The sequence below is a fragment of the Helianthus annuus genome, chromosome 1 (assembly GCF_002127325.2).
Source record: "Helianthus annuus cultivar XRQ/B chromosome 1, HanXRQr2.0-SUNRISE, whole genome shotgun sequence".
Taxonomy (NCBI): Eukaryota; Viridiplantae; Streptophyta; class Magnoliopsida; order Asterales; family Asteraceae; genus Helianthus; species Helianthus annuus.
Window position 1 is genome coordinate 138353428 of NC_035433.2, and position 122808 is coordinate 138476235.

The 122808-nt window shown below is 37.1% G+C and overlaps 13 protein-coding genes, 3 long non-coding RNA genes and 1 other non-coding gene across 26 annotated transcripts; 6 read left to right on the forward strand and 11 right to left on the reverse strand.

The window, feature by feature from the left end:
• Window positions 1-9583: 9583 nt before the first annotated feature.
• LOC110880378 lies at window positions 9584-15469 on the forward strand. The gene is made up of 2 exons (XR_002559354.2): window positions 9584-10269; window positions 15031-15469. It is a non-coding gene; the product is annotated as an uncharacterized LOC110880378 (long non-coding RNA).
• Window positions 15470-33260: 17791 nt separating this feature from the next.
• On the forward strand, window positions 33261-36068 carry LOC110880389. Of its 4 annotated transcripts, XR_002559355.2 has the most exons (4): window positions 33262-33437; window positions 34538-34626; window positions 34947-35036; window positions 35860-36068. It is a non-coding gene; the product is annotated as an uncharacterized LOC110880389 (long non-coding RNA). The 4 variants fall into 4 exon arrangements; XR_004862744.1 differs by having other exon boundaries at window positions 33261-33437; window positions 34538-35036; XR_004862742.1 differs by having other exon boundaries at window positions 33263-33437; window positions 34947-36068.
• A 4411-nt stretch (window positions 36069-40479) lies between these two features.
• Window positions 40480-42126, forward strand: LOC110880426 (universal stress protein PHOS34). The gene is made up of 4 exons (XM_022128951.2): window positions 40480-40849; window positions 41385-41488; window positions 41593-41711; window positions 41811-42126. Exons 1-4 carry the CDS (start codon window positions 40600-40602, stop codon window positions 41899-41901), a joined length of 564 nt encoding a protein of 187 aa, XP_021984643.1. The 5' UTR covers window positions 40480-40599; the 3' UTR covers window positions 41902-42126.
• Window positions 42127-42281: 155 nt separating this feature from the next.
• Window positions 42282-51480, reverse strand: LOC110880401 (rhomboid-like protein 15). 2 transcript variants are annotated; one of them, XM_022128944.2, is made up of 12 exons: window positions 51324-51479; window positions 48030-48195; window positions 47624-47927; window positions 47050-47082; window positions 46866-46957; window positions 46711-46784; window positions 46187-46281; window positions 46027-46096; window positions 45315-45499; window positions 43453-43525; window positions 43259-43333; window positions 42282-42581 (listed from the first exon to the last, which is right to left on the reverse strand). In XM_022128944.2, the coding sequence occupies exons 1-12, from the start codon at window positions 51345-51347 to the stop codon at window positions 42576-42578; spliced, it is 1197 nt and encodes a 398-aa protein (XP_021984636.1). In that variant the 5' UTR covers window positions 51348-51479; the 3' UTR covers window positions 42282-42575. The 2 variants fall into 2 exon arrangements, with proteins under 2 accessions (XP_021984636.1, XP_021984637.1); XM_022128945.2 differs by lacking the exons at window positions 42282-42581; window positions 43259-43333; window positions 43453-43525 and adding an exon at window positions 43587-43910 and having other exon boundaries at window positions 51324-51480.
• LOC118480441 lies at window positions 48521-49954 on the reverse strand. Its single transcript, XM_035975294.1, has 2 exons — window positions 49816-49954; window positions 48521-49321 (listed from the first exon to the last, which is right to left on the reverse strand). Exons 1-2 carry the CDS (start codon window positions 49936-49938, stop codon window positions 48710-48712), a joined length of 735 nt encoding a protein of 244 aa, XP_035831187.1. The 5' UTR covers window positions 49939-49954; the 3' UTR covers window positions 48521-48709.
• A 1007-nt stretch (window positions 51481-52487) lies between the features above and the next one.
• Window positions 52488-53447, reverse strand: LOC118480443. The gene is made up of 2 exons (XM_035975296.1): window positions 53286-53447; window positions 52488-53210 (listed from the first exon to the last, which is right to left on the reverse strand). The coding sequence occupies exons 1-2, from the start codon at window positions 53328-53330 to the stop codon at window positions 52647-52649; spliced, it is 609 nt and encodes a 202-aa protein (XP_035831189.1). The 5' UTR covers window positions 53331-53447; the 3' UTR covers window positions 52488-52646.
• A 660-nt stretch (window positions 53448-54107) lies between these two features.
• On the forward strand, window positions 54108-57042 carry LOC110880436 (EEF1A lysine methyltransferase 1). The gene is made up of 4 exons (XM_022128959.2): window positions 54108-54539; window positions 56183-56341; window positions 56593-56674; window positions 56751-57042. Exons 1-4 carry the CDS (start codon window positions 54207-54209, stop codon window positions 56903-56905), a joined length of 729 nt encoding a protein of 242 aa, XP_021984651.1. The 5' UTR covers window positions 54108-54206; the 3' UTR covers window positions 56906-57042.
• A 1128-nt stretch (window positions 57043-58170) lies between these two features.
• Window positions 58171-61178, reverse strand: LOC110880441 (molybdopterin synthase sulfur carrier subunit). The gene is made up of 2 exons (XM_022128967.2): window positions 61038-61178; window positions 58171-58644 (listed from the first exon to the last, which is right to left on the reverse strand). The coding sequence occupies exon 2, from the start codon at window positions 58632-58634 to the stop codon at window positions 58323-58325; it is 312 nt and encodes a 103-aa protein (XP_021984659.1). The 5' UTR covers window positions 58635-58644; window positions 61038-61178; the 3' UTR covers window positions 58171-58322.
• A 17-nt stretch (window positions 61179-61195) lies between these two features.
• Window positions 61196-61267, reverse strand: TRNAE-UUC. The gene has a single exon. It is a non-coding gene; the product is annotated as a tRNA-Glu (tRNA).
• Window positions 61268-61908: 641 nt separating this feature from the next.
• Window positions 61909-66892, reverse strand: LOC110880452 (syntaxin-132). The gene is made up of 13 exons (XM_022128976.2): window positions 66716-66892; window positions 65532-65642; window positions 65376-65432; window positions 65238-65286; window positions 64954-65042; window positions 64582-64655; window positions 64425-64467; window positions 64289-64349; window positions 64157-64182; window positions 63994-64071; window positions 63822-63902; window positions 62966-63031; window positions 61909-62316 (listed from the first exon to the last, which is right to left on the reverse strand). Exons 1-13 carry the CDS (start codon window positions 66731-66733, stop codon window positions 62143-62145), a joined length of 927 nt encoding a protein of 308 aa, XP_021984668.1. The 5' UTR covers window positions 66734-66892; the 3' UTR covers window positions 61909-62142.
• A 6323-nt stretch (window positions 66893-73215) lies between these two features.
• On the forward strand, window positions 73216-81181 carry LOC110880480 (nucleolar protein 58). Of its 5 annotated transcripts, XR_004862806.1 has the most exons (5): window positions 73216-73470; window positions 74814-75867; window positions 76713-76922; window positions 80851-80895; window positions 80969-81181. XR_004862806.1 is itself a non-coding variant. In XM_022129008.2 (3 exons), exon 2 carries the CDS (start codon window positions 74842-74844, stop codon window positions 75841-75843), a length of 1002 nt encoding a protein of 333 aa, XP_021984700.1. In that variant the 5' UTR covers window positions 73216-73470; window positions 74814-74841; the 3' UTR covers window positions 75844-75867; window positions 80969-81181. The 5 variants fall into 5 exon arrangements, 3 of the variants coding, with proteins under 3 accessions (XP_021984700.1, XP_021984709.1, XP_021984715.1); XR_002559356.2 differs by lacking the exon at window positions 76713-76922 and having other exon boundaries at window positions 73217-73470; XM_022129008.2 differs by lacking the exons at window positions 76713-76922; window positions 80851-80895.
• On the reverse strand, window positions 75922-79944 carry LOC110880506 (beta-glucosidase BoGH3B-like). The gene is made up of 8 exons (XM_022129028.2): window positions 79690-79944; window positions 79298-79520; window positions 79111-79201; window positions 78898-79043; window positions 78265-78508; window positions 78066-78170; window positions 76788-76970; window positions 75922-76724 (listed from the first exon to the last, which is right to left on the reverse strand). Exons 1-8 carry the CDS (start codon window positions 79919-79921, stop codon window positions 76035-76037), a joined length of 1914 nt encoding a protein of 637 aa, XP_021984720.1. The 5' UTR covers window positions 79922-79944; the 3' UTR covers window positions 75922-76034.
• A 4480-nt stretch (window positions 81182-85661) lies between the features above and the next one.
• On the reverse strand, window positions 85662-87007 carry LOC110880516. Its single transcript, XR_002559365.2, has 2 exons — window positions 86883-87007; window positions 85662-85876 (listed from the first exon to the last, which is right to left on the reverse strand). It is a non-coding gene; the product is annotated as an uncharacterized LOC110880516 (long non-coding RNA).
• Window positions 87008-89583: 2576 nt separating this feature from the next.
• On the forward strand, window positions 89584-92310 carry LOC110932565 (benzyl alcohol O-benzoyltransferase-like). The gene is made up of 2 exons (XM_022175892.2): window positions 89584-89613; window positions 91318-92310. Exons 1-2 carry the CDS (start codon window positions 89584-89586, stop codon window positions 92194-92196), a joined length of 909 nt encoding a protein of 302 aa, XP_022031584.1. The 3' UTR covers window positions 92197-92310.
• A 1002-nt stretch (window positions 92311-93312) lies between these two features.
• LOC110880471 (beta-glucosidase BoGH3B) lies at window positions 93313-97077 on the reverse strand. Its single transcript, XM_035975301.1, has 9 exons — window positions 96917-97077; window positions 96196-96427; window positions 95508-95712; window positions 95330-95420; window positions 95109-95254; window positions 94769-95012; window positions 94217-94504; window positions 93952-94153; window positions 93313-93861 (listed from the first exon to the last, which is right to left on the reverse strand). The coding sequence occupies exons 2-9, from the start codon at window positions 96410-96412 to the stop codon at window positions 93374-93376; spliced, it is 1881 nt and encodes a 626-aa protein (XP_035831194.1). The 5' UTR covers window positions 96413-96427; window positions 96917-97077; the 3' UTR covers window positions 93313-93373.
• A 4714-nt stretch (window positions 97078-101791) lies between these two features.
• Window positions 101792-106175, reverse strand: LOC110880460 (beta-glucosidase BoGH3B). Its single transcript, XM_022128983.2, has 10 exons — window positions 106074-106175; window positions 105537-105792; window positions 105030-105234; window positions 104847-104937; window positions 104616-104761; window positions 103560-103803; window positions 103335-103439; window positions 102838-103020; window positions 102557-102758; window positions 101792-102385 (listed from the first exon to the last, which is right to left on the reverse strand). The coding sequence occupies exons 2-10, from the start codon at window positions 105766-105768 to the stop codon at window positions 101898-101900; spliced, it is 1896 nt and encodes a 631-aa protein (XP_021984675.1). The 5' UTR covers window positions 105769-105792; window positions 106074-106175; the 3' UTR covers window positions 101792-101897.
• An 11129-nt stretch (window positions 106176-117304) lies between these two features.
• On the reverse strand, window positions 117305-119231 carry LOC118480452. 2 transcript variants are annotated; one of them, XM_035975318.1, is made up of 2 exons: window positions 118379-119231; window positions 117305-118301 (listed from the first exon to the last, which is right to left on the reverse strand). In XM_035975318.1, the coding sequence occupies exons 1-2, from the start codon at window positions 118515-118517 to the stop codon at window positions 117925-117927; spliced, it is 516 nt and encodes a 171-aa protein (XP_035831211.1). In that variant the 5' UTR covers window positions 118518-119231; the 3' UTR covers window positions 117305-117924. The 2 variants fall into 2 exon arrangements, with proteins under 2 accessions (XP_035831211.1, XP_035831207.1); XM_035975314.1 differs by having other exon boundaries at window positions 117499-118537; window positions 118607-119231.
• Window positions 119232-122808: the final 3577 nt, after the last annotated feature.

A 122808-nucleotide genomic window follows, 5' to 3' on the forward strand; every position in this document is an offset into this window, starting at 1 on the left:
CATTGGTTTCATATAATTGTAAATCTAGATCTTTAAGTGAAAAAAAATATGTAAAATAATTCTATTTAAAAATATTTATTGTATTTACAACTTTTATGGTATGGATAAGATTTTCTACTATTACTATTAGTGGGTTGGTCTGTGCGATACGACGAGTGTCACCGATGGTCTTTTACAGAGAACAATTTAACCTGACATGCCTTAAATTAGGACTGGCAATAGGTAACCTGTTAAGACACAATAACAGAAAAGTACACCATGTAATTTTTTACGTTTTTAAAAATAATCAAAATTTGAAAGTTAGGATCCATTATTTCTCTTTCTAGGTGCATAAAATATACATCTGTCTTATAGACATTGGATATAAAGTAGTTAAACGAGTCGTATTCATGTTTAAAATTTTTGTTGTTCGCGTTATCATATGCCTGTTAAACCTGCTAAGACACGATTTGCCAGCCCTACCTTAAATAATGATTATATTTCTTTTAACGGATTAGATTACACCAAATCCGTCTTTGACGGGGCTCGAACTCTTGACCACAAGAAAAGCAACACCTTAACTCCAATGTCTTTACCAATTGGATCCAACCCCCACCCTAAAAAATAATTATATTTTAGTAGTATTATTTTATAACTATGTAAAAATTCAATAATTGTATACTTAAGTATTTAAATAAGATAATATTGCGCGATACGACAGATGTTACCAAGACTCGTTTGGAAAAGGAAATCTAACTCAACATGCCTTGAACACAAATTAAAATTGAGTATTATTAGTATTAGAAATAGAAATATATTGTAATCACATTTGGCTATTACTACAACCATTATTAATATCTAGTAATTATATATAACTATTTAAATAAGATAATACTTAATTTAAACCTAGTGTGTTGGACCACACGATACGGTAGTGTCACCGAGACACTTTGGAGAGAGCAATGTATCCCGGCTTGCCTTAAATGCTAATTATATTTAGGTATTATTATTATTATTTTATTATTATTGTTATTGTTATAACTACACAAATATTATTAATTATGTACTTAAGTACTTGCATAAGATAATATTTGATTTAAATAGTATTTAGTTATAAAAAAATATACGTACTAAATGTAATTTTAATTATTTATTATAAATAAAATAAGATTACATAAGATAATATTTGATTTAAATAGTATTTAGTTATAAAAGAATATATGTACTAAATGTAATTTTAATAATTTATTATAAATAAAATAAGATAACGGTTAATGTGGTGACATTATCTAATTTGCATTAAATAATATATATATATATATATATATATATATATATATATATATATATATATATATATATATATATATTAGGATAAATATATTAAATAGGGCAAATTAGAAAGTATTGCATAAAGTCTTTGTACAATATGCTTCAACACTTATAACATGCATCTTAATTTTTTTGAAATTACATCTCTATCCTAATAAGATGTTTTATATAGTAATATGGATTTTTTTTGAACCCAATGGTTACATAATTTCTACTTCTAAATTACACCAAATTTAGAGCATGTCATGAATTGAACCCTGATCTCTCTCAAGAGGCAAAGGTTAAATAATATAAATTAAGTTTTATTTTCTTTTTCGTTCAAAAACAAAAATATAGATTAAGTTTTACCCAATTGAGAAATAAATGTATTCATTTATTTATTACCAATGCAGTATGCCCAAAATTGAAATCAATAATATATCGTTACGTTTCTTATAATAAATATCTACTTACAAAAGGTATCTTTTTTATTCTTAACATATCTCATGACACTATATATAAACACAAAGTTTGTTAGTTCTTTGTAAAATCGTTGTAATCAACGTAGTTGGAAGTTAAGAATGAAGCTTATTTATGTATACAGATTCCTTTTACTACTCGTCTTAGCATCAACGTTAACGAAATCAATAACCGGTTAGTTTTTCATATACATTTCATTATGATCACATTTCATTATAATCATCGTAATTTATTAATTTTTATTATTTGTTGAGTCTTCTACTGTGATGCGAGTACAACTAATCGTTTTGTATGTTTTAGGCGATACAGATATGGAAATGACGAAGAAATCAGAATTTTGTTCGGCGGATGTTCCATGGAGTAATGTTCCTTGTGACGATTTGAAATGCAATAAATTTTGTTTCTTCGCAAGGGGGATCGGGGCTTTTGGAAAATGCACTAGTCCAACGATTTGTCATTGTCGAGGGCCTTGTCAATGATTTTTGAAAGGTTTTATTAATCTGTATAATAATAACTACTTTAAATACAATGGAAGTGATTTATATTGAGATCAAGATGTATTGAAATCTCTTTTATTGTCTATTAGAGTTTCGATATTCATTTCAAGTGTTTGTTTGTTTCAAAGTGTTACTTGTGTGTGTCACAATTAATGTTGTTATTATATAAAAAGAATAATGGATACGGTTAAGAAAGTATAGACATCGATTGATAACTATGTCCATGACTAAAATATGTGAAAGTTAGGCTAAGTCGGATGGGATTGGTGGGTTAGTGATTTTGGATTAAGATTGATGAACCCAAACATGCTTAGGTAAAATGACTAATTTGCCCTTACATGGGGTCCATTTGGTCAGATTTAACCATCAAAACTAACTGAGTTAGGGCAAAAGTACATAACGTGCAAGGGTTTGCAAACATCAAGTACGTTTTTTTGTATTTTTTAGGGATAAAAGGACATAGTTTACAATCTGGTGTCAACATAAAGGACGATTTTTGTAATTTACTCATAAATAAATAACCTTACCAGTCAATTCAATCTTACTTGAGTAAAACCGTTTAAACGTTTTCCCTTAGCGAAACTCTAACCGAGTGACTCCCTTGTCCCAGTTCAAACCCGTGTAATCGATTTTGTCGACAACTGTTAACGACCAACCAATGCTCGGCTCCTCCCTTCAATCTATAAATACACCCATTCAATTTATTCTCACCTTACACTCTTACACATTTCTCCCACTCTGGTTCTCTACGTCTTGAGTGGTTTTCCAACAACTACGTAACACCACTAAAACCCTCGATGCCTTGAATGGGTCACAAACTCACAATAGCATGTATTCATTTCAAATGACCGCATATCCAAGTTTTGAGCCACTAAGAGGTCTTATGTACTGCCAAACGTTAACTTTGGACGACTATACATCATGTATATCCACGAGTTTCATGTTTTTCAATAAGGTCCTTTGCTAAACAACTGTCACGGTACAAACATTTGATCATTTTAATGTTTTAGTGTGAATTCTTGTCTAATTAATGCATAATCTTATGTTTGGGTTATGAATATCCATAATTGAAATCTGAAATGTTTATCCTTCAACATTCTTAAGGTTAAACACCACCACATACGTCACCATTGCAGACCACCACTAACTGTTACTTGTTCCAGCGGTGACCTATGTCGCCTCCTCCATCATCAAGGTCAGTGACGGCATAGGACTCTTTTGTGTTCAGCTTCAAAACCACCACCACCGCTGCGTAAGTAAGCGACTGTTAGACACGACACACTAAGAAAGACAACTTTAATAACAATCGTCTCCGCTGCTGTAAGTCGTTCAATAAATAGCATAAATCAGAATTTACCACGACTTTATAAATCATTATTATTCACATTATATATACTAATCTTAAAACAAAACAATGAAATTTTTTATTAGAAATAATGACTAACTACATTCACTTTACAAACATGTCGAGGACACCTATCATTAGTGGCGGATCCAAGAATTTTTTCCATTGGGTTCCTTTTGGTAGATTTTCACTAATTCTCACTATTTTTTTAAATCATACAAAATTTTCACTTTTTTTTCATTTTTCCAAACCGGGGGAGTTTCCAGAAACCCTCAAAACACCCCTGGATCCGCCACTGCCTATCATCAGACATTAAGAGGATGGATCTCACTAATATAACTGATATATTTTGGTGAAGAAAATATTCTCTTATAACATGTAACATAAACATATAGATAATAAAATACTTATTACTAATGTTGTTCTCTTACCTCTGACTTTTGCAATTCTAAAGTCTAAAGTTTGTGTATTATTATTAAAACTTGTTTAGAGATGACAATGTTCTTGTTTGATTCATTTTCATTTGGTTTTTGGCTTGTACACGGTTAAAATGAAGACGAGTTCTTGCAGCCCAAATCCAATAGAAGGATGTAAGTTTTTTTTTTTAAATCAATTGGGGGCCTCTATTTTTGAGGGCTCTAAGCCCTTGCTTGACCTTCTAAGCCCATTGGGCCGGCCCTAATCATACCCATAAAATTACACTTGATGTGAACTTGACAAGTGACATCTTGTAATTATATTTGTTGTCTCATGATTCATTTAAACATATTTGTTTTATTATTGTAACTAAACTAACGCATTTAACATGAGTATAATGTTTATATTAATATATCTGTATTATGTTACCTAAAACAGTCAGTACCGAAAAACAATTGTGACACCTTAGACCAATAACATGTCGTTACTTTCCATTGATATAATAGGTATTGAGCCTTAAACAACGCCAGGCATCAGATATCAGCATGTGGGTAAAAGAAAACTCTGCAATTAGTTGTACTTTATGAGAACAATTCATTATTCATAAACCCTTGAAAAGATCTCACTCTCATGAGCAAAACAAATTGATGTAGACATGTAGTAATTTATTTAAATACAACATGACAAAAATTAAACTCAATATACAACATACCATAACGATACTTAAAATAAATATATGATTTCAAATCATATCCTTTTGATACTTAACAAATCTCAAGACACTACTATATAAACACAAGTTGGTTATTATTCTTCTATGTGAATTTGTTGATTACAGCTTGGTTTGAAGTTAGAAATGAAGTTTATTTACATATACAGATTCCTTATACTACTCGTCTTAGCATCAACAATAACGAAATCAATAACTGGTCAGTTTTTCACATATGTTTTTATTATATTCACGGAAATTTATATTTTAATGATTTGTTTCGTCTATTATTATGATGCGAGTACAATTATTTGTTTTGTATGTTTGAGGCGAAACGAATATGGGAATGACGAAGAGATCAAATTGTTCGGCGTATGTTCCATGGAGGGATGCTCCTTGTGATGATTTGAAATGCAGTTGATATTGTATGTTTTTTAGGGGAAGCACCGCTATAGGTAAATGCGTTAGGCCAAAGATTTGTTATTGTCGATGGACGCCTTCCTGAATTTCGGAAGCTTTTATTTATCTGTATAATTGTTTGAAATAAAATGGAAGGAATTTTTATTGAGATCATAAGGTGTTAAATTTCCAAGGGAAAATTACCAAATTAGCCAAGAATAAACTTTGACCACCAAATTAGCCATTTGATGCCTCCTTAGAGCAGGGCATCACGGATTCAAATGTGCGGGATGCCTCTTTCAATGTGGAAGTGACACGTGTCTCAATGATTAGGTAGACTCCTCCAATGCCCCTCAACAGACTCATCCAATGCCTCAGCAGACTCTTCCAATGCCCCTCAACTGACTCTTCCAATGCCTCAGGCATGAGTTAAAATTTTATGTGGGACCTACCACCCACTTCATCTTCACCACCGCCACCACCACCACCACCACCACCGCCACCGCCACCGCCACCACCACCGCCGCCGCCGCCGCCACCACCACCGCCGCCGCCGCCACCGCGGAAATCAACCATGTTAGAATAAGTCCTTATAAAATTATCTATAACAAAAAAAGTCGAAAGTCAGCATGATTGATTCATATCTATTCAATTATATAAGGTTATTTAATTACATAAATAGAAAAAAGAAGAAGTCATGGATATGGTGGTAGCTATATATGTTATTAGATGGTACTTACTCATCCATTTTTAACCGTTCTACTTGATAATGCCATCAGCTACAACGTTCACCAAGTTTGCTCACTTACAATTCCCACTTGCAGATGTATTAAAGGCCACCAACAACTTTCATCCTGATAACATCATCGGACGAGGTGGACTGGGACCAGCATACAAAGGACAACTCCGACGGGCCGGGAAGTTGGTGAAGATTTCCGCTCTGAGGTTAGATCGTAAGCACGGAGGAAGGGACGTCGAATTCTGGACAGAAATTTCAGGATGAAAGTGATGGTGGCGGCGGCGGCGGCGGTGGTGGTGGCGGTGGCGGTGGTGAAGATGAAGTGGGTGGTAGGTCCCACATAAAATTTTAACTCATGCCTGAGGCATTGGAAGAGTCTGTTGAGGGGCATTGGAAGAGTCTGCTGAGGCATTGGATGAGTCTGTTGAGGGGCATTGGAGGAGTCTACCTAATCATTGAGACACGTGTCACTTCCACATTGAAAGAGGCATCCCGCACATTTGAATCCGTGATGCCCTGCTCCAAGGAGGCATCAAATGGCTAATTTGGTGGTCAAAGTTTATTCTTGGCTAATTTGGTAATTTTCCCAATTTCTAATATGAATTTTTTTTCAAAGTGATTTTTTTTTTTTTTTTTTTGTATCACTAATGTTGTTAATATTAAAAAAAGGTTACTGAGCATAAACATTGATCGATCAAGTATGTTGATGACTACAATATGTGAAACTTAGATCAAGTGGGATCAGATTGGCAGGCAAGTGAGTTTGGGTTGAAACTGATGAGTTCAAATATATGACGAGTAACATGTGTCAATATCTTATTTATCTTATCCTTCGGTTTAAATATATGTCTACCGGTTGTAAATCTCTTCATCAAACAAAATCGAAGCTCATAAATTATTAATTATATATCTTATACTAGGTTAGAATAACAAGTTTCTTACACAGTTTGAATAAATATTAAATAAATAAGGGATTATTTGATTAATAAACAAATGCAAGAAAAAACAAAGTTGATGTCATCGAATTGGGGGTGGGGGGGGGGGATGACATTGCACGGTTTCTCCCCACCGCTGGAGTGATCCCACTTCACAAGCTAGCTTAGCCCCATAGCTATCTGGCGGTTACTACCCAACCGGAAGCGAAAGCCTGAAGGGTGTGCCTGCCAGGATTCGAACCGGGGTCCTCTGGTAAAAGATGGGTAAGGCTGGTCACTCGGACACCCCAAGTGGTTATCAAATTGTATTAAGTGGGTGTTTGGGATTCCTTATTTCCCATCAACTTCTACTTATTGACTTATTAAAAGTCCTTTTTTTCAAAAATAGTGTTTGGCAATGACAAAAGGACTTCTAAAATGACTTTTAGATTGCACTTGTTAAAAGGGACTTTGAGAAGTAACAATTGTTACTTCTGAAAACCTAAAAGTCCTTTTGGGGGAGAATTTCCCATTCAACCCCTGCTGCCATCTCTTGCCCAACAATATCCCAACTTCTTTCTCGCCTGCCATCTACTTATTCATTAAGGACAGATTTTAATAGAAATATTTGCACTAGAAACCAAAAAAAAAAACAAAAAGATATAATGATAAAATTATTATGATTAATAATCCTCCTAAATTAACATTTAGGGGGTGTTTGGGGCTGAGTTTTGAAAATAGATTATGCGTTTTGAATAATCAGAATCAGATAATTAGCTGTAACAAAACGTGCTGCAGAAAGATAGTGTTTGGATTTGATTATGTTGTTTGATATCACAATAATCAGATAATCAACCATTTGAGTGTTTGGCAAGTATATATATTTTAAAAAAAATAAATAAGTGAAAACGTAAAAAATCAGTTTTTGGATTATCACGTTTTCCTGCAGCAAGGGGTGACCTACTTATGGATTATCACGTTTTGAACCCTACAAAACGTAAAAAATCACTTTTTATTATTTTTTTTACCAAACACTCAAAATAGATTTTTTGCGATTTCAAAACACAATAATCAAATAATTAGGTTGAAAACGCAATCACAAACAGGGCCCACTAATAGATTTTACTATTTTAGTCATGCACCAATGATTGTTGCGATGATACCCTACAATAATATTATATTATTATTGGATGACACAAACTAATGAACTACCATTATCTAAGCAAGACCGATTAGAATGAAACAAATCAACAATCCCATTGATGTATTCTTCATATACATAGTATTCTTCAGCACAAATCTACAATCTCATTGATGCATTCTTCGTATACATAGTATTCTTTAGCTTTAACTAGAATTAAGCACCCCCGCGTTGCGGTGGGGGCCTAAAACTATGCCAAATAACATCAATGTCACACCGCTGGTAGCGACCACCAACACTGAAGTTGCAGCGTGTTAATGCGGAAATATAAAAACGAAACATATAACATGAAAAAAATAACTATGTCGATTTAGGACACACGCGTTGCGACGAACTTGTTACATGGAAAAAATAGACGCAAAAACGTTGAACCACACTCGCGCGTTGCGCCGTGTTAACTCGCAAAATAACGTAGAAAAGAATAACTAAATCAATGTAGGATCCGCCCGTTGTAGCGAACTCGCCAAAGGGGGAAAGTAGACACATTGCGACATACCTGTCAAATGTGAAAAAATAGACGAAAAACGTTGAACCACACACGTACGTTGGGACGTATTAGCTCGCAAAATTTAGAACGAAACGTAAAACGAAAAACTTGCGAAAGATAAAAAGTATGGGCACCAAAGTTGAAAATACAAATTTTTTGGGTTAAATTACAAAAGATAAAAAGTTTTGGGTTAAAACTAAACAAATTAAAAGTGTTAAAATACAAAGATTAACACTTTTGGGTTGAAAATGAAAATTCACAAATTTTTTTTAGAAAACTCCCCAAGCATGGGGTACAACACATAATGCAACAATTTGTTGCAAATTTATATTATGGAAATTGCACATGTTGCACACTTATACACCAACATATGGTGGCTCAACATTCATTTCATGAGAACCTTATATTCCTTGGTCTTTTCTGTCATTGGTTCTTCTTGATCATGATTTGAAATAGATGTATAGTGTTGTTACACGCTGTTGTTTTAGATGAGTTCTCTAAGTTTGTATTACGGTTCTAGTTGATACATACATTCACTACGGATTCACTTGATAAGTAGTGTGGGTACAGGCCCACCGTTCACAGGCTAGCCCACACTAGATGTTTATACATATATGTCTTTTTAATAACCCAAGTGCCCAAGTAATTTAATATTAGGTATTAATCATAACTAGTTAAATTGAGTGGATAAGGGATATGTTTTATTGTAAGATTAGTCAATAGTCAATTGATTTAAAAGTGTTATTTTTTTTTTTGTTTTCCAAATCTTCTTAAATTTATCTTGTTATTAGGTATATAAGTATGAATAGTTTTACAACATTATTAAGTGGATAAGTAGGAATTGTTTTACCATCTCGTATTTTTCGTTGTCCCTGTTGAAAGAATGATAGCTTATATTGTTTTTATATAAAGTGTTCATTCAAATATTCCATTTTATAATCTCTAACTGATTGACAAAGTTGTTGTAACAGATTGATATAGTTGGAGGGCCTTATTGCAACTTTCATTGAGTCGGTGTATATTGGGAGATAGTTCAAGGGTGCTGGATGTAACATTAGATATTTGTGGTATATAATGAGAGTTTCTCTCTCATTGTTCTAGATCCATCATCTCTGTTCATCTTCCACATTCACTCCGATCTAGTTTCACCCTTTGTATTTCTTGTTGTTGTATTGTACTGATCTGCTGGTGTTGTTGGTGAGATCTCAACTGTGAGATCAAGCTTTGTAGATCAGGTTGTTTCTTTCTGTATTGTTCTTGTTTGTATTGTATTCATATAGATCAACTGATTAAATCAGTTGATCTGAACATCTGTTCATATAGATCTTACATTTAGTAAGATCATTGGGTATTGGGGGGTGTTTTCTGGTTTGGGTGAATAATAAGATTTTGGTCACTGTTTTGTCGCTATTGCTTTGTTCTTGTTCTGTGTGATTGATACCATAAGTTTTCTACATGGTATCAGAGCTAAACAAGCTCTTGGTTGATTGATTGTTCTTCCGCTGTTTCATATCTCTTTTGTGTTTTTTCTTGTAGGTTGTCTTAGGGTTTCTGATCTTGAGAAACCCTAGTTGGTTGATCTTGGGGGTGATATTGAGTTAGGGTTTGTGAAACCCTAATCGGAGGATTTGCTTGGGTCCTTCATTGGAATCTGTGAGAAGACTGCGTTGGTCTCTGAAACCCTAGAAGGATTCAGAGCAAACCAACCAGTGTTAGTTCATTGCTGTTGGTGATTGACTTGTAACCCTAGAAGGTTACAGTTGTCATCTTGTGTGAAGACTTGCACCCACTGTGAGATCTTTCCTTCTCTGTAGTTAGTTTTTCTTGTCTTGTTGGTTGATTAGTTGAAGTCGGGGTAGTGAGGACCGGCACCTTGTTTGTTGTTTGTTTGATATTTCTTGTTTGTTTGTGCTCCTGTGATACGCTTGTCCAGGCACCTTTAGAGTGACGAACCTGGAATCTGGCCTCTGTCACAGTTAGCCTTTTTTGAGTGTTTGTTTTGTGTCTTCTTGTTGTTTGATTATCTGTTGTTTGTTTGGTGTGTATCTGTTTGTGATCATGGGGGATACTAGTACCTCTGCTACTATGATTAGCAAACTTGATATTGGAGACCCTCTGTACCTTCACCCTAGTGACTCTAGTACCCTAACCATTGTTAGTATAAAGTTAAAAGGAACTGAAAATTACCCTGTCTGGTCTAATGCTATGAGACTTGCTTTAGAAGCAAAAAATAAATATGGGTTTATTGATGGTAAATGTATAAAACCAAAAGATGATCAGGTCTTAGCAAATCAGTGGGAAAGGTGTAATTCAGTTGTGATTACATGGTTATTAAACTCTATTTCTGAGGAGTTATTTCTGGGGCAAGTTTTTTCTAAACTTGCCTCAGAAGTCTGGACTGATTTGAAAGAGTCATTTGATAAGGTGGATGGTTCTGTTGTGTATGATTTGTATAAAAGAATAAATGGTATTTCTCAAAATGGAAGCACTGTTGCTGAATACTATAACAGGCTGACAACCATGTGGAAGCAGTTTGATGCAATGGTGCAGCTTCCTACATGTTCTTGTCAGGCTGCTAAAGATTACAATGATTTTTCCACACTTATTAAACTAATGCAGTTTCTTATGGGGCTTGATGATATTTATCAGCCTGTAAGAACAAATTTGTTAACAAGAGAACCATTCCCTTCAGTTAAGGTTGCATTTTCTATTGTGTCCAGAGAGGAGTCTCATAGGCTGGCCTCAAATGGATCTAAGGGTCAAAATGTGTCTTTTGTAACTAAGTCAAATCAGTCATTTGATTCTAGGAAGAAGAATACTAGGGGTCCTAATCCTAACCTAAAATGTTCTCATTGTAATATGCTTGGTCATACGGTTGACCGGTGTTATGAGGTTATTGGATATCCACCTGGTTTTAGGAAAAGATCAGGTGGGCAGTCTTATAGATCTAATGTGTCTAATAATAATAATAAAAGTAATTCTACTGTTGGGTCTTCAAATTCTGTTGGTACTGCTATGCCTTTCACTTCTGAGCAGATTTCTAAGTTGTTGAGTCTTGTTGGAGAAAGTTCTGGTGGTGAACAGGCTAAATCTAATATGGGAGGTGAGTCTTCTGTAACTTGTAGCTTTGCTACAGGTTTTGTTAGTTGTTCAAGTTCTGCTATGTTTGAGTTTGAGTATAATTGGATTGTTGATTCTGGTGCTAATCAACACATGGTCAAGTCTGATAAAGGCATGTTTGATTGGGTTGATGTTTCTGATTATAATCTGAAAGTAAGTCATCCAAATGGAACTAATGTTAAAGTGTGTAAAATTGGTAAAATAAAACTTGTTAATAATGTCATTCTTGAAGATGTGTTTTATGTTCCTGGTTATAGTGTGAATTTGCTGTCTGTCTTTAAATTAGCTAAAGATAATAAGATAGGAGTCTTGTTTGATGAAAATCATTGTTTGCTTCAGGATTTGAGATCCAAGAAGGTCCTGGTGACTGGTAGTCAGGACAATGGTTTATACTTTGTTGGAAAACATGGTAATTCTGTTAATGTCTGTTTGAATAGTGTGTTTAAGTCAAGTTTGTGGCATAGTAGGCTAGGCCACCCGTCTGATCAGGTTCTAGCTGTTTTAAAAGGGTGTCTAGATATTAAAACTGTAGACCATGGTCCATGTGAAGTTTGCCATAAGGCAAAACAAGTGAGGGTTCCATTTCCTTTAAGTGATCATAAAACAAAAGAAATAGGTGATTTAGTTCACTTAGATGTATGGGGTCCATACAGAGTGTCTAGTAATGAAGGGTTTAAATATTTTCTAACTGTGGTTGATGATTACTCACGAACTGTGTGGTGTTACTTATTGAAAAATAAAATGGAAGTTTTTGAAAATATAACTGATTTTTATGAATTACTCTTAACTCAGTTTAAAAAAAGAGTAAAGATTTTCAGAAGTGATAATGGAACCGAGTTTGTAAATAATCGAATGAGTAGTTTTATAAGAAGTAAAGGTGTTTTACATCAAACAACATGTGCTTACACACCACAGCAAAATGGTGTGGTTGAGCGTAAACATAGGCATCTATTAAATATAGCTAGAGCCTTGATGTTTCAGGGTGGTCTACCTCTGAGTTTTTGGTCTGATTGTGTTCTGACTGCTGTTTACCTGATTAACAGGTTACCCTCTTCTGTGCTGTTAGGTAAAAGTCCGTATGAGATAGTCTTTGGTTTTAAACCCTCTTTAATGCATCTTAGAAACTTCGGGTGTTTGTGTTTTAGCACTGTGTTAAATGAATCAGACAAGTTCACTTATCATGCTGATAAGTGTGTATTGATTGGGTATTCTAATGTCAAGAAGGGGTATAAATTGTGGAGTCTAGATAATAAGAAGGTCTTATTTTCTAGAGATGTCAAGTTTTATGAGGATGTTTACCCTTTTAAGAATAAACATGTTGGTAATTCAGATTTTATTGATAAAACCTTAAATCATATAACCTTTTTTGATTGCTATGATACTGAAACACCTGAAGTTTCACAAATGCCCGATGATGAAGAGGGTAATAATGGCTCTCATGGTAGTTCCAGTGATGATCAGCAGCCATTAGGACCCTCCACATCTACCATAACCAGTATTGCTGATCAACCTCAGCAAGTTCCAACTGGTTATGAAGGAAGTAGTGAAACTGGGTTTTATGGCGAGGCAGAGGACAGTGGAACACCAAGTGATGAGACCAACCTATCTGAGGGTGCTGGTCTAGGTCTTAGAAAGTCCACTAGGACTTCAGTTGTTCCAAAAAGGTTTGAGGATTATGTGTTAAGTGGAAATGCTAAGTATAGTATTGATAAAACTGTGAATTATGCTTGTTTGTCTAAAGAAAACTTTAGCTTTGTTAGTTTGTTGAATAAAACTCTTGAACCCACTTGTTATGATGAGGCTGCTAAAGACCCTAGGTGGGTCGAGGCAATGAATAAGGAAATGGAGGCCTTATTCAGAAATAACACCTGGACACTTGTTGATTTACCCCCTGGTAGAAAACCCATTGGCTGTAAATGGGTTTATAAGGTCAAGTACAAGTCTAGTGGAGAAATAGAAAGGTTCAAAGCTAGACTTGTGGCCAAGGGGTTTAATCAAAGGGAAGGCTTGGATTTTGGGGAAACCTTTTCACCGGTAGTGAAAATGGTAACTGTGAGATGTATAATTGCCCTTGCTGTTCAAAATGATTGGCCTATGTTTCAGCTTGACATTAATAATGCCTTCTTGTATGGCACTATTAATGAAGATGTGTATATGTGTTTGCCTAAGGGTTATTATTCTCCTGATGAGACTAGAGTTTGTAAATTGGTTAAATCGTTGTATGGGCTGAAACAGGCCCCTAGGAAGTGGAATGAAAAGTTGAGCAGTGTTCTTGTTGATTATGGTTTTGTGCAAAGTAAATGTGACCATTCTATGTATGTGTTGTCTAGAAATGGTGTGTTTATTGTGCTTCTTGTGTATGTGGATGATATTGTTGTTACTGGGAATAATATTGATGAAGTGAATAAAATTAAGGGTGTTTTGAATTTGAATTTTCAAATCAAAGACTTAGGTAAGTTGAAATATTTCTTGGGTATTGAGGTTTTGTATAACAAGTCTGGTGTGTGTTTGAATCAAAGAAAATATTGCTTAGAACTTCTAAGTGAGTTTGGGTATTTAGCTTGTAAACCTATTAAAACACCCATTGAACAAAGTTATCTAATAACTGCCAAGATTTCTAAAAACCAAAGTGTTTTGAAAAATATTACTGGTTTTCAAAAGCTGGTTGGTAAGTTGATTTATCTTTCTTTGACACGACCGGATATCAGTTATGCTGTGCAGTTTCTGAGTCAGTTTATGCACAGCCCAACTGATATGCACTTGCAGATTGCTTTAAGATTATTAAGGTATCTCAAGTCAGGTCCAGGTTGTGGTTTGCTGTTTAAAAAGGATGATAAGTTGGGTTTAGTTGGTTTTGTAGACTCAGACTGGGCTAAATGTCTATCTACAAGAAAGTCTGTGACTGGTTATTGTGTATATCTTGGTGGTTCATTAGTTTCTTGGAAAAGCAAGAAACAGAGTACTGTTTCTAGGTCTACAGGTGAGGCAGAATATCGTGCCATGTGTTCGGCAACATGTGAGATTATGTGGTTGCTGAACTTATTGAGAGAAGTTGGTGTTAACTGTGAATTACCAGTTAAATTATACTGTGACAGTAAAGCTGCTATATCTATAGCAGCCAATCCTGTCTTCCATGAAAAAACCAAGCATTTTGAGGTTGACCTTCATTTTCTGAGAGAAAAAGTTGGTTCAGGAATTATTGAAACAGTTAAGGTTGACTCTGAGAGTCAACCTGCAGATGGTTTTACAAAAGGGTTGAGTGTTGAGCAGCATAAGGTATTCTGTGAAAAGTTAGGGATGGTTAATTGGTTTTCATATTTGAATGAAGAGGGGATGTTGAAAGAATGATAGCTTATATTGTTTTTATATAAAGTGTTCATTCAAATATTCCATTTTATAATCTCTAACTGATTGACAAAGTTGTTGTAACAGATTGATATAGTTGGAGGGCCTTATTGCAACTTTCATTGAGTCGGTGTATATTGGGAGATAGTTCAAGGGTGCTGGATGTAACATTAGATATTTGTGGTATATAATGAGAGTTTCTCTCTCATTGTTCTAGATCCATCATCTCTGTTCATCTTCCACATTCACTCCGATCTAGTTTCACCCTTTGTATTTCTTGTTGTTGTATTGTACTGATCTGCTGGTGTTGTTGGTGAGATCTCAACTGTGAGATCAAGCTTTGTAGATCAGGTTGTTTCTTTCTGTATTGTTCTTGTTTGTATTGTATTCATATAGATCAACTGATTAAATCAGTTGATCTGAACATCTGTTCATATAGATCTTACATTTAGTAAGATCATTGGGTATTGGGGGGTGTTTTCTGGTTTGGGTGAATAATAAGATTTTGGTCACTGTTTTGTCGCTATTGCTTTGTTCTTGTTCTGTGTGATTGATACCATAAGTTTTCTACAGTCCCGATCCAAACCCTCGTAATTGATTTCATTGACAAACTGTTAGTGGCCATCAATGCTCGACTTCTCCATACAATATTTTTTTTGAACGGCGTACGGTTAGGATGTCACTAACCGGGTTAGTATTTAGTATGTTAGTATCACCAAGTTAGTATTAAAATTTCTCTTGCCTGGATTTGAACCCAGGACCTTCAAAAGAAGCATAACTTCTCACCTCCCCCTACGTATACACCCGTTTGACTTGTTCTCACCTTGCACATTCCACCCACTTTCATTCTCTACGTCTCAAGTGGTTTGCCACCAGCTACCTAACACCACCAAAACCCTAAATGATGCCTAAAATGGGTCACAATCTCATGTATCCATTTCAAATGACCGTGTGTCCGAGTTTCCAACCACTAAGGTTCTTTGTGTTGCCAAACGTTAACTTTGAAGGACTATCTTTTATATATATATGGGTTTCACGTTTTTTCATTCTTTGCTTAAAACAAGATCCTTTTTTTAGTACGAATTCTTGTCTCATAGTCTTATGTTTGGGTTTTTTATATTCAATTGAAATTTGAAAATCTTTATCCTTCAACATTCTTGAAGTATTCACTTCCTTACCCATAAACTCTTAACATGATTATTATTACTTCAACAACTTGTAATTCTAGTTATTGTCTCATGTTCCATTTAAACTTAGGTTTTATATTATCGTAATTAACCTAACTTATTATTTAGCAAGAGTACTATGTATATTGATATTTGTATTATGTTACCTAAGTAGCCTGTATTGAAATCCAATGTGACACCTTATACCAATACCACGTTATTTTCCATCCGCATAAGAGGTATTGAGCTATAAACACTGCCCCGCCTCGGATATCAACACGTTTTAGACGCATTAAATGTGGATTAGAAAAAAAAAACCCATAATTAATCGTGCTTTAGGAGAACAATTCATGTTTAATAAACTCTTAAAAAGATCTCACTCTCACCAACCAGGAAAAATGTGTGAATTTTCGTGACCAAAACAAATAAATGTATTAATTTGTTTAAATACAGCATGACAAAAATTAAACTGAATAGTATACCGTAACGATTCTTATAATAAAAATGTGCTTCCAAATCATATCCTTTTGATTCTTAACAAATCCCAATACACTACTATATAAACACAAGTTTGTTATTATTTATCTTTGTGAATTCGTTTGATTACAACGCTAGTTAGAAGTTAGAAGTTAGAAGTTAGAAGTTAGAAATGAAGTTTATTTACACATACAAATTCATTCTACTACTCCTCTTAGCATCAACAATAACGAAATCAATAACCGGTTAGTTTTTCATATATGTTTCATTATATTCATCGTAATTTATATTTTTTTTATTTGTTACGTCTATTATTATGATGCGAGTACAACTAATTGTTTGGTATGTTTTAGGCGAAACAAATATGGGAATGATGAAGAGATCAAAATGTTCGGCGTATGTTCCATGGAGGGATATTGTTTCTTCGTAAGGGGAAGCACCGGTATAGGTAAATGCGTTAGGCCAAGGGTTTGTTAGTGTCGATGGTGTTGAATTTTGGAAGCTTTTATTTATCTGTATAATTATTTTAAATAAATTTGAGGTAATTTTTATTGAGATCTTGATGTGTTAAAAATTTTAAATTAAATAAATCTGAGTGCATACAGATATTAAAATTTTTAATAGTCTATTAAAGCTCCGGTATGCACTCAGATATCGGTTTTTTCAAGGTGATTAATTGTTTGTATCACTAATGTTATATTAAAAGGGGTAGGCTAAATGTACCCCCCTCTTATTACTTTTTATACCCTCTTTCCATAAAATCATATTAAAACTTGTAATATTTACCCCCTATACAAATCATCATTTTAAAAAATATTCTTTTTGTTACAAAACAAATTCAAACGTGTAAAAAAAGATTAGAGACGTTTTTTTAAATATTTAATATTTAATTTTTATTTAAATCATATTTTTAAAAAGTTTTCATATATTGTTTCTAAAGACACTTTCTCAAATAGTATTTTGATTATGTTTTTTTTATTGAACATATTTACAAATAAATCGTAACATTTTTTCTTATAAAAATAATAAAAAAGGTTTTGAACTTTCTTTTGAAAAAATATATATTATGTTTTTTCCTTGTTTAGTTTGTATTTTAAAGGTCTTACTTTTATCTTTTCAATACTTTAGACTTTAGACGTGTTTATAATATAATTAACAATTTTTATTTATCAAAAAAGTAAAAAAAAATTCTTTTAAAATAGCGTTTACAGCCCTAGCACATATTAATCATTCAAACCATCTATGTAAATGAACAAATAAACAATAGGTACTAAAATTATTTTATCAAACTATAAATTAACAATCTATGTAAATTCAAATTTAATTAGTGTAAAGAGTATGTTATAAACTGGTTGATCTCGAAAATATATGTGGATTTTTCTCTTCTTCATTTAAAAAATTTATTAAATTGGTTGATCTCGAAAAAATATGTGGATTTTTTTATAATCAAACGTAGGTCATTCAAAAGCAAAAGTCACGTAAAAGCATAAACTTAATTACGAATAATCATTGGTTTTCAACCACGCATCAGATACCCACTTCAAGTCGTTCCAAAATAAAAAAAAATTAAAATATTAAAAATAATAAATATAAGACATTTAAAATACAAACTAGACGAGAAAAAAAAATATAATGTAGACTTTTATCAAAAATAAAATTCAAAACTTTTTTATTATTGTTTTTATATGAAAAACGTTATTAGTAATTTGTAAAGATGTGCAATAAAAGAAAACATAATCAAAATACTATTTGAGAAAGTGTAAAAAATATCTGAAAACTTTTAAAAAAATAACGTTTTTTAAATAAACAAAAAAATAAACAATTAAAAAAAACGTCTATAATATATTTTTACACCTTTGAATTTGTTTTGTAACAAAAAAGAATGCTTTTAAAAAAATAGGACTTGTTTAGGGAGTAAATATGACAAGTTTAAATATGATTTTATGGAAAGGGGGTATAAAAAGTAACAGCTATTAAAAAAAAGTTTAATGAGTATAAACGTTGCTCAATCAAGTATGTTGATGACTGAGAAACTTTGGTCGGGCGGATCAGATTGGCGGGTAAGTGAGTTTCGTTGAAATTGATGATTCCACATATATCACGAATAACTCGTGTCTCGATATCTTATTTATCTTATCTTCATTTTACATATACATATACGTAAATCGTTACAAAAGGATTCCAGGAACCCTAAAACCCTAATGTAAAATTTTTTTGAATTTGCCACAGTTATAGATAGAGCGACACGCGTAGTGAAGGGGATGCCTAAAAGACATTATCTACAAGAAGATTAAAAGAAAATCGTATGGATTAATTGTATCTTTTTGTCACATGATGATGAGTAGCTATCACCTAGATAAAATAGGTACACCTGTCTATGTTGTTTTAGTTGCAAAGTGAGACTAAGACTTTTAAAGATATGCTTTTTATCGATAACTTTGTAAATGTATTTGGTGTCCAAACGTTTAAAGCAAAAGTCTATTTCACCATGCATTATTGTAACCTAAATATGAAAAACTGGTCTGAGTTGTTGTATTTAGTTATTTCTTGCAGGTTGGTAACAAACATACCACATACTAATTAAGTATATTGGAAACATATAAAATGCATCTGAATGGTCATTAAGAGGCTATCTCTTAATGGAACCATTAAAAATTTTACCAATGAGAAGTTAGAAGAATGTCACATGTGATGATTTACCATTCAGAGGTTACCTCTTAACCATTTAGACTTGAGGTTACCTCTTATTCATTCAGAGGTTTTAAACCATTAAGAGGTAACATCTGAATGGTCATTAAGAGGCTACCAAACAGCTCCTTAATCAATAAGATACGATGTTAATCTTGGTCCGAACCAGTAACTACAATTTTGGAAAAATGCAAATTGAACCGACCAGGTTGGTTGGGTCCGCTAAACCAGCCGGTTTTATGGTTTGACGGTTCGGCATTGCGGTTTTAGATGATAGAGAAATATACACTTTTTTTTAAATATATATTTTGGTGCTACATTTTAAGAAAAATATTGACTGTTCATAAATTATAATATATATGTATAGCATTATATTGCTAAAACGGCCATTTCAAATGCTAAACCTTAAACTGTCATATTGTTAAATCGAACGGTGAACTGATGTCCTGTACGTATTTTAAACCAGCCGACTTTCTTTGATTTGTTCGGTTCTATAGTTTATGAACATCCCTAAATGATAGTCACTTTTTTTTAATTCTTTTAATGAAAATTCATTATTGAACAAGTTAATATTTGTTTTTCATTTTTGTTACAACCATATTAGAATAGCATGTCAATATATGTGAGACTTATCATTATGTGGATGAATGATAGCCTATAATTTTAAAAGCTTGGATATAAAGAGGGAGCCTTTTGATCAAGTTAAAGCATGGGAAAAGCTCGCTTTTATAGTCTTTTGATTGCATTATTGTTTATGATATCGTGGATTTTATTATCATTTTCTTAAGTATTTTTACACTCGAAGAGTCTAAAAGCTTTTTGCTAATAATTTCTAAAAAAATATTATAAACATAATCGTCGCTGGAAATTAAGGCGAAACATAACGGTTTTACGTGCATTACAAGATGAAGATAGGTGTTACATTCCGTACTTAGAACATGTTCGGTGTAGGTTTTAAAAAAACGTCTACAAACGTATTTAGAAATCTGACACCACCGTTAGACCCATAAACATGTCTTATGGGTGTCAGGCTGTTCCCATTTCTGTATATCTATCAAGAGGATTCATTGTGAGGTCCGATCACTAAAAAAAAGTTATATCGGATTTACTCAATTCATCAAACTTTTATTTTATGGATTGAGTCAGTCATCGGAATATTTTGGGTTTTGAGTGTAAATATAAGATTTTTTATTCGCTTCGTGACATCTAGATTTTTTTAGTTCATATTTCGATTAATTCATTTTTTTCCATATTGCTTATGTTGAAAATTTGTGAAAATAACATTTTTCACAAATATAGGAAAATGATTTTTTCCTATTTTGGACTAAAAATAAAAATAAGAAAATGAGCAGGTTTTATATATTTATTTGTGGGTTTATGTTCTATGTTGGAAGAGCTTTGCAACGAATTAAACCACGTCCAAAACGGAGCTAAGATGAATGAGATATCGATGCTCAAAGTTTGGTGTTTCAAACATTGAATGCTGGAAAAGTGGGAAAGTGGCACCTTGTCCACATAGGAGGAGAGATGAAACTTAAAGGGGTATTTAAGTGGGAACTCTCCATCCTTATTGTTTCATGGAAGCACACACTAAGTGTAGTCGCGAAGGGTGTGGAGCACCCTAACTCGCACTTGCCCACGCGCGTGGCATGGGCGATGAGGCGCAATGTGGCGCTTTGATGGCGCACTTTGCAAGGACCAGGTGGTTGGTGACGTGGCATGCAGTCGCACGGGTACGAGGCGCATGACGTGGCAGTCAAGCGCATCCGCGCGCGAGTACACGTGGCATGTCCGCGCATGGTTCATGACTAGGTAACTTGCGCATGGACTGATGTGACATGTGCGGCGCACCAAAGTGAGTCAATACGGCACGACTGTGTGGCGTGCTCGTATAGGCTCACATGTGACGTGGCGCACACGCGCATGGAATTGAGCCAAAATGGCGCACGCGCTCATGAGTGTGCAAGACTTGCGCGCGCATGAGCCAGAAAGGCGTGCGCGCACCTGTCACACCCCGATATTTCCACGTATTACCGTTGGGCCCGGTGGGGAGTATCGTGACGTAGTTGAGTGCAAACGGCACAAAACTTTTTATAACTTGGGATAATTATTTGTATATAATACTTGTAAAAGAATTACATGTTTCTTATACGTTCAGTAGCCCGGTCTGTATACCAAGTTAAGGATTAATAGACACACCGCATATATAATGCCCACAAGGTTGATTCCTTTAAGTGGATTACCAGTTTTTACATATGCAGCTGGGTGTACGCCTACACCCCGTGCTTAGGTCGTGGCCATTTCATGAATGATGCCAAGGATATCCGGGACATGGTCATCAACCCCCCAAAGGTTTTAAGCAAACAAAACAATTTAAACGGGTCATATCAAATAAATTAACCTTCATACGATTAACAATTCAATGCTCGACCAAGCGGTATTTGTATATACCGTACCCCAAGCCCGTATAGGGAAAATAAGTTAAAAGTATTTACCTGAGCTAAATATAAATTCAATCCCAGCCGTATATCAAATCAGCAAGTACAGATAGCTTTTACTGGGCTCCTAAATCTGGAACGAAGGTTTTTAATAACCTATTAGATTCCTAACGGGTCTTTAATTAAGCCTATGCTTAGACCGGTTAGTTTTAAAGGAGTATACGGTTCAAAACGCATGATTAAGCGAGAACCGGATTAGAATATGGTTTAGACCCGACAAGCTTTTATACTTGTGTAATAAGGGTAAACTAAACACATTCTGGATTTTGAGATAAAAATGATAAGGTTTGACCCGTTTCGGCTAATTTATGCAAACTAGTTACATAAGCCGATCCGAACGTGAAAAGTGCGTAACGGGTAACCAAAAGAGTCATGAACAGGTTTCCTAAGTTAATATGCCTTAAATATGTTGTGATATCAGTAGGATACATTCCATTATACCCAAAATGAATTTAAAACCAATTTATGCCCCGTAGGGGTATTTTGGTCATTTTAAGGGTTATGAGAGAGATTAAATATTATTCTGAGTTCCACGTCTGAGATAATCAATAAAAATACTTAATTTAATAAGTTATAACAGTAGGATATTACCTATATGTGAATTTTTATTATTTCTAACCAAACTATGCACTGGAGGGGCATTTTGGTAATTTCACACAGGGCTTAAAGGTCAAAACTGGAAATCTGAGTTTAAAACTTTTGATCACTGTTAAAGTATATAAATTTACTAAAAATATTAGTAGGTATCAAGTCTTATATATTAAAAATAGTTTTTATACATACTATGCGCTTAAAACGCGTAAAAAGCCGGTTTTAAGCGATTTCCGGGTTTTTAAAGAAAATCTGATATTTTTATCATTCCAGAAATCTTAAAATATTTTACTTATCATACAAAATCAGTAGCAAAAGTTTTGGGGTCAAAATGTTTTGTAAAACTCAATTTATAAGCCAAAAGGGCAAAACCGGCAATTACCGAATCAAGCCTAGAACCCTATGTTATGCTCAGCCTAAAAATAAATAAAAATCTTTAAAAATCCCAAAATATTATTTTATATCAGTAGGTAAAAATTTTGATATAAAAATTGGGTTTAGATTGGATATACGCTAATTATGCCGTTTAATTCATAAAAAGCTTTTCATTTACGCTATTGAGCATAACTCCTAATCTAGACCTCAAACTGATGTCAAATTTTAGGGACAATTTTATAAATCAGTAATAAAGATTATTGTTCTCTCACATTTTCAAAAATCATTGTTTTAGGGTCAAAAGGGCATAACAGTCAACATTTAGGCATTTTAACGGAAACATGCATGAACTAGGATTTCTATGGAACCAAGTTGTATAACCTCGGAGGGTTATACTAACCTATAATATGGTCCTAATGGAATCCTAAGGCATATATAAACTAAACTAAATCGGGTCAGAACTGAAAGTCAAAGCAAAAGTCAACTTTTGCGACTTTCGGTTCCAAACCGAGCCTATACTTAGAATTGTCGGGTTGAACATGCTTAGACATGTTCAACTAATATTCACCAAGTTATTAAAGTAAGAAAACTGATTTTATGGCTTTTATATTAATTGTTATGTATTTATTTAAAACTAACCCGTTTGACTTTTATTTGACCCGACAACTAAGTAAACGTGGTAATTAGGAGGTGCCCTTTTGAGGGTTAAACACTTACCTAATTACGGTCACGTAGCCATGTTTATTGCGAACAATGGCTTAACCGTTTAAAAGGCAAAGCGTTTATCGATAACGCTTGACTTTTCGGTTTAAAACGCTAAATAATTAAACTAAGCATGAAGGGATTACTTACAAGAGTCCAAAGGACAGAAGGAGGTTCTCAAGAAGCTCAAGATCCTCCAAGAATTAGAGAACAAGCAGATATGAAAGGAAGGTGCAAGTTGGAATGAAGTGGGGGAAGGGTATTTATAGGTTTTTGAGGACCGTTAGGATCGTTTCTCGATAACCGTGATCAAATCTGAACCATACACCTCTTACCCATGGTTTATTAAATAATGGGCAGCCCCTAGATTGAAGAAATGTGAGAAAGGAAACCAATTTTTAACAAAACCAGCAACAGAACCTATTTCTGCAACCTGTGCAGGTCTCGCGGCCCGCGTAAGGGTCTGTGTGACCTTACGCGCCCCGCCTCACAGCCCAGATCAGCAATACAGTTTCAAATAATGACAGAAATGGTCCCTGTGAGCTCATAAGGTCATTTTAGGCATGTTTAAGGCCCGTTAACCTCATTTTAAGGCGTCACTATGATGTTTAAACATAGGGGACATGAAACATGCTCAAAAACATGTCGGATGTCGGTTTGTTTGGCCGTACGGTCACGTTGTTCGTCTAATTACGACGAAACACGATCGGACGTGAAAAACGATCCAAACGACGCGACGAATGAAATTTTATCAAGCCAAACACTAAAATAAAATATTTTAGTGCTTACATAAATTTTTGGGTGTCCGGATATATCCAGAATGTAAGATATGCGCGAAAATGCAAACTTGTGCACTTTTTGACACTTTTAGTCCCTGCATGACGTAAAAGTTTATTTTTGCGCACCAAACACCTCTAAGCCTATATCTAAGCTATATAAAAAATAAATAGGGTATGTTTAACTCATGGTCATATTCCGGAAGGTCCGTTAACATACGAATCGACATACTTTTACAGTTTGACGCAATTAGTCCTTTAATTGCGCAAAGTAGCGCGAAATGTTGTTTAATGATATCCAAGCCTTCCATGGTCCATAACGGGCATTCCCAAGCATATACTTAAATATTACTATACTCTATTTCGTTTAAATGGTCACCGAAAGGCGTAGATTCAAAAGTTGACGCTTTAGGCCCCTCTATTGCGCAAACTTGCGCATCTCATCATATATTAGCATTGAAGTCTCATCTAATCCGTATTAGGTATTCTTGTAAGTATTATTGAACATCACGATGCTTCGGGTTCGCTAAAGGTCATTCAGAGGTATAATTAAACATATTGACACTTTTAGTCCCTCTAACTTGCAAAGTTGCGCGTAACTTTACTTAAAGGCATAAAAACCTTTGATGGCCATTATTTGGCATTCCCGAGAGTATAATCAAATATCATGAAGCTCCCGGTTTGTTAAAAGGTCACTCAGAGGTAAGAATTAACATGTTGACGCTTTTAACCCTTCATCGCGCAAACTTTTAATTAATTACGCAAACGGCTACACTCGATCGACAAGTGGCTCATTTGTGAACATAATCATCGTGAGAGGTTATTTAGAAACTTATTTTAGGTATGGTAACACTTCCAGTCCTTTCATAATCAAAGTTTTCGATTTTTCGAAAAATTAGTCCCTAAATTTCAATGTTTGACTTCATTAGGGTTCATTACACGTGTCGATACATCATTGGACGTGATTTTACGAGGTGTTACAGCACCGGTCTGTCTTGCGCGTGCAGGAGCTTCCAGCAATTAATGTCAGTGCAGTTACATTTCAGCATTTGAAACTGACGAGTCAATGGTTTTGACTAAGAATTAAATGACGAATTAAAGTGCATTGAAGACGTTTAATGCAGTTTAATTCTCCCATTTAATTCTTTTTAATTTTCAACTTCAGACCTGCAATATAAATAGGAGATCCCTGCTGCAGAACTAAGACACCAAAAATACACAGCTCCAACAATCTTCTCTCTACTGAATATCTCTTCTTCAAGCAGCAAGGTACACCTTCGGGTTGGAGTCAAGACTGGCAATGCAACTGCTTAGGCTGTTGTATCCTGTAAGCAAACGAGTTCTCCTGCGAGACTCGAAATTTGTTTTTAAGGGACCCGTGTCTAACACGATTCTCAGCCAAGAACGTTTTATTTTCTGAAATTCTGTTCTTGTTTTTTTTTTATTTTAGTTGTAAAAATTATGTAATTCAGCTATCCTGTTTCAGTTATAATCCAAGTTAATAATAAAATTATGAGTTAATTGCCATTTTCGTCCCTGAGGTTTGGGCACACTTGCCATTTTCGTCCAAAATGAAGGTTTTGTACCATTTTGCCCCCAACGTTTGTAAGTTTTTGCCATTTTCATCCAAATATCTAACTAAGTTACTTTATATCTTATTATGGGTTATTTTTAACCTAACCAAGTTAGTTTATACCTTATTATGGGTATTTTTGAAATTTATCAATTATAAGAGGGTAATTTATAAATTATCTTCTAGTTATTATTTATCAGCCTTTATAAATTATCTTCTAGTTATTATTTTTGAAAAAGATGATCCAACATTAAATTTTAAATTTTACTTTAATTAATGCATATATATTGGAGATGGTCTATTATTAAAGATTCGAATTATAAAAATACAATTCATATGATAACATATGCTTTGTTCATTATTACACTTTTATCTATTTCTATGTTTGTATACCTAAATAAGATCACATTGGTGTTAACATTTTTATAATATAACACGATTTTTAGCTGTGTATATATTTTTTTTACATTAATAATATAAGCATTTATATTTTAATATGTTTGCATTTACACTTTTACAAAAAATAAATAAACTTTAAAAGTCTTGTAGTTAAAATGTAATTTTACATATCACAATTAACAATTCAACCTAGAACTTTCACTAAAATTATTGAACCAAAACCACCTATTGATTTTATTAAGGTTACTAAACGGGTCGTGATGTCACGTACATAAACCCAAACACGACACGTATATTCCCGAATTAATGCAAAAACAACCATTTTAACCTGAAATTTTTTATTTTAATATTGTTTGCGTATTAATGCTTTAATCATAAATGTACATATCATATTAGTTTTTAAGCAATCATTCTTAAATTGTGTATTCTTATTTTTAAACTTATTTATTATGACACAAAAGTAGTCAATATTTAATTTATTACTAGACGATAATTTATAAAGGCTGTTAAATAATAACTAGAAGATAATTTATAAATTACCCTCTTATAATTGATAAATTTCAAAAATACCCAATAATAAGGGATAAACTAACTTGGTTAGGTTAAAAATAACCCATAATAAGATATAAAGTAACTTGGTTAGGTATTTGAATGAAAATGGCAAAAAGTTACAAACGTTGGGGGCAAAATGACACAAAACCTTCATTTTGGACGAAAATAGCAAGTGTGCCCAAACCTCAGGGGCGAAAATGGCAATTAACTCATAATTTATTTTGCACGAACAAATTCTTACAGTTAACAAATTAACACTTAGCAACTAAGTAATAAGCTAAAAATGGTTTTCCTTCAACTTTTGTGATAAAACATATTTACAAACTCTATCGACAATTGTACGAGGCCTATCTTGGAGTTTAAAAGTAGTGTGCAACAAAATAGATGCATGCATGATAGACTTGATAGTATAAAAAAATAATTGTGGAGGATGAAGGTTCATTATTCGGGTTGTAAACGAACCGAACTGTAACACCCCGAAAATGGGTTTGGTAATCAAACCACGTTAATACTAAAAGACGGGTAAAGTACTGTTAGTGATGAAAATTTTACCCGGTAAATATTAGGATTTAAGTAAATAAACCTAATATTAATTAAAAGGAGAATAAATGCTTTGAGAAAAGTAAGTTTATAAGAAACCCGAGTTAACGGGACTTAAAATAAAACGGGTTATAACCCCCGAAACCTACTAAGTTAACTAGAAATAATTAACTTAGTTATAAATGGGTAATTAAGTGAATGAATAAAAAGATGAAAATCAAGACTAATAACTCTCTTTATAAAACCTCTAACATGAGGGACTAAATGTGGGAAACTAGAAAGTGTTTTAATAAAAACACTTATATTTATAAAAAAAAAAAAAGAGAAAAACACACTCCTCTGAGTGAGTTCGATCGACCAGAGCGCAGGAGAAGAAAGAAAGGGTTAAAAACCCTAGTTCAACAAATTCATCAAATTGAAGCCTGATTGGAGCCCTAAATCGATGCATGAATGCATAGAAACGATCACCTAATCAAGGGATCACAAGGTATGTCAAAATTCGTTGTTTGATTCTATTCAAAATTCTGGATGAACAATTATAATCCAAAATTAGTATTGCATGAATGTTGTTTGGATGATATTGAAGTGAAATAGTGTTTAGGAGTAAACCCTAGACAAGTATATATTGAAATCATCCCTAGCACATGTAAATTCAGATTTTTTGATGCTAAATTCATGTATGAGATGTTTTTAGGGTTTTGATTGCTAAAAATTGGTGTTATGATGTCAAGAATATGCTTAAATTGAAAGCTGAATTCAAACAACTCCTGATCAGAATTTACAGCCGATTTGTATTGGCTGTAACCTGAATAAAACATGACAAAAACATGTGTTTCTTGAGTCTAAAATGTAATTCCAGGAAATATCTTTAAAACCCCAGTGGAATCGCATTTTTTCGACGAAAATTGAGCGTTTTATAAATTTTTCCGTATCAAAGGTTCAAGCTGCGTTTTCTGGCAGAATTTGCAGCCCATTACGAATGTCATAACTCAATTTAGGAATTGAGTTATGATCTCAAATTCTTACTGTAGATAGTGTTAAGTGATTAGAAGAATCGCCAATTGGAATTTCGTTGATCGGATAAAAGAGAAATTCTAAATGAATTTTTCCGTAAGCTGCAGTCAGAAGTGACGAATCAGATTGCAGCTTAGTAAATGAATTTTTACGAGTTTTTGGAAAAGAGTTAGATCTTGAAATTTTAACACAAGGTCTAACCCTCCGAGTGGTACGCCACACATAAAAATCATAATTTTTAAAGGCTTGTAAACAGGTTAAACAAGTCACCAAAAACAGCCCATTTCCAGTGATATGAAATGCCTAAATGAAATCGCGGCCTACTGGTTAGTATGTAAAATTTGATTTCGTTAAGAGTTCGGATGAAATATGCCTAAGTGAGTTCATTGAACCAAATGTGCATTTGAATATGTTGATAAGTCAATTGAATTTTAAAAAGTCAAACCGACCAATGATTAGATCGAATGATAATTTTGATATGGACGAATGATAAATTCGACATAAAACCCGTAGGATGGAATAGTTATAAATGATTATGACTAATCTAACCACCTTACGAAATATGATGATAGTTTGACGCCTAGCAAGCTAGATGGAAGCTTGTGGATGAAGCAGGTCAAACGGAGCAAGTACGGAAAGAAAAGCGTGGCATGGATGCAAGGTAAGTGAAACTTACACCTTTTGTAGAATATGTGTCTACTCTATAAGTTATAAATACAATAGAGAAAATATTCGAAATAAGGTTTTTGACGCAAAATGATACGGGTCGGAACCAAAAACAAATGTTAAAAACTATAGTTAATGGTGAAACGGGGTGGAACGGTAAATTAGTCACGAAAGGACTAAGATAAAATGAGTTTTTGACGGCTACTTTATAAGTAAGCCTAAACTAATAAAAAGGGTAAAACGGGTCAAATGGTAATATTGATACTATTTGGCAATTAACGACTAATAAGTGTATGCCGAGTCTCAAGCTCGCAGGATGAACGGCTCGGAAATTAGCGAAGCTATGAAATAGCAAATAAATGAAGACAAGGTATTAAAATGGGTTAATATGTTGATCCGAGCCAGGTACGCATAATTATGTTGTGGTTAAAAGTGTTATTTTTGGTCAAATAATTAGTGAGAGACTTCGTCTTAAAATAAGAGACTAGAATTGACCAAAAAGCCCTTGATGGGTGAATCGGGTAAACGACCGTTAGAGTTTGTTTAGAAACTTGTTTATTGATTTTGAAACCCTTAGATACATATAAAAAGTATAGGTAAAAACGTTTGCGGGTCAAAGTAGACTAAGAAGTAAATTGTGGTTAAATGCTTAGATAGATACAAATGAATAGGTGAATGTAAACACCTACGTAAACTCTAGGATGGGAGCGAAAACGTTAAGGTTTGACAAGCCCGGGATGGGCAAAATGATAGGAATTAACTATTTTCTTTTTAGAACATGTAGTGAAATAATAATGCCAAACGGGTCGAATAATCACCTAAAGGACTTATGAGCCAACATTGGATAAATCAGATTTTTATGCAAACCAAGGTGATAAACGGGTCCGTAATTTAATTACAGACGCGTAGGAAAAAGAATCGTGTAAAACAGACATATGGATTAAAAGTTATGGCCATTTGAAGTTTAATTTTTGTTAAAAAAAAAAAAAAAAAACTTGAGCTGGGCAGAAAATGCAGGTCCAGAAACGGACCTGCTGGAAATTAGTTTCCCCCGCGCCACGCGACGAGATCCGGTAATTGGGGCGCGACACGCGACAGAACAAGGGACTCCTCCGGCGTGTCGCGGGAGGCATGAATTGGAAAAATTTATTGTATTTTCATTTGTTGGTAAAGGGACTTGATAAAACTAGTTATCTTAGTATCAAAACTAACATTGATGTTGGTTTTGATTACAGGTAAACTTTAGTAAGCTTACGGATGAAGATCAAGCTCGTTGAAGGACCGAACACAATGCAGTTACAAGCTTCCGCACATAGTTTAGTCGTTATTTCTAAACGGCAAATTTTTACCAATCATGATGTAACGTTATAAAATTTAGAAAAGTTTTAATTAACTTGTATTCTTAGTTGATATGTAATCATAATTACATGTTTATTTTCGTAAATTATACTAAAACATTAAAATAATAGCAAGGGTGTTACAAGTTGGTAATCAGAGCTGAAGGTTAAAAGAATAAAGTGTTCGATTCGAGGCTTGATCGCAAATCCGGTAAGTTATATGTATATAAACGATCTAGTATATTGAAGTGTTATAAACAACACATAGGGTTATCGTGTAATACACGGTCACTCAAGTAAATGATTAATATAGTTAACGAAATTAGGTGCGTTGGCACGTATAGTAGAAAACTCGTATTGTAATACGGGCGTTCATTAATGTCGAAATTACTAACTTTTATAAATGTTGTAGTTGAATGACACTCGCATCTGAAGATAGCGGAAGTGTAATAAATTACGGATTTGACAAAGGAATGGTCCAAAGTATGACAAGCGGAGTATGCTTACCAAGGCCTAAATCGCGTAACGACCGCGAACAAGGTTAATGGCAAGGAAAGCCCGTTAGGGCAAGCATTATCAGGTGCGTGTTTTAAATTTATTGCACGAATAGCAATATGCAACAAATACGTAGAGATTGACAGTTGCATATGTAAATTAAAAACTTGGAAAACCTGAATAGAATACCTATCCGGGATATTATTTCCAAGAAAACTAAATAGAGGCGTTACTTACATGGGGTGTAATGTGAAAATTATAAAAGCGCATGTATATCAGGTGTTGATCGCTTACTCTGGCCAAGTAAGTAGTAAACACGTGGTACCATGAACTTTTATGATGGACATACTTACATCCAATGTAGTAAGGACGAGGTAGATGGGACGAACCAAAAAAAAAGTACCCAAACAAATAAAATAAGCAGAGTGCTTAATAATAAACGTAAACGCAAGTCGAATGGCGGAAGCGTGTTACGTTAGAATAACGAGCCCGAGATAAGGACGAGGATCAAAGTAAATAAAAATACAAACCGACTAATAGGAATGCTAAGGCATAGGGATAAAGTTTGACTATCGCAAGTGATGAAATTCACACGGACAAGTCAAACGAATTAAATAAAGAATAAAGGACTTGGTTGAATAAAAGCGATGAGTTTCGCTAAGACGACCAAATAAAATTAAAATAAAGTTTTAATACATACCAGGACGGTTACTTTGATAGTGACTTCGGTAAGAAGCCCGATAGATGGGTAGGATTTTGAAAGCATGCGTAAACCAAGAGATGTGAACGCGAAATAGAAAGTCAAAAGACTCGGATTAGGAGTCATGATTAAAAGACGATGAGAATCTGTAAACAGAAATTCTGATAACTACGTTCAACTATTTTAAAGTTGAACAGGTCGAATAAAGGATAAAGTTTGACGTTCACAAGTGATGAAATTTCACGCGAACAAGCTAAACGGGTTAAATTAAGAATAACGCTTGGTAATATAGATAGGAAAAATGCAAACTAGCGAAACAAGAATGTTAAAAACATTAAGATAAAGAACCCGGGTAACGGATTGTAAAGAAGTATAGGTAAGGACCGGGTAACGGTAAGTGTAGGACAAACCGACGTGTAAATGACGATAGAAGTCATAAGGTCGGAAAGATAATTCGAAAGAAAACAAATGTAGCCTTAGACTACGGTCAAGGTTAAATGAAATCCAAAAATCAAAAGTAAATAATTCTAAACATAAAAGGAGGTGCCTTAACGCTATATGTATATATACAGTTGAATAAAGACTCGAATAAAAGATGATCTATGGGATCATCATGACCTACGGGATTAAAAGTAGTGCTAAGTCTACGGGACCAAAAAAAAGACACTTGGGTCACAAATAGAAAGAAACAAACTGTTGGGGTCTCACCTTAAAAAAAAAAGTAAAAAGGTGAAAATCTAAATAAATAGCCTACGAGGCTAAGTGAAAGAGCCCACGGGTCATTTGGGTTAAGCATGGGAGTTAGTTATAATTCCCTGCATTAAATAATAATAGAAGGGAATAAACCCTCGGAAGTAACATTCCTAGATATGAGAGAAAGACGTAAGATAATGAGAAGACGTAAACTAAAAATTTAGTTTTTAGTCAAAAGCAACGTTTTAACAAACTAAGTGGTATGAGGTGATTTAGGAAACCGCAAACACACGTAAGGCCGGATATGGCAGCGTAGTACACCCGGGTGACGAGGTATGAAGTGACGGCGACTAATTAGTCTAGTCGGTAAAACTATTCGAAGTCAAGATAGTGTCATGACAAATACCAAGCGCTTGTTAATATAGGATAAGCGCAGGATAAAACATGTTAACAAGCCTAACGCGAATGAGCGGTCAAGTGACAACTCGGTCACTAAAGATAAAGGATATAAGCTAAAAATAACGGCCCGCGAGGCCTTATACACGAAAGATGTACGCGTCAATATAAATTAAAACGTTAGATCGAAAGGAACGAATGAATATCTTGAAAACGAAACTAAGTTCGATTAGTCTAAATTAAAAGAAATACGTAAATAAGGTTTCGGGGACGAAACCTCTTTAAGGGGTAGACTTGTAACACCCTGAAAACGGGTTTGGTAATCAAACCACGTTAATACTAAAAGACGGGTAAAGTACCGTTAGTGATGAAAATTTTACCCGGTAAATATTAGGATTTAAGTAAATAACCCTAATATTAATTAAAAGGAGAATAAATGCTTTGAGAAAAGTAAGTTTATAAGAAGCCCGAGTTAACGGGACTTAAAATAAAACAGGTTATAACCCCCGGAACCTACTAAGTTAACTAGAAATAATTAACTTAGTTATAAATGGGTAATTAAGTGAATGAATAAAAAGATGAAAATCAAGACCAATAACTCTCTTTATAAAACCTCTAACATGAGGGACTAAATGTGGGAAACTAGAAAGTGTTTTAATTAAAACACTTATATTTATAAAAAAAAAAAAAGAGAAAAACACACTCCTCTGAGTGAGTTCGATCGACCAGAGCGCAGGAGAAGAAAGAAAGGGTAAAAAACCCTAGTTCAACAAATTCATCAAATTGAAGCCTAATTGCAGCCCTAAATTGATGCATGAATGCATAGAAACGATCACCTAATCAAGGGGATCACAAGGTATGTCAAAATTCGTTGTTTGATTCTATTCAAAATTCTGGATGAACAATTATAATCCAAAATTAGTATTGCATGAATGTTGTTTGGATGATATTGAAGTGAAATAGTGTTTAGGAGTAAACCCTAGACAAGTATATATTGAAATCATCCCTAGCACAAGTAAATTCAGATTTTGTTGATGTTAAATTCGTGTATGAGATGTTTTTAGGGTTTTGATTGCTAAAAATTGGTGTTATGATGTCAAGAACATGCTTAAATTGAAAGCTGAATTCAAACAACTCCTGATCAGAATTTACAGCCGACTTATATTGGCTGTAACCTGAATAAAACATGACAAAAACATGTGTTTCTTGAGTCTAAAATGTAATTCCAGGAAATATCTTTAAAACCCCACTGGAATCGCATTTTTTCGACAAAAATTGAGCGTTTTATTAATTTTTCCGTATCAAAGGTTCAAGTTGCGTTTTCTGGCAGAATTTGCAGCCCATTACGAATGTCATAACTCAATTTAGGAATTGAGTTATGATCTCAAATTCTTACTGTAGATAGTGTTAAGTGATTAGAAGAATCGCCAATTGGAATTTCGTTGATCGGATAAAAGAGGAATTCTAAATGAATTTTTTCGTAAGCTGCAGTCAGAAGTGACGAATCTTATTGCAGCTTAGTAAATGAATTTTTACGAGTTTTTGGTAAAGAGTTAGATCTTGAAATTTTAACACAAGGTCTAACCCTCCGAGTGGTACGCCACACAAAAAAATCATAATTTTTGAAGGCTTGTAAACAGGTTAAACAAGTCACCAAAAACAGCCCATTTTCAGTGATATGAAACGCCTAAATGAAATCGCGGCCTACTAGTTAGTATGTAAAATTTGATTTCGTTAAGAGTTCGGATGAAATATGCCTAAGTGAGTTCATTGAACCAAATGTGCATTTGAATATGTTGATAAGTCAATTGACTTTTAAAAAGTCAAACAGACCAATGATTAGATCGAATGATAATTTTGATATGGACGAATGATAAATTCGACATAAAACCCGTAGGATGGAATAGTTATAAATGATTATGACTAATCTAACCACCTTACGAAATATGATGATAGTTTGACGCCTAGCAAGCTAGATGGAAGCTTGTGGATGAAGCAGGTCAAACGGAGCAAGTACGGAAAGAAAAGCGTGGCATGGATGCAAGGTAAGTGAAACTTACACCTTTTATAGAATATGTGTCTACTCTATAAGTTATAAATACAATAGAGAAAATATTCGAAATAAGGTTTTCGACGCAAAATGATACGGGTCGGAACCAAAAACAAATGTTAAAAACCATAGTTAATGGTGAAACGGGGTGGAACGGTAAATTAGTCACGAAAGGACTAAGATAAAATGAGTTTTTGACGGCTACTTTATAAGTAAGCCTAAACTAATAAAAAGGGTAAAACGGGTCAAATGGTAATATTGATACTATTTGGCAATTAACGACTAATAAGTGTATGCCGAGTCTCATGCTCGCAGGATGAACGGCTCGGAAATTAGCGAAGCTATGAAATAGCAAATAAATGAAGACAAGGTATTAAAATGGGTCAATATGTTGATCCGAGCCAGGTACGCATAATTATGTTGTGGTTAAAAGTGTTATTTTTGGTCAAATAATTAGTGAGAGACTTCGTCTTAAAATAAGAGACTAGAATTGACCAAAAAGCCCTTGATGGGTGATTCGGGTAAACGACCGTTAGAGTTTGTTTAGAAACTTGTTTATTGATTTTGAAACCCTTAGATACATATAAAAAGTATAGGTAAAAACATTTGCGGGTCAAAGTAGACTAAGAAGTAAATTGTGGTTAAATGCTTAGATAGATACAAATGAATAGGTGAATGTAAACATCTACATAAACTCTAGGATGGGAGCGAAAACGTTAAGGTTTGACAAGCCCGGGATGGGCAAAATGATAGGAATTAACTATTTTCTTTTTAGAGCATGTAGTGAAATAATAATGCCAAACGGGTCGAATAATCACCTAAAGGACTTATGAGCCAACATTGGATAAATCAGATTTTTATGCAAACCAAGGTGATAAACGGGTCCGTAATTTAATTACAGACGCGTAGGAAAAAGAATCGTGTAAAACGGACATATGGATTAAAAGTTATGGCCATTTGAAGTTTAATTTTTGTTAAAAAAAAAAACTTGAGCTGGGCAGAAAATGCAGGTCCAGAAACGGACCTGCTGGAAATTAGTTTCCCCCGCGCCACGCGACGAGATCCGGTAATTGGGGCGCGACACGCGACAGAACAAGGGACTCCTCCGGCGTGTCGCGGGAGGCATGAATTGGAAAAATTTATTGTATTTTCATTTGTTGGTAAAGGGACTTGATAAAACTAGTTATCTTAGTATCAAAACTAACATTGATGTTGGTTTTGATTACAGGTAAACTTTAGTAAGCTTACGGATGAAGATCAAGCTCGTTGAAGGACCGAACACAATGCAGTTACAAGCTTCCGCACATAGTTTAGTCGTTATTTCTAAACGGGAAATTTTTACCAATCATGATGTAACGTTATAAAATTTAGAAAAATTTTAATTAACTTGTATTCTTAATTGATATGTAATCATAATTACATGTTTATTTTCGTAAATTATACTAAAACATTAAAATAATAGCAAGGGTGTTACACGAACGAACACGAACAAGGCCTTGTTCGTGTTCGTTCGTTAAGGAAGTAAATGTGTTCACGAACGGTTCATGAACACTTACCGAACGAGATTTTATGTTCGTGTTCGTTCATTAAGGAAATGAGCGTGTTCACGAACGGTTCACGAACCCAAACGAACACAAATAAATTTGGCGAATCGACGAAGGATAAAGATAGATGACCCAGAGAGTAACACTACTTGAATCCCTTATTGTGGAATGGATGTCGATTGTATTCGTGGATGTAAATAATGAGAAATGAAAGAGAAATGATGCATAAACAAGGTGAAACCGTGAAAGTGGGTTTACTAGTTTAATTGTTAGGGAAATAAAACAAATAAAAGTTTAATAATATAAAAAGTACAAATAAAATATAAGAAAGTACAAAGATTTTCAATTCAAACACAAACATATAACATAAACAAACGCAAATCAACAAATATTCACTAACACGCTCACGAACACCTTACCGAACGTTCACGAACACAATCGAACGAACGAGACCTCTGTTCATGTTCGTTCATTTAACTAATCGAACAAAATTTCTTTTTCATGTTCGTTCGTTTATTAAACGAACGAACATAAACGAACTTCCCGCCGAACGGTTCACGAACTGTTCGCTGAACGTTCGGTTCGTTTACAGCCCTATTCATTATCATTATACTCAGTAAATTCCACCAATAGCAAAGCTAAGGTAGGGTCTAAGAAAGGTAGATATAGCCAGCCTTACCTTTACCCGTGGAGGATAAAGGATATGAATATCTAAATATCTAAATATCTAATTGCTTAGGTGATGATGAATGAGATCCACCAACATATGAAGTAAGAACCATAATATATTTTGAACTCTACCTACAAAGGTTAAAAGATCTACGTGATAATTTAGTTCATCATCAAATTTGAGATGATTTTCTGGTGAAGACATGAGTTCTTGCATGGTCATGTATTCCTTTAAATTAAATCCTCTAATTTGGATATGAAAAGCTTTTTACTAGTGTAAGCATTCGTTTAAATTAAATCCTCTAATTTGGATATGAAAAGCTTTTTACTAGTGTAAGCCGTTGACTATATCAAGGAAGTGATAAGCATGTGAATATGTAATTCTTCAAAATACGGGGTTTAATTTAATTTATTGGATTTAAATAACCTTAACTTTTACCAACTGACCGATAATACTCTCAATTTTCATTTTGTAGTTAGTTGTATCACACTACTTCTAGCTTTCAACTTATTTTCCGACATCACTCCCAAACTAACCCAACACTAACCCAGTTTGCTGACGTCAGATGCCACATCACCAAACCAGTGCCACATTAGTTGCCACGTCATCAAAAAAGCTAAGTCAGATGTCACATCATAAAAAAACTAAATTAGATGCCACGTCAGATGACACGTCACCACACAAGTGTCACGTCAAGGAAAATAAGTTGAAAGTTGGGAGTGCTATCGGTCAATTAGTGAAAGTTGAGATAATTTAAATCTAATATCCCTAGTTTCTTTGGCGTATGATATTTATGTTTGTTCTTTAACCTCAATGATCAATGAATAATATATCAAGTGTGGGCATATCATATGAGAGGATCAACCCGATCATTAAATCAATAAAGCTACACTTTAATATCTAGAGAAAGACCATGATTGGTTAATTGTAGATGAAAAAGAAGATCTAAATTTGTGATCAGAAAGCATCATTTTAGGACACGTACAAAAGTAATGATCCATGTTCCCATGAATATCAGATTATTATCGGTATTCCACTATAGCGAATACCGTTATCGGAGGTTGCAAGGTGGGGCTAGAACAAAAAGATGAAAACCATTGAATTCATAAGAAAGAAAAAAAAGGTATTATTTCGCAATTTTTCACTGCCGTAAAAAGCCCAAAGTTACTGTCACGTAGTATTGAGCTCTCACTTACTTTTTTTACACACCATTAAAATAGTATTAACTAGTTGTTGGCCTTGGCCCCAATGGCGGACCCAGGATTTTATTTCAATGGGGTCCATTTTCGGGTCGGTCTTCGTTCGGGTCGAGTTAAAGTGAGGTTTGAACTAGATTTTTTAAAAAAATAAGAAAAATGGGCTTATTAAGGATTGAACCCATGACCTCTTAGTGGAAAAGAGGGAGATTTACCACTACACCAGCTTTCTTTTTATTTCTATGGTGTCCACCTAATTGTATTTATGGGGTCCATATACAATTTAATATACCGAATCTACTATTTTTTTAAAAAAGATTGGGGTCCGGGGACCCCGGTGGCACCAATGTGGGTCCGCCCCTGCTTGGCCCCCTACGTTGCGGTTAGAGGACGTAAAACCATGCTAATTAGCAACCGAACAACGATCAAAACCAGGAAAAAACGTAAAAAACACGAATTTCTAAAACCAAGAGGCTCACAAGACGTAAAACGTGGATGAAGTTGAAGTTATACTGATACGCATTAGAAAGTAGTGGGTATAAAAACTTGAAGGACCAAATGTGACCACCAAACATTATGCTAAGTAGCAACCGAATGACGACCAAATTAATGAAAAAACGTAAAACAAAACTAACAAAAAAATAAATTATTTAACTTTTGTGGCAAAATAATTAAAAAAAGCACAAAAAGACCAAAGAAAAGTCACTATTTATCCAAGTTAGAATCAGTATATATAGATAATTTTTTTAAAAGAAAGTATCTGTTTGATTGATGGTCATAAGAGTAACACTGGCAAATCGTGTCTTAACAGGTTTAACAGGTTTCTGACGGTGCGCACAACATAAGTTTCAAACATGATTACGACTCGTTTAACTACTTTCTACCTCATGTTTATAAAACAGTTTTATGTTTTATGTACAAAGATGAATAAATGATAGATCCTAACATTGTAATTTTAATTATTTTAAAAATTAAAAAAGTCAAAGGGTGTATTTTTCAGTCAAACATGTCTAATCGTGTCTTAACAGGTACCCAATTGCCAGCCCTGCATAAGACCCACCAACATGTTCCCTTTTCACGCTATGAAGGGGGTCACGGCCCCATAGGAGCGTTTAGAATTTGTTTCGAATTAGAAAAATTTGAAATTCGATTCGATTAAGTTTGATTCAATTATCGAGAATTCGTTTCGATTATAAGAATTCAAATTTGAGTCAAGTAAATCGAATACGAATTTATAATTTCCAATATTCAATTCGAAATTCGAATAAAATTATACTTTTTTATTTATTATTTTTATATATAATAAATATACAACTTTTATTGGGCTATACTATAAATTATTTTCAAAATTTATTCCAAGTATTAAAATTACCAATTACCAAACCAACTACATGGCCCATAACTAAAACCTAAGTAACAAACCCATCAATAGCTTTCTAACCCTAAAAAATATTAACTTGTAATGTGGAATGGTTATTCCTGACTTCTTGTTTGAATGTTAGACTTATGGTACTTTATTTGGAACTTTTTAATATGATATCGTGTGGCTACTTTAAAATTTATGTTTCATTTTGATATTTTTTTACATGTTTTAAAGAAGCTAAATCAAATTGAATTTGTTCGAATTCGATTCGAATTTGAATTTTTAATCGAATACAAATTGGGTTTTTTATTCAAATACGAATCCAAACCGAATTGGGTAGGTTTTAAACGATTTCAAATTCAAGGGAAAATAAAAATTATTGGAATAATTCGATTCAAATAATTTGAAAATTCGATATTCGGTACGATGAACACCCCTACAGCCCCCTCCTTTTCATGCCCCATGGGGCGGTGTGTAACACCCCTTCACCAGCCACGTGGAGGGGGCGAGTCAATAACAAATGGTTAAGGAGCAAAGAGCTTGTAGTTTAGAGGTATCTAGGTGTATTAGAAATGTGTCTTCCTATAAGACCATTAGGTGTGGAGCTTGTGGTCGGCCCGTGAAGCTGCCACTTGGGAGCGTGACCCCCTAAAACACCGCCGCCCACGAGCCTAGGGCCATGACAATCGTGGAGATCTCCACGCCTGGAACGATCCACGTGTCTCTTCTCTCAAAATAAGAAAAAAAGGAAGGGGAAGGAATAAAAAGGGACATTATCACACCCCATAGGATGGTGAAGGATGGGGTAATAAGACGGTGACGTGAAGGATGATGATGGTGGGAAGTATCACCTAATAGCCTAAAGTTGAGGTATCTAATCTCATAGTAGACAAGGGAAAGATTTATTAGGGGAAAAAAAGAAAGTAAAACCGAATAACCATTAGTTTTACATGTAACAAACTAAAAAAAAATCACTTTTCCACTCACATTTGGCCAATTCAATCGGCATATAAATTTTATACAAATCATTTTTATATAAATAAATTCAATAATAGCACAAAGTGTTAAAATGATGTGCAACTAACTAAATATTATAACGTCAATAAGGACACCCACGTACAATTCTCTCTATAAATACACATAGAATGATAGAAGTCTAGGATCACTATCATTTCTCCAACATTGAAACAAAGGTATGGAGACAGTAATCAGAGGTGAAGAGAACGCGGTGCAACCGATGAATAATGTTGAGGAGACAGCGGAGCAGAAGACCGCAATGAAGATATGGATAGCTGTGGATGAGAGTGAAGGGAGTTTCTACGCCCTCGAATGGGCCCTTCAACATCTTTTCCTCCACCATGATGCAACGGATAACAAGTCTGTCACGGTGGTTCATGTCCAACCTCCCTTTCAACCGACTTACACTGCCCTTTCTGTCGGTCCTGGTAAGTGGTGGAGCCGGCCATGCTACTGATTCATTTGGTCAGACAAGTTGAACCAGATTCCAAAAACTGGGTGACGTAATATTGAGTTTTAGAAATTATATATATAATATTATGGACCGCATAGTAGCTTTTGCTACAGGTGAGATTTTACTAGACTACCACGAGGTTATATCTAAAAGAATAGAAAAAACATATAGAAAAGAAAAACAATATAATGAATAAATATTTTAAACGGGGGAGCATTTAATTTATTAGCTATCAAGTAATATAAGATCCAATATCTTTTAGGTTTTATTGGATACATTTGTTTGTTATTTCTCTAGCTTAGTTGATAAACACTTTCATTTATGCATGAGAGGTCCAGATTCAAATCTTATAATTTATATATAAATATATATAATATATAAAAAGGCTAACCTTTTTAAAAAAAAAAAATTACTCAAAACATGTCCAACCACTGACCATCTAAACCAGGTCACTGGTTCAACTACAAGTCATCCAAAACCCGATTAATAACACATTTTATTCGTCGCAGTTTTATTTTCGACATCTGGGGCGAGGGAATCAGTGGAGAAAGCAGAGGAAGAAAGCGCAGCAAAAGTCCTTGCTCGTGCTTCGGAATTATGTGACCAGCATAAGGTTAATCATGTTTTTAAATAGCATTTTTTCTTTTTTTTTCCTAATATTTTGAAAGCATTTTCTGACAGAAAATATACATAAAAAATGTTTTATAATTCTGACAGATAAAAGCAGAGTGTTTGGTGTTGAAAGGAAAGCCAAAGGAGATACTGGTTGAAGCTGTAGAGCAAATGAATATTGATCTTCTTGTTGTTGGTAGCAGAGGTCTAGGCCAGATCAAGAGGTATTATAGAATATATTTAAAGGCTTAATTATCACTTAAATATTTGAAAAATGCCATTTTTATTAAAAATGGAATAACCGTCAATCATCGCGTTCGCAGGGCTGTACTTGGAAGCATTAGCGATTACTGTGCACATCATGCAAACTGTCCAGTTCTTATTGTGCGTCCCCCAAAGGCATCAGAAAACTGAACTGAATTTACATTGGTCATTTCCCGTGAGTCGTATAAGTGTGGTGTTGGTTGTGTAATAATTACGCGTAAACCCTTATAGTGTTGTTTAAGTAAATGGAGACCATGTTGTCGAATTTATGTATGAATCTTAATACTTAATGTAAGTTATTCACGACTCGCTGTATTGTTTACACTGTCAAGTTTGTATTGGTAATTGAGTATCATATAACTTTTGTATTGGTAATTGATATTTCACACTATGTCGCGATCTATTTATAAAACGGTACTGTTTCACGTCAAAACGACTGACCCATATGACATGTACCAAAAGTTACCGTTGTGACTCGTTACAGACGACTAACCTATTTGACAGTTTTGACCCATAAATCAATCAGCCAATTTGCCACCTCTAGAAAAACTAATTGTCCATAAAAGGTGAGGGTTTTAACAATCATCAATCCTATACATGGTTTAACTACATTAAACCCAACCAAGAACAGATATTTTCCATTTTTTTAATTGTTAGTGTTACTACCGTATAAAAGCGTATAAACAGAAACTAAAAAGATTAAAAAAAGAAAGTAAAATTAGAAAGATCATTAGACATAGATGCAGATACCCGCAAACATGGACCTCCTTGAGCTGCATACGCCTGTCGTATTAATGTGCTCATCAACAACCAGCCTGTACAAGTCAACCCTACACAGTAGAGATAAACAAATCAACCAATTTAGAGATAAACAAACCCTCCGACCTCGTATACTATTTATTAAAAAAAGAGTAAAATGCCATTTTCGTTCCTGAGGTTTGGTCAGTTTTGCGACTTTCGTCCAAAGGTTTATTTTTCTGCATCTGGATCCAAAAGGTTTGAAATTGTCATCCAGCCCGTTAACTCCATCTATTTTTCTCTGTTAAGTCAAGGGTATTTCCGTCTTTTTGCTAGCTTAAAGGGGAATTCGGTCTTTTTCACTTTATGTAAAAAGACCAAATACCCCAGAAAAGGACCGAATACCCCTTTAAGTTAACAAAACAAACGGAAATACCCCCGGCTTAATGAATAAAAATGGATGGAGTTAACGAGCTGGACGAAAACGGCAAGATTTAAAACCTTTTGGATCCAGATGCGAAAAAACAAACCTTTGGACGAAAGTTGCAAAACTGGCCAAACCTCAGGAACAAAAAATAGCTTTTTACTTAAAAATAAATTAATTGATTATTGTAATGACAAACGTTAATCATTGAAGTCCTACAAAGAAAGACAAAAGGTGTGCGTGGGTCACTCAGCCCAGCCCGAACCGTTTGGCTTCAACCCGGGACCTGGACCAAGCTGTTACCAAGCCCACCTATTTTGCCACATCACTCGCGCATATACTTACCTGTAGGGTCATGAGTATTTCAACTGCTACATTGAGATCCCCATCAGCAGCAGCTATGGCAACTTCAACCTGCGTCTGAAACAACCCCAAACTTCTTTTAGAAAACACGAGGGGGAGGGGGGGGGGGGGGGGTTACAACACAGGACAGAACAATGAAGGGGAATATCTTCATTTAGGGGATCAATATAGCATACCTTATCAAAACCCATTGCTAAAAGCTTTTGAATCTCTTCATCTGATGGAACAGTTGCCTCTATCCCTGGCTGCCTAAATTATAAACAAACAATAAAGATGATTCAAATAACCTTTAAATTGATTAAACAAGTAGTTTTTTGGGGCAGTTTTAGCCATGATAACAAAGCTCTTCTTGCTAAACCCAATAATAAATATCAAAACATATCACACCCTTATTTCCCGGTAAGCGACTTTGGTTGGATTTACATATTTTGAAAGTCAAAGTAAAACGCGCTTAATGCAACACGGAAGTCTAACTTATGTCTTACAAATGAAAAATCACTGATAGATCCTAACTCTACTGAATTGTTCAACAAAACATAATCATCGAATGTAGTGCCAAGTCTTCTCTCTAATAGCCATCGATGCGCTCAGTTCGTCTTTCCCTAACCATTGCTACTGGAAGGGTCAAACACTCCTGAAATACATGCTAAAAAGGTCAGCTTATGCTGGTAAGTTCTAACGTTTAGTACTTCAAATCAGTTTCTTGATAAATATCACGTTATTTCAGAAAAAAACTCAGTTTAAAGTACCAACACAAAGATTAGTACACGTGTGAGGCAGCCCGAAGGTTCCCGTATCATTTGTGAGGCGCCTGAAGGTCCTTCTGTCACTCGCGAGGCTGCCCGAAGGTCCTCCTGTCACTTGCGAGGCTGCCCAAAGGTCCTCCTGTGACTCCTGTCACTTGTGAGGCTGCCCGGAGGTCCTCCTGTGACCTGTCACTCGCGAAGCTGCCCAAAGGTCCTCTACAGCTAAATAACTAGTTAACTACTACAAGGCTAGTTGAAGTTCCTATATCACTTATGAGGCTGCCCAAAGGTCCTCTACAACGATTCAACTACCACAAGGCTACCCAAAGATCCCCTATTGCATATGAGGTTGCCCAAAGGTCCCCTACAGTATTTAAGATACTTTTAATTTGCAGCAGACTTTATAAACACATATATACAAGTAATGATTTCTCCTAGCCTGTAATCTTTGAAACCAATAACTTTTGCAAACATTGATCGCAAAATAAATGTTAATCACCTTAGCCTCTTCTTCTATTAACAACCGTCAACCATTCACAACAAATATCGAAACATCTCGCTTTCTAGACGTCCCATAATCGTGATTTTCACAATTATTTTATATTCATTAGTGGATAAAAACTCTACTAATCGACTAACTCGATCACAATTGTTAGTAAAATGCGTAAACAAATCCGTTTGATCACCCCTCATCACTGCTGTCGCTCAGAGCCACCGCCACTCGGTGCCCGCCACCCTCGGTTCAGTCATAATTCATTGTTGAGATTCAACACCTACTAGCACCACCTAGTTTCCGTTCCCCAACGTTGCCCAGAAGCTTCCCACTTTCTCTCTATCTCTCTGTCTCGGCTGAACACAAACGAGAGGGGAGGATGGCTGCCAATCGGTTATAGCCTTATACTCAATCTCGTTTCTTTTGAACTTCAAGATAATCTCCAAACCTCAAGTTTATCCCGTAAGCTCATTCCAGTGATAAAGTAAATAATATATTTAGTTTATTTTTCTGAAAATAAATAACTCTTTTAACTTTTGAAAAACGCTTGTATTAGTCACTATGAACCTAGAGTTGTATTTGATTGCTACAGCTTTCTTGATTCTGGAAGGCGATAATTTAAGCAACATGTTTCCACTTGCATGTGGATATTTATGGGGTTCACGTAAGTAGCAAGAAGAGCTTTGTTATCATGGTTGCTGCCATCATACTCCCGACAACTTGGTTATCCTACCCATATTGACACCTCTACCCACGAATAAACTGCAAATGCAAACTCGCTAACTTAGAATTGCAATACCTTCTATTGATTCTCTGTTGTCCTGCATCTATTGCTTCCTGACTCGACGGGTGAACCGGGCTGTTGCCACTTTCTAAAAGTCTAGCTTGTAGACTCGAGTCATTACCATTGGTGGGGCCCGTTTCGCTTTGAGGTGCACTAAGTGTCCTTCCACGCCCAGGGAATCTGCTATTTTCTTCTGTTGACTGCATAAAATTTAAAAATAAAAAAAATACACAAGTTCATGATATAAGATATTACATTTTAACACCAACACTTTGTACGCTTCGATATAGTTATTACATTTCCTAACAATCAATGAAGGCTCCCACTATTTTTACACCCCTACATCTATACGACCCGTATAGAGTTATACGGGTCGTATAGGAAAATGTTGCACAAAAGAAATGTCAGAGAATGTTTTTTGTCTCCATCTATACGAGCCGTATAACATTATACGACCTGTATAGAATGTTATACGACCCATATAATGAATGCTAATGCTATACGACCCAAACCTCATATAACGTTATACTACCTGTATAAAGTCATACCACTCGTATAATGTTATACGACCCAATATTTTCTCCATCTATACGAGCCGTATAGCATTATACGACCCAATATTTGTGATGTCAGATTATTCTATACGAGCCGCATAACCCTATATGACCCGTATAAAGGGTATTAACACCCTTAATGAATTTACATCAATTTCGTACGTAATTGATACCTGCGGAAGCACCTCTCTACGTGGCATCCATGAAGACAAGTTTGTCCACATATTCCCAGCCATAGATTCACTGATAATTATATAAATATACATTTTTAAAGGATACATTGCTAAAAAGGGTTGAAATAGTCAAATTTTGAGATTAAAAGAGACAAACTACCTGGATGTTGTGTTACGAGTGGTATATGTAGGGATGTATCCAGAAGGATCACCACCTGTGCACATTATATATTTCGGTCTACGCACACAAGTTGACTGCAAAACAACACAAAGAGAAGAAATATTAACAACAGAAACAGTTAATATATTATCAATGACTCTGAATCATGGTTTTAAAAAATGTTTGAGGCGTGCGCCTCAAGGCGCATCTCAAGGCGAAACGCCCAAAAAACGATTCTGAGGCGTGCCTCAGGGGTTTTTTGTTGTATGTGCGCCTCAGAAGGGCTGAGGCGCTACAAAAGCTGCGTCTCAGGTACGCCTCATGGGTTTTTGATATTAGTTTTTGATATTTTTGACTTTTTGAGTCAATTTCAAGCAATTTATGTCTGTATTAGATATATAATTTTTATATCTATTTTTTAATTCCGCCTCGGTTCGCCTCGAGGCTTACGCCTCGTGAGGCGAAGGGAAAACGCCTCGAAACTCGTTTCCGTTTTTTTAAACCTTGCTCTGAATGATACTTACAAGCCAAGAAGCAGATTCTATGCCCGAAAAGAAAGAGCTGCCCGGAATTATAAAGTTGAATAAACCATACGTATCTGAAACGGGAAAAAAATGTGTTACAAGAACAATAAAATACGGAAGAACACTTAGGTCGAAGAGTGGAAAAAAAAACGTACACGCAAATCCAGATAAAATCCCGCATAAGTGTCCAAGTAATGAGATGTTTGTCATAAGAAGCTGGAACACCACCAATAACATCCATGGATACCTGAAGCACGTTTCAATCATGAATTCAATTGACGTAACGTAAAAAAAAGTGAAAACAAATGAGATTGCGTGATAACAGATACAGATACTTACAATTTGGCAGGTACGTTGAAAAGTCCAAACACACTACAAAAGAGAATATATAGATCAGTAGTTCAGTACCAAACTACCAAAACAGTAATTTAGTATCTATAATAAGAAGGGTAAATTGCATTTTACGTCCTTTAACTTTGAGCAAAATTGCAGGCGTTGTCCTTTAACTAACAAAATTACACTGGAAATCCTTTATGTTACAATTTCTCATCATGCGGTGTCCTTTTGCCCTAACTCAGTTAGTTTTTTCTGTTAACTGTTAACACGTGCCACTCACATGAGGGCATAATGGTCATTTTCACTTAATAACTAAAACAAAATAAATATAAAAATTACCCGTGAAACTTCAAGTGGAAGATATATTTCGAGTGATAATGACCATTATACCCTCACGTGGGTGGCACATGTTAAGCATTAACATAAAAAATAATTGGGTTAGGGCAAAAAGACCGCATGATGAGAAATTGTAACATAAAGGACATCCAGTGTAATTTTGTTAGTTAAATGATAGCGCCTGCAATTTTGCTCAAACTTAAAGGACGTAAAATGCAATTTACCGTAATAAGAAACTAACCTTCTAGATTGGACTCCACTTAAGCTTGTTTCTATAACAATCATGGAGAATAGAACACCCGAAAAGCCAATCGCACACTCGTCCATGAAATGATTATATGAGTAAACCGGATTGAAGGCAGCTATTAATGTAATTAAAAGGTGAAAGATAGCGCTAGTTGTAGCCAACAAAACAATCACGTATAACAGACGGATTGAACCCATAACTCTTTCCAACTCTGAGCCTAAAGGAACTAGGGCCATCATATTGAAAACAAGATGGAGTATTGAACCGTGAAATAAAATAGATGTGAAAACCCTGTAAACTGCAAAGGAAAAGAGACCGTCGCGTTCAAAAAAGTAAATACATAACATAAAATACAATATTTATTCATTTACTCAGAATAAAATCAGTACAGAGTACAGACCTTGAAACTTTGAAATAACAGCAGAGGGCAAGAAGCATACTTCTAGAAAAGAGTCGTATCCTATCAAAAGACAAACCAGGTATATCGCAGTGCAAACCGCAACCACCACAGACGTAAGAAACGGCATGCCTTCCCACCATTGCTTGAATCTTGTAGGCAAACCTGCCTGTTCAGAACACAAATCAATTCAGTACCAACATAAACACCATTACACCGACCCAAATTTCAATATCTATAAAAAAAATCAATCATTCTGTTGACAATTATCCATTTCCCCCTATCTAGGTACTGGATCCGTAATTCAACATAATATCATAACAACAATCCAGAAATCACACAATCAGATAATTAGGAATTCTCACTCTGATTCAACAACAAAAACCATACCCAGTAAATCCCACTTATAGCAAAGCTATCGGTAGGGTCTGGGGAGGGTGAGATGTAGGCAAGTGATAGAAACTGGAGAATTTGATTGATAAAAATAGGGAAAATAAGGGATAGTTAGCCTGATTCGAGATAGGCAAATCTCCAAACACAAGACACGATAATGAATAAAAACTGGACAAAGAAAATAGATGACTAAAGGCCTATTTATTCTTGAGGATTGCTGGAAGTTTCCCCTTATTTTAGCCTTTGAAATAGTTGCTGAATCATGGCTGCTGAAATCATGGGATAATATCTTAATTATGCAGGGAGATGATTGTGCATTTGATTGAGAGGATCAGTTTGGATCTTATCATTACTTCCCGCCTGGTAAAACGACTTGTCCTCAAGTCGATTATCCAATAGTTGTGCCAAGCGATGAGCCATTCAATTATAGGTTGACACGCTTCATAAACCAATAGATTAGCCCAACCGGATTGTGGTTGTAGATCGAGCCTGGCCACAACATTCGGTGGACCATGGTGGTTGTCTTTCACGTCTCTGCTACCATCTCTCCGATTTGCAGCTTCTTTGGGAAACTTGGGAACCGTCTTCTTCCCTACCACTTGTGGGTCCTTCCTTACATGATCTAGATCCAAAACTTCAGCACCTTTGGTTGAGTGATGAAGAGTACTTTGGATAGGACCATTTTCTTTAGGCGAATTAACATTTGGAATGAAATCATCATCTTCATCGCCTTCGATTTCTTGATCTTTTGGCGATTGACTTCGGTAATCAACCCGCTCAAACTTCTGGTGATTCTCAATGACTTTGGGATCTAGATCATCTGGGTTGAAACTTGTGTGCATGATCATCTGATTCTTGATTTCTTCACAGTAACTGCCATCCCTAATCATTTGAGTCTTGATCTTGGTTTTAAAATGCGCGCATAATGCGCGCATAATGCGTGATGCGCCCGTTGCGCTAGTAAGAGCGCATCGCAACACCTGATGCGTTGCATTTACATGATGCGGTGATATTGCGACAATTGCGCGTAATGCGCCCTTCGCAAAATGCGCCATGATGCACGCATCATTGTTTGTTACGTTTTTTTTCCCAGATTTTATGAAATGGGTTGGGTTTTTTCAATAATTAATATTTTAGCATGCTTGATTTGAACCATTATGGTTCCTAAACACTTTTTATGGTTCTAGAAACATTTTAGGAAGCTTGATTTGAACCAAAAAGCACAATTCTTATCTTATTATGTCGATTGTTTTAGTATAAATAATTTTTTAGTATATTTTTATAAAGAGCGCATCGCATACGTGATGCGTTCGCATCACGCATTACGCATCACGCATCAGATTTTTGGACCAAACGCATCGGAGCGCATCACGCAATTTAAAACCAAGGTCTTGATTGCTGCAACATCATCCTTCATGGCTGCAATATCATCCTCCATGGTTGCTAAGATGGCGTCTAATCGTGCCGCAATCGCTGATAACTGGGCAGAGATAACCAAATTCCGGGTTGTAGGCGTCATTCAACTTCCCGGCAATGGAACCAAATGATAGAAACTGGAGAATTTGATTAATAAAAATAGGGAAAATAAGGGATAGTTAGCCTGATTCGAGATAGGCAAATCTCCAAACATAAGACACGATAATGAATAAAAACTGGACAAAGAAAATAGATGACTAAAGGCCTATTTATTCTTGAGGATTGCTGGAAGTTTCCCCTTATTTTAGCCTTTGAAATAGTTGCTGAATCATGGCTGCTGAAATCATGGGATAATATCTTAATTATGCAGGGAGATGATTGTGCATTTGATTGAGAGGATCAGTTTGGATCTTATCAGCAAGCCTTACCTCTATCCCAAGGGATAAAGAGGCTGCTTCCGGTGAGACCCCCAGCTCCAACGCCATATCCAGATATCAAAGTTACATCCAAACATACAAGGCACATAGCTACTAAAAAAACAACATAAACAGTGCACTAAAGATATTTTTAGCAAATATACAATTAGTGACATACAACATAACATAAAAACACACAGACAAGCAATAACATGCAAAGGCCCCCAAAGCACATCAACACGCTAATCTCCTTAGAAAAGACCAACATCCTAAGCTCTTAAAGAACGAGTTTAATGTTAAACCAAACTATCGTCCTAAAAGTCCTTAACCTCAATCTTACGTCTCCACGAACTCCTATCCTGGACCATGTCCTTAGAGAGGTGCAACTCTAGCAAATCCTGTCTCACTCTGATTCAGTTAAACCTAAAATAAATACAGGATAGCACTCAATCACCTAATTTTTCTACGCAGTATCTTAGCATTTGAAACTTGTGTTATGAACTTATGATCACTTTAAAACCCTATAGATTCCTAATTCGATTGTCATCAAATTAGGAACAAATCTAACTCAACTATTATCAACCTTCTATTTCTCGCTGAAAAGGTACAAGACACGAACACACACACGTGCACGAAGATGCTGCAATCAATCATTCTGTTAACAAGTATCCATTTCCCTTATCTAGGTATTAGATCCATGTTTCAAATTGATCAACATAATGTCATAAGAACAATCTAGAAATCACACAATCAGATAATTATGAGTTCTCAATTCTCAATCTGATTCAGTTAAACCTAATTATATAAATACTGAGAACATACTAGAAACTACAACATAGCAATTGAAACTTGTGTAATGATCACTATAAAACCCTACAGATTCCAATTTTTAGATTCTCATCGAATTAGGAACAAATCTTACTTAACTAGTAATAAACTACCATTTCTTGCTGAAAAAGTAAGAGATACGAACACACACAGGTGTATGAAGATGCTGAAATTGAAATTAAAGCTACTTGTTACTAGTTGAAGCGAGAAAATTGAAACGAGTGCAAGGTGTTTGATGAAATACCTCAGAGACAATGTTTGATCTCATCGTTTGCTGCAATTTGGTTAGAGGAAACTGGAAATCAGTAGTCGTTATTTGTTTGTTTGGTTTACCGACGGTTCTCGACGTTTCGTCGACTTTGATCCCGGTGGGGTTATCGAAACGGGCCTTTGTAAGAAAAGGTTTTGGGCTTGTCGATAACACAACAAAAGTGTTGATTTTTAGGCCCAAATTAAATTTTTTATTTTCTTTTTAACTCACAACCCAAAGTGAGGATGACCTCGGTACCGAGCAGTACCGGAACTGAAAGTACCGGTACTAAAAATCCCCAAGAGTAGGTATCGGTACCGAATATACCCGGTACGGTACGGTTCGGTACCGGTATAGTACCGGTATTTGAGGGTAAAAACCGGTAAATACCGGTATCGTACCGGACCGGTACCGAAAATGTCAAAAGTCGGTACCGAAAATGTACTCGGTTCGGCAAATTCGGTACCGGTACCGGTACCGGTTTGATGCCGGTACCGGGTACCATTTACTCATCCCTGTCCCAAAGTAAGTTTTTAAGTTTTTCTTTATAACTCACACAATCTAAGGGGTGTTTGGCCTAGCTTTTTTTTTTTTTACAAAATAAGCTTAACTTGGTGTTTGGTTTACCTTTTTAAGCTTATGCTTATTAGCTTATATAAGCTAATTTGAAGAAACTTATTTGAAGATGGTTTTTTAGTTTATTTGAAGAAGCTTCTTTGTGTAAGGGCAAATGATAGAAAATAAGTTATAAGCTACTTTAAAATATAAGCATAAGCCAAAAAGTAAAAGCTAGGCCAAACACCCCTCTAATGAGTCTAATCTCACTTTTTTTTGAACGGTAGATTTGGATCACTGACAGACTACTGAAGTATCATTGTGTCATCAGCGGAACCACCCGATCATATCCATCTCCACTAATCAATAATGTCTATACATCAATTCAAAGGGAAACCCAATAAATATGAGAAAATCTACCTTTGGAAATCGAGCGCAGGACCAATTGGTCCCTAAGTCTTATCCCACTCTAAGGGTGTAAGGGGTGCTCACCTAAGAGGTGAGTCCCCTCTCTTACACATAACCAACCAAATAGTGCCACGTCAACTCCCCTCTAATACTCCCATAATACCCCTTTTTAATGGCGGCACTCCCCTCTTAGGTGAGTTCGATTTTATTTTTTTTTTTTGTAAAATTATGCATGTTTATAAATTAAATAAAAGACATTTCATTAAATTTTAAAAAAATACATTCAAACTAGAAAATAAAAAACACATTCAAAGTAGAAAATAAAAATTACATTAAAACTAGAAAATTAAAATTTTAGAAATCGCATGGCCACCCGTACTTGTTAGCGATTTCGCGCTTTCGGGCGAGGATGAACGGCAACATACTTGGCGGAACATCGTCGTGCGGCTTAAGGAATGTTTTCTTATCTCGATCGTAATTGTAGTTTTTCATCGTCTCGCGTTGTTCCGATATGAGCTCGCGAGCCTCCGACTCTCTTTTTTTCCTCAATTCGATCGCCTCCAATTCTACCGCTTGCTTCGCTTCTTTCATGGCGGTGTACACTTTGAATTGTGCCGCCAACTCGGCCGAGCTTCCCTCGGACGATGTAGCTTGACGCTTGTCTCGCCGTTGTGGTCTTTGTGGCGAGTGGTCTTCGTTCATATCCGGTATCGAAGGGTCCACGTCAACGGGCTTTCTTTTATGTGCCGAACCTTCACCTTCCTCACCCATCAATGGGACTTGGGCCCATTTCTCGTGTCTTCGAACGACCTCCCACGCCTCGATGTGTTGAAAACCGTTCGGAAATCTATCTTTAAATTCTTTTAACGCGACTTTCATCACGTCGAGATCCTTACATCCGCTTCCTCGTGTGCGATCCTACATGTTATAAAAAAATATGAACTTAGAAAAAAAAAATTAAAAATATACAATGTTAAAAAATATAATTTTTACCGCTTGTTGGTATAGGCCGTTGAAAAAGTTTATTTTCGTCATCATCGGGTTCCATTTAGACCGTACTTGATGAACGGTCCGGTTACTTCCACCGACAGTTTTGTTAAAATGCTCTAAAATCTTACGCCAAAAACTATCGCGGTTTTGTTGATTGCCCTTTTTTTTGTGGTTGAGCATTTGCACCGCTCGAACCATCACGAGACGGTTTCGAGATCCGTCCCTTAGTTTTTTTCTTGGCCTCGCGGGGTTGGTTCTCCATTGCTCGGTGTGAAGGGGGTGTGGTTTGAGAGTATAAAAAATAAAAAGTGAAGTGGGTGTGGTTGGAGAGTATAAAAAATGTGTGAGAATGATATGGTTTGAGTATAAAAAAATGGAGTGAATGAGATGGTTATTTATATATGTTTAAAAAAAGTGAATTTTTTTTTTAAAATCGGACCGTTGCTTTTTGACCGTTCCTCTTTTCTCGTGCAAATTAACTCGGTGACTCCATGCCTAAACCACCCCCCGATTCGGGTCCCCGCATTGATGGCGGCGGTGTTCCCGATCGGGGACAACCCTCACCGCACTCACTCTCCGCGTACACCCCATCCACCGTAAGATACCACTGAGCTATGATGTCATGGCGAATCTAATCTCACTGTAGCCTTTGTTTACCATCAACCTATAAACCACAACCACAAGATAAATACAGTTACCTACTGCTAGACTGTAACTATTGCAGTAAGTAAGTTTTAAGGCCATAGCAACAAGTAGTTGTAAAAAAATAGAAAGATTTTTTTACAAGGTTTGTTCAAATAAATACCCGATGAAGTTGGCGTTAAAAATTAAATCAAAAAAATATTTTTAGAATTTTATCAAACAGCCTTTGAAAGCGAGTAAACTACTCTGTTCGACGACTCCAATTCAGCAAACCCTAGCAAAATGGAAGACGAGACCAATCACAACGCCGTCGCCGGTGCCGGTGCCGGCGCCAATGACGACGACACTCCGACGCTGAGTGCGCATGCTCTAGAAGCTCTCAAAGAGTTCCTCTCGGAACAGAACCGCTCAGTCGCCGCAGACAACGACGGAGCTACGGCGGCGGAGGAGAAAGAGGTGGCGTTAGTGACGGAGGACTGGCGGCTCAGCCAGTTTTGGTACGACCGTGAAACGGCGGAGACAGTTGCGAGAGAAGTTCACGCACTGTATACGTCCATGGAGGATCCACCTTCTGTTGCCTGTATTGCTTGCCCTACTCTCTACGTTTATCTCAAGGTATCTTCACACGTTCAAACTCACTGTTTGTTAAAATGTTTGGTGTATTGAGTTTTAATCTGTTTGATCTAGAGTTAGGGCTAATGTGATAGAATAGAACAGGACTTATGAGTGCATCACATGACGTCGTTAATGAGCTGCTTTAGCGGTTGGTTTATATTTGAACAAATTGGACTGTGATTGATTGCAGTAGGTGTAAGTTTTTCGAATCTGATTGAACAGCGCCTCTGGCTATCGATTGAGTGGTGGTTTGAGTATTTGAAAAAACTAGACCATCGTTTGAACAAATCACGATGGATGATGTCATGATGAGAGTAACTTGTATTTTAGTGTTAGAAGTTAAGTTAGTTAAGTGTTAACAGGTTTAGATTTTGTGTATAAATAACTTTTAGGATTTTTTAATAACGAACGCCTCGCATGCGTGATTTGCGCGCATCACGGCGATCTTTGTAAAACCAAATTCTGCGTTTTCCGCATTGATGATTTTGTAAATTGTTGTCTAGTTTTGTTATTACACTTGATAAAGTGTAGCATTTTGACATTTTCATATTTATTGATATTCTAAAAATGCCCTTTGAATTATGCTGTATACATGTTTTTAATTTTCTTCTATCCGGATCTGTTGAGTTCATAGTTGTCAATAGCAAGCGTAGGGATCGCTATAGCGCGCTACGTAGCGTATAGGTCTAGGCCCGCTGTTAGGGTTGTAACGATAATAGTGACAATTTATTTTTTTGTTTTGTTTTTTTAATATAAATAGCAATTAAATAGAGCTATAAAATAACTGGATTTTAAGTTTTTGTTAAATATACATGTAAAATACCATATATACCAGGGTATTTTGATATTATATACATATAATTTTTTTTCTAGTGTATCGCTATTTATAAAATAGCCGCCCGTTGTTTATCGCTATTCGCTATGTAGCATATAGGTAGGGGTGTAAACGAGCCGGGTCGAGGCCGAGCTTGACTGGGCTCGAGCTCGGCTCGAGCTCGGCTCGAGCTCGGCTCGTCATGTTTTTATGAAGCTCGGCTCGGCTCGAGCCTACTTATTTGAGCTCGAGCTCGGCTCGCGAGTAAAACCCAAAGCTCAAGCTCGGCTCAACTCGGCTCGAGCTATTTTAAGAACAACCTCAGACGAGCTAAAAACTCAGGTCGGGCTTGCTTCAGTATCGCTTAAATGAGCCAAAGCTCGGCTCACCAATGTTATCATCATTATTCTTATATTATACATAAAATAAATAAATTTTTGTTTGGGCTCGTTTAGGCTCGCGAGCCTAAACGAGCTTTGTATTTCAGGCTCGAGCTCAGGCTCGATAACTAAACGAGCTCAATTTCAGGCTCGAGCTCGAGCTCAGGCTCGTTAAAGCTCGGCTCGTTCGAGCTTTTAACCGAGCCGATAACGAGTAGCTCTCGAGCCTGTGGGCTTGTTTACACCCCTACATATAGGTACCTTATCGCTATTTGTCGCTATTCGCCATTAACAACTATGGTTGAGTTTGAGATGTGGATAAAGTTTTACTGTATAAGCTATTGACAAGAAAAGATTAGAAGTAAAATGATATGGTTCACAAATGACCGAATATGACGTTTATCATAGGGCAAATTGTAGGTAACAATTAATATTTCTTCTTGTTTCAGAAACTGCACCCTGATTTGCCTGTGCAACTTCTGGAATACGACAAGCGATTTGAGCAATACGGGAATGAATTCACTTATTATGATTATAACGAACCATTAGAGCTCCCATCGTCAATGAAGCAGTCATTGAGTATCATTGTCGCAGATCCTCCTTACCTGGTAATTTCTTATCCAATACCGTATGCTATTCAAGATTTCACGCATCTCTTTGGTCTCATGAACTTATATCCGAGCTGCAATTATGAGAACATATCATTTGTTTCTCATAGCATGTGAAGATACTTGACTACTATTTATGGTTTCTGCGTCTCACTTGAATACTGAAATCTTCAACTTGCATACTTTTTTTTTGTATTTTTTATTTAAAAATGAAGCGTGTTCAAGTTATGCTGGTTATTTTTTCATTGCAGAGCCAGGAATGCTTGGAAAAAGTATCCGAAACAGTTAGTTTTCTTAAGAAACCTGGAGAATCATACTTGCTTTTACTCACAGGTCAGACTATTTTCCTCTTCTTTTTTTTTTTAACCATTTTAGGCTGTATAAATAAATTTGTGGTTTATTTGTACAGGTGCAGTGCAGCATGATCGAGCAGCGCAACTTCTAGGTCTGCGTCCATGTGGGTTCCGCCCACAGCATTCTAGCAAGCTTGGAAACGAGTTCCGCCTCTTCACGAACTACGACCCTGGGTTGAGATTAGGCGGTTGGGAGCAAGAAGAGTCGTAGCGTCGTTTTAATGTTGTTTAGACTCTGAACTCGTCTTGATAAGTGGTTTTGTAACCTTTTGAGTGTATGTTAACATAATATTTATTTCGGCATCTTCATATATATTATAACTTACTACAAGCAACACATTTATAATATTTCGGCATCTTCATATATATTACCACTTACCACAAGACATTACTATACTAGGATCTTTAAAATACTGAAAGAAATGAACAAAACTTCATATGTGTAATGGTTTAATCCGTTTACATTGCCACGCTAAAAAGTGAATGTCACATCACTGTCACGTAGTCATGAGCTCTCACTCACTTTTTTCACCTTTAATGTGTAATGGTTTCACAAGCTACCCACTACCCATTAAAATATCGTTTAAATGAAACGCGTGGATGAACAAAAAGTGGGTGACACTCGCTTTTTTTTTAATTGGCCCTCCTAATCAATTCCTACCTTCTCAAATTATGGTCTTCAACACTTGCTGAGTTAAGCAGCTCACGCCCCATAACTAAGGGCCGGAGTGGTGTTTCATGATGGGTTCACGTCCAGGTTAGCAGGGGTGACCCCATTACACATAGCCTTACGCTGTGCAAATGAATTTCTGGTTGATTTGTACAGATGCACAGTGCAGCATGATAGAGCAGCCCCAACTCTTTTTTCTGCGTCCATGTGGGTTCCACCCACAGACTAGGTTGCAAACGTCACTAGACGCTCCCTAGTCGGAATTGAGAGTACCTGGGAGTACTCAGCCTAGGCGGAGAGTACTTGGGGAGTACTCGGGCCTCGGCAGCCTACTTTGTAGCGAGTACTCAGGGAGTCTCAGCCTCCGAGACCTTGTTTTACAACAGTACCCACATCACTCCCACAAGCTTGGAAACGAATTCTGCCTCGTCACAAACTACAATCCCGGTTTGAGATTAGGCGGTTGGAAGCAACAAGAACCATAGCGTCGTTGTTCAGACTCTCAACTCTTGTCATGTTAAGTGGTTTTGTAACTTGATCAACAACAAGCAACACAGATAGTTGTTACCTTTTTATATATATAAGCCATGAACTCACTGCAAGCCACACACTTGCAATATAGTTAAACATTTATAATATTTGTAAAAAAAAAGACCACTTATATTATAAATTTAATTTTTAAACCAATCATTTTCGATGATAACAATTAACAAAACTAAACAAAAGAAATTTAGATGTGCGAAAAACATCACGTTCAATATATAACCAATTTTAAGTGAGAACTATGAGATCCATTTTATAAAATGTAGAGGACAAAAAGACGGTTATGTGGTTATATAACTGTCTTTATCTATTTAAATTAAAGTAGCCAGTACAAGTGTTTATACCGTTCTCACAGTTTTGTACTTGAAATTTGATTCTTATTGAACGACGTATATACACATATATAGACAGAATTCTAGCCTCCGCTAATAGGAGGTATGATTGCCAACTCGTCTCGATTCTTAACAAGGGTTGATTCAGGCGTGTATTCCTCGTTCAAAGCCAGAACCATGCATCCGCGAAGCTCTTTCAATCCCGGAAATTTTGCAATAAGTTTATCCAAGCAATCACCAGCAGTCGTACCAGATGACACTTCCAGTTTCATATCAGTCAACCCGGTTAGATCTCTAGCTCGGGCGAAGAACAGTATCTTAACCTCGAGACACTCGTTCTTGCTGTCAGTGTGTGAAATGTCTGTTGTAACCTTGTCTGTTTGTGGTGAACCCATGACACAAGGCCTGCATGCATGTTTAATCGATACAAAATTGAACTAATCAAATGAAACTACGTTGATCTAACAAATGTTATATGTAAATAGAGGTGTGGGGTGTTAACAAGCCGATCCGAGCCATCTGAGTTCGAGCTCGTTAAATATAAAAGAGTTTGAGCTTGATTTCAACATGTTTTAGTCTTTATTTCTAAGGCTTGAGCTCGACTCGTTAATAAATTTCCGAGCTTAGCTCATTGATTATGTAATTATTTATTTAGGAGAGAGAGGGTACAATATGGCTCTAGCTGGATCTTAGGGGCTTAGATTATCCTACACTTTAGGGGGACTATGCACGTTATTGCCTATACAGGCAGGCAATAACATGCATAGTCCCCCTAAAGTGTAGGATGCGCGCATAATGCGTGATGCGCCCGATGCGCTGATGAGGGCGCATCGCAACAGCTGATGCGATGCGTTTACGTGATGCGAGAATATTGCGCGCATTTCGCATAATGCGCTCAGATGCATGCAACATTGTTTATTATGCTTTTTCCAGATTTTATGAATTGTGTTCGGTTTACTCCATCATTAACATCTTAGTATGCTTGATTTGAACCAAAAAGCACAACTCTTATCTTCTAATTACGTCATTTGTTTTACTTTAAGTATGTTTTTATAATTTTTATGTTAAATATTTTTTTATAAAGAACACATCACATACGTGATGCGCTCGCATCGTGCATCACGCATCGCGCATCAGATTTTTGGACTAAACGCATCGGAGCGCATCACGCAATTTAAAACCAAGGCTTGTATGTTTATTTATATGTGTTTTCTTTATGCTGCGTTTTTTTTTTTTTTTTTTGAACAACAAATGTTACACTCCTAAATTACTCCCCACCCCAATTCTTTATGCTACATATGTTTATGTTCCACTCTTGGTTTTAAAAAGCGAGAGGCGCACAAAAGCGATGAGGTCTAAAAATGAGGCGCGAAGCGCAAAAGCGGTGGGCTTTTCGTACCCGAGGCGCAAGAAGATTATATAAATTTTTATATATATCCCATAGGTTTTTAGCATCCCTTATCCAAAATATAGTTATAAATAAGGTTTATATATCATATTACCTACATGTACAAGCCAATAAACCCATTGTAGAACACTTTCATGCATAAAAGTAACATAAAAACACCCAAAATACATAAGGCGCACGCCTCAGACCTCAAAAAACCCAAAAAAATGCGTTTTTTTTTTTTTTTTTTTGCGCTTTGAGGAAAAAGCGCGCCTCAAGTGCCCTCAGGCGCGCTTTTTAAAACCCAGTGTCCACTATGGTAGTCTCTCGTCACTGTTTGTGTTATTTGGTAGATTCTTACCTATGTCCTTTTAGCATTGTTTGTTTGTTTGTTCTCAAGCTGAGGGCCTCTCTGAAAACAGCCCCTCTATTTCCAGGGATAGAGGTAAGGTTTGCCTACATCTCACCCTCCCCAGACCCTACCAATAGTTTTGCTATTTGTAGGATTTACTGGGTATGATTGTTGTTGTCTTTCAAAAAAAAATATTTATTATCATATAATATAAACTTATTATATTAAGAGTTAATTTCCCGGATGGTCCCTGTGGTTTAATGTTTTTTCACGTTTAGTCCCCACCTTTTGAAAATAGCAGGTATGCTCCCTATGGTTTGTTATTTTGTTACTCGGATAGTTCCCGAGTAGATGTCAGTTAGTTTGGAAATAGCAGGTATGCTCCCTATGGTTTGTCATTTTGTTACTCGGATAGTCCCCTGACATTTACTCAGGGGACTATCCGAGTAACAAAATGACAAACCATAGGGAGCATACCTGCTATTTCCAAAAGGTGGGGACTAAACGTGAAAAAACGTGAAACCACAGGGACCATCCGGGCAATTAACTCTTATATTAATGATAGCCCCGTTTAAGTTCACGAGCCTACTCAAACTCCGTATGTGAAAGTTGGGCTCTAGCTCATGTACTAAATGAGGTCTAACTTAGGCTCAAGCTCGGTATGTGAAAGTCGGGCTCTAGTTCGTTTACTAAATGAGTTCAATTTACGCTTAAGCTCGTTTCAGCTTTGCTTGATTCGAACTTCTAATGAGCTGATCTCGAGTAACTTAAGAGCAACTCCACTCATTTATATTATATGTAAAGATCCATAAAGGGTGTAAACAAACCCTAGAAACTAATTATCCCCAACTTTCATACTCAATAATCAACTAAACATAATCAATTTTGATTCTTAAAAAAGGAGTTCACTTAATTTTGGATTCTCAAATCCAAAATTGACCCAAACACATTTAAGTTTTCATACACTAAATTGAAATTCAGTGGATTCAATCATAGGCAAAGAATATCAGAAAGATTGAAACCTAATTATAGTAGCAACAACAAATTGAAAAGATTTACCTGTTATGTGGAAACTGAATTGATCAGAAAACTTCAGATGAATCGATGAGAAAAAAGAAGCTTGTTTGACCTCAAAAGGGGCATCTTTGAACTGAGATAACGGATGTGGATCCGAATCGAGTGACCCGACCCGAAACGTAAAAAATTATATAAAAAGGTTCCATTGCCGGGAATCGAACCCGGGTCTCCTGGGTGAAAGCCAGATATCCTAACCGCTGGACGACAATGGATTTGTTGAGAGTTAATCACCCTTTAAGCCCTTTAGACTCTTCTTGTAACTTTGAAACCGAACCAAACCAAAACGAACTAAACTGAACCATTGTTACTTACCAAGGTTTGGTTTTTACCGTTTGAGCTTATTAGGCCATCAAAACTGAGAGCATCTGGCACTTATGTTAGAAAAACATGTTTTACATAAAGAGAATAAATAATCTTATGAATAAATTTATATGATTATGTGACACCGTAAGAGCATTCACATCTCTTCCATCATTTTCTACCCTAACTACACTAAAAACGACTAAAGTTTTTTTCTCCTTTCAATTATATAATATCTTTTATACCTTTATCATTATTTTTTCTTTTTCTTTTCACTCATATCCACTTTTAAAATATGTTAAAAAATTATAGAGAGTGAACAATGTTCTCTCAAATATAACATTTTCTCTCTCTTTCACTCACAACCACTTTTTATAATTTATTGAATACCCTCACGTCTGGGTCGGTTTGAAGAACAAAAATTGCCGATTTGAAAAGGAGAGAAACCTTCAAGAAACCAAAACCGATGACGGCTTCAAAGTCAAACCGTGAACAACTTACAATTGTCTTGTGTTCAGCAAGAATATGAACATTACAATGATACAATATAATAAGATGTATAAAACAAAAACTTATATTAAAAAAAATACAAACATAGAATCAAGTACAAAAGATCAAGCAGAGTCAATGCCATAGAAAAAAAAAATTGCTCACTTTACACAAGAATAAGGAATATAATGTTCTGTAAATAATAAATACCCTTCACTCAAACTCTAAAACAGTATGCAATGCAACAACAAAACATCACCATCTTCTCATCTTAGAAAAATCCGATTGGTTCTTACGTTCAAGCACCGTTGCCACTTTTCCAAGGTTTGAGGACACCGACAACTACGACTGCGACGATTATGAGTAAAATTAAAATAGCAATGCACATCCATTTCCTTGAGTTCTTTTGTAAGCTCTTTGCCTTGTGAAGAGCTTTGTTCCCATCTTGCACATGGTCTACGGCACTTGACACCTGTCACATGCCATTGTTAATCCGGTTAGGAAGAAACGGGTCAACAGTCTTGGGTTTGACCATAAGAAGTCAAATAGGCAATCAATAGTTGTTTGAGGAACAAGATTAAAGTTAAACTTGTTGCAAAATTAATATTGGATCACAAAAAATCAAAAGGGTACAAAATTAATATATGTGATTTCTAACTAGCAAAATTCCCCCACGCTACGCGTCGGGGATTCGGTCGGTTTGTTCGTTTCGTCACGATATCAGTACGGTAGCGACACTCGATAAAGCAACCAGAAGAGAAAATCCAAATTATTTCTCTAATATATATCACTCGATAAAGCAACCAGAAGAGAAAATCCAAATTATTTCTCTAATATATATCGTAGATGAAAAGCTCTAAACGACTCTACCAATAATCTAAATATTTCAAAACTGAAGCGAAGAAAAAAATTAACGCCACCGCGTATTTAGTCTTTTTTAAAAAAACAAACAAACGAAAGTTATACGGAAAAAATATAGGGTTAAAAACGGATATTATTTATAGTATAAGGTGTGAAAATGAAACTAAAATAATAATTAAAAAAATTAAAAAGAAAAAAAGTCAGTGTCACTATTCCTAAAAGTTGATAATTGTTATATAAATATATAATTAATTAATTACCTGTGTCTCTATATTGTCAAGCATCTCCCCTTGAGCATCAACCAGTACAGCCATATCCATAAATATCTGCATGAGAAGCGATAAAATCATTCCAATAATTAGAAATAAAAACATCAAATGTTAATCGGCCATGAAATTATTGTAACTACATGTTTTTCCTATCCTTATTTTTTGCCATTAACAGTGGATAACTTAGACGTTTATAAAAAGTCCAAAAAGATTTTGGCCAAACATGCAGATTAACGAAGAATTTGTAGTAATGATAGTTTTGGCGATGATTAGTTCATGTATACGCTTTCAATGTGGGGCCAACCAGCCGTAGCATGATAGAAATAATCATTCAGCAGATGAACTGTCACAGGCGATAGTTTAAATATTTATCAAATTCCTCACATGGATAAAATAAAGTATTCAATCAACATTATAGTTTTATTAGTTTATTATGGTTGTAAAACAAGGTTTCCATGGCCGAGTACTCCCCGAGTAGTCGCTACAAGGTAGGCTGCCGAGGCGACTTTCTTTGACTCCGCCTAATTACTCGGAGTCGGTCAACCTCGGCCAGAATTGGATCTAGTAGGTCAACTCGGTCCTAGTTTGACTTAAATAATAATATAACATAATTTCTATGCCTATCATATTCAAGAATGAATTTCAGTATTTTGTTATAAATATTAGTAAATTTATGTTATTTGACATATATTTAATCTCCAAAAAGTAATTTCTTTATAATTTAACATGTCCGAGTACTCCCCGAGAACTCTCCGCCTAGACCGAGTACTCTCAACTCCCCGGACGACCGACTAGGAAGCGCCTAGCGACTTTTGCAACCATCACTTTTATATACACACATACACACCTGTTGCAACTCTAGAAGCTTCCTTTCTACTTCTCGTACTGCATCGTGACGTTCTTGGATCTCTGCAAGGGTGTCAAGCACCTACAACAACACAGGAAATAGATATAACGCAAGATCCCGCCAAAAAATATATATATATACCCCCCCCCCAAAAAAAAAAGAAGAAACTAACCTGTCCTCGACCGTGTTCCCGAATTGCTTTCTGGAAAATTTGTTCGCTATCCCCTGTCTCTATGAGTCGATCAATTGTCTGTAGAATTATTTCATTAGAACATGTGTGTGATGTTTTTAATTAAATAATCAAGATTGCTTGAAAAAATATAAATAAACCACACCTCTTCATCAGCCTTGGTTCCCGTCACTGAAATAGTATAAAAAAAACATGCAATATTAAATTATATAAGATATACGATTGTGAAAACACAAGTTCCCGACTATAATTTTGATGTTCAAGTTAAGTTCAAAACCTGTATATATACGCCTCTCGACCACTTCACGGTGCTCTTGATGGATGTTTTCTCTTAGAGCCTAAAAAATATTGTAATAATCGAGAAAATACATATAACAAATAAATAATAGAGGATCGAAAAGTATATACAATACCTGAAATTCAGACATCTTGTCTTTAAACTTTTTCTTCAGCGAACTGCAAATGAAGATCATTAATTCATTACCAATAAATATTAATTTAAAAATTCAACCAATTTCTTCCATTTATAATAAATTATAATAAATTAACCGAGGGAGCATAGTAGGTTACAGTGTGGTTGCGGTTCTTGATCGGTCTACTCCTGTTCCTTTTCCACACCCGGGTTTCTGTCTGTTTGCCAAATTCTGTTCGATGATTAAAAGTAAGAGTTATACGTCAAATAATTTAATTTTTTTAAGGCAAATTGGAAAATAATAACCCCATCTTTCTGAAATTGGCCGATAATAATCCCAAGTCAGTTATTAGCCAATAATAATCCGACCTCGTCCTTTTTTTTTTTGTAAAATAGTCTGCCGTTGAAATAGCTTAACGGAGTTAAGTTTTTTTCCGAATTACAAACCGATGTTTTGGGGCTTTTGATCAGAACGAGGATACGAGTCGATTGATGTAAAACTTATGTTGTATATGATCCAACATTCTAACCTCCTTGTCAAGTTCCTCAATTTTTGATTTAATAAACCGTGCAACTTTTCCAACTTCGTCAACATCTTTCTCCATGTGTTGCTTGATTGCTGCATATTAACAAACAATTAACCATTAATTCTATATCAATCTTTGGAACGTTTTTTGATTAAATTGTGAGGACAGTAGGACACTTATTCTTTTAAGAACGTATGCATACAAAGTTGACCTTCTTCCAACCGATAGTCGTGATATAAATATAAATATAAATAAAAACAGAACCGAAAAAAATAATTGAAGTTTACATTTCATAGCAGCAGCCTTGGTTACAGCCTTTGACTCCTCATGAGCATCCTGTATAGAACTTCGTTAGCACAATTACTTCGGTAATAATTATTACTCTATCAAGAAAAAATTTTATTCTAAAGGCAACTCAAAAAGACCTGTAATTTTTTTAGTAGTTTATTCAACTTCTCATATTGTTTCTCAATGGCTTGAACCTGGTAAAAGAAAAAAAACGATAATGGATTAAGTTAATGAAATTAGACATGTATTAAAAATTTCAAAAAAGAGAAGAAAATGAAAAGTAAATTTGTCACCTTCTTGAAGAATTCATCCAACCCTAATTCTCCAGAATTCGCATTATGTTGTGTTCCCATTTCAAGATCTCCACCGCCATATTGTTGATCGCGAGGATTCTCAAATGAATCCTACAGAATATCATTTAATAAAATCCTTTAAAAAAATAATCGAATTATGCTTGAAAAACGGATAGTTCCCTCCAAAACACTAGAAAACAAATACAGGTTGCTTTTTGGATAAGACCAGTTTAATTATCCTGAACAAATGAGTGAATGACAATGTAGAAATACTAAGATTCAAAAGAAAAAAAAAAGCAATAAGCATGATGTTCACTTTCTTCAAATCACTTTTTCAAATAGCGATGTCGCTTTTCTGAGAGAATTTTATTTGAAATTTAAAAAACCGAATCTTTCTTTGCAATTTTGAAAGAGCTACAAAACCTCATACTCTTTTTTTTTCCAATTTTTCTAGAATACATTTTGATTTAGTTAGGCAGTGTTAGGTTAACGGATACAGAAACAAACGAACGTGTATCGTATCGTTCATTTTGATTTAGTTAGGCAGTTGAAGGTGTAAATTTCTTCTCAACCCGCAGCATCTCTACTTGTCGGTAATCACACCCGTTCCCGTACTCAACTCATACCCAAGAACTACCCATATTAACTTGTATATGCAAAACAACTCAAAACCCTAATAACCCTAAATTATATGAACACATCATCCAACTTCATAAAAACATTAACTTTTGCAGCCACTGATGAAGATTCAAACTATGATTCCATGACCTTTGATTTTTTTTTACAAAGATTAAGAATAAAAATAATAAATTATAAAAAAAAGACTGGGACTAAAGGTTAAATTTTTGTATAATAATAATTATAAATTTGTCAATACAGATTTGACCCATCTGAAGTGATTACATTCAAAGGCTCCCTACCCAGTTGAAGGTACACACCGCATACATAAATTCATAAATTCCAGTTGATGATAGGCTTCAACAAAACACTACGAACTAATAATAATAATCAAATCGAATCGAATAGAATAGAATAGAGGATCTAAAACAATAATCTAAACCCTCGAGAAAGCAATCAGAATGTCTAGAGTTGTAATCAATGCCGCGTTTTACTCAATTGTTTAAAAAGTAAAAGATAAATAAAGAAAGAAAACAAAACAATTGTATTTGTTAAGAGAAACTTACAGATAAAAGATCGTTCATGGTGGGTTGAAGCTAGATCTTGCTTCAAGACGAAGGTTTTTGCTGTGTGTTCTGGGGATTAAAATTGGGGGTTTTGTTGAGGTGGGAGAGAGAGAGAGAGAGTAAAGAGAGAATTTTCGGTGACAGATCGTGAAGACAGGCTGCTTTTTTTTAAATAAGATGTTGCAAGGGGCATGAAAGGGGTTTTCATAATTATTGTTTTTCTGATTTTAACCATAACTAAACTAAAGATATTTTGAAAGTTATTATTATTTTTAGTTTGAGTAAACTGTCATTTTGGTTTCTGTGGTTTGATCAGTTTTGTCACTTTAGTCTAAATTTCAAACTTTTTATATCCAGGGCTCTGTGGTTCGGTTTTTGTTGACATTTTGGTCCAAATTTCAAATTTGACCAGATTTCCCATTAATGACCTGCTATTTTGTCTTCACCCTCAGGGGCATTTTGGTCATTTTAGATTTATTATCTATTTTTTATAACAATTATAATAAAACCCCTGATCATCATCATCTTCAACCTCATCTCTCAACATACAGACATCTCTCTCTCTCTCTCTCAACATACAACTCTGCTCTCTCTCTAAAATACCACCACCACACCACCACCACCCCCACCATCGCATCATCCCCACCACCATCCCACCGCCGCCAACTCTGCTCTCTCTCTAAAGTGACCTGCTCTCTCTCTCTAAAATACCGCAACGAGCAGGGCTCAAGATCTCCGCCTCAAGATCTCCGCCTCAAGATCTAAAATGGTGCTCAAATCGAAGCTCAAACGCTCGAAAACCCTAACCCTAAGAACACGCAGATCTTCGCCTCAAGATCTCCGCCTCAAGAACACATGGTAAACCCTAACCCTATAGTGTTTGCCCAGTCGTTTTTTGGGTGGAGGTGCTCACCGGATTGAGAGAGAGGGGCGGTGGTTGCAGGGGGTGCGAGAGGGTGGTTGCAGGGAGTTGCAGGTTCATTGGATATGGTTGTAGGGGGTGCGAGAGGGTGGTTGCAGGTTCATCGGATGTGGTTACAGGGGGTGCGAGTGGGTGGTTGCAGGGAGTTGCATGTTCATCGGATGTGGTTGCAGGGGGTGCGAGAGGGTGGTTGCAGGGAGTTGCAGGTTCATCGGATGTGGTTGCAGGTTCATTTTAGATTTAATCGTAACGAATTTACCTCAACAATTTCAGTTTTAGTGAAGTTATATGCACTGAAATGTCTAATTGTTTGTGAGTTATTGTAGAATTTTGTTTTTTGTTTGTTTGAAAAGGGTTGAAGATGATGATGTAATTGGGAAGGGTGTGTGGGTGTGACTGTTGGATGGGACGACGCCGGAGTGGCGGTGGTGAAAAGGAGGAGGAGATGGCGGTGGTGGTGGTGCTATAGAGAGAGAGAGAAGAGAGAGAGGGGGAGGAGGTGGCGGTGGTGGTGGTGCTATAGAGAGAGAGAGAGAGAGAGCTGATTATGCAGATCTGGGTTTTATTGTTAAAAAAATGAAATTTAAAAAATGACCAAAATGCCCCTGCACTAAAGGACAAAATAATCAGTTTTCAACAGTCAAAATAGAGGGTTTTTGAATTTTGGACTAAAATGACAACAAAATGCAAACCACAGGGACCCAGATGTAAAAAATTTGAGATTTGGACTAAAATGGCAAAAGTGCCCAAACCGCAGGGACCAAAATGGCAGTTTACTCTTTTAGTTTTAAATATCTTTGCCATAATAAGTTTTTTTTAACTGTTAATTTTTCCTTTTAATTACTTACATTTTCAATAATTAAAACTTGTCCTCCCCACAAAAGATAATTTCTCTTGACCATTAGCCTATAACCTAGGGATGGCAAAAATACCCGAGCCCGACGGGTATACCCGAACCCCAACACAAATGGGATGGGTATACCCGATACCCGACGGGTATTGGGCCGGGTATGGGATTAGTTTTAAAAATTTTCGCGGGTATGGGATTAGGTGATACCCGACCCGATTACCCGAAACCACATACCCGTTTACCCGAACTATATCCCCGATCGTATACCCGATTTTTTAAATTTATACTTTTGTTTTCCATTAACCCTTGTCTATTAGTGATTTATTTTAGTATGTTCATAATGTGAAAAAATAAATTCTCTTTTAGTATATGCATTTGATAATAGTATTTATATTTTGTATGTTGTGAAGTATATGCATGTGAGTGTATAAGTATTATAAAGTTATTATTAATTTATGATAAAACTTATATGTATGTAATGTACATTTTTAATTTATAATAGTTGTTGTATAGATAAAATAATATAATAATTACAATAGTAAAAAAATGTATTTAGAAATCCTAATGTATATCTTTTAACAAACTAATGGGTAAACCCGATACCCGCGGGTATACCCGATACCCGACGGGTAATTACCCGACAAATACCCGACGGGTATTGGGTCGGGTATTGGACGCGATTTTATAACCGGGTACAGGTATGGGATTACCAATACCCGACCCGAACCCGACCCATTGCCATCCCTACTATAACCTAAGTGGCCTTTGCAATAATAAGCTGGAGATGTTATGTAGGAACTATATATTATGTTTCTATACAAGATCAGTTACATTGTGTTTGGGATTGAGTTTGGAAATGACTTATTAACTTAACAGATCTAATAAGTTAATAAGTTATTTAGAAAAACCTCAAATCCTGCTTTTGAAATTAACTTATTGACTTTTTAAAAAAACTAATAAGTCATTTCCAAACTCGATCCCAAATACTCTCTTAATATAGGAATGAACTGAACACACATGTGTCGCTGGATTTGCTTTGTTGATGACATGTTGCTTCTTACAAGTATAAGCTACTCATACAAGCGAAGTGACGTCACAACCTCTCAGGCCAGAGTATTAACACCAAAACACGTACACACACAATCATCATTTCATCTCTCCACCCTAATTTCATCTCAAAACCCTCGCACCATCCCAGTTCACTGTCACCGTTCACTTTCGGCACCATCAAATCCAGCCACTGAACACCTCTCCACAATCCTCCCCCCCCCCCCCCCCCACAATTTCACTCAAAATTACCTCCCAACAATTTTTTTATGCTAGAATTTTGAAATGAACAATTTCGGTCACGAAACTACTCCGATTCCAACTCGGCGAATGGGTCACATGAATTTTAAATTTAAAATGTATATTTGTGAGCTTTTATATTTTTCTTTTTGGGATAGAGATTACAACTCATTTCTACCAGCATTTGAGTGTCCCAATGACAACACTTTAACCATCCATAAGGGACAGCGTTGATGTGAAGGAGAGCGGAAAAAAGAGATTTGTGATTGTGCGCTGAGACGGTGAGAGAAGGAGGAGATGGAGGAGAGATAGGGAATTAAAGAAAACGATGGTTTGTAACTGTAAATAATATGGATCTTGAATCACAAAGAATAATTTTGTAGGCAAAAGATCAAATACAAATAATCTTAACATACTAAACATACAAATTGAAGGAAAACCCAAAAAGACAAGGTGACATTTTTGTAATTACCACCAACTATCAAAGTTATAACCAAAAATACCTAAAAAAACACAAATTTTTTTTTAACATTTTTTATTAAAAAATCGCTACATTTCGTTAGCAAAAAAAAAAAAAAAAAAAAAAATTTTTTTTTGGCTGCTACTAAAAGTAGCGATTTTTTAATAAAAAATGTAAAAAAAATAAAATAAAATAATTTGTGTGTTTTTTTTTATTTTTTTAGATTTTTTAGGTTTTTTGGGGGGGTTTAGTTTTTAGCATTTTAGCTTGGGTGGGGGGGGGTTAGGTTTTTTTTTAGGTTTTTGGGGGTGGGGGGGGGGTAGGTTTTTTTTAGGTTTTTGGGGGTGGGGGGGGGTGGGGGGGTTTAGGTTTTTTTGGGGGTGGGGGGAGTGGTTAGGTTTTTTTAGGTATATTTGTATAGTAACTTTGATAGTTATTGATAATTACAAAAATGTCACCTTGTTTTTTTGAGTTTTCCTTCAATTTGTATGTTTAGTATGTTAAGATTATTTGTACAAGAACTTTACCCTAATTTTGTATTCTTACTTATATCATCACATCTTAATTAGATTGTTTAATTTAAGTCATGGGGTTACTTTATTGTTTGTTAGAAATAGTTTCTGTTAATAGTTAATTTATTTTTATGAAGATTACAATGTGTCTGGAATGTATTAGTAGATTAATACAGTTTCAATGACATGAACAGAACAAACCTTGAGACCCAAATTATTGTGATCAACTACATAAACAACGAAATAAAACATGGATTAAGGATGTAAGGTTGAGACCATAATTACAAATTAGTTACGTCTTCATAAATAATATACTATAATTTTTTTAAACATATTATATACCGATCGGTTCAACTGAATAGTATTGTTATTGATATCCCTACAAGCATAAAACATTCGGCTTTGCGTGTCACCATCTTTGTTGCCCGGTATATAAGCCCGTGCATCGTCCCTTTGTTGACTGATATATAAATATGAATATTATCTAATGTCATAAATCATAATATATAATTCTAGAATAAACATGGGACATAAAATAAATAAGATATGTTATGTTGCATAAATCACAAATGATTGAAACGACTAAATGAGTTTGTGGCATGTTCTTCAACAACTGCTGCCCCCACAAAGTTACAAATACACCCTCCAATATTAATGATTGCTCAACATGATATACTATTAACTTATTATTCCACATTATCAAAAGTTGTTGTTTAACTTTCTAGTACAACACAATGTCAAATTTGGTTATCATTAGTTGATCTATTATTTCTTATAGTAATAAAATAGTTGTTATAAAAATACCATCGATTAAAATAATCAAAATTGTAGAATAAAAGATTGCAAGATCATTAATATAAATTATCATTCATGATGGATAATTATGTACAATTTAAATTATTACCCAATCCCCCTCTCTCACATTGACGGATTTACAGAAGGTTAGAGAGTCACTTGACCCTTCGACTGGAAAAACTTACCGTATACCAGATTATTGAAAACAGAAAAGAATATAGGTTGACCCTTTCGATTTACTCTGACATAGTATCTAAACTTAAAAATGAAAGCGGGTTTCAAAGATTTTCCAACAGGAAGTTGGAAGCCAGTGGTGGCGCTGGAATACAGGGTATCAACGAAGGAACCGTTTTAGCCTCTTTAACCTACTCTGCCTCTACAACCTACCAGTACGACGGTACCTCCTTTCACACTTTTACTCCATCTCAATGTTCAAGATCCCGGTCATGAACTTTTTACTTTTATTTATTTATTTTTTTTTTGGCTTTCTGTTCCTAACTATTAACTTAATAAATTGATTGCATACTGATCTTCTCTTTTATACTATACTTTGACATAACTTACATGATTAATTAGATATATTATTTTAGTTTTTCATAAGGGTTTTTTATTATCATATATAGTAACGTTTATTTGAAAAGCCACTTTGCTATAAATCCAAATCAAATATCAAGAGTAAACTACCGTTTAATGTAAATGAAAGTAACAATAAAAGAAGTCAAAAAAGATGTATTGTTGGAAAAAAATAATGACTTTCAAATTATGGGACCTCTTAGATTACAATTATCAATTGTTGTATAAAAGTAATTAATGTATACTAGTAAATTACGAATATATAAAAGAAGTCTATTGACTATTACGACCTCTTAGTAAAAAAACAGTTTTGGTTCCACCACTGCCCACGTAGTCGATTTTACAAGTCAATGCATAATAACGATTATCTAAGACCAGACTTCTAATCGAATCCTATAATAGTCAACAACGGAAAAATCATTCCAGTAAACCTTCAAAAATGAGAAAATTGTATGAAATAAAAATAAATCACTTATTGGAAAATGCATATAAGACTATATTAAATTGTGTGTTTCTTTTAGAATTATTCATACTCAAAACATTTAAAAAAATCACACATTAAAATTTGTATATATGTCTAAACACATAACACCTAAAATGAACTATTCTTATTATATTTGTTTTATAAAAAAGTTTTTCAACATAATATCAATAAATATCTAGTAAAAACTAATCATTTATTCGTTAATTGTGAAAGAGCGATGGATGTGTTAATTCATAACGGATTTCTTACTACTTTATGGTGCATATGGAAGGCTAGGAATGACAGAGTATTTAATAACAAGAAGTTATGCTCAAGGAGAATCATACAAGAAATAAGGTCCATTCGTTTTATCGGTTAAACATAGAGTGAATTTATCTTGGTTCGATTGGAACTTATGGTGTAGATTTAATGTGATTTGAAATCCGTAACTATATTATGTTTTGATGGTCTAGTCACGTCCTAAACTAGTGTCTTTTACCTTTAGTGATATTTGCGGTTTAAAAATAAAAAATAAAAATAATAAATTTTATTTTATTAACTGAATCTAAATCTTGTTTACAACTATTTTATAATCAAATTCTTAGGAATTTAAGGTTCAACATATCGAACAAATAAGACATAAAGTCTCTGATTTTGACTTTTGAACAAGAATAAGAACAAGAATTCCTTAACAAACAAGTATTGTAAACTCTACCCCTTTCCTCACTCCCAAAGCGATATCTATAAACCGACACCAGTTTTCCTTATCCCGCGTTAATTCCGTATCTGCCACCGATCAACAGTTGCTCACATAACTCTTTATAAATACTCAAACCGAACACAATCTATTCATCAATCGGATTCACATAAACCTCAACCGACTGCTTTTTTGGGTAATCATCTTGTTTCTTCAGCTGGGTTCCTTTTATATTTCTTTATTTCATTGTTTATTTTAGTTATTTTGTATTGTCCGCCAACTGTTTGATGAAACGCGTGACACAGTTATTTAGGTGGGATTTTATTGTTTGAAGGTGGGTAGGTGATAAATGTCTTTGTTATCAAGTTATAAGTTTTAACTACCTAAACTTGCTCAGAAAGTTGAAGTCTTTTTCATTTTGAAGTTGACAAGTAACAGATTTCAAATATTTGATCTTATATTACTGTCTATAGTCTATACTATAGTTGTCGAAGGAGCTTAAAAGGCGAGGGCTATAATTTTTAGTGGTTTTAGACATGTTTTCTGCTTTTTTAGAGCCAGTTTAGGTTGTTTCCCGTCGGCGACTCTAGGCTTGTTTAGGGTTGGTATAATTGTTTTAGACCTGTTCAAACTTGTTCAGACAATTTTCGGCCGGAATTTCGTTGGATATTGGCGTGAAAAATGCGTTTGAGGGCCTGAAAGTGGGGCTTTTGAAGCGAAGCGGGAAGGCTGCACCGGGCCTAGGTGTGCGTCTGTTTGAGCCTTGACAGCAGAGTCTATACATCCATATAGTTCTGATATAGTTAGTAGTTCACATCATAGTTGTTAAAAGCCATCGCCTCTTGCGCCTGGGCCCATTTTTCAGGCGGGGCGAGGCAGTTGCGCTTTAAGTAGAAGAAATTGCGCTTTAATTCTCCAGATGATGGTTTAGGCGAACATTCCGGCGAGATTCCTAGATTCCGGAGAGTTTCCGGCCAAATTCTCTAAATTCCGACAAGATTTTAGCCAGATTTCTACTTTTACAACAGGAAAACTACTTTTCTACACTAATATTTTAGAACTTTTGGTACTAAATAGATGATTAAGGTCATAAGGTGTTATATAATAAATATTGTTTATTTTGTTTGAAGAATAGTTTTACTTTTTCTAATACATAATATATTTTTAATTTTATTTCATTATGCGCTTTATTTTTCCCAGGCGCTCGCTTTTTTTGCGCTTTGCACCTAGGCCACAGGCGAGGCCTATGCGCCTTGTGTGCGCCTAACGCCTTTAATAACTATGGTTCACATCACATGCCATACAACCCTTTATACTATAATATACCTATCAGTATACCTTGTAAAGCAAATTTAAGAGAGAAAACAAGAAGCCTACATAATATAGAATATGTGTGCTGGGAAATTAATTTAAGATCTTTTAATTTGCCAACGGATAATCACATTACTAATTTGCTAGTGAAGTTGGTATCTTGATAGTCTATTGCATATCATGTTTTTAAGTATTTGCGTTTGAAATGTTCGACGATTATATCTGCAGATAACTTGAATATAAGGCTAAGTTCAAGATGGATCAGAAATCTGAGCATGTTGAGAAGGAAGAGGTTCATATGAAAATAGAGTGCAAGATCAAAGGGGCAGATGAAGAAAAAGGAGAGAAAGTCGAACAAGAGATAGATTTTAAAACTAAATCAGTTGAGAAAGAGAAGCCAAAACATAAGGACGATGAAAAAAAACCGAAGAAAGATGAAGAGAAAAAGAAAAAGGAGTCAGAAGGGGAAGACGAAAATGTCGACAAGAAAGAAAAGAAGAAGAAAGAAAAGAAGAAAGACGAGGATGGAGAAACAGACGAGGGAGATAAAGAGTCGAAAAAGAAGAAGAAAGACAAATCTGATGATAAAGAGCATGATGATGAAGAAAATAAGAACAAAAAAGAGAAGAAGAAGAAAGAAAAGGATGACGATGAAGAGAAAACTGAAAAGAAAGATAAAGAGAAAAAGAAAAAGGAGTCGGAAGGGGAAGACGAAAATGCCGACAAGAAAGAAAAGACGAAGAAAGAGAAGACGAAGAAAGAAAAGAAGAAAGACGGTGGAGAAACAGACGAAGGAGATAAAGAGTCGAAAAAGAAGAAGAAAGACAAGCGTGACAAATCTGATGATAAAGAACACGATAAAGAAGAAAATAAGAATAAAAATGAGAAGAAGAAGAAAGAAAAGGATGACGATGAAGAGAAAACCGAGAAGAAAGATAAAAAAGATAAGAAAGACAAGAAAACGCACAAGGATGACAAAGTAAGTGATGTCCAGGGTGAGTCAAGGGAGATTGAAATAGAAGAAGACGCTAAAGAAGCGAAGAAGGGGAAGAAAGATAAGGGGGATAAAAAGAAAGTTGATGCAAAATACAAGGATGTTGACAAGCTAAAACTTAAATTAGAGAAGCTCAACACTAAAATTGAAGGTTTACTAGAGAAGAAGGCGGAAATAACGAGGTTGATGAAGGAGAAGGAGGAAAGCCGTGGTGTTGTTAAGGAATCCAATGAGACCAATCCAGTTGCCGAAGAAGTGGCATAAAGCTTGTTCATGTAATCTTATCTTGTAAGATCTATCTTTCCATATCTACCCTCTAATGTTTTTTTTTTTTTTTTTTTTTATACATGTTGTCGTGTATAAAAAGCTTATGATAAATAAAATGATTAAGGTTATCGTAGAACAACAAATGATCACCCTGTTTAATTATAACCGAAAAGTAACACATTATACGTTTATGTGGCCTTGGTTGGTGTAGTTGTCAATCCAAACCCAAATGGGTATAACGGGTCATAATGTGAGTCTCCGACATTCATGGGTAGCTGGTCAACTGACTTAAACCAAGTACGAGCCAGCTTTCCCGTAAAACCATAATCACCAAACAGAACATCCGTGACACCTTGGCCTTCTGTTCCAGGAAGCCAAGCGGCTACAAGTGCGTCTATGGTGTCAATAAACGGCTGCACCACCAACGGCCGCCCAGCGATTAGGACCACCACACATTTTACTGAGCCGCATACATTTTTTATAGTGCTGGGACCTGGTTCGGGGATTGTAAGATTTAAATTGTCTCCGAAAGTCTCTGTATATGGTGGCTCTCCTACCACGACTATAGCAAAGTCAAAGTTGTTTGACTTTAGGTAATCTTGGTTGGGATTCTCGTTGTAGATTACTTGAGTGTTCGGATCAACTGTTTTTTCCACAGCAGAGAGGATTGTCGTACCAACCGTAAGATTGCCTGAACTTCCTTGCCAGTCGATTGTCCACCCGCCAGATTGATAACCGATACTATTAGCATGTGATCCCGCAACTAATATCTTTGATGCCCTTTTAGGAAGCGGTAACAATGGCTTCGTTGAAGATTTACCATTCTTTAACAACACAAGTGATTTCCTCACTGCTTCCCTTGCTAGGTCTCTATGCTCCTGTTTTAATAAATGAAGATTAGCGTTCCTGATAATGGTCAAACGTGAACTAGTTTGACTTACCTGACATCCCAAGTACTTGGTCATGCTGTAATCGGCGAATGGGTTTTCAAACAGACCCAACGTGAACTTCACCCTCAAAATCCTCTCAACCGCATCGTCTATTCGGCTCATGGGTATAAACTTATTTTTGACCAAGTAAGTCAAACCATCAATAAACTCTGTGTAGTTGTATGGGACCATAACCTGCAGCATTCCATATATGCGTGAATAAATTGATTTTGAAGGTTTTATGGATCAAAACACACACTTTTGATTAGGGCTGTTCACGAGCCGAGTCGAACCGAGCGGACCTTTGCTCGTGCTTGGCTCGTTTACAAACCGAACCGAGCAGAGCGGCTCATTTAAAACCGAGCCTCAAATCAAGCGAACGTTTTTCGAGCCGTAAATATTCCGAGCGAGCGTCGAGCGAACTTTGAGCAATTTGGACAACTGTGTCGCCCGATTTAAATTTGCTGAGAGAGATAAAGACAATGTTTGGTCTCAAGTTTTTACGTCTTTAAAAACATGCACATTTCATGGTATAATATTTTTCTTAAGAATAACAATGTTGTGGTCGACGAGGCGATGATCATATTGCAGTTGAGAGCAGGATACAATCGACTTAGGGTAACGACATGAAACATTGCGGCGATTAGCAGCCTGTCGTTTATCGGTTTAGGGTTTAACTTTTAGATTTGATATTAATTTTTTTATTGGCGTGGTTGGGCTAGTACGTATAGATATATTTGTAAATTTGTATATAGTGGACCAAAATCTAACATAGTGGTATATATAAAACTATAAATTTAATTTATATTTAAGTATATATGTATGTGTAATGTGTGTATATATATAGCGGTGTGCGTGTGTGTATAATTTATATTTGGGTATATATATGTGTATATACATGTTTATATATGTATGTGTATATGTATATGTATATATATATATATATATTAATTAAAAATAATAATTCGAGCCGAACCGAGCCGAGCAGACCTTTGCTCATGCTTGGCTCGTTTACAAACCGAACCGAGCGGAGCGGCTCGTTTACAACCGGGCGTCAAATCGAACGAGCATTTTTCGAGCAATTTCCGAACGAGCGTCGAGCGAGCGCCGAGCGATTTGAACGGCCCTACTTTTGATGAAGTGTTCAAACCAATTGACCATTTTCCTTGTAGTTCGTCAACCCGTTGGAAATAAAACATAACCGGATCAACCCAATCATATTCATAGGCAAACGGGTCGGAATTGTCACTTTTAAGTACAATTATTATTAAAAGATGAAAGATAACAAACCATGTCAATGCCAGCATTAATTCCAGTTAATATGGAGTATGTGTAGTTAGAATGTGGCGGATCAGTGATGGTGTCAATCCCCTGCCAATCTGATATCACAAATCCCTGAATAAAAATAAAAAAAAAAAATCATTAAAAATTCATCATAACTGGTGAGGGTTTTTGTTTTTGTCAAAATCAATTGAATAAGAGAATATACTTTGAATTTGAGTTTGTTTTTGAGGTAACCGTTGATAAGATTGCGGTTAGCGTGCATTTTAACCCCGTTCCAGCTAGAAAATGAGGCCATAATAGTAGTCACACCCTTGATGACTGAATCATTGTATGCTGGCATATGTATACTGAATAATTTTTTTCTGTCTAATATTGTGTTGCCAGTATTTATCCCTAGCTGAGTTCCTCCATCACCTACATAGTGCTTAGCACAGGCTGCAATCTTTTGTCTGTAAAATAAGAGAAGTTAAATAGTGGTTTTTTTTTTTTTTTTTTTTTTTTTTTTTTTTTTTTTTTTTCCTCCCTTATATAATTAGTTCCTTTGATTCTGAAACATAATCTGTTTATCCAAACAATAAAAACTGGGATTGTGACTTCAAGTTGTAATATTTTTTTTCGGCAATGGTGAGGACCCGTTATCAGATACTCACGGGACCCCACCAGTACCCTGCTAACTAGTGGGATCGGGTAAAACACAGCTCGTCTGCCCAGTATGTTCTTTCATGGGGTTAACGGCAGAAAATATAATCTTTTTTGTATGACCCGTTTGTCTAAGTATATAAACGTAACACAGCTGAATTGACCGGTTATAAGGAACGGGTCACATAGTATCACTTACTGTCCACTAACAAAAGGGGCACCCTTTTTGGAATCATCAGTGATCTCTCCTTGTAAACCTGGTATGATTTCAGTCATCATTCTTACAATTTCGGGATCTTCGCTGTAGCTTTCGTAACAACGACCCCATCTCGGATCTCTACAAACCTGTTTAAGCGCAACTTATTATTCATTTAAGTATTAAATAAAAATTTATTAATATTGATCAACTTACTGCAATACAAGGTGCAAAAGTATATTGTATGCCGGTTGCTCTAACTTCAAGTGCTGTAGCAGCTCCAATCTTCTTAACTAGTTCAGGATCCCTGTTGAAATATTCACATAGAACAATCAAGTTTAGTGCATCATATATAGGGTTGTGCTACACACATATATATATATATATACACACACACACTTGCCTGGTAACTCCAAGACCAGAATTGTGAGGAAAGATTGTTGCTCTATAGACAGCATTATGTCCATGAACAGCATCAATCCCATGAATATAAGGTATCCCTAAACGTGTCGATAATGCGCCCTTTTGGAGATCGTTGACCATGTTGACCCACATCTCGGGTGGTGCTTGTTTTGGTAGACCACTCCCTCCACCGAACACACTCACTGGCGCACTTAGCACACTTCCTGAAATCACAAGTTATTTTACATAAAAAAGGAACTAATAAACCTTCGAGGTATTGGTGGGTGTCCAATGAGTTTTCTGATAATAGGTTCTCACGACTAACAAAGAGGAACAAATGTACGGTAAATGTATGCCACAATGGCAGAATTCAGGTTTGATTAATATGTATACCTATCAGATACTTGTTCATGACCTCTTTAGTTGCAACTGATTTTTCAATTTGAGTCATTTGACCAATCTTTTCCTCTAATGTCATTCTCTTCAATAAGTCATTTATTCTGACACTTTGCGGTTGTTTGGGATCTTTGTACAACATATACTCTGCTTCAGCCGTTGAAGCCCAACACCACATCATAACCAGCATTAACAAAACAGAAAATTTCCCCATATTCTTGAATCCCATAGGAAACAGCTGCACTGTTATAGGCAAATAGAAAGTCAAATCAGGTCAAAGTAGAAAAAAAATCATCTAGAGACCAAAAATAGTGTTTCTATCTAGAAAATAAAAATACCCATTTTCATGCACCCCCCCTTTTTTATTGCATGTGACATAAAAATAACTTTAGTATGGGATACGGTAACTTTTTGGCTTTTTTTCACAAAATTTTGTTCAAAAATTTAGTTAAACCACACGGAGTGGGCGTGGAAAAGTGGCGTGGTAGCCCCTTCACGTCGGGAACACCGCCCTGTGGGGTGGCATGGTGGTGTGGTGAGTGCGGGGTAGTTTCCAATGGCGTGGGGCGCATTTGGGTGTTGAGGTGGCGACTTTTCATTGGTTGGTGGATTTTGGGTTGGTTTTGATTGGTTCTTGTTTATTATTTTTATAAAAACGCCACTTTCACGCCTCTCCCACTCCGTGTTTTTTTTACCACGCCCCTTACCGACGTGGCTGCTACGTGGCGCTTAACGCCCCTTCTTCATGCTTTCCCACTCCATATAGTAAGAAGGTGGGTCTGAGTCCTGGTCAACTAGACCCACGCATTGGCGGAGGATAGTGGAGGCTCGGGGGTGCCCCGCCGATTTTTGGGGCATAGTGTCATGTTTACCGAAAATTTCTGAAACCTTGTTTTTTTTAGTGTAAAATATTGGATTTTTAAGAGTTCGGCCCCCACCGATTTGGATTTTTAGAGTCCGGCCCCCACCGAGTCTCTGTTCAAGCTCCGCCACTGGACCCATGACATCATGGTTAGAAAGATTGAAGCCCACAGACTACAAATCAGTGACTCAAAACTAATTACAAATTGCAACATTTGGAGCTCATTGTTAGCTTCAAGCCACCACCACCTTTTTATCAACAATGGGGTTTTAGTTAGCTCATTGTTAAATTTGCAGAGAATTATTGAAGACTTACAGGAGATTCAGAGAGAGAGAGTGAAGGTTTGTGAAGTTGAAAGATGAAACATTTGTAGTGCTGTTTTAGTTTTATTAATCCATTTTAGTATCTCTGCAGATCGGCTGCTTGTTGGATTGTTTTTTGGAGGTATTCTTGAAACTGGTTCAACAATTTTGGCCGTCGGTCTGCTTTTCATTGACCATGCATTGAGGAAACAAATGATTAAGAAAATGTTTTGTGCAGTTAGAATAAATCTTGAGTTGTAAACATGTTTTTTCATTTGGATTTTTATCATATCACATATATTATATATTCTCTAGTTATGAATCATTTCTTCACTCTTTTTTCGTATTCTTACAAATGTAAGTGTAAGTCGACCATTCAACTTATCGGTCAAAGTGGTGTGTTACTTCTCTAGCCGTACAATTTTTATTGTTAAAGGTGTCTAACATCATCGTTTTCTTGTAGCTTAATATAAAATTGCGATGATAAACCAGATGAATATAAAATTTTTCCTAGAGAATAATGTTTGTCATGTATATGAATGGGAAACATGCTTGATTTTGTCAAAGAGTCAAAAACCGTTAACCTTAAACGACATATTTAATATTTCAATAATTGTCATAGTGGAATCAGTCAAACAATAACATGACCCACATAACTCTTTTAGATTTCCTTTAGCCCGCTATGGTTTGGAGACATGTGTAAGATGATTTGTGTGTTCATTTGTAGTATGTTATTGTTTCCATTGCTTTATATTTGTAATACTTTATATTATTTTACTAAAATTATAATTTTGTTATAAAGCTTCTTGTATATATTTTATCTTCTATGTGACAAATTATATTATTTTTCTATCATTTAAGGTGATGTTTATTTTTTTCAAAAATAGTTTCCTTGCCTCTTATGTCTGTGTCGCACACACCACGCGCAGACCTTGGAGTCAGAAAACTGTTTGTTTTCTCGAAGACCTATTTTTAAAAAAGGTTTGCACGTCCTTTTTTGGTGCAGATGTGGATTGTGCTCTTCTAAGTTCTAACCACTTTTCCTCTGCCCTATTTCCAAAACACAGATGCTCCTCCCACACAAACACTCTAGCACCTTCTCCTCCTCCCAGCCGCCACCTCCGTCACTCTGCACATCGCCTCCACCTCCGCCACTTTGCACATCGCCGCCACCTCCGCCACTCTGCACATTGCCTCCACCTCCGCCACTCTCCACAGCGCCGTCGACCACCCCTCCTCCCTCAACAAATAGTCCATACTTCTTATTTCCAAATTTTTACGCAACTTAAATCGCTACCAGTAATCAACCTATCTTCTAAATTTTGGTGTTTTGAAATATTGATAGTTAATTAATTTTGCAGAATATTATATTTTATGTTGAATATAATTATTTGTAGTAGTTTTAAAAAATGAAAGTAAAATAATTTATTGTTTATGGTGAATTTGAATTAAATCGAAATTATTCAAATTCGGTTCGAATTCGAGTTTCAAATACTAATCGAATCGAATACGAATTCATGTAAAAAAGTAAAAATTCGAAAATTTCGATTCGAAGAATTCGAAAATTCATTATTCAATTCGATGAACACCCTTAATGATATGTCACCAAATTTTCTAAGAAATATTTGTATTAAACCAAGTTTCTGTCTGTTTAACCGATCCAGGAGTTCAAAGTCTGATCGGTTTTAAGCTTCCTACCAAAGCCGAGCTGAAAACAATGCTTGATAAAGTTGTTGATTTCAGTGATTCGGGAAATTGACTGATAAGTCAACATCTGACATCGAATGAGTTTTGTACTTAGGGGAGGGGGGGGGTGGTTCACTAGTGATAGAATTTATCACTCACAAGCACCAATCAAGTTCCGTCATGTCATCGACAATTTTTCCATCACTCACAACCTTTTTTAATGGGGGTGGTCATCACTCATCACCACACACAACAATTTCCCCCCAACCAACAAATACCCTCACAAATAAAACCATCACGGCGTGGAAAAAATAACGAAAATGGAATTGCGTTAATCTATCACGCGTGGAACTTTATGCCGGCGGTGGGAACAATGTGGCCATCACGCGTTATACAAAAGTATAATGTGACCGCCCCGGGAAGCCTTATGACTACGTGTAACCAACTTCTGCTATGGTCAAAATAGGTTCATGTTAAGTATCTATTAATATTCGTATAAACAGTATACACTATACAGACATGTTAACTTGTATGAAATCGATAGATATCTTATGTATAAATACACAAAAAAATAGATGAGTAAATTACTATTTTGGCCCCTGTGATTTAGCCAATTTAACTCATTCAGCCCCAAAAAAAATCTTTTAACATATTGACCCGTGGTTGCACGTAGTCTAAAGTCAACACCCACGCCTCAAGAACTGAAGGTTCTCTCCAACATTGACGATCAGGCGGGTTTCCGACATCTTATCCCAGTTATTCAGTTTTATCCCAACAACCCAAATTAAAAACACAAATCCGGCTAGTGTGATCAGGGAGGCTTTGGCAAAGGTGCTAGTGTTCTATTACCCACTTGCTGGCCGGATAAAGGAAGGCCCGAGGAGGAAGCTGATGGTTAGGGCTGAGCAATTTACGGTTCTGAACCGCCAGAACCGGGGAATCGAACCGGAATCGCCAGATCCGAACCGTATTGTTGGATTTCGGATCTGGTTCCAGTTCTTAAGTTTGGGAGAAAACGATTCCCGGTTCGGTTCCGGTTATAACCGCGGTTCCGTTTAAAGAACCGTTAGAACCAGTTTGGTTTTAAACTTTAAATAATATATTTAAAAACCCCGCTAATTCATTTAAACTTTAAATATTATATTTTTTTTTTGGAAGGTGACTTTCTATGTACTGGACCTATTGGTCACCGGGTTCATGTCAAAGACTCGCTGGGGTAACAGCTGGGTAAAACCGGGTTGCCCTCAAGACCACACCATGCCTCGGTAGAATACGATCTATCATTGGGACCCCCCCCCCCAAATGCCACAACTGGGGATCGAACCGGAGACCGGCCCAACCAAACCCCATGGGATTACCCAGCTGGGCTGGGAGGAGGTATAAAAAAATTATATTTAAAGAAATGTATCTAGTATTAAAGAATATAAAAATAGTTTTGATAAAATGTTTGAATGAAGCTTTTGTGATGGTTAACTAAAGTTTTTTAATTAACTTTTGTTTTTTTACATTGCATACAGGTTAACATACAAAAAGCCTTATCGTACATTAACATACGCGACGCCAGTAACCATCCGATCAGGTATGTAATCACGCATGGAACAGTTTTTTTTTTTGATAATCACGCATGGGAGTCACAAATCACGCATGGAACCCTAATAAATCATGCATGGGAGCCTTTGTTATACAAATCACGCACGTTGTATGTTAATCACGCACGTTGTAATCCTGTCGCGTACGTTAACGTACGTTTAGGCTTTTTGTACATTATACTTAATCTTCGGTTTAAAACATTTTATTGTTGCTACTTTTACTCCGATCGGGATGTAGCAACTCTTAGTTATATGTTATAAACGGTTTAATGTTTTAATTTTTTTTTTATTTTGTTGTTATTTTTATGATTTAATTGACAACCGGTTCCGGCAAGAACCATTTAACCCGGTTCCGAACCGAACCGAAACCACTAGTATACGGTTCAGTTCCGGTTCTTATATTTAGAATTTAACGGTTCCGGTTCGGTCCCGGTTCGGTTCGGTTCGGTTCTGAACCGTTGCACAGCCCTACTGATGGTGGACTGCACAGGCGAGGGTGTGTTGTTTACCGAGGAGGAGGCGCATGTTACGTTGGAGCAACTCGGGAAGCCGCTTCATTTGTCGTTTCCGTGTCTAGAAAACCTGTTTTGTGTTCTTTTGGGCTCTGGTTGCATCGTTGGTTCGCCATTGGTACAGATTCAGGTGATGTTTTTTTCTTCTTCAACGACGACTAGCAAGAAACTAGACCGGAGAAAAAGTAAATATTATGTAAACGTGAGTGGATTTTGTAACCGCTCGACCCAACTAAGTAAACCAATTGATAAGAAGTAGAAATTTACAACCATATAAAAAATTTAGGTAAGGTAATGCTTTTAACATATAGAGTATGTTTAGCAAGAGAAGTCGGTGGCTGGTGGCTGGAAGCTGGTAGCTAGTAGCTGTAGTTGGTAGCTAGTAGCTATAGTTTTTTAGATATATTTGGTGTTTGGCAGAGTAGCGGAAGCTTTTAATAAAATGTATAAAATGACCAAAATGGACATAACTTAAAATTTAAAAAGTTTGTGCATTAAAAAAATCATTATCTTTAGAGGTTAAAATAGTCATTTTTCCCTAAAAGCTTGTAGCTACTTCTAAACGTTACTAGTAGGAGCGTTCAACCAAAAGCTTCAAGCTCCTAACCTAAAAGCTTCAAGCTCCTTCAATCAAACAAGACTTTTTATTAAGTAAGAGTTTTTTCTTAAAAGCTTAAAGGTAGAAGCTCCTAAAAGCTTCATGCCAAACATACTCATAGTTAGGATTGGGGTTTTGCTTTCTAAAAATCAGAAGAAGCAATTATTTTAAAAGTATAAATGATTGTCAAGTTCTTCAAAATTTTAAGTAAAAAAGTTGTTATGAATATAAGTGTGATTTTAGTCTTTTCTTTTATCGTAAAGAAAAATACTTGGATAGTCTATGTGGTTTGGTGAAATTCTATACATAGTCCTCATATTTTTAAAATTAGAGTCTTGATCCTCAACTTTTGTACACTCGTTTCTCGGATAGTGAAACACCCTAACACGCTTTAACTGAAAAGACGCAGCGGAAAATACGTACCATAAAATTTCTTTCATTATGAATGTCTTATCATACTTGAAGTTCATTCTTAAGGTGACACATTTACAATGAATACAACAATCGAACCCATTTACAAAATAAAAACATAAACTATGTTTACTAAATTAGCTATCCAAGCATTCCCGTACAATCTAACTTGTGACTCGGTCTTCGATCTCCACACCTCGGTAATCCTTCGGGACTTGTACAACCTACACTTACCATATAATTTCAAACGTTAGTACTCATTATGAATAGAGTAAATTACAAGTTTTGTCCTTTATGTTTACATCAAATTGCAGGCGCTGTCCTTTTGGCCAAAAGTTTACAGGCGGTGTCCTTAAACTTTCAAAATCTTGCACGTTTTGTCATTTAGGCCAAACCTGGTTAGAATTCTCAGTTATTTCTTGTCATGTGCAATGCACATGAGGGTAAAATAGTCTTTTTCCCTCTCAACCTTTTCTATTCCTCCATTTATAAGTTATAACCCTCACCAACTCTTTGGAACCACCACAACATTCATAAAAACAAAAACAAAGAAGATACTCCGGTGATTATCCAGAACACCGGTACTGATCATCATCGACAAAAGCAATGATCTCGTTTCATCAAAACTTGATGATTAACCAATTACGATCAAAGAAAACAACAGATTTGACAACCAAAATCATCACACAAAATAGTTGAGTAATTATTCTCCGCAAGCAGCACACAAATTTGAAGATCTCGTTTCAAAACAACTAGACATGATCGGTTCGTACCAAGAGATAATCGATTAGAGAGAACGTTGAGTAATTTTGCTCGGATAACTGAAACCTAGAGGAAGAAATTAATATTCATGCTGACACAGTACTATTTGAAAAGTTTGTTAAAGTAAAGTTGATTTATAAAAACCTTTATGACTATTAAATACAGATCTTTGCTCAAATCTCTACAACTCCATATTAACTTTATTAAAACAGAGTATATATTTAACTTATTATTACTAGGAATGTCAACTCTATTTATATGTATACAAAATTCATGAGTGAAGAACCTGATACTTCAAACAAATATATTGAACCAGTGGGTGAAGAAGAAACACTCAACCGTGTCATCTTCCCCAATAAAGTTTGAGTCGCCGGAGGTATACATCGATAAGTAAGTCCTATCAAATCTAACACGTGTCCGAGTGTAATATACGAAGGACAGAAAACGAGAGGGAAACAAAATTGTTACCTTCCACCGGTGCTCAAATGATGCCGGCAGATTCACCGGAGTTTTTGGGGAACTTGACTTTGACTTTGTAGAGATAGAAGAGGGTTGAGCGATTTTGATTAATCTATGGTTGTTTTTAAATTAGTTTTGGATTTCGATAAAATGGGGGAATAAAAAGGGTTGAGAGGTAAAAAGACCATTTTACCCTCATGTGCATTGCACATGACAAGAATTAACTGAGATTTCTAACAAGGTTTGACCTAAAGGACAAAACGTGCAAGATTTTGAAAGGTTAAGGACACCGCCTGTAAACTTTTAGCCAAAAGGACAGCGCCTGCAATTTAATGTAAACGTAAAGGACAAAACTTGTAATTTACTCTTATGAATATAACAATATTCATACACTTTCACTTTCCACTCCGTAATCCTTCGCATTTAGGCATTTCCGTCTGAGTATCCACTCCCTTGTGAGACTTCAACATTCTACCTGCATTATTCTACATTCTCAAGATACACTGTCATTAACGTCAATACTCAACCGTATTGAAGACATACGAGCATACGAACTTACCTACTGGCATACAGATGTACATACACACTTGCATGCATACATAAAACAAATCATAACTACTCATGTGTATACCCTCACTCACACGTACATATGCTTACATAAATACATAAACACATTCATCCATACCTATTAACTCGTACATACCACTTACCTAATTCCCCATGAATTACTGCCGTATCATAATATAAACCTTCGTATTCATACTCACTCTTATTCCTGCTTATTTATTTGTTAAACGTATTGGAATAAAGTTAAATCTTTACGTGCATATCCAATACTTAGTTCATTACCCCGCATACTCGCTCCCATATCCCTACCTTACTCTCCCATCATAAACGCAATTAAAGTGTCATTTGTGTATGTTTCGGGTCTTAAGAAGGGGTTCCATACTCACCCGTAACTTACATAACCGTTTGGTAGGGTTGAGGAACATTATAAATGCTTAACGAGGCTTGGAATGGGTTCACGGGATCCGAAATCGAAGGAAAAACAAGGAACTTCATAAACTACACATTTCCATGCTAATTTCATTCTCCATCATGTATAGCACATTAAATAATCTAACTTGTATCCCGTGATCTCTCTACCCTTGTAAGTGCATCCAAAGACCTAGTCGTGCTATTCATACATTGTTGACTTTCAGAAAGTCAACCATCTTACTTACATACTTTTATCATATGATCATATACTCATCTAAACCTAGTCGACCATATCAATGATACCATTTACATTTCATAATCATGGTGTAGGACACACACACATACATAAGTACATGATCAACAAATTACATATATGCACACGTATCGTCAATTCAACACATACTAACATATTCATGATTCTATAGTTGATAACCATATTCAAAGTTAGAATTTGACATAATCTCGACATTGTTCTTTATTAGTAAGTCCACAAACTAACCATTTAGTGCATACCCATATCCAAAATCACCATTTAGTCACTAGTCCAACACATGATATGCACCTCATTATTCAAGCATAGAGTGCAACTCCTAATGCATAATTCAACCCATATCATACCATCAACTATCCCATCTTACTAAATCCTTCTTCAATGTATCTTCTCATGTTTAATTATCATCAATCATGTTATTATCAAACTCTACACATGTTCATCCATTATTTAACGCTTAATTTCACATGCTAGCTTATACTAGGCATTTCATCAAACACTTGGTGTGTGTACACCTTTTAATGCACAATGTACAACTAATTTATGCATATTCTCCTAATCTCATACATAGTTCATCCAATCCTCTTACTAATTAGTATTTATCATTCATACATAACATCAAGGATATCAACACCATATTTCTTTCAATTCATTTAACAAGAATTCATCATACCCACATAGTACAATCAACATGTAACAAGAATTAGACATGGATGATGATTCAACTCATCATTCTCACCATAACTAATGGGTTTCACCTTTAAACATCAAATTAACCTAAATAATGCATAACCCATGTTCTATATTATGATTCTAACATATCCTCATGCTTAATTTCATTCCAATTCCCGATTTACAACATAACCCACTTCGTGGATAATCACCAAACTATAATTTAAGACATACCTTATGATCCCCTAGTATAGGTGATCACAAATTCGTGTTCGGTTCTGAATTTGAGCTTCGTTTACCCTTCCAATTTGATGGATCAGATGAAGTTAGGGTTTTGGCTTCATGAGAGCTCCTGCTCTCTCTAGAACACACGATCGTATGTGTGCGTTTGTGAGTGACATTTTTTTTTTATTAATTCAACTTTCAATTTAACCCATTTTAGCCCCTCAAGTTGTCATTAATTATAAATGGGCATAACTTTCATTCCTTTAATTGTTTTTACCATTTTGTTAACTTGGTTAAATAACCTAGTCATTCATTTCTTGATGTACCATACGAGAACGTTTAACGATTATAAACATTCGGATTTTTGGGGTGTTACAGATAGTCCATAACGTGGATGAATGAGGGTTAATGTTCTCAATTAAATGGATGTAAAATAATCTAAATACCCTTACAAGTAAAAAAACAATACCTTAAACATAAAATATAATTAAAGTTCATTTAATTAAGTGGGACCCACTTCATCACCTTATCTATATTAGGGACTATCCCAGAAACATCTGAGAAATGAGTGTGCAAAAGTCGAGGATCAAAGCTGTAATTTTAGAAAGATAAGGACTATAAATGAAATTTCGTTAAACCATATGGACTAGGTAGACATTTTCCTCTTAATAATAATAAAACAACATGAATTACTATTATTTTTTTTATAAAAATTACTTATATAATTTTTATTTGTTATACGTAACATAATTGATTTGTTAGTTATATATAGTTTAATAGGTTACAACCCCGTGTATTACACGAGTTGAAAAAAGATGCAAATTATAACATATGATGCAAAATGGTAATAATACTAACAACAACAATAATAAAAGTATTTTATGCAGTTTGGTAGATAATTTCTAAGAATACATTTATCACACTTCATGATAGTGTTAGGTTATAAGCCGATTATCTTTTATGTAGTTTCATTTGTGTAACATCCTGATTTTAGAACTACATATTCTTAATAATACATTTACCACGGAGGTAATTATAATGATAATAATAATAAAATCATGAATGAATTGAATTTTCTTTAGTACGAATATAAAAGAAAAACATAACTTTAAGAATTTTATTAACATTACGAAATTTGTAAACTAATAAAATGAATTTAGTTAGAAAATATATAAACAATATCTATAATTATGGCTTATCACTTATCAGTTAGAAAATATATAAATAATAATTAGACCTAAAGAATATGTAAAATAAAAAATAAAACTTATCTATAATTATTGTTTATCACTTATCAGTTAGGAAATATATAAATTATGTTTAAACCAAAAGGATATCAACTAAATTAGAGAAAAAAAAGGGGGAATTCGACACGTGTCCTCTCATAGGTTTCTTTTATTATATAGTATAGAATAGATTTTTTATCGGCCTTAGGGGAACCATGGACTTCAAGGAAAACAACAATTTATCGGCCTTGGGGAACCATGGACTTCAAGGAAAACAACAATTTTAACTTCAATAGCTTTGCCTGAGCAAAATCTCCCACAATGATTTTTGATGTTTGATAACGATATAACATTTTTATTTTCACATTCTTTTCACTCTATCTCCAATTTTTTGATTGTATTAAGGGTAAATTACTTTTTGAGTCCCTTTGTTTTGGTGGTTTTAACTAGTTGAGTCCAAAAGCAAAAAGTTTAACGACCTGGGTCCCTATAAGCATTTTCTTTAACCATTTGAGTCGTTTTGAGTCCAAATTTTAACCTTTTGAGTCCAATTTTTTGGACTCAAATCGTTATAAAATGAACAAAATTAGACTCAAAATGTTATAAAATAAATGGCTAGGGACTCAGGGCGTTAAACTTTTTGATTTTGGACTCAAGTGGTTAAAACCACTAAAACACAGGGACTCAAAAAGTAATTTACTCTTGTATTAATGTACATGATGCTTGCTTAATTAAAAAAAATATATAAATTCAAAAGTAATAAGTAATACTAAAATGTCAAACTTGTATGATATGAACACTTACACATGCCGTTCAAAAAAAAAAAAAAAAAAAAAAAGAGCCGTTCAAAAAAAAAAAAAAAAAAAAAAAAAAAACTTACACATATATCGCACTCGTGAGAAAATAAGTGGATCTTTTAGTGAAATATGAACACTTACTCGTAAATATACTTAAAATTGATTATTTTCATGTAGATTATAATTATTTTTACATCATTGGTGTATATATAAAAACTGAAAATATTCAATGATACAAAGTCTTAGCATCTAACTAACTATATTTTCATTGATAGGTGACACGCCTGTTATGTGGAGGCTTTATTTTTACTTCACAAATCTACCATACCATAGGTGACGCAATCGGAATGTCGCAATTCACAATGGCAATTAGTGAAATGGCACAGGGTGCAGTCGCGCCTTCAATATTGCCGGTCTGGAAAAGGGAGTTTCTTTATGCTAGGGATCCACCACGAGTCACATTTCCTCACCCCGAGTATGATGATGTGGTCCATACCGAAAAGAACATAATCATGATCAAGGAAATGACTGAAAAATCATTTTTCTTTGGGCCAACTGAGATATCCGCCCTTCGTAGGTTTGTTCCTGAACACCTAAAAGGTTGCACCACCTTTGAGGTGCTAACGGCTAGTCTTTGGCGTTGTCGTACTATTGCTTTACAACCAAGTCCAGAAGAGGATATGCGTCTAATGTTCTTTGTCAATTCACGTGGCAAGTTTAATCCTCCTATCCCTGTTGGCTATTATGGAAATTGTGTCGTTTTACCATGTGTGGTTTCAAAAGCCGAAGATTTGTGCAATAAACCATTAGGTTATGCATTAGAACTTGTAATGAAGGCAAAAGCTAGCGTCACTGAAGAGTACGTGAGGTCAACAACGGATCTTATGGTTGTCAAAGGACGTCCTCATTATAAAACTGATTCGACCTACATAGTAACAAGCCTTACTAGAGGTGGACTCAACAAAGCTAACTTTGGGTGGGGAGAAGCAATCTATGCAGGGCCTCCTAATGATGATCAAGATATCCCTGGTCTCTTTTCTATGTACTTGCCTTCTATAAATGACAATGGGGAATATGGAATTGTTGTACTCATTGGCTTGCCAATCCCCGCGATGGAGTTATTCATCAATCAACTTAAAGTTATGTTAACTTAGAAAAAGGCCAAGTGTTAGTAAGACTTTACATGTACTTATTAGATTATGGGCCCACGGGCTCAGTTAGGTTTCTAGGGTTACTCGTAATCCCTATATATTGTAACCTACTCATTCAATAATAATCATTCAGTATTTCATAATCTTACAGTACTTTTGTAGCACTATATTGCCATATCTCTAAAACAATGGAAGTAGCATTTTTGTGCCATCATTGGCATTTTGTTATTCATTGAACATTTTTCATTAAACTCGTTGGTGTTTAATCGAATCTTTGTTGGCATAACCGAAAAGTATATTTCATGCCTGTCAAGTCAAGTTCTAAACTATGATTCGCGTGATAGAATTTTCCAGGATTCTCGTGTACCTGTAGGTTTACCATTACGTTTTACGCCCATAATTGTCAATTCACGGCTACCCTACTTTCGTTTTATCATGTGTCCTATGTTGTCACAGAATGATCATTGCTATGTACGAGTGTGTGATCGATAAAAGGTTTTTGGCTAAGCCAAGAACCACAAGTACATGTCTAAGAACAAGGCTACGATCAAACAAACGAAGTAGAGTAGTACCAATATGTGAAATACGACGAGACATATTGTTTCCTACAATGACTCGTTCGAAGCCGGTGTAGGGAGTGACATCAAAGACAATAGAAGAATCAACAGTCATATGCGCAGTAGCGCCTGAGTCAGGAATCCAAGAATCAACACGCTCACATAAACTCGACAAATCAGCCATTAATCCATAATGAGGATGGCGCCAATGTTGAAGCCATAATGAGGATGGCGCTAATGTTGAAGCCAAAAGCCAAGGCACAAAGATTATGAAATAAGTGATGCTGAGGTTGAGTCAAGGGAGACTGAAATAGATGAAAATGCTAACGAGCAGTGGCGAAGTATAGAAGGGGCGGGGAAGGGTATATACGTTTTCGACCCCCCGTCATTCGGGTCAAGCTTCGCCACTGCTAAGGAGACGAAGGAAGGGGAGAAAACTGACACAAAAAAAATGTGTGCACAACTTGACTAGTTTTATGCTAGCAATTTTCTTTTTAGGCGTTAACAAAAACATAACGAAAAAGTAAGATCTTGTATGATCTATATTTCTTACTTCTTAGCATTGAACAACAAATAGTCGCCCCTCTTTCATTAGAACCGGAAACACGTAACACATTATAAGTTTATGTGGTCTTGGTTGGTGTAGTTGTGAGTCCAAACCCAAACGGGTATAACGGGTCATAATGTGGGTCCCCGACATTCATGGGTAGCTGATCAACCGACTTAAACCAAGTACGGGCCAGCTTTCCCGTGAAACCATAATCACCAAACAAAACATCTACGACACCTTGCCCTTCTGTTCCAGGAAGCCACGCGGCTACAAGTGCGTCTATGGTGTCTATAAACGGCTGCACCACCAACGGTCGCCCAGCAATTAGGACCACCACACATTTTACTGATCCACATACATTTTTGATAGTGCTGGGGCCCGGCTCGGGGATTGTAAGATTTAAACTGTCTCCAAATCCCTCTGTATATGGTGGCTCTCCTACCACAACTATAGCGAAGTCAAAACTGTTGGACTTTAGGAAATGTCGGTTGGGGTTCTCGTTGTAGATTACTTGAGTATTTGGATCAACCGTTTTTTCCACAGCAGAGAGGATTGTCGTGCCTGTAAGATCAGTAATATTAAGGTATTAATTTTAAATTTTAGTAAAGGTAGCAGAACGGGTGGGTCGAAGTTGGTTAAAACTATCCATACCAGTTGTAACATTGCCTGAACTTCCTTGCCATTCAACCGTCCACCCGCCACATTGATAACCGACACTATTAGCATGTGATCCCGCAACTAATATCTTTGATGCCCTTTTAGGAAGCGGTAACAACGGCTTCGTTGAAGATTTACCATTCTTTAACAACACAAGTGATTTCCTCACCGCTTCCCTTGCTAGGTCCCTATGCTCCTGTTTTAATAAATAAAGATTAGCGTTCCTGATAATGGTCAAACGTGAACTAGTTTGACTTACCTGACATCCCAAGTACTTGATCATGCTGTAATCCGCCAACGGGTTTTCAAACAGACCCATTGTAAACTTCACTCTCAAAATTCTCCGAACTGCATCGTCTGTTCGGCTCATGGGTATAAACTTATTTTTGACCAAGTAAGTCAAACCATCAATAAACTCTGTGTAGTTGTATGGGACCATGACCATGTCAATGCCAGCGTTAATTCCAGCTAATATGGAGTATGTGTAATTAGCATGCGGAGGATCAGTGATCGAGTCAATGCCTTGCCAATCCGATATCACAAATCCCTGAGAAAAAAAAAAGTTAAAAGTTCATCTGAACTGTTCAGTTTTTTCCCCTTTCTATGCCAGTTATATCCAGTGGCGGACCCAGGAATTATTTGCTGGGGTGCGGATGAGGTGTTCAACCATATCTTTAAGGGGTGCGGTCGGGTTTTTTTGGCTAAAATATACACTAATTTTTTTTTCAAAGGGTGTGGCCGCCCACCTTGACCAAAGGGTGGGTCCGCCAATGGTTATATCTGAAATTAAACTGAAAAAGAGAATATATACTTTGAATTTGAGTTTGTTTTTGAGGTAGCCAGTAACAAGCTTACGGTTAGCGTGCATTTTAACCCCGTTCCAGCTAGAATATGAAGCCATAATCGTAGCCACACCCTTAACGACTGAATCATTATATGCTGGCATGTGTATACCGAACATTTTTTTACTGCTTATCATCGTGCTGCCGGTATTTTCTCCCAGGTGAGTTCCTCCATCACCTACATAGTGCTTAGCACAGGCTGCAATTTTTTGTCTGTAAAATAAGAAAAAATTTCAATGGATGTCAAATCAAATTAGATGTTTTCAATCTTATAGAGGTGAATGATACGCAGCACATAATATCACTTACTGTCCATTAACAAAAGGGGCACCCTTTTTGGAATCATCAGTGATCTCTCCTTGTAAACCTGGTATGATTTCCGTCATTAATCTTACAATTTCGGGATCTTCGCTGTAGCTTTCGTAACAACGACCCCATCTCGGATCTCTACAAACCTGTTTAAGTGCAAGTTATGATTTACTTAAATATTATATTAACTGAAATTCATTAATATTGATTGATCAACTTACTGCAATACAAGGTGCAAAAGTATATTGTATGCCAGTTGCTCTAACTTCAAGTGCTGTAGCAGCTCCAATCTTCTTAATTAGTACAGGATCCCTATTGAATTGTTCACATAAAACAATCAAGTTTAGTGCATCATATATAGGGTTGTGCTACACATATTTATATATTATATGTACTTGCCTGGTAACTCCAAGACCAGAATTATGAGGAAAGATTGTTGCTCCATAGGCAGCACTATGTCCATGAACAGCATCAATCCCATAAATATAAGGTATCCCTAAACGCGTAGATAATGCGCCATTTTGGAAATCGTTGACCATGTTGATCCATGTCTTTGGGGTTGCATGTTTAGATGGGGTACTTCCTCCTCCACTTAACACACTCCCTGAAATCACAAGATATATGATCATTTAAAGGAACCAATAAACCTTCATGGGATGATGCAGTATTAAGTGTTAGAGTTGTAGGTTTTATGATTCGTATGGCCTCTATATCTCTCATGAATCATGCATAATTCACTATCATATTGAAATATTTGGATGGTACCTATCGAAAGTTCAATCGGATAATTCACTTAGTTATGAATATGCGTGTACTCCATAGCTCTTAACTCGTATTAGTATTAATTCTTAATTTCGTTTGGTATTAAGTAAATCCAGTTAAACTAAAATGATGAAAATGACACTAAGATCACGAGTCTTGAATTACCCCACGTAAGCTGTGTTTTACCTAATCTTATTTGTTAGGAGGGTATTAGTGCGTCTCATGAGTTTTCCGATGGTTTCACAATTTACAAAAAAAAAAAAAAAAGTTACCAATAAAGGGTAAATGTATGATATTATTCGGGTTTGAATGATTTGTATAGTACCTATAAGATACTTCTTCATGACCTCTTTAGATGCAACTGATCTTTCAATTTGGGTCATTTGACCAATCTTTTCTTCTAATGACATTCTCTTCATCAAGTCATTTATCCGAATATTTTGCGGTTGTTTGGGATCTTTGTACAACATATACTCTCCTTCAGCCATTGAAGCCCAACACCACATCATAACCATCATCAACAAAACTGAAAATTTCCCCATAGGAGATCACTTCTACTGTAGAAGTCAAATAGAAAGTCAAATCAAGTCAAAGAAGAAAAAAAAATCATTCTAAGACAAATAAAGGATGTATAACTCAAACATGTGCATGCATTCCCCATATATTAAATGTGATTTAAAGATGAATATAAATAATTAACATGTGATGTGGTAACTTTTTGGAATTTTATTCACAGGATATAGCTATAAAATTCAAAACTTTAGCTAATAAAGTAATAAAGAAGGTGGGTGTGGTGTGGTGTGGTGCACTAGGACTCGAACCCATGGTTACAAAAGATTCAAGCCCATAGCTCCAGCTTGGTGTACCAAGACTCAAGACCATACCAATGACCGTGCCAGTGACTGACTAGAATGCATGACAAATTGTAAGATTAGAACTGTGTTCATGCTCATTGTTAGCTCAGTTACTCAACAATATTTGAGGTTTTTTTTTTTTTTTTTTTGTTAGCTAAATGTTGAGTTTGCAGAGAGTTGGTGAATACTTACAGGAGATTCAGAGTGTAAGGGAGGCCTGTGAAGTTAAAAGATGGATATTTGTAGGGATTTCTTATTTATTATTATTATTATTATTATTATTATTATTATTATTATTATTATTATTATTATTATTATTATTATTATTATTATTATTTTGCTTTTTGCAGTCCGTTTTGATAACTTTGCAGGTTTATTTGTAGGTTCAGACAAACACAAGGCATAATTTGTAAGAAAATGTTTTGTGCACTTAGAATACAAAATATGTTTGAAATATGTCTTTTTATCTGGACACGTGTTATAATGTGGTAACATATAGGACGTCTTTTATCTGGACATGTATCATAACGTGGTAACGTATAGGCGAAGTGGCGCTGAACCAAAACGAGAAAATGGTTAGGTATGTTAGTTTTAGCAAACTTCGATAATCCCTAATGAGAAAACAGTTATGATGAATTTATGAATTATGATATCAAAAGTTTTTGTATGAATTAGATTTGACCAAAAAAAATTATAGGTTAGTATAGCAAGTAAAGTATTACACAAAAAAAAAAAAAAAAAAAAAGTTTTGTGTAATTAGATTTGAATTTATGGTTACATATTGAGTAGAAATTTAACTTTTTTTTAAAAGTAAGTAGGAATTTGAATGAAATAATGAATTTTATCAAAATAACCAAGTAGACTTGATTAAAACATAAAAGAAAAACGAAGAATAAAAAGTAATAAAAAAGACTTTCAAAAGTTCATCATAACTTTTGAAAATGGTGAGTTATATGGACCATTTATCCATTCCTTTTTTGTGTTCTCACTGATTGGTGCATCAATTCTCCAATCCATCATTTTTTTTCTATTAACTTTTTTTCATTGTCATGACCTTAAACGAATATTAAAAATATAATATGTATATATATCTTTGTCATGACCCGTACCTTCAACTTGAAGGCATTGGATTCCTAGAGAATAATAATGTTTACTATAAAATATAAGTGAGAAAAATGGTTAATTTTGTGAGATTCAAAACATGTTAACCTTCAAAGTCATTATATATATATATATATATATATATATATATATATATATATATATATATATATATATATATATATATATATATATATATATATATATATATATATATTGAATGACAAAGGTTACATTACTCATACTTCTAAACTACACCATTAAATACTAAATTACACCCCACACTAAAATTTAAACCCTGGTCTTTTCTTCAAAAGACAAAAGCCTCTACCAATATTTCAATTTGACATAATGTAATCAATCCAAACAATAACTAGCCCCACATTTTTATGGATTTTGTCGCCATGATTTAGAGACGTGTGAGGATATCTTGGAATTTTATTTGTTAGAATATACAATTAAAGCTCCGATCATGGTGTTGTTTTATTCTATTATTAAAAATGCATTCATTTGTAATATTTTGGTATTTCCAATATCTACCAAAATTCTAAACTACTTTTTTTCTCAGGTTTAAAATCTTGGATCTTCGTTTATATGACTTTACCAAGTGGATTAGCCCCACACTGATTAATAATCATTTATTCTTATAGATAAATGTTGTTGGTTTTCTATAGACTATAGATACTCTACAAGACAATTTTGTACAGCCTTTTGTGTTTTTTGCATTGGGATTTGGATTTTTTTGCAGGTTAGTGTTGGTAATTTTAGTGTTACCGACATGTTTTTGTGGCATTGGATTAACTTGTCGACAAAGTGATTTTATTAAATAATAAATGAGTTAGGAGATGCGGGAGTGCAGGCTTGCTTGAATCTATAAGATTAGGTATATTTATTGGTTTTATATATATAACTAGAATTTTCACCCGCCGCGAGTTGCGGTGGCGTAAAAAGTAGCGTAGAAACTTAAGTTACTCGATTGCGATTTGGTTCTATTGTTCCTACTACTGACAACAACAACAATAAGTACCTCCTCTAATCCAATATATAATCAGTAAACCTAAAAAGAAAACAGAAAAAATATAGCCTAACCCAAGTAGCTTATTGTTTTGAAGAAAATCACACGAGGCAGGCTATACATACGATGCGCACTCGTCGTCAGCCGCCATAGAAGTTAGTGGATGGCAGAGATGTGGTACTGGTGGCGATAATGCCTGAGTTGTTCTTTTCAGTCTATTGTTTACGGTAGGCATAGTAATTGGCATGGCTGCAGACTTGATTTGTTGTCTTCGTAACCCCAAATTCTTTTCCAGTTTCCTTACCCATATTTCTCCAATCCCTCCAGGAATTTACTACCAAGATGAACCGCATAAAACAAATCAATCATGAGTCAACGAAAACCTCAACTATCATGCAAAGTCAAATCTTGCCTCATGCAAAGTCAAATCTTACCTTTTCTATTCATACCCATATCACGAACCTACAAATACACTTGGCCAGTGGCCACCCATAGTAACTATATATTTTAATAATTGAAATTAAATGATAGGCAGCTATCTAAATCTTAATGGCCAAAACTGAATCTAGAACAAAACGTGTTGTGGGTAAAGTTTTTTTTTTTTTTACTTAATTTGTAAATCTCAAAAGGGTATTTTGGTGAGATCATCCATATATAAGTTTGTCTTGACACCCAAACCTGAAAGATTGTCTTTTTCATTGCAAGAATATCTTCTTGCAAACCAGTAGCGAAGACCACACGGTGTGGAGTGGCGTGGAGGGGAGAAGGTGGGACCCAAGAAACAGAATCTAAATTTAAATAATATCTGAGTGGCTACTTCGATTATTGCGGTTGCTTCTTCGGGTTCGTGTTCAAGAAGAAACCCCTATTAAAAGACGAACATGAACGATTAACTACTAAACACATGTCTAAAATAAAACATGATCTGAATGATTAATACCTTTGCACATAAAAAACCACTACCAAATGTGTGTGTTTTCACCATTCGTGATCTCAGTTTCTCAATCTTCCATAAATTATTAACATCTCCAGTAAAATAGCAAACATCATCATCATACTCACCAATAACACAACTAAGATAGGGTCTGAGGAGGGTAAAATAGCAAACATATATGTCTTTATTTCCAGGAATGATGTTGATTACTTTTAAATATCAACTTTGATGATGGTGGTCGTTTCATGATATAAACCATACTACATATTGTGGATGATACGTGATGTTGATATTGAAGCTTGAGTTGCGATTAAGGGCTTGGTGGTGGGTGCTTCAGGCGTTGGCTATTGTACACCCCCTTATTCCTCCCCATGACAGATGCATTCCTCCATCACCAAACACATATAAACCCTCCTAAGACCATGTGTAGTGGTGGAACAAAATAATGCCCCCACCATGGGGCATTATTCGACACGTGTCATCTCAGTCAGCATGGGGTGTTATTGCAAAAATGGTGTAGTGGGGGCATTATTCCAATAACGCCCATATTATTTTTAATGCAAAAAAAAAAAAAACGAAATACACACTGCTGCTCCAAACTATTTTCAAAAGTTGTCAGAGACCATGTGGGTAGCTCAAAAGTCATTGGTGGACAAAAGTGATTATCAGAGACCACAAACCAAATTCAGCGTTTTAAATAAAACGCCAACAACAAATTTTTCCAAAAATAACGCCGGAAAACGCCGGCCATAATGGAGGTGGGGGTGTTTCCGGACGTTTTTTTTCAATTTTTTTTTTAAAACCACGCTCGTCTAAGCCCATGTAGATGATGGTATACATATATTTTCTTGCATCAACACAAAACTATATATTGAATACACTATACAAACAATTAAACAAATAAGATATTTTCTTACACCCAACTACATAATTTACATATTGGAAGACACAAATCTTAAAAACTATTTGGTGTCTACTGCACAACTTCTAGTGTGATTTCGAACTACATCCTATATTAGGTTTATCAACTTTGCTTCGTTGCCCCTAGTTCTGATTTCTGCACAACTAATCTGTATGTATGCGGGGAAAAACGTTAGGCATATGCGTTGAAGGGGGAACAACAGGATAACCTAAGAAATAAACAATCCAACGTTCTTGAGAGTATATAAGCATGTATGACAAAAATTAAGCTTGAACAATGGCATAGAAGCTATTCATTGGAATGAAGAAGATGATGAATACATATCTCGATTTAAGTTTCTGTTTTCGTCGTTGTATCATCAGAACTTTACCCGATGCCACTGGAATCCTAACCTTTGTGGACATCGCTGCCGCCCCAAACCCTTGTTCAACCCTAGCCGTCACCCAAATTGCGGTTGATGACCACTGCGAACCACCATCACCAATTTCGCTCTTGTGTGGTGTTGTCGTGGTCGTCGGTCCGGCCGGCCACTCTTTCTTTGATTCTTTTTCTTTGATTCCAGAAGACGACCTACTTAGGGGCTGTTAGTTTACCTCTTATTAATGAGGCTTTTAATGGTTCAGACCTCTTTCAGCACTTAATGGTTCAGACTATTTGTTTCACGAGCAGATGTCTGAATGGTTCAGACATTTGCCTCTGAATGGTTAAGATTTATACAGAGCCTGAATGGTTAAGACCTCTAATCTGAATTGGTCAGACATTTGCCTCCGAATGGTTAAACATTATACAGGCTCTTAATGGTTCAGAGCTCTTACTAATTCAGCACTTAATGGTTCAGACCTCTTACTAGTTCAACACTTAACCATTCAGATGTTGCCAAACAGCCCCTAACTCTTTTAAAAACCATGTATAAATACATATACATAGGGTACAACTTTTAACGCAACAAAATGTTGCAAATTATATAATTATATAATTTATAATATATAATTTGTCTATAATTTTGGATCTTGGGCCTGTTTGTTGTCAATCCTAATACGATATAGTGATCTTATTAAATAATAAACGAGTTAGGAGATGAGGCACCAAAAACGATATTCCAAACATTACAAGATCTTATATAAATTATTTTTCTTAGCATTGAACAACAAATAATCATCATGTTTATTTATAACCGAAAAACTGACACATTATAATCTTATTATGTGGTCTTGGTTGGATCAGTTGTCAGTCCAAACCCAAACGGGTATAACGGGTCATAATGTGGGTCACCGACATTCATCGGTAGCTGGTCAACCGACTTAAACCAAGTTCGGGCCAGCTTTCCTGTGAAACCATAATCACCAAACAAAACATCCGTAACGCCTTGGCCTTCTGTTCCAGGAAGCCAAGCGGCTACAAGTGCGTCTATGGTGTCAACAAATGGCTGCACCACCACGGGTCGCCCAGTGATTAGGACCACCACACATTTTACTGAGCCACATACATTTTTTATAGTACTGGGGCCCGGCTCGTGGATTGTAAGATTTGAGTTGTCTCCAAAAGTCTCTGCATACGGTGGCTCTCCTACGACGATTATAGCAAAGTCAAAACTGTTTGACTTTAGGTAATCTTGGTTCGGATTCTCGTTGTAGATTACTTGAGTGTTGGGATCAACTGCTTTTTGCACAGCGGAGAGGATTGTTGTACCTGTAAAAATCAGTAGTTTTAAGGTATTAACCAGTAGAGGTGGCAAAACGGGTGGGTCAGGAGAGTTGGGTGATGGGTCAAAATGGGTTAAGACCAAACGGGTCGTCTTCAAATTCGGGTAATTTTTTTTTTTTCTATTAAGTTTAGGACTTGTGTTATTAATATCCATACCATGAGTAACATTGCCTGAAACTCCTTGCCATTCAATGGTCCACCCACCACATTGATAACCAATATTATTAGCATGCGATCCCGCAACTAATATCTTCGATGCCCTTTTAGGAAGCGGTAACAATGGCTTTGTTGAAGATTTACCATTCTTTAACAACACTAGTGTTTTCCTCACTGCTTCCCTAGCTAGGTCTCTATGCTCCTGTTTAATTCGGAGTTAATAAGGTAAAGTCAAGATTACGGTTCTTGATCACGGTCAAACCTGAAAAAGTTTGACTTACCTGATGTCCCAAGTACTTGGTCATGCTAGAATCCGCCAATGGGTTTTCAAACAGACCCATTGTAAACTTCACCCTCAAAATCCTCTCAACCGCATCGTCTATTCGGCTCATGGGTACAAACTTATTTTTGACTAGGTAAGTCAAGCCGTCGATAAACTCTGTGTAGTTGTATGGGATCATGAACTGCAATACTCCATCGATGCATTTGGTAATTGTAAATTAGTATAGTACAGTACAGTACAGTGAGATGTGACAACGGGTCAAAAATCAAAATGCATCAAGTTGGGTACTTGGGACGTAACTTTTTGAATAAAATGATTTTGAAAGTTTTACGGATTAATTCACACTTTAGAAAAGTTTTGACCCATTAAAGCGTTCGACCCGTTTGACCCATTTTCTATTTTAGTTATTCGACCCATTGGAAATAATACATAGCCAAACTCGACCCAAGGATAAGTAAATAGGTCAGCCTTGTCACTTATAAGTACAATTATTACCATGTCAATGCCAGCATTGATTCCAGATAATATGGAGTATGTGTAATTAGCATGTGGCGGATCGGTGATCCGGTCAATGCCCTGCCAATCTGATATCACAAATCCCTGACATAACAGAAAATTAAAAGTTCATCTCAACTGTTTTTTTTTTTTTTTTTTTTTTTTTTTTTTGTTATTTACTTATATGCCAGATAGGTCTGAATTTAACTGAATAAGAGAATATACTTTGAACTTAAGTTTGTTTTTGAGGTAACCGGTAACAAGATTACGGTTAGCGTGCATTTTAAGCCCGTTCCAGCTAGAATATGAGGTCATGATGGTAGCCACCCCCTTAATGACTGAATCATTGTATGCTGGCATGTGTATACCGAATAACTTTTTACTGTCTAATATTGTGTTGCCTTCATTTGTTCCGAGGTGAGTTCCTCCGTCACCTAAATAGTGCTTAGCACAGGCTGCAATTTTTTGTCTGTAAAATAAGAAAAAATTAGTAGACGTAAATCCGGTTAAATAACTTTCATCGTTAACTTGTTTTTGGTAACTGTGAGAACCTATTATCTGAAAACTCACGGCCCCACCAATACCCTGCTAACTAATGAGGTCAGGTAAAACACAGTTTGTGTTGAGTAGGTGGCCTTCAAGAGGATAGGATACAATGAATTTGTTTTATGATTTTTTAATTAATAATAATATCTAGTAAGTGGAAGTGTGGAACCCATGATCTATGTCAATCAACAACCAAACAAATATAGAATAGTTGACCAGAATAAAAAGCCAATTATGAATTAGGACAAGAACAGATAGGTTTTGTAAATGTAAGAACAACAACAAAAAAACAATAAGCATGTTAATTTTGTCCACAACCCCTTACCCTTGTGTTACTTTATCAAAAGTCGAATACGAAAGGATCAAGTGTCAAAAAAGGTGGGTTGGGTAACAAGTCAATACACGTAATTGTGGTAAAAGTTAAGTTAGGTTGGGTTGACCATAACATTTTTTGGTCCATGCTTTTTTAAAAATTTTAAATAACTAACGTGTTAATTATAGTTACAAAGAAACTTACATTGCAATAATATTAATTGCGTATATTATTACTTTTTAGATAAAGAGGTTTAGGAGGTTGTATACTTGTATGCATTAAAAGTACATGTCGTCGATCTTTTGACCCATTTGACCCGTTTCCTTTTAGTCTAAATCTTTGTATATGCCCTGTGTGTTTCATTATGGATATAACACAACCTAAGTGACACGTTTATAAGAAAATGGGTCGAAATAACTTACTGTCCATTAACAAATGGGGCGCCCAATTTGGAATCATCAGTGATCTCTCCTTGTAAACCCGGTATGATTTCAGTCATTAATCTTACAATTTCAGTATCTTCACTGTAGCTTTCGTAACAACGACCCCATCTCGGATCTCTACAAACCTGTTTAAGCGCAACTTATTATTTACTTAAATATTAAACCAACATAATATTCATAAAATAAAATAAACTATTTTAATATACTTACTGCAATACAAGGTGCGAAAGCGTATTGTATGCCAGTTGCTCTAACTTCAAGTGCTGTTGCAGCTCCAATCTTTTTAACTAGTGCAGGATCCCTGTTCATTTGTGCACATAGAACAATCAAATTTAGTGCATCACAAACCACACATCTTTATAAATTTTACTTGTATTGGTTACTTATACTTGCCTGGTAACTCCAAGACCAACGTTATGAGGAAAGATTGTCGCGTTATAAACATTATTATGTCCATGAACAGCATCAATCCCATAGATATAAGGTATCCCTAAACGTGTAGATAATGAGCCCGTTTGGAAATCGTTGACCATGTTTATCCATGTCTCCGGTGTTGCTTGTTTAGATGGAACACTCCCTCCTCCACTTAACACGCTCCCTGAAATCACAAGACATTTGATCACAAAAAATGAGCCAATAAAAGGTGAATCATAAATGTAGAGTACACCCCCATTAGCGTACACCATCCTACTTGTCACATCATACAGGCTGTATGAGTTTGCCAGTGGTCACATCAGTCATTTCTTTGTTTGTCAAAACATATACAGGCCGTATGATTTGGCCCTCATACGATCAATATGAATGTTTTTTCGCTTAATGACAAGCATACAGCCTGTATGACACGTTAGTGGTGTCTGGATAGGGTGTATGATATATTACGGGTTTCGTTGATGTGTATACCTATAAAATATTTTTTCATGACCTCTTTAGATGCAACTGATCTTTCAATTTGGGTCATTTGACCAATCTTTTCCTCTAATGTCATTCTCTTCATTAAGTCGTTTATTCGTACACTTTGCGGTTGTTTGGGATCTTTGTATAGCATATACTCTGCTTCAGCTATTGAAGCCCAGCACCACATCATACCAATCATCAACAAAATTGAAAATTTCCCCATATTGGTGAATCCCATATGAGATAACTGATAAAACTTCTACTGTTACAGACAAACAGAAAGTCAAATCAGGTCAAAGAAGAAAATATGTAATTATGTAAATCTCAAGCATTATCATATGACCCATTTGCATGCATTCCCCTATTTTGTTGAATGTGTCATAAATATTAATTTAGCATGTTATATGGTAACTTTTAGCATTTTATCCACATGATATAGGTATAAAGTTAAAAAACAAGACACCAACTATTTATCAACAGTGGAGTTTTTTGTTGCTAAATTTTAAATTTGCAAAAAAAAAAAAAAAAATAGTGAATACTTACAGGAGTATCAGAGAGAACAGAGAGAGTCTGATGGGTTTGTGGCATTGAAAGATGGATATTTGTAGTGCTTTTTAAATTTTTTATTTTTATTTTTATTTTGAGTTAAATGTCATTTTAGTCCTTGAGGTTTGAGCCATTTTGCCAGTTTAGTTCAAAGGTTTGAAACGTTGTCATTTTAGTCCAAATAGTTTCAAGCGTTGCCTTAGTCCACTGGGTTAACTCCGTTCATTTTTTATGTTAGCTAGAAGGGTAATTCAATCATTTTATATGGTCGAATTGCCCTTCTAGTTAACAGAATTACGTATAAAATGACCGAAATGCCCTTCTAGTTAACAGAATAAAGAGATGAAGTTAACCCAGTGGACTAAAGTGGCAACGTTTCAAACCTTTGGACTAAACTGACAAAATGGTCCAAACCATAGGGACTAAAATGGCATTTAACTCTTATTTTTCTATATTGCTTTTTGCAGTCCAAATATATTATTTTGATATTATTTGGAGGTTTTCTTGAAAATTCAGACAACCACCGGTTAAACAAATATTGGCCGACTGCTTTTGATTGACTATACACAGGTCATAACTCGTTAATCACACCTTAAAGCTGGATTCTATGAATATTTTTGTTTGTTTCATTGGACAAAGTCGTATGTTTGAGGATCTCTTATAAATAACAAATGGTTAAGAATTTTTTTTTTCTTTTTTTGCAACTAGAATGCATATTGTGCATGAAACATGTTTCTTTATTTGGATTTTTCTTCACATGACGTTTATTACGCGGTAATCGGATTCTTGTATAAGCGTTAAGCGGAGTTAAAATGTGACGTTGAACAATGAAAACAAGAAAATGAAAAAGAAATCGACATATAGACTAGAAAATTAAATGAAAAAGAAAACTTAACCGAGATATCAAGTCTAGAAAGTTAAATGAAAAAGAAAACTTAACCGAGATATCAAGTTTAGTAAAATAACCAACGATCTAGACTTAGTTTATAAAGAATAAAAACCAACTTTATGAAATAAAGGGCAAATTACTAAAAAAAGGTATAATATCTAAATTTTTGAGTTATGGATCTTTTCTCCACTTTTTTCTGCTCATTTTCATTGGTCAACGCAGGGCCGGATCCAGTGGTGTTTTGAGGGTTTCCCGGGACCCTTTGGTTTGGTATTAATAGAAAAAGTTAGTGGAAATCTTGTATGATTTTAAAAAAAAATAATGAAAATCTATAAAAAAAACCCTGTGCAAAACATTCTTGAATCCGCCACTAGGTGGACGTATGACTATTGACAATTTGTCTTATATGTTAGAGAAATGTACTAGCCATCCAGGCAATTATTATTATTTTATTAATAAAGGTATCCACATGGGATTTTCTTGTTAAAATTCCTATGGTAAATAAGATGAAGAAAATATACAACAAAAAGTTCCTTGTCATAACCTTAATGTAAGTGGATTCTTCATTATTTGAGAATAATGTTTTGTCATGTATATGATAAAATAAGTGGGAAAAATGGTTGATTCAGTCAAAAGACTCAAAGACGTGTTAACCTTAAAAGAATATGGAAAATAATAAATGATTGACATGATGGAATAAATCCAATTTCCAAATATAACATCACGACAATATCTTTAGATTTATTTTAGCCGCTAATCCCGCCATGGTTTGGAGACAGGGTTTTATAAGCTTAAAAGAATGTGGAAAATATATGTTGTTTAGAGTTTAGACCAACCGCAATGAGTGTTTTGCCCTCTTGTTCACGCCGGAAAACGCTATGTGCACTGTCCCACTAGGCGTCAAATGGGCGTTTTGCCCTCATATTCACGTCATATAAGGGCATGATATGAATGCGGCAAATTACCATTTGAAAGCAACAATTCATTCCTCTAGCATTTGTATCTATTATTTTTTTTATGTACAATTTTATGAGATTCTCCTATGGTTTCAATAAAATATTACTGTTTTGAATTGAATAAGTATATTAATGATATTAAGCATATGAACTTAATCAATTGCTTTGAATTGAATGGGTATATATATTAGCGATATCGACGACGAAACCCATCGACCATCTTATTGGTCCTGGAAAAATATTAATGAAATATAGCATGGTGTTTTGAGGTTCTATACATAGTATAAGTTTCTGTACATGGCGTGTTAGGTTAAATGTCCATAACTTTGAGGCTAAGATGAAGTTCCTTAATGGACTATGTTAAAATGTCATGTGTACATCATTTTCATCTCAATTCCATTATTTCTGGTTGGATTTATTGTTCTAATTATGACTTTATTTTTTGATGTTTCATAATGTTGCTTAGGATGGATTGGGCTTGCTGCTGCTTACTTATTGCTTCTTCATATTGGGCTAAAGTGGGCTTGCTGGACATATGGGCTTAAGTGAAGACTCTGTTCGTGTATGAAGACATGAAGGCTCTCCGGTTATTATATCCAGATATAAAAGGGTGCATTGGAATCATGTGTGCTCATCTAACTGCATTTGTTCTCTCTGTTCCTTCGTATTTTCTCTCCTAGGCAATTTAGGGGGGGTTTGGTACGCAGGAATTCAATGGAATTTAAGTGAATTGGAATTTGAATTTCATCTCATCTCTTAAGATGTTTGGTTCACAGAATTTGATGGAATTGGAATCCCAATTCAATCTATATGTGTTTGGTTGACAATGGAATTAGAATTGGAATTAAGCATGAATTCCTTCAAATTCCTTTAACTAAAGTGAAGGGGTATGGTCCCAGATCTCGCGTCAGCATCGACCGCGAGTGACCATTACCCTTATCAAAACCCCCACTAGCTAGCAACCTGCTTGTGCCCATGCGAGTACGCGTCGGCACAAAGGTTGAATCCAATCTATCTAGTAACGAAGGAGGACTTACATGGAACATAAGAACGGTAGAGTGATGCGACATAGCATCACATCTGGTGTATGAAAACGGAAGTATTCACAGCGATGCGGCCTCGCACCGCATCCAGTGAACACTTCTATCAATACAAGAAAGCCTTACCTTGGGCATAGAAGAAGATGAACATAACGATGCGGCTGGCACCGCACCATATGGGCATTTTCGTCACGACAAGGGATGCAGGCAAATAATCTCCGCGGACGACGATGCGGCTAGCACCGCATCTCGCGTATTCCTTGATCGCAAGTAGGAGACGCGGTAACTTCAGACGTTACCGCATGTAGCGATGCGGCTTGCACCGCGTCCTATGCACTCAACAAGTGGGACTGACACCACAGTGCAAGTGGCACCAATGGCAGTTACCTGTCAGAGCTACGTAAGCAATGGACTGACGTGGCGTAACCTCCACAACCGACAAGCCTGACACACCTGCAAAGGTGCAGCACGTCGTCAGTCCATCCATCATCATCCTCCTTCACTCCTCGGCTATAAATACCAACCCCAAACCAGGTTTGAGGTATCTTTTCACAACTCTCTCACTACTACTACTATCTTACTTTGCTTCTCAAGCAAACTACTGATTCTCACGCCGGAGAGTGGTAACAAGGAGCACCCCCCACCCCATCCTCCTTGTTACGAGTCACGGCTTGTTTCCTTGTGCAGGAGATCAACCACCGGTGATCCAGCCAGCGATCCTCGAGAGGAAGGGATTAACCCTTCTTGACGAGACCAGTGTGTTAGCCCTGCCCGGTTAACCATTGTTTCATCATTGGCGCCCACTGCTACTCTTAGCATTTTCTAAACCATCCTTTTCCCTCTCTCACGATCATGACTGATCACCAAAACAACACTGCGTATAACCAAAATCCTCCATTCCCACCTCCGGTAGGGGTCAATGCCTCGACCTCCCAACCCGGACACATCGGCACGTCCACACAAAGGAGTCCCTCCTTTATGTTTGGACATGACTTATCACAGTTCGCATCTGTGATCCCACCAGGCATGACCGTTCATACCTGGTACGAGCAGCAGGCAGCCCTGCTGACCGCAGCATACAACCGCGCTTGTACGGAAGCGAATATACAAGCTGGGCCTACCCCAGCACCGCACACCCCTGCCGAGCGTATTTTACAATACGACGGCAGGATACATTCACGCCCGGCTTCAAGAAGCCGACGTGAAGACCGCGGATCGTCCTACTATTCGGTCCACACCCTCAATGAGGACGATTCCTCATACGGGTCCCACACCAGAGGACCAGTGCATACACGCCTTGGCCCCCATGGCGAGGACAGTAGGCGATCAACCTCCCGACGCGGCCCAGGCATTCAGAGCCGATTGGGCCCACAACCATACACCGAAGGGTACGGTCATACCGACCCTGACGACTGTACCTACCGCGGGGATTCACATGACACCAGCAGCAGACCGGGAGGACGCAACTATGTTCCTCCCAGTCACCCCCGCAACACATACCTCAGGGCGGCAAAGCGCCCTGCGAACGAGCCATACAGGCCAAAGGCAGCGGCCGAAAATTCCAAGTTCGGCACGCGGATTGCCAACGCCCATGTCACCACGACAAAGTTCCCATTCAACGTTGGGAAATACAGTGGTTCGAACGACCCGGACGACCACATGAACATCTTCATGGGCGCGGGCATCAACGGCCAGTGGGATGAACCCACCTGGTGTAATTTTTTCCCCCAGACCCTTACGGGCCTGGCCAGGGCATGGTTCGATTCTTTGCCAGTGGGATCACTGGATTCATTCGAGGACTTGCGTACCAAGTTCCTCGCTCATTTTAGGCAGCAGCGACGCCACGAACGTGATTCGTTGGACGTCATGAACATCTGGCGAAGAGACGACGAATCCCTCGAGGCATTCGTCGTCCGTTACAATAAAGAGTGCCTGGAGATAGGTGACGTGGCAGACCAGATGGCACGAAACCACTTCATCCGGGCTGTCAAAGACAGAGAGATGATCATGACCATCTCTGGCAAGGAGGGCTTGCCCAAAAAATGGGAGGATGTCATGACCGCAGTCAAGACATACGCCCAGACGCAGCGGTCACTCGAACCGTACGTGGCAAAGGCAAAGCCCCAAGCTGAAACGTCCCACCAAGGGTCCAAGCGTAACAATAAACGCAACCAGGACGTTGGAAATCGTGATATTTCCAAACCGTATTTCCCGCGAACCAACACGTTCGACCCAAGGAACCACAACCCCGCCTGAGACAGTCGGGCGTCAAAAAAAGATTCTCGGGACCGCAACTGGACCGAGATCACCATGTCGCCAAGTGAGGTCCTCCTTGCGGACCCACAGTTCTTGCGACCGGCCCAACCAATGAAGTCCAAGAAAAATCAGGACCTCACACTCTACTGTGAGTACCACAAGGACTCGGGCCACACCACCAACAACTGCATCAGTCTCCGGCTGGAGATTGAGCGGGCCTTAAAGGAGGGGAAACTGCAACACCTTTTGCCAGGTGGGCAAAAACCCACCAAGCGCATCACCCCTCATGGCGAAGGTACCTCCTCCGGGAAGAGAACCATGTACGTGGCTTCCACCCACATGATCCACGGAGGCAAAGGCAGGCCGCGCAAAGCGGCGAGAAGGCCGGAATGTGACTGGAAAGACAAGCAAGTCGTCTTTCCAAAAGTCCGAGGTGGACCGCGCGATAGGCGCGCCGTCGTTATTTCAGGCCAACTGGCACACTACTGCACCGAGCGTCTATTCATCGACCCGGGCAGTACATCTGATATAATCTACGAACAATGCTTCAACCAGTTCGACCAGGAGGACAAAGATCGGTTGCAAGCAGTAGATTACCCGTTAACCGGGTTCGCAGGGGGAAACTGTCTTTCCCCTGGGCCAGATTACTTTCCCTGTGCGTCTTTCCAGCGGAAATCGCACAAGGACAGAAGAGGTAAACTTCATGGTTTTACCTCACACCTCCAGATATGACGTACTCCTCGGGAGAGAATCCCAAGGAGATTTCAATATGATCACGTCCGTCCCCCACTCTGCGGTTGGTTTCCCAACCGAATCGGGGGTCGCGATAATCTATGCCCGCAGGGACGTCATGATGTCGGACGAAGTACGTCCGACCAAGGTCGCAAGGCCCACTCCCAACGACCAACCAGAAAAATGGGTTCTCAACGCGAGATACCCAGAACAAAAGGTCACATTGGGTCACGCCTTATCCCCGACCACCAAAGCGCACCTGAAGCAGCTTCTCTTCAGGAACCAAGACATCTTCGCGTGGACACCCGCGGACATGACCGGGGTCCCACGTGATATTGCGCAACATCACTTGAATACCTTGCCAGGTATTAAGCCAGTGATCCAAGGCCAACGCCACCTTGGGTCAGCTAAAAATCAGGCGATGCAGGAGCAGATCGAAGAACTGCTCTCCGCAGGCATCCTGCGGGAAGTTAAATACCAGACTTGGTTATCCAACCCAGTCATGGTAGAAAAACCGTCCGGGGGCTGGCGCATGTGCGTCGATTACAAAGACCTTAACAAAGCCTGCCCCAAGGATTGTTACGCGCTTCCAGAAATCGACGAAAAAGTCGATAATCTCGCACCATTCAGGTGGAAGTGTTTCCTCGATTGCTACAAAGGGTACCATCAAGTACAAATGGCAATCGAGGATGAAGACAAAACGGCATTCCGGACTCCCACCGGAAATTACTGTTATACAAAGATGCCGTTTGGGTTGCGCAACGCGGGCTCAACCTATCAAAAGTTGATGAACGACACTTTCCGCGGGCAAATAAGCAAAAGTGTCGAAATCTACATGGACGACCTGGTCGTCATGAGCATGGAAGAGGATACCATGCTCACGGATATTGAAAGAACATTCCAAACTCTGCGAAGCGTTAACATAAAGCTCAATCCAGGGAAATGCTCATTTGGAATGGAAGAAGGCAAATTCCTTGGGTTCATCGTGACTAAAGATGGATTCAAGGTAAACCCGGAGAAAGTCCAGGCGATCGAGCGCATGCCATCGCCTTCATCGATGAAGGATATGCAACGGCTAGCCGACAGGCTAGCGGCACTCAACAGATTCTTAGCCAACCATGCAGCTAAGTCTTATCCGTTCATTAACACCCTGCGGAGCTGTTCAAAGAAAGAACAATTCCAGTGGACCGCAGAGGCTGAACAGGCCTTTCGGGAAATGAAGGAGTGTTTGATACAACTCCCAACTCTAACCGCACCACGCAAGGATGAGCCACTCATATTATACCTATCCGCCGCGGATAACGCGGTGGGTGTGGTATTAATAGTGGAGCGAAAGGGGGTTCAAACACCCATCTATTACATCAGCAAGATGCTCAACGACCCAGAGACGAGATACTCCATAATGGAAAAATTGGTGCTAGCATTAGTGCACGCTTCAAGACGATTACGACGCTACTTCGTAAACCACGTCATCACAGTGCTAACCAATTACAGAATCGGGCCGATCCTATCCAAACCCGACATCTCTGGGAGATTAGCAAAATGGGCAATCGAGCTGGGCGCGCACACGATACACTATAAACCGCGCCCCGCGATTAAAGGCCAGATCTTAGCTGATTTCGCCGCCGAAGTACCGGTGAATCGCATCCAAGAATGCGAAGAAGCACAAACTCCTGCACCAACGCCATCCTCCTCAGAGACATGGGCACTATTCACAGATGGTGCCTCCAACGAGGAAGGTGCGGGTGCAGGTCTGCGACTCGTCAGCCCTGACGGCCAAGAGCTTACATATGCAATCCGCCTCGATTTCAAAAGCACAAACAACGAAGCAGAATATGAGGCCCTGTTAGCGGGACTACGTTTAGCAGTCAAAATCGGCGTGCAACATCTGGAAGCACACGTCGATTCCTTGTTAGTTGCAGGCCAAACACGCGGCGACTATGCCGCAAAAGGGGATATCAAGATCCTCTACCTCGAGCAAGCCCTGCAACTAATATCCAAATTCGCTTCGTTCAATATTCGCCATATTAATCGAAGCGAAAACAAGTCCGCAGATGCACTATCAAAACTTGCATCTACCAGCTTCCAACACTTGGCAAAGGAGATACGCATCGAAATTCTGCAAAATCCTTCGGTACCCCTGCGCCAAGTCAACGTCATTCAATACGGTTCAACATCATGGATGACACCTATTATCGCATATCTACAATCAGGTGTGACTCCCGAAAGCAAATCAGAGGCACGCAAGCTACAATACAAAGCGTGCCATTATCAAATGGGAGATGGTATCTTATACCGAAAGTCATACCTCGGGCCACTCTTGCGGTGTGTCAACCCACAGGATGCCACATACCTCATCCGAGAGATACACGAGGGCATATGTGGCATACATGCTGGACCACGCATGGTAGTGGCCAAAATCAGGAATGCCGGGTATTACTGGCCCGGCATGCACCTGGACGCCGTCAAAGAGTTGCGCAAATGCATTGACTGCCAACGTCATGATCCAAAAACCTTGCGGCCAAAGAACAACTTAGTCCCCGTCACAACCGCATGGCCCTTTCAGAAATGGGCAATTGACATGGTGGGACCTTTCCCTGACGCTCCAGGTGCGGTTAAATTTATCATAGTAGCGGTCGATTACTTCACAAAGTGGGTAGAAGCAAAACCGCTCGCCTCAACCACTGCTATGATAACGAGAAAGTTCATTTGGGAACACGTCATCTGCCGTTTCGGTTTACCAATGTGCATTGTCACCGATAACGGCACCAACTTCGCTGCCGACGAATTCCAAAAATGGCTAAAAGAACTACATATTGAGCACACATTCTCATCAGTCGCACACCCGCAAGGGAACGGCCAAGTTGAGAGTATCAATAAAAGCCTAGTCGAAGGGATCAAGGCACGGTTGGGAATGGCCAGGCGTGGCTGGGTCGATGAACTCCCAAGTATCTTATGGGCTCACCGAACAAGCCCAAAAACAAGCAACGGGGAAACACCCTTCAGCCTAGTCTACGGTTCAGAAGCGGTGATCCCCGTGGAAGTAGGTCTCCCATCTCCTAGAATGTTGGCTATTGAAAAACTATACAACAACACGGAACGCAGGATCGATTTGGACCTCTTGGAAGAAAAGGCGCGAAAACGCTGCCATCAACGAGGCCAAATATAAATCCAAACTTGAAAAGTACTACAACACGCGCGTCCGCGTTTGTACTTTCAACCCAGGAGATTACGTCCTACGTGACAATGAGGCATCTAATGCCGAGCGCCCAGGCAAACTTGCCCCCAAGTGGGAAGGACCCTACCTCATCAAAGAGGTCTTAGGGAAAGGCGCGTACAAATTGCAAACGCTAGCAGGCGAACCTATCGCACGCACATGGAATGCACAACAGCTTCGACGCTGTTATATGTAAGCCATGTTCTTACATTTCTCTATGTAACCTATCGGGCCGCAGGCCATTTGCAAATAAATAAATAAGCAATTTTATACATTATTGTTTGTTACTACTATTACAAATGCGTGTTCCACTTTGCGGTATCCCAAAAACAGATTGGCAAAATCTTCATTCGCGGTACCCATACAAAGTGGTACCCACACACAAATATTGTAATAGGCCAGCAGAAGGCAAAAAGACTTGCATATTTATCCGGACGGATAAACAAGTTTTTTGATAACACTGAACACAATTCCTGAGCCCAAAAAGGCAAACAATGGAATTGACGCGTACTCATGCAACAAAGGTATGGAGTACACTTGACCTCATTCACAAATGGGTAGAGTTCCGGATATATAAGCTTTTACAAAGCTTACACAATTCTAAAACCCTAACGCGGTAAATAACAGAATTGACGCGTACTCATACAACAAAAGTACGGAGTATACTTGACCCCGTTCATAAATGGGTAAAGTTACGCATACATACGCTCAGACATGCAAGAATTAAAAACACTTGTACAAACTGAACAAAAAACTTTATATTCAAAAAATTCAAGCACCCACGGGATGCTTAATGGATTTACATAAAGTTCATATTCTATACAAGAGGAAAACAAAAAGGAGGCACACTAGCCAACCTAAACCCTATTTTGTGCCGCTGGTTCCCGCATCTCCTCCGGCACCACCAGCGGGATCTTCCTCTTCCGCATCCGGATACAGCATCCGCAGTCGATCAACATAGTCCGCAGCCTCCAAACAGTTGTCCAGTTCCTCTACACAGGCAAGGGACGTATCATAAAAGGAGACTTCGGCCGCGTTAAGAAGCGACTCGGTATCCACATCCCGGAAGCCGGACCGCTCTTCGATCTCACCGCCTATAGACATGACGTTCATATGGGAAATACAGCGGTTATAACCAGCTTTAAAACCAGCGTCACGAGCACGCTGCTTGACCAAGTCCAAGCCAGCTGCGGTCTCAGGGGCATCCATGATAGCCTCAACAATCTGCAATAAAAAGATCATAAGTCTCGGATAATAATCCAAGCAAATATAAAGGCAACGGATACTTACACGCGCGATACCGTGAGTCCGCAACCACTCACGGTCAGCCTTCAACTGGTCAAAAGAGGACACCAAGGCATCCTTGGCCTCAACAGCGGCATCAGCCCGCTCCTCCGCAACCGACATGCGGGCAGTAAGGTCTGTAACCGCGGCCTCCCGGGCCTGAACCTCAGCCTGTTACAAAAACAGCAAACAGTTCACTCGATAAACATTTTCAAAACAATGAAGGAAATATACAACAGAGGTCACGAAACATACCTGAAGGCTGGCAACAACTTTATCCAAACGAATGCGCTCCGCATTCGCCTCTTCAAGAGCCTTAGACGAACGGCTCTCCTTCTCTTCGGCCTCTTCAAGGGCCTTCGCAGCACGCGCCCCGGCTTCCTTGTCCTCTTCAAGCGCCTTTAGGGCCTCGGCCCTCGCCTGCTACGCTTTCACAGCGATGGCCTCTGCTGCAGCTTTTTCTTTACCCAAGGCAACGTTCGCTGCCTTGGCGTTCGTCAACTCCTGCCGAGCACGAAAAAGAGTGTCATTCTGCTTAGCCCAAGATTCGTTCCACTTCTTACGCTCATTGGACAACTTTTCATTCCAAGTCTTGCGTTCATCAGAAAGGAGTTTGGCAAGAGTACGAACCTGTTTAAGCTGAGCAGCGGCAGCCCACTCCGCGGTCTGTTTCTGCTTCTCAAAAGCAGCCCTATCTTTCTCAAGCTGCTCCGCACCCGCACGAGCAGCCTCGACCAACTTCTCCGCTTCAGCCCGCATGCGAGCAGCTTCTTCCTCGCGGCGGCCCAACACCTTGTAATCTTCCAAAATGGCATTCGCCACAATGGAAGATCCTATTAACATTGTTGAGAGCTGGTTTATACGCAGCTCACGAGGTGCAGCACGGGCACGTTCAACTTCGAACGGGGTGCCCAGACCACCCAGAATCTCCTTACATGCCGAAGGGTCGTTAGAAATATCATCCCCCTGCATAACAGTCCAGGGGGGTCGGTGATACACAGTGCTTCGACCCTGGGTATAAGTGCGGTAGTAATACTCCAATTCAGACTCACCAGGCTGAATTGGAGGCCCATCATAACCCACACCACCGGCAGAAGAACCGGTACCCTTCTCACCAGCAGGAGACTTCTGCGGCTCAGCATCATGCTGCCGCGCTTCAGCACCAGTTTTTTGCGGTTCGGCATCAGACTGTTGCTTCCCAGTATCAGCAAACCGCACACTCAAATTATCTCCCTCATTGGGAGAGATCAGATTGTTGGACGAGTCAACGGTATCAAATATCTGGGTCGCAACATTCTCTGCGGTACCCTCCTTCCGCACGGTTGACTCAGGCACCACCTTGACAGGAGGTGTCGACGGCACCTCCGTTACACCCGCACCCGTGGCACGCGGGGGTGACTCCGGAGCATCAAAGATAGAAAAATCTTCATTTTAAGGCTCTGCAAAAACAAAGTCAAATAGCTGTCAAAACAAGTTATACATAACATTTTAGACAAGCTATGCAACACTTACCAACAGTAACCGCAGGTTTCTTCGATGTCGGAACAGTCCTCTTAGACTGCAGCCTCCGACGTTTCGGTCCACCGGCACCAGCAGCCGTCTCTTCTACTTGCCTTTTCCCCGCACCAGACTGCGGGCCCGCAGCTGTACCCAAACCCTCAAGGGTATCAGATACTATCACATAATCCAAGTATCTACGAAAAGAAGAGTGAGAGATACCTGCCGCCTGCGGTACCAAATGAGGCACAACAGGGACCTCCGATATTTTCTTTTGGCGAAAACGCACGCCTTTCACCGTCTGCCTCTTAGGCACACCCTTCGCATCAGGGTCCCCTAAGGCCCCAAGATCACCTGCATGAAAACCATGCAAGAGGGGAGTCAGTGCAACCATTATTGTTATCACAAGAATAAAGGATTCCTAAACATACCTTTGCCCCGCGGCAACTCAACTGCCAATGCGGCTTCAGTAGGCACCCGGAAGTTATCTCGAATGATAACATTAAACTCCTCCTCGCCATCCGCACAAACAACTTTTTCCACCTGACCCTGGAAATCCGGGGCAAACATCCTCCATACGGGAGCGTCCTCTGATAACAAACGCACAAGTCAGTAACGCATACGAGGATAAAGAAGTTAAACAAATGAAAAGTACGTACCACCACTTTTCTCCCGCACCACGGGCTTCGACTTCTTGTTCCTCCTTGTCAACATCATGCGCAACACCCACAACTGGGTGTTGGTCAACTTCACAGACTCAATGGTCTGCAACTGCGGAAACCACTCCACCGTCTTCACACTTGGGACCGCAATGGTCTCTGCTATGATCGTCTCGGTCACATTCCGAAACGTCATCTTTGCAACAATGGCAGCAGCCTTGATGTAAAAGAACTTCTTCTTCCACATCGTCATCCCCTTGGGAGGAGTCATCAGCTTGGGACTACCATCTCGCTGACGGAAAGAAAAGAACCCCAAGGACACCGTCATTTGATAAAACCGTCGAAAATCTCCAACGGTGGGCTCTATGCCAAGAGGACGAAAGGTGAACTCGAAATTTCGAATCCGAATCATACCAAACGGACTCATTTGAGAAATGTGGACCTTGTACCACTCCAAAACCTCGACAACAAAAACGGTCAAAGGTAACCGGAGATTGCAGTCACCAAAAAAGTCTGACCACATGGTCACGTAACCGGCCGGAGCATCGGCACCGGTGTCACCTTCCGATGGGTAGACTGCCCCATATTCAGAGGGCATTTGAACGTCAAGCATTAGACGATCAAAGCTTTTCCTGGTCCACTTTAACGCCGGTAAACCACCACCGGCGGCCCCCTCTTCCTCCTCCTCCGCCGCCACCGGCGAAGATGGCTCTGGGTTTTCACCCTCCACATTGTGTGGATTTGATGGTTCAGCCATCAGAAAATATCGAGGAAATGAAAGAACGTGAGTAGAAAAACTAAAAACCTCACCGGAACTTCAAGAAATATCGTCGGAGAAGACAAAGAACAAGTTTTCTCTCACCGGCAAATTTTTGAAATTTCGAACAAGTGAGGGGAAACCACGAACGGTTTCCCCTTATATACCCATCGAAATTAATGCGGAGGGAGAAAACGAATCATCACGTTCAAAAAGAACGAATTGCGCGACACCACGTGTCAAGCGCCGTTTTCGCTGACGGTTATCACGCGCGCGTGGCCGCCCACGCGCCTGACATAAGGGACGTTTACACTCTTTGCTACAGTGCATTTAATGCCTCGGGCAGTGCAAACGTCCTTTCATTTCAGCACATGCCAGGAAGATCTCACCAACTTCCACCAACTCACACGTGAGATCAGCCACGTATGCAACCAAAAAGCGACTACATTATCCAATTATAAGCGGCATGCGGTTTCTCTGGTATACCGCACCATAACCCATACCGCATGTCGTTTTTTAACATACCCCTAAAAATAGGTAAAAATATATATCTCTACACTATAAGGGGGTATAATACCTATCCGCACTACCCACGAGCACACGTGGAATATGCGGACATGACACACACGAGCCCGTTCAGGTGTGTCAGATGCTCAGAACCAACGTTGTTCGTTGGACTAAACCGCATCTCAGACACAGGTAAACCGCATCGCCTTCATTCTCTTCAAGCTTCAAATCCCTTCTGTCCGGTTCACAACCGCAGAGGGTACATGAACACCTTCTTTAACATAAAGAAGGAAGGGAATGTACGCGAACGCACATCAGCAACCCTGTCTCCTGAACCTTCAAGAGCTACATCCGAGCAACACACCCGCTTCGAGCGAATATGGTAATGCAAAACCACAGACACTCACGAGGAGCTACGGACATAACCATAGCTTCCGCAGAGTGGTTGCTATGGAAGAGCCAAGCTCACTCCACATCACCGAGCAAAGCTACTACAAGGCAAACTCGGTATTGGAGCGGGAAGGTAAGTGGCTCCAAAACGAACGCAGATAAGCGCTCTAAACGAGCCCTTGTCGAACAACAAGCGTCCGAACAGCGGTAACAAGTCTGCTTATGACTTTGTTTGCCCGCCTATGGGCCGCATAGAATAAACAATGGTGGGCATACCCTTGCCTATGACCATGTTTATTTACCCATAGTACAAATCTACATTGTTCGACCAAACATGGCCAACAATGACGCAACGAGGTAACCGCAAAGGACGTGCGGTTACTAGAGAGCTATGACGACGAACACGAAAACCCAACAAAAAAGGGATCGTCATCTCGTGACTAGATGCTGAACATAGAGCTTGAGCAAAGCACTTACAAGCATCAACTACTTTTGATCCCAATCTCAGAGATTGATCCAAAAGTTTCTTTTCTTCTTCATGCACCAATTCAACAATTGGTTTGAAGACAAGACCACCTCTCAGAGGTTGAAAGCCTGTGCACACCTTCAAACCACCATCTCAGAGGTTGGTTCGAAGTTCGTGCAGCATTACTAACAAAGTCTCCAAGAGACCTTCGGCACAACAACAGGTGGCAAGCCACCTGGTGACATAAATCGGCTGAGAATTTCGCATCAGACGAAATTCCTTCACCGATACGGAAGAGGCGTCAGATGACCCTTCCAGACCTCCAGCTTGATTTACATACAGAAAAGACCACACATGGTCTAGGATCTTCTCCAGACTCCAAACTACCTTCCAAACACCATAGTCCAGTACTCCTCCCACATACAACTTGTATGTGGCAGCAACACTAGACTGGGGGGACTTGAAGGGGTATGGTCCCAGATCTCGCGTCAGCATCGACCGCGAGTGACCATTACCCTTATCAAAACCCCCACTAGCTAGCAACCTGCTTGTGCCCATGCGAGTACGCGTCGGCACAAAGGTTGAATCCAATCTATCTAGTAACGAAGGAGGACTTACATGGAACATAAGAACGGTAGAGTGATGCGACATAGCATCACATCTGGTGTATGAAAACGGAAGTATTCACAGCGATGCGGCCTCGCACCGCATCCAGTGAACACTTCTATCAATACAAGAAAGCCTTACCTTGGGCATAGAAGAAGATGAACATAACGATGCGGCTGGCACCGCACCATATGGGCATTTTCGTCACGACAAGGGATGCAGGCAAATAATCTCCGCGGACGACGATGCGGCTAGCACCGCATCTCGCGTATTCCTTGATCGCAAGTAGGAGACGCGGTAACTTCAGACGTTACCGCATGTAGCGATGCGGCTTGCACCGCGTCCTATGCACTCAACAAGTGGGACTGACACCACAGTGCAAGTGGCACCAATGGCAGTTACCTGTCAGAGCTACGTAAGCAATGGACTGACGTGGCGTAACCTCCACAACCGACAAGCCTGACACACCTGCAAAGGTGCAGCACGTCGTCAGTCCATCCATCATCATCCTCCTTCACTCCTCGGCTATAAATACCAACCCCAAACCAGGTTTGAGGTATCTCTTCACAACTCTCTCACTACTACTACTATCTTACTTTGCTTCTCAAGCAAACTACTGATTCTCACGCCGGAGAGTGGTAACAAGGAGCACCCCCCACCCCATCCTCCTTGTTACGAGTCACGGCTTGTTTCCTTGTGCAGGAGATCAACCACCGGTGATCCAGCCAGCGATCCTCGAGAGGAAGGGATTAACCCTTCTTGACGAGACCAGTGTGTTAACCCTGCCCGGTTAACCATTGTTTCATCATAAAGGAATTCAAAGTGCTTTCTATATGTGAAGGAATTAAACTAAATTCATTGGAATCTTCGACCGTTTCGACCCTGCACCGTTTCAACCCGTACCGTTTCGATTCGAACCGTTTCGACGCGAACAATTTCAACCCGTAACGTTTCGACGCGAACGGTTTCGACCCGTACTGTCTCGAATCGAACCATTTCGGCACGAACCGTTTTGTCGCGAACCGTTTTGACATGTACCATTTCGAATTGAACCGTTTGAAGCGAACCATTTCGACCCGTACCGTTTCGACCTAAACCGTTTTGACCCGAACTGGTAGTTGTGGGTGCCGGGGTGATTGATTCCAATTCATTTGACAACCAAACACAACAAAAATGGAATTGAGATTCCAATTCCAATAATTTCCAATTCCAATTGGAATGTTTAAATTTCAAATCCAATTCCTTCAAATTCTAATTCCTATACAAATTCCAATTCCAATTCCAAATCATTCCACGAACCAAACGCCCCCTTAGGGTTTTCATTCTCATAGTGAATCTCTTTGATTCATTGAGTGTTTTAGATCGTTTATTTGTGCAGATTATCGTGTTGATAATTTGCAGGTGAGAGGAGTGTTGAAGATGAACGAAAAATTGAGATTGACAATCAATGAGATTTGTCGAGAACGGATGCATAAT

Excerpts from the sequence above, each read along its gene's own strand:
- LOC110880426 (XM_022128951.2), top strand. The coding sequence starts at position 40,600 with ATGGAGACAGTAATCAGAGGTGAAGAGAACGCGGTGCAACCGATGAAT. Across the intron at positions 40,850-41,384 it reads TGCCCTTTCTGTCGGTCCTG|TTTTATTTTCGACATCTGGG; the intron begins GTAAGTGGTGGA and ends TATTCGTCGCAG. Across the intron at positions 41,489-41,592 it reads AATTATGTGACCAGCATAAG|ATAAAAGCAGAGTGTTTGGT; the intron begins GTTAATCATGTT and ends TAATTCTGACAG.
- LOC118480441 (XM_035975294.1), bottom strand. The coding sequence starts at position 49,938 with ATGACGCCTACAACCCGGAATTTGGTTATCTCTGCCCAGTTATCAGCG. Across the intron at positions 49,322-49,815 it reads TGAAGGATGATGTTGCAGCA|ATCAAGACTCAAATGATTAG; the intron begins ATCAAGACCTTG and ends TTTAAAACCAAG.
- LOC110880401 (XM_022128944.2), bottom strand. The coding sequence starts at position 51,347 with ATGAGATCAAACATTGTCTCTGAG. Across the intron at positions 47,928-48,029 it reads TGTTATTTCAAAGTTTCAAG|TTTACAGGGTTTTCACATCT; the intron begins GTCTGTACTCTG and ends TTTCCTTTGCAG. Across the intron at positions 47,083-47,623 it reads AGTGGAGTCCAATCTAGAAG|TGTGTTTGGACTTTTCAACG; the intron begins GTTAGTTTCTTA and ends TCTCTTTTGTAG.
- LOC118480443 (XM_035975296.1), bottom strand. The coding sequence starts at position 53,330 with ATGATGACGAAAATAAACTTTTTCAACGGCCTATACCAACAAGCG. Across the intron at positions 53,211-53,285 it reads ACGGCCTATACCAACAAGCG|GATCGCACACGAGGAAGCGG; the intron begins GTAAAAATTATA and ends TATAACATGTAG.
- LOC110880436 (XM_022128959.2), top strand. The coding sequence starts at position 54,207 with ATGGAAGACGAGACCAATCACAACGCCGTCGCCGGTGCCGGTGCCGGC. Across the intron at positions 54,540-56,182 it reads CTCTCTACGTTTATCTCAAG|AAACTGCACCCTGATTTGCC; the intron begins GTATCTTCACAC and ends TTCTTGTTTCAG. Across the intron at positions 56,342-56,592 it reads TCGCAGATCCTCCTTACCTG|AGCCAGGAATGCTTGGAAAA; the intron begins GTAATTTCTTAT and ends TTTTCATTGCAG.
- LOC110880441 (XM_022128967.2), bottom strand. The coding sequence starts at position 58,634 with ATGGGTTCACCACAAACAGACAAGGTTACAACAGACATTTCACACACT.
- LOC110880452 (XM_022128976.2), bottom strand. Across the intron at positions 65,287-65,375 it reads AACTACTAAAAAAATTACAG|GATGCTCATGAGGAGTCAAA; the intron begins GTCTTTTTGAGT and ends AGTTCTATACAG. Across the intron at positions 64,350-64,424 it reads ACAAGATGTCTGAATTTCAG|GCTCTAAGAGAAAACATCCA; the intron begins GTATTGTATATA and ends AATATTTTTTAG.
- LOC110880480 (XM_022129008.2), top strand. The coding sequence starts at position 74,842 with ATGGATCAGAAATCTGAGCATGTTGAGAAGGAAGAGGTTCATATGAAA.
- LOC110880506 (XM_022129028.2), bottom strand. The coding sequence starts at position 79,921 with ATGGGATTCAAGAATATGGGGAAATTTTCTGTTTTGTTAATGCTGGTT. Across the intron at positions 79,044-79,110 it reads CTTTTGCACCTTGTATTGCA|GTTTGTAGAGATCCGAGATG; the intron begins GTAAGTTGATCA and ends GCGCTTAAACAG. Across the intron at positions 78,171-78,264 it reads AAAACAAACTCAAATTCAAA|GGATTTGTGATATCAGATTG; the intron begins GTATATTCTCTT and ends ATTTTTATTCAG.
- LOC110932565 (XM_022175892.2), top strand. The coding sequence starts at position 89,584 with ATGAGTGTGCAAAAGTCGAGGATCAAAGCT. Across the intron at positions 89,614-91,317 it reads AAAAGTCGAGGATCAAAGCT|GTGACACGCCTGTTATGTGG; the intron begins GTAATTTTAGAA and ends TTTCATTGATAG.
- LOC110880471 (XM_035975301.1), bottom strand. The coding sequence starts at position 96,412 with ATGGGGAAATTTTCAGTTTTGTTGATGATGGTTATGATGTGGTGTTGG. Across the intron at positions 94,505-94,768 it reads AAAACAAACTCAAATTCAAA|GGATTTGTGATATCGGATTG; the intron begins GTATATATTCTC and ends TTTTTTTCTCAG. Across the intron at positions 93,862-93,951 it reads TTCAGGCAATGTTACAACTG|GCACGACAATCCTCTCTGCT; the intron begins GTATGGATAGTT and ends CTGATCTTACAG.
- LOC110880460 (XM_022128983.2), bottom strand. The coding sequence starts at position 105,768 with ATGGGATTCACCAATATGGGGAAATTTTCAATTTTGTTGATGATTGGT. Across the intron at positions 104,938-105,029 it reads GTTGGTCTTGGAGTTACCAG|GGATCCTGCACTAGTTAAAA; the intron begins GCAAGTATAAGT and ends ACAAATGAACAG. Across the intron at positions 102,386-102,556 it reads TTCAGGCAATGTTACTCATG|GTACAACAATCCTCTCCGCT; the intron begins GTATGGATATTA and ends TGATTTTTACAG.
- LOC118480452 (XM_035975314.1), bottom strand. The coding sequence starts at position 119,219 with ATGCTTGACGTTCAAATGCCCTCTGAATATGGGGCAGTCTACCCATCG. Across the intron at positions 118,538-118,606 it reads GGTGCGGGAGAAAAGTGGTG|AGGACGCTCCCGTATGGAGG; the intron begins GTACGTACTTTT and ends GTTTGTTATCAG.